Genomic DNA, 144,179 nt, shown 5'->3' with positions numbered 1-144,179 from the left:
GTACCATTCCTTTTGAAACTATTCCAAACAGTTGGAAAGGAGGGACTCCTCCTTGGCTCATTTTATGAGGCCAACATCATCCTGATACCATAACCTCACAGAAACACAATAAAAAAAAGAAAATTTCAGGCCAATATTCTTGATGAACATCAATGTGAAAATTCTCCATAAAATACTGGCAAACCAAATACAGCAGCACATCAAAAAGCTTATCCACCAGGATCAAGTCGGCTTCATCCCTGGGATGCAAGGCTGGTTTAACATTCACAAATCAATAGATGTAATCCATCACATAAACAGAACCAATGACAGAAACCAAATGATTATCTCAATAGATGCAGAAAAGACCTTTGATAAAATTCAACATCCCTTCATGTTAAAAACTGTCAATAAACCACATATTAATGGAACATATCTCAAAACAATAGGAGCTATTTATGATAAACCCACAGCCAATGTCATACCAAATGGGCAAAAGCTGGAAGTGTTCCCTTTGAAATCTGGCACAAGACGACGATGCCCTCTCTCAGCACTCCTATTCAACATAGTATTGGAAGTTCTGGCCAGGGCAATCAGGCAAGAGAAAGAAATAAAGGGTATTCAAATAAGAAAAGAGGAAGTCAATTTGTCTCTGTTTGCAGACAACATGATTCTATATTTTTTAAAAACCCATCATGTCAGCCCAAATACTTCTTAAGCTGATAAGCAACTTCAGCAAAGTCTCAGGATACAAAATCAATGTGCAAAAGTCACAAGCATTCCTATACACTAACAATAGACAATCAGAGAGCCAAATCATGAGTGAACTCCCATTCACAATTACTACAAGGGGAATAAAATACCTAGGAATATAGCTAAGAAGGCATGTGAAGGACCTTTTCAAGGAGAACTACAAACCACTGCTCAAGGGAATAAGAGACGACACAAACAAAAGAAAAATCATTCCATGCTCATGGATAGGAAGAATCAATATTGTGAAAATGGCCATACTGCCCAAAGTAATATAGATTCAATCTATTCCCATCAAACTACCATTTACTTTCTTCACAGAATTAGAAAAAAACTACTTTAAATTTCATATGGAACCAAAAAAGAGCCCACGTAGCCAAGGGAATCCTAAGCAAAAAGAACAAAGCTGGAGGCATCATGCTATTTGACTTCAAACTATACTCCAAGGCTACAGTAACCAGAACAGCATGGTACTGGTACCAAAACAGACATACAGACCAATGGAACAGAACAGAGACCTCAGAAATAACACCACACATCTACAACCATCTGATCTTCGACAAACCTGACACAAACAATGGGGAAAGGATTCCCTATTTAATAAATGGTGTTGGGAAAACTGGCTAGCCATATGCAGAAAACTGAAACTGAGCCCGTTTCTTACACTGTATGCAAAAATTAACTCAAGATGCATTAAAGACTTACATGTACAACCCCAAACCATGAAAACCCTAGAAGAAAACCTAGGCAATACCATTCAGGACATAGGCATGGGCAAAGATTTCATGACGAAAACGTCAAAAGCAATGGCAACAAAAGCCAAAATTGACAAAATGGGATCTAATTAAACTAAAGAACTTCTGCACAGCAAAAGAAACTATCATCAGAGTGAACAGGAAACAGAACGGGAGAAAAATTTTGCAATCTACCTATCTGACAAGGTCTAGTGTCCAGAATTTACAAGGAATTTAAACAAATTTACAAGAAAAAAACAGCCTCATCAAAAAATAGGTAAAGAATATGAACAGACACTTCTCAAAGGAAGACTTTTATGTGGCCAACAAACATGAAAAAAAGCTCCACATCACTGATCATTAGAGAAATGCAAATCAAAACCACAATGAGATACAATCTCATGCTAGTCAGAATGGCAATTATTAAAAGTCAAAAAGCAACAAATGCTGGTGAGGCTGTGGATAAAGAGAAACACCTTTACACTGTTGGTGGGAATGTAAATTAGTTCAACCATTGTGGAAAACAGTGTGGCGATTACTCAAGGATCTAGAATCAGAAATACCATTTGGCCCAGCAATCTTATTACTGCTTATATACCCAAAGGAATATAAATCATTCTACTATGAAGATACATGCACATGTATGTTTATTGCAGCAATATTTACAACAGCAAATACATGAAACCAACCCAAATGCCCATCAATGATAGACTGGATAAAGAAAATGTGGTACATATACACCATGGAATATCATGCAGCCATAAAAAGGAATGAGATTGTGTCCTCTGCAGGGACATGGATGAAGCTGGAAGTCATCATTCTTAGCAAACTAACACAGGAAGAGAAAAGCAAACTCCACATGTTCTCACTCATAAATGGGAGTTGAACAATGAGAACACATGGACACAGGAAGGGGAACAACACACACCAGGGCCTATTGGTGGGTGGGAGGTGAGGGGAAGGAAACTAGATGACTGGTTAATAGGTGCAGCAAACCATCATGGCACACGTACACCTATGTAACAAACCTGCAGGTTCTGCACATGTATCCCAGCACTTAAAGTAAAAAAAAAAAAAGAAAGAAAGGAATACTAGCAATTTTAATTCTTATTTCGAAATGGAGCATGTCTAGTAAAAAAAATTATTAATGACACAAAATAATTGACTAAAACGTTTACAAATTGAGTATATATGTGTGTATATGTAAATCTACACACACACATATATATACACATACATTTTTTCCATAGATCCATAAAACATGCCATAGAGCAATCATTGAGCTTTCATAATCTGTGTCTGCCTTTTGCTTTGTAGTTTGGAGACCCTAAGATTAGTTACGCCTAGATTCATATGTTTGATCAGCTAAGTTTTTGAGAAGGGAGATATGTGAAAAAAATTCAGTAGTAAGTTGGTCTAGGTAACAAGTAGACATCTGTACATGGATTATTGGAACTTAAGCTTATTGGAACACAAAGAAAGAAGAGGTTATTTCTACTTGAGTTGAGAAAGATGGGGAGACAGAAAAGGCTTCATAGAGAAATGGTTACTTGGGTTGAGATAACACACACGAGACCTAATATCCATCACATCGACAAGGTTCAGGGAAGGATGATTCTGGTCAGAAGAGATGGCATGTGTAGAAGTATACAACGTACATAGGGACATGATACAGCATGGCATAGAGGGAGAAAGCATTTCACCACTCCAAACTAATGAGAGCCTTCCCTTTAGAGTATACTGCCACGAGGTGGCAGTAGGAGTCTTATTCTTGTGTTCTGAAGTATCGGTGTGGCTAACTAGCCAACAGCTAAATCAGGAACGCAATCCCATTCACAATTACCATACACAAAAAATAAAATTCTTAGAAATACAGCTAACCAGGGATGTGAAAGATCTCTAAAATGAGAATTACAAAACACTCTTCAAAGAAATTAGAGATAACACAAACAAATGGAGAAACATTCTATGCTCATGGATAGGAATAATCAATGTTAAAATGCACATATTGTCCAAAGCAATTTACAAGTTCAATGATATTCCTATCAAATTACCAACGACATTCTTCACAGAACCAAAAAAAAAAAAAAACTATTTTAAAATTCATATGGAACCAAAAAAGACCCTGAATAGCCAAGGCAATCTTAAGCAAAAAGAACAAAGCAGGAGGCTTCAAACTATACTACAGGGCTGCAATAACCAAAACAGCATGGTATTGGTACAAAAATAGACACATAGACCAATGAAACAGAAGAGAGCCCAGAAATAATGCCACATACTCACAATCACCTGATCTTTGACAAAGCTGACAAAAACAAGTAAGAGGGGAGAACTCCCTATTCAATAAATGGTGCTGGGATAGCCATTCTGGACACAGGAATGGGCAAAGACTTCATAATGAAGATGCCAAAAGCAATGCAACAAAAGCAAAAGTTGACAATGGCATCTAATTAAACCAAAGAGCTTCTGCACAGCAAAAGAAATTATCAACAGAGTAAACAGACAACCTACAAAATGGGAGTAAAATTTTGCAAACTATGCATCTGACAAAGATCTAATATTCAGGATCTATAAGGAACTTAAACAAATTTATAAGAAAAAATGACCGCATTAAAAAGTAGACAAAGTACATGAAAAGACACTTCTGAAAAGAAGACGTGCACGTGGACAACAAACATATGAAAAAAGGCGCAACATAATTGATCATTAGAAAAACGCAATTCAAAACCACAAGAGATTACCAACTTACACCAGTCAGAATGGCTATTATTAAAAAGTCAAAAAAAAAAAAAAAAGTGCTGGCAATGTTGTGGGGAAAAAGGAATGCCTATACACTGTTGGTGGTAAATTAGTTCAACCATTGTGGAAATCAGTGTGGCAATTCCTCAAAGAGCTAAAAAACAAAACGAAACAAACAAAAGAACAAAACAAAACAATAAAACCACCATTTGACTCAGCGATTCCATTACCAGGTATATACCCAAAGGAATATAAACTATTCTACCACAAAGGCATATGTATGTGTATCTTCACTGCAGCGCTATTCACAATAGCAAAGACAGGGAATCAACCTAAATGCCCGTCAATGGTAGACTGGATAAAGAAAATGTGTTACATATACACTATGGAATACTGCACAGCCAGAAAAAAGAACGAGATCACGTCCTTTGTAGGCACATGGATGGAACTGGAGGCCATGATCCTTAGCAAACTAACACAGAAACAGAAAACCAAATACCATATATTCTCACTTATAAGTGGGAGCTAAATAATGAGAACATATGGATACAAAGAGGGGAATAACAGATACTGGGATCTAATTGAGGGTGGAGGTTGGGAGGAGGGAGAAGAACAGAAAAAAAAACTGTTGGGTACTAGGCTTAGTACTTGGGTGATGAAATAATCTGTACAACAAACCCCGTGACGTGAGTTTACCCATATAACAAACTTGCATATGTACCCATGAACCTAAAATAAAAGTTAAAAATGAAATATGTTGGCTTTTCTACTTATAACTATTTCTAAGCCTACCTACATAAATATTTGCTCAAAATAAAGCCCATGAACTTAAGAATGTAAGAAATGTTACTTTCTTTTCTTTCTTTAACACTGATCTTCCCTTTTACCATCTCTACTGAACTGGATGGTAGAAACTTATAGAATTTTAGCTATTTATAGACCCCTTCTCCTTTGACCCTCTACTTTTCACCAGGATTGTATTTAACTTCTGGAGAGGAGAAGTTTCTGGCTTCAAGATGGCTGACTAGAGGCATCTGGTACTCACCTCTTTCTAAACTAAAGTTCTTTTTTAGTTTAGAAGAATTAAAACAGTGAGTAGATAATCACATTTGTAACAGATCATCTAAGAGAGAACACTGGAATTCAGCAAAGAAATGACAGAAAACACCTAAAAGAAGGAAGGAGCAGGAAGCAAGGCAGTCTGCTTGGCCAGGATCAGCTGGGAGCACAGAGTGGCTTCCTAATGTGGGGAAAGGGTAAGTGAGACATCCCCAGTGGTTCGCATTCCCACCGTAGACACCTGCAATCCTACCCATAGGAAAGCCCCTCGGCCCTCATGGACCCTGAGACTAACACAGGGAGCTGTCTGGAGACCGTGTGATGGCATTGCTTCAGAGAGGGAGCTCACACTGGGTCCTATACAGCCCTCTGAGTCCTAAGCAGCTAAACGAAGGTGCCATTTTGAGAGCCCAGCCCCCACCAGACTGCATCCTGCCCTGCGGCCCAATAGCCCCTATATATCCACATTCCTAGAACCTCACTGACATCCCCCTTCCATGGCCACCACTGCTGCTGGCTGCTGCCACTAGGGCTGATGAGTGAGCCATTGGTAGCAAGTCTGCCTCACAGCAATGGGGCTGCCATGCATTTACAAGCACCCTAATGACAGGCTGCCCCACTATAGCCATCACCTGGGGCTGAAACACACACACTTCCCAGACACCTGCCTATAACTGCTGCCACTGAAAGCAACCCTACCCTCCCTAAGAGCAGGGCCAAAGCATAGCCACTGTTTCCCTCACCAGAATATTCTGCTGGGCGGCTGGGTGTCACCCTGCCCATGCCTAATACAAGCGCTGCTGGCATGCACCACTAAGGGGCCTGAGGATAGTACCACCCAGCCTGGTTTTGCCTTCCCAGTGTTAAGCATGCTATCTGGAAGTCTGAGGACTGCCCTGGCCCATCCACTACCATTGGTACCTGAGAATTCCTCCCAGAATCCAGAGGATGGGCCCATCCAACCTGCCATTACCACCACAGTTGGCATGCACCACCTGTGGTCCTGGTTACTGGCTTGCCCAGCCTGTTGCAGCCACTGCCAACACCAGTGCCTACTACTTGGGAGTCAGAGGGTTGTACTGCCAATGCTACTGCCATTGCCCATGCCACACCTGCCGCTCAGGGAACCGAAGACCTGCCCATCTGCCTGGCTCACCACTGCCACTGCCACTACCAGCACCTAAACAAGTGACCTGGAGGCCCGAGAATCAGTCTGCCTGGATCCGCTAACGCCAGGGCTAATACATGCCATACTGGGCCAAAGGACAGGCATACTCAGCCAGTTGCTGCCAACAATGGGACCTGTGGACTGGCCCACCTGGCACACGATCTCCAGCAAAACTTCATCACAGCCTCTAGTAACAACTGCACCCTAAGCCACTGAATAAATCACAGACAACACTGATGCTGTTTATAATTGAAGAAATAATGGAGACTGCACTACTGCATACATCCAGAATCACAATCAAAATACCCTATCCAACCAACACCATAGATACATCTTCAGGAAAAATTTCTGACGTATGAAAGTAAATTCAAAAAATTGGAAGAAGTGACTAGTAAACCAAATGCACAGTTACCAATGTAAGGACAAAAGACACATGAAAAAGCAAGGAAATATAACACCTCCAGAGGAACAAAATCATTTTCCAGCAACAGATTTCAATGAAAAAAAATTTATGAAATCCCAGGAAAATAATTCAAAATAATGATATTAAAGTATCCCAATTAGATACACGAGAACGCAGATAAAAATTACAAAGAAATCAACCAAACAGTTCAGGATACAAATAAGAAATTTACCAGAGAGATAGATATAAAACAAATTTTAGAAGTTAAGAATTCATTGAATAAAATACAAAATGCATTCAAAATCTTCAACAATAGACTACATTAGGCAGAAGAAAGAATTTTAGAACTTTAAGACAAATCTTTTGAAATGACCCAGTCAGATAAAAATAAAGAATTCAAAAGAATGAACAAAGCCTACATGACATATGAGGCACTATAAAGTGACCAAACATCCAAAATTTCAGTGTCCCAGAAGACAGAGAGAAAACAAAAGGCATAGAAAACCTATTTAACAAAATAATATCTGAAAACTTCCTAAGTTTAGTGAGAGATTTAGACATCCAGATACAGGAAGCTCAGACATCCCGATAGATACAATGCAAAGTCTTCTCCACAGCACATTATAGTCAAACTGTCAAAAGTCAGAGAGAGAATTCTTAAAACAGCAAGAGAAAAGCATCTAGTTACTTATAAAGGAACCCCCATCAGACTAACAGCAGAACTTTAAAAATATAATTTCAACTTTTATATTAGATTCAAGGGGTACATGTACAGGTTTGTTACATGGGTATGTTGTGTGATGCTGAGGTTTGGGATACGAATGATCCTGTGATCCAGGCAGTGAATATAGTACCCAATGGTTAGTTTTTCAACCCTTTCTCTTTCCCTCTCCCCTGCCTCTAGTAGCCCCCAGTGTCTGTTGTTGCCATTTTTATGTTAGTGAATACCCAGTGTTTAGCTCCCATTTATAAATGAGAACATGTAGTATTTTGTTTTCTGTTTCTGCATTAATTCACTGTCCTCCAGCTGCATCCATGTTGCTGCAAAGGACATGATTTCATTGTTTTTTTATGGCTGTGTATTATTCCATGGTGCATATATACCACATTTTCTTTATCCTATCCACCACTGATGGGCACCTAGGTTGATTCCATGTCTTTGCTATTGTGAATAGAACAGCAGACCTTTTAAACAGCAGAAACATATCACAGCCTAGGACAGAGTAGGATGATATATTCAAAGTATTGAAAGATAAAAACCTGCCAGCCAAAGATATTATACCTAGCCAAGTTATTTTTCATAAATGAAGGAGAAATAAAGTATTTCCCAGAAAAGCAAAAGCTGAGAGAATTTATCACCACTAAACTGGTCCTGAAAGAAGTACTTAAGGGAGTCCTACAGCTGGACGCAAAAGAACAATATCTACCATCATGAAAACTCATGAAGGTATAAAACTCAATGTAGAGCAAACACACAAATAATTAAGAGTAAGGATTCAAGTGTTACAATTACAGAAAACCACCTAGCCACAATGATAATATGAGAAACAGGAGAAAACAACTGATACCCAATACAATAAAAAATTAGTAAGATGACACAAATAAACTCTCACATATCAAATAATAACTTTGAATGTAAATGGATTAAACTTTCCTCTTAAAATATAAGGATTGGCTGGATGGATTAAAAAACATGACCCAACTATATCCTGACTACAAGAAATTCATCTCACTTGTAAAGACACATATAGACTGAAAGTAAAGGGATGGAAAAAGATATTCCATACAAATAAAAACTAAAAGTGATGAGGAGTAGGTATACTTATATAAGATAAAACAGACTTTATTCAAACATAGTGAAAAGGGAGAAAGAAGGTCATTATATAATGAAAAAGGGATCAATTTAGTAAGAAGATATAACAGTTCTGAACATATATGTGCCCAACAGTGGTGTACCTACATATATAAAGCAAATATTGTTAGATCTAAAGGGAGAGATAGACTCCAACACAATAATAGTTGTGGACTTAAACACCAGACTCTCAATATTAGACAGATCATCTAGACAGAAAAGTAACAAAGAAAATTGGATTTAAACTGGACTTCAGACCAAATGAATCTAAAAGACACTTACAGAACATTTCACCCAATAGCTGCAGAATATGCATTGTTCTGATCAACATACGGAACATTATCCAAGATAGCCCATATTTTAGGACACGAAAAAAATCTCAACAAATTTTAAAAAATCAAAATTATATCAAGTATTTTCTGAGACCACAATGGGAAAAGCTAGAATTCAATAAAAGGAACACAAAGAAGGGGAAAAACAGACACTGTGGCCTACTTGAGGGTGGAGGATGGAAGGAGGGAGAGAAACAGAAAAAATAACTTTTGGATACTAGGTTTAGTACTTGAGTGATGAAATAATCTGTGCAACAAACCCCCATGAAACAAGTTTACCTATATAAGAAATCTGCACATGTACCCCTGAACCTAAAATAAAAGTTAAAAAAAGAGGAGCTTCAAAAACTGTACAAATACATGGGAATTAAACAACATGTTCCTGAATGACCATTGGGTCAAGGAAGAAATTAAGGAGGAAGTAAAAAAAGTTTCTTGAAACAAATGAAAATGGAAACAAAACATACCAAATCTTATGAAATATAGCAAAATCAGTGCTAACAGAGAAATTTATAGCAATAAACAACTACATCAAAAAAGTAGAAAGATTACAAATAAACAATATAATGATGCACTTCAAGGAACTAGAGAAGCAAGAACAAACCAAACTTGAAATTAGTAGATGGAAAGAAATAATACAAATCAGAGAAGAACCAAGTGATATTGAGATTTTAAAAAACAATACAAAGGATGAATGAAGCAAAAAGTTGGATTTTTGAAAAGATAAAGTCAATAAAGTACTAGCTAGACTAACAAAGAACAAAAGAAAGAATATCCAAATAAACAAAATCAGAAACAAAAAAGGAGACATTACAACTGATATCATAGAAATACAAAAGGTCATCAGAGACTGATGTAAACAACCACGCACTAACAAACTAGAAAATCTAGAGGAAATAGATAAATTCCTGGATACATAGAACCCATCAAGATTAACTCAGGAAGCAATAGAAAACTTGAACTGACCGATAATGAGTGATGAGTTTGAATAAGTAATAAAAGGTCTCCCAACAAAGAAAAGTCCAGGACTGGATGCCTTTATTGCTGAATTCTACCAAACTTACAAATAAGGAGTAACATGAATTCTCCATCAAACTATTCCAAAAATTCGAAAAGGGAAGAATTCTCTCTGACTTATTTTATGAGGACAGCATTATCCTAATACCAAAACCAGAAAAGGACATAACAAAAAGAGAAAACTATAGGCCAATAATCTTGTATTTTTGATGAACACAGATGCAAAACTCCTCAACAAAATACCAGCAAATTAAATTCAACTGTACATCAAAAATAAAATATACCATGATCAAGTGGGACTTATCCCAGGGATGCAAGAATGTTTCAACATATGTAAATCAATAAACTGGATACAACACATCAACAGAATGAAGGACAAAGAGCATATGATCGTCTCATTAGATGCATAAAATGTATTTGTTAAAATTCAACAACCCTTCATTATAAGAACTCTCAACAAATTACATATAGAAGGAACATACTTCAACATAATAAAAAGCCATATATGATAAACTCACAGGTAATATCATATTGAATTGGGAAAAGCTGAAAGTCCTTCCTTTTAAGTACTAGAACAAGACAAAGACGCCCACTTTTATCACTTCTGTTCAACATAGTACTGAAAGTTCCAGCCAGCACAGTCACACAAGAAAAATAAATAACGGTACCCAAATTGGAAAACAGAAAGTCAGTTTGTCCGTCTTTGCAGACAGCATAGTCTTATATGTAGAAAAACCTAACGACACCACCAACAAACTCTTAGATATGTTAAAGAAATTCAGTAAAGTTACAGGATACAAAATCAACATACAATAACCTGTAGCATTTCTGTATGTCAATAGTTAATTAGCTGAGAAAGCAATCAAGAAAGCAATTCCATTTACTGTAGATATATAAACAAATAAAATGGCTAGGAATAAGTTTAACTAAGGAGGTGAAAGACCTCTGCAGCAAAAACTACAAAACATTGATGAAAAAAATTGAAGAGGACACAAACAAATGGAAAGACAGCCCATGCTCATGAACTGGATGAATTAACATCACTGAGACGACCATACTGTTCAAAGCAATCTACATATTCGTGTAATCCCTATCAAAATAATAATGCCATTTTTTCACAGAAATAGAATAAACAATCCTAAAGTTCACATGAAACAAAGAAGAGCCCAAATAGCCAAAACAATCCAGAGCAAAAACAAACAAACCAAAAAACAAAGAGGCATCACCATGTGACTTCAAAATACATTTCAAGGCTATAGTAACTAAAAGAGCATGGTATTAGTATAAAAACAAACACATAGACCAATGGAACAGAATAGAGAATCCAGAAATTAATCTGCATATTTACAGCCAACAGATTTTTGATGATTGCCAAGAACATACACTGGAGAAAGGACACCAACTTCTATAAATGGTGCTGAGAATATTGAGTATCTATATGCAGAGGAATGAAAGTGGACCCTTATCTCTCACCATATACAAAAATCAACTCAAGATGGATTAAAAACTTAAATATAAGACCTGAAACTATAAAATGACTGGAAGAAAGCATACGGGAAACACTTAAGGACATTAATCTAGGCAAAGATTTTATGGCTAAAACCTCAAAAGCACAGGCAACAAAACAAAAAATAGACAAGTGGGACTATACTAAACTAAAAAACTTCTGCACAGCAAAGGAAACAATCAACAGAATGAAAAGAATGGGAGAATATATTTGCAAATGATAATCTAACAAGTCACTACAAATAATACATGAGGAACTTAACACAGCAGTAAAACACACACACACCCCAAACAATAATTCCATTAAAAACTGGGCAAAGTATATAGACATTTCTGAAAAGCAGATACGGAAATGGCCAACAGGATACATGAAAAAATGCTCAACATCACTAATTATCAGAGAAATGCAAATCAAAACCACAATGAGATATCATTCACCCTGGTTAGAATGGCTATTAGTAAAAAGACAAAAAATAACAGAATCTGGTGTGAATACAGCAAAAGGAAACTTTTTTTGCACTGTGGGTGGGAATGTAAATTAGTACAGTCACTATAGAAAACAATATGGAAATTTGTTTTATGACAATAAAACTATTAAATAAAAATAGAACTACCATATGATCCAGCAATCCCATTACTGGGTATTTATCCAAAGGAAAGGAAATCAGTATACCAAAGAGATATCTGCACCCCCGTGTGTATTGCAGCATTATTTATAATAGCAAAGATGGATCAACAGACTAACGGATAAAGAAATTTTTATTTCTATACACAATGCAATATTACTCAGCCATAAAAAGAATGAAATCCTATCATTTGCAGCAACATGGATGGAACTGTAGGTCATTTTGTTAAGTGAAATAGTCCAGGCACAGAAAGACAAATATTGCATGTACTCACTCATATGTGGGATGTAAAAAAGTTGATCTCATTGAGTAAAGAATAGAATGAGACATATCAGAGGCTGAAAAGGGTATATGGGTTGCGGGGAGAGGAAGAGAGGTTGTTTAATGGGTACAAACACACAGTTAAAAGGAATGACTTTTAATGTTTGATGGCAGAGTAGGATGATTATAGTTAATAACAATATATTGTATATTTCAAAATAGCTAGAAGAGTGAACTTGAAATGTTCCCAACATTTAGAAATGATAAATACTTGAGCCAATGGATACCCTAAATACAGTAACTTCATGATTACACATGCTATGCATGTAACAAAATATCACACGTATCTCATAAATATATATAAACATTATGTACTGATGCAATTTTAAAAATAAATTCTGGAGAGGGGATGCAGAGTTGGGCATATTAATGCTCCATGCTGGCATCACTGAGATATGTTCTTGTTTGGTCTTTGGTCATTTGTCTGTGCTAGTCACTGGTATACATCTTTCTTTTTCTGACCACAGAGCCTCTTCAGTTTCCTTGCTAAGGAAATGTTTTATTGTTGCCGTGCTGTTCTTGCTACAGGAAATTATGGGTAGGTTGATTTTCCGTGATACCACACAGACACTTCTATTTTATTCTTGCAAAATGTGATGTATCGAGGGACACTGGGACTTTGCCAGTTTCCTGTCCTCTATGTGAGGGAGGGAGAACACCATTTTGCTCTCCTTTCTGATATTCAGACCGATCTATGAGTTCTGTAATCTCAGCCTAGGTTTTAGCATGCTGTAGGCTTCCTCTTAATGACATATATGTTTTCTTTGCCTTGTCTTTGAGACTTCTCCCCTCATTATATATTGGGGAAATTTAGTCCTTCAAGAAAAGTCTGACACTGACTACTTACGCTTCTAGGAGAGTTTGCCTTGTGCCCAGATCAAGGCTTTTCAAAGTCAAAAGTCGATAATTGACTTTGCTAATTTCTTACTCCATATGTGACTTTCTGGCCCAGATATAGTTAAGGCAGAATGCCTTCTAAACAGGTGTATGTCTAAATAGGGACATGTATTGGTGTGGGACAAAAAGGGCTGGAAGAGAGAGGTGAAGGTTTGGATGAGCACTGAGGGGACTGTGGGAGGTTGCTGAGGAGAGACTTACCTGTGAGTTCTAGGGCATGAGCATGGGGCCCCAAGAAAGTCTTGGACCATGGATGGATGATGGAGTCACTCTGGGCAGGTTACTGATTTTACCAGAAGCTCTTCTTACCTGCCCAGGCAAAGGATCAGAGAGGGCTAGCTGAGGAACTGGTATAAGCTTGGGCTATTGCTGGGGATTTCCCAGGTCCATGAGAGTATTGTTAAAATTATTGGACTGGGGACAGAGGAGAATAATTTAATGTGTTTATCTTCAGAACAATGAGCCATTTGTAGATTCAGACTTTATTACTTATATAGATAGTGAAGGAAGAATAGCCAATGATGCCAGGTCCTCATAGTCCTTGTCCCACACACCAAAAATGATGACACCAAAACAAAAGTAGCCAGATGACTTCAGCGCAAATTGTGGGATATCCCTGTGCTGAGGAGCTAATTCAAGACTTCAGCTAAATGGTTTTATGTTATGCAGTTTTCCCCTGAAGTGATTAAGGCAGGATACTCCATACCTCATCAAGACCCAGGAGGCAATAGGAATTGTCTCATAACAGCCTCTTAGAGGATATAGGGAAGGAAGTGGGAGATGGCCTTGTAACAGCTCTCCACAGACCTTGAATCATGTCATTTTCTGGGAGGATCACAAGGCATTCAACCAAGACTCAGATTAACTGTGGTTGAAGCCTTTGACTACATGGCCAAAGTGGATATGTGAAGGGCAGAGAGGAGTGCAAGCCTGTGACCCTGGGCAGAGCCTGCTTCAGCTTCAGGGAAGCACAGAACTTCAGCAAGTCCAGACATTCCTGGGGTGAGCTGAGACTGGTCCTGAGGGGCCCTCCCGGCCCTCCTTCCCTTCCCTCAGCTGTCACAGCCCCCAGGCTCTGCAGAGGGAGGAATGGAGTAGGGGAGGGGAGTCAGCAGCCAATCACATCCAGGACAGCCCAAGGCATCTGTACCTGGTGTTACCAATCCCCTCTGAACAAAAACCTTTCTTAGTCTCTGTCCCCTCCTTCCCTCTCTGTAATGCCCAGCAGCAGCACAAAGAAGATTTAAGGAAGATAGGCAGGGTCTGCAAACTCCCAGTCCCTGGCAGTAATGAGCTAGGCCATAGGCTCATTCTTTAGAGGAAGGAAAATGTACTAGTAGCTCCTAGAGCTCAATATACTTGTGGTTAAATATATATGAGTTGGAAACCATTATTCTAAGTGAAGTAACTCAGGAATAAAAAACTAAATATTGTATGTTCTCACTTAAAAGTGGGAGCTAAGCTATGAAGGTGCAAAGGCATAAAAATGATACAGTGAACTTTGGGGATTTGGAGGGAAAGGGTCGTAGGGGTTGAGGGGTAAAAGACCATACATTGGGTACAGTGTAGACTGCTCAGGTGACGGGTGCACCAAAATCTCAGAAATCACCACTAAAGATCTTATCAATGTAATAAAAAACCACCTGTACCACAAAAACTGCTGAAATAAAATTTTAAAAAATCTATGAGGGCACCCCAGTGTGTTTCTGACCCTGATATTCAAAAGTGCAATGGTCTCAACTTAGTTGGAGAGACAGGAGTCTATGGTTTGAGAGATATTGAATTCCCAACTGTAGCCCCTGTCCCACCTTCTCAAGGAATCACAGATCCTCTCCCTATTTCCACAATGACCTGAACACATAGTCTCTTCTGTCACTATAACCTGGAGAACATGATAGTTCAGATAATGAGATAGTAATTCACTAGTTTGTTCAGTTGGCACCACCATGCTATTGGTGACAAGAAAATCTTATCTTTTACCCCAAATATAGCCTCTGAAAAACTACTCAGCTCCTGAGAAACAAACTGACAGAATAGAATCTTGGACACAGGACTAGGAAAATTACCTTCAGTCTACGGAGAAAAGGAAATCAATTAAAGGTCCAAACTATGATCATGTGGACCTGGCTATTATGCCAGGGGGTCCACAAAAAGAGTACTGATGGTTTTGCCATGAGAGAAAGTCTCTCTCACTGTCAAGCCATGAGAGGACCACAAAATGTAAATATCCTGGCTGTAGTAGAGAAGGATCCCCAGCCAGCATTAGCATTTACTGTGGACAAACAGGAGAAGGACCAAGAAGACCTAGACCCTCTTACTAAGGTTTGTGCCGGTATAACTGGTGTTGATTCAATGCCTTCAACACACCCTCTCTACCTAGAACGCATCCCCTTTAACAAAAACAAGACTATGGCAGAGGCCAAGGTCCCTCCTTCTCTAAGAGGGACCAGAGGCCTTATGTTCTGTTTAAGGCATATTGATGTTGAGGACTTGATGACAACTGAGGTTGCCAAATTTTTTCAGCTCTTTTGAAAATTGAGACACAAGCCATCATGGTGCTAGGTAGCACACATGGGCATGTTTGAAAAATTATTTTAACTGGATTTGGAAATAGCTCTTAGATTGTACAATGGACTGATGTACTTTGTGAGTGGGTCCTTTAGGGCCAATGCACGTTCAAGTGGTTGTAATGGATACTGCTGAATGTGTTGTGTTAAGTATGTGTAATACTTCTCTTGCTTGTAAGGGATGTTTCCAATGGGGAAGTCTTACAGTTAGAACAATGGTAGAAGGATGAGTACACAATTAGGAGTCCACCTGGTTCCCCCAGCCCAACCATGTGGTGTCAGTAAAGCAGGGAAGGGGAAGATAGTAGAAAGAAAGATCTTGGTCTTGATTAAAGAGCTAGTAGACATAGGAGTGCTTAAGGAAACTACTCCACAGGCTGTAAAGACTTCTTTACGTTTGGGGCAGTGAGCCTTAAGGCGACCTTTGAGCTACAAGTCTCAGTGATTAACAATTACACAGACTGAAGCAAGTGACAAAAAGATGTAGCCACTAGGCAATAGTGCTCCCTGGGGTTTTGGACACAGTGCTTGCCTGACATGATCACATGGTATACCCCACTTGAAAGAGTATTACTGGCTTGTTATTGGGTGCTGGTAGATTCTGAGAGACTAACAAAGCAACAGCAGGTGTTGTTACACTCTGACATACCTACCATAGGATGGGTCAGAAATAAGAACACCGATAAAGTGGATGTTGTCCAATAAGCAATCATTATTAAGTGGAAGTGGTGTATTCAGGAAAAAATAAGTTAGGCGTTATAGAATCTCACAGTTAAATGAAAGGTGGCTGGAAATACTCCAGATGAGCCTGTCTCCGATGTGGGGTCTGTGCCAGCACCTTGGGCTTCCTGGGGGCTTCAGTACACTGAGGTTATTGAGAATGCTGGAACCTGGGTCACATACAGATATGATACATTCAAGGCCAGCGGGGTGTTCTGGGACACTGCTGTGATGCAGCACCAAAGAAAATTGTGCACTACAACTGTGCACAAGACAGAGACCTCTGTTTGGTAGTGTGTTTCCATGATGTTTGCCTTGGAAAATACACTGTTACATTTTCACTTACTCATGGGCAAGAACCAGCAGGCTGGAAGAGTAGTGCCTGACAGTAAGATAACTGGATGACCAAGTCTCAGCCTCTGTGGAGACAAATATTATGGCAGCACATTGCACAAGATTCACAACCTCTGTGACCCACATGGATGCCCATGAAAAAGGACCCTTTGAGGATGAACATCAGTGACAATAGCAAGCTGGTGAAATCTTCACTACCCATAAAAGGACACATGGATACAGATACACCTGGATACAGCATCACTCAGGATATGGTAATCCATCTACAGTTCAGTACTGGGCCCAAAAAACAAGGGCTCATAATTTCAGAATATGAGACTAGGAAGCCTAGTGAATGTGCCCAGACTAACAGCTACACAGCTGAGTGGCAAAGAGAGCTTTGGGGCACATAGCAAGAGGTAGCATACCTGGCTAGTCCTGGAAAATAGATGTATTGGTCCGTTTTCACACTGCTATAAAGAAATATCCAAGTCTGGGTAATTTATAAAGAGGTTTAGCTGACTCACAGTTCCACATGGCTTGGGAGGCCTTAGGAAACTTACAATCATGGAGGAAGGGGAAGCAGGCACCTTCTTCACAAGGTGGCAGGAGAGAGAGAGAAAAGCCCAGGGGGAAACTGCCATTTATAAAACTACCAGATCTCATGAGAACTCCCTCACTATCACAAGAACCGCATGGAGGAAACTGCCCCCACGATCCAATCACTTCCCACCAGGTCCCTCCCTCAACACCTGGGGATTGCAATTCAAGATGAGATTTGGGTGGGGACACAAAGCCTAACCATATCAATAGAGTATATACCTCCCCAGTCTTCTCTTGAGGGTACTGCTGGACATTGACTTCCATAACTTTTCAGGGTATGACATTGCCATTCCCATCTGCTTAGCAAATGTGGGCCATACTATTCAATGACTCTTAGATGGTCTATGTTACATATTTGGATATTCTAAACACATGATTAGCCACTGATACTGCTTTTATAGCAAAAAGTATCCAATAGTGAGGAGCTACATAGATATTTATTGGACCTTTTATGTCCTGTATCACCCCAGGCAGCAGGTGTCATTGAAAGACAGAATAAACTCTTAAAGGACAAGCAGAAAAAGATAACTGGATAACCGAGGGTCAGCTTTCAGTGGAGCACACACTTCAGTCAGGCAGTTTGGTCTGTGGCCCAAAAGGGTACCTCTCATTTAAATAGAATGCTTAATTATGAGGTTGGTGGGTATGGTGGGAGGGTGAAGAGGTCCTAACTGGCTTCAAGAGAACTAACCCTCATTCTACTTTTTTCCCTTTCTTTTTTTTTTTTTTTGAGACAGAGTCTCGCTCTGTCACCTAGGCTGGAGTGCAGTGGCCGGATCTCAGCTCACTACAAGCTCTGCCTCCCAGGTTTTACGCCATTCTCCCGCCTCAGCCTCCCAAATAGCTGGGACTACAGGCGCCCGCCACCTCGCCCGGCTAGTTTTTTTTTTTGTATTTTTAGTAGAGACGGGGTTTCACCGTGTTAGCCAGGCTGGTCTCGATCTCCTGACCTCGTGATCCGCCCGTCTCGGCCTCCCAAAGTGCTGGGATTACAGGCTTGAGCCACCGTGCCCGGCCCTACTTTTTTCCCTTTCACACCTACCCCTGGGAAACAGGGCTAATGGAATTTGTAAGCATCAAATAAAAAGTTGGGGGTATATGGGTGATTCTACATGATGCTTCTTTTACTGCCCAGCTATGCTTTCTGAATTTGGGAAATTATGGATATTGATGATAACTATAAATATGAGGTGACAGCTCCTAAGGTGGTCCTCTGGCATGGCCCATGTGTTAGGGAGTAGAGATGTTCCAAGAACGTACAAAGACTATGAAAAGAAACCGCTGAGCCTCATAAGGATGAGATCAGGAATACCGTATGTGTAAGACATGGGTGAATTCAGAAAACAGTGAAATGATTGCTACAGGAATTGGTTATACTGGTCGTGTGGCTACAGAAAGAGGAAAACAACCCTGTATGGTGGAGCGAGAACATCTTTAACTCTGGAGGGTCAAGAGTGGGGAGAAAGTCAATCAGCTTCTCTCTCTTATCCCTCAGTCCTTGTCCACAAGGCTTCTGGCCAATTTACCCCAGATTGCTTCCATAACCCACAACTTCTGATCAAGAAAAAAAAAAATCTAAGTGTAAGATTTCTCAGAAATTTCACAACATCCACTGACTCCAGAAAGGAATAGCCTCCACTTTAAACAAAAGAACAAGTTTAAGTTTCTGAACACCAATATGATTCTCTTTAGCTTTATGTTGGGCACTTTGTTCATTTTTCAGAGAATACTGCTTGTGCTAAACTCTCCAGAATGACCAGTAGTGGACAATCATATTGCCCAGGACTTCCTGCTAGTTGATCAAAGTGGAGTGTGTACAATTACCAACACTTCTTGCTGCAGCTGGATGACATATTTAACGGCTTATCTCTGTAGGGGGAGCCTGGTTGTGGTCTATCCTCCAAGTAGGCTTGAGCATCCTACTGGGGGTCCTAATCTTGTTCACCTCTGTACCTCAAGTATATAACAATTTGAGAGTAATTAAATCAACAAATATAGTAACTTTATAGAAAAAAGAACCCTCATTCTCTCTTCCAGTCACTTTCTCCCCACCCCAGGTTGACCAAGATATAGAAATGCTTTGCATCTTTGAGCTTGTAATTAGTGCATTCCACAGCTTCAAATGAATCTAAATGTTTACGGCATATTAGCCTTGTGATGAAAAGCACAGTCCCAGAAGTCTGGTATACTGGGTTTGAATACTGAACCTTCTGCTTACTGAATATGTAACTTTGCGCTAATTACTTAACCTTGTCTTTAAGATGTGGTAATAATAATAGCTCTGTTATAAGGATAAATTTAAAAGGGACAGGCCGGACACAGTGGCTCATGCCTGTAATCCCAGCACTTTGGGAGGCTGAGGCAGGCAGATCACCTGAGGTCAGGAGTTCAAGACCAGTCTGGCCAACATGGTGAAACTCTGTCTCTACTAAAAATACAAAAATTAGCCGGGTGTGGTGTTGCGCACCTGTAGTCCCAGCTACTTGGAAGTTCTAAGGCAGGAGAATTGCTTGATCCCAGGAGGCAGAGGTTGCAGTGAGCCGAGATTATGCCACTGCACTCCAGCCTGGGCAACAGAGTGAAACTCCACCTCTAAATAAAATAAATAAATAAATAAATGGGACAGTCAATGTGAAAATCACTCTGTCTTTTACAAAGCAATCTCACAACTTTTAGCTATTTCTTGTAATTTTTCCTAGGCACAAGTTTGAATTGATCGTACTAACAGGAGCTAGTTTTTTGGGCTGTGCTGCATTGGTTAAGAGTGAGCAAAATCTTAGCCAAAATCTTAGCCTTTTTGGGTGACCAATTAACCCCAGTTTCCCAGGGACTTGTCTGATTTTAGTGCTGAAAGCCTTACATCCTGGGAACCCTCCTTACACATGGGCAAATCAGCATGATTAGTAATCTTACCCAGAATCCACATCTCCAGCCTGGATTTGTGGTCCTCTATTCTCCTTTTCGTGTCTATAATTTTTTAGATGGAGTAACTCCTGAATTATGATAACCAACTTTAAAAACATAAAATATCTCAATACGCTCCACTCAAGAATGTAAAGATTTACTGCAATTTTTGAGCTCTGAATTAAGAGAAGCATGCTAACTTGCTAGGATAGGAATATTTAAATGTATGGGAATGAATATTTTCCTGTCACCTCTTGTGAAAAATTGAATTCTGAATGACTTGCATGGATCCACATAGGCCACACAGGCAAAGGCTTGAACCACAGCTTATCTGAGTCATAGTTGAACACACCGATTCTCCCAGAATGTGAGGTGGTGGGAGGAATTGTCACAAAGCCAACTCCTACTTGCCTCTCTATCCCTCTAGAGAGGCTGTCATGAAAGTTTTTCATTACTTTTAAGGTTCTGAAAAGGTATAAAGCTTTCTGCCTCACCCCTAGAAGAATAGAGCTGCAAAATATAAACCACTTAGCTGTAGTCTGGAGCCAGCTCCTCAGCACCGGGTTATCCCACAGCTCATGTTGCAGTCATCTGGCCCCTTTTGTTTTGGTGTCATACTTTCTTGTGTGAGGGACAAGGACTATGAGGAGATGGCACCTTTGGCTGCCACACTCTTCCTTTCAGTGTCAATGTATGTAAGAAACTTTGTAAATCTAAAAGTAGCTAATTCTGTCTACCAACCAAATCTGGCACGCTTTTGCATTAGTTTGTCTTGTGTGTCCTTGACAAGAGATTGAGTTCTTTTCAAGAGGTCTTTATTATCTCGGCAATTGTGTTCACACTACCAAAGAATTAGAAGCCCCTCGAGGATTGGCAGCTGTCTTATTATTACATTATATCCTACCAGTATTTTTTGCAGCTACTGCTAGATTTTTTATGTCTTCATCCTGGACTGCTAGAACCGTTTGTATTACATCTTGGTGAGATGTAGCACACCTGCAGCCTTTCAGTTACCCAGAAATTTCAGTTTGAAATTTCCAGGAAAGTTTGGGAATAACCAACCTAACCTACTCACTTCAGCTGAGAAGTGAAAAAGTAGGATCTGGGAGTTATGCATGGCGGTGGAGAACTCTACCTACCTCACAGGCATGTTGTGAAACTATATCAATAATTGCAAAATATTTGGTATAAAATAACAACAAAATAATGATAAGAAGCAGTTGTGCATCTTATGAACGAGTAATTCCACTCCTATTTCTGTGAAATGAAAATGTGTTCATATGTGCCCCAGAGAATACTATAGCAAAAAGATTATCATAGCAGCATTACTAATTTTGTAACAGCAGAAAGCAATACAAATGTCCATTAACAGTAGAATGTGTGCATAAAACATGGTATTTTTATGCAATTGAATACAGTAATGAAAATGAATGATCAACACTATATGCAACAACATGGGTAAACCTCACAAACATAAGGTTCAATGAAAGAAGCCAGAGAGAAAAGATTACATACTGCATTATTTTATTTATATAAAGTTCAAAAAGAGGCAAGATTAATCTATGTCATTAGACATCAGGATAGTGATAAACCTGGAGTGGAGAGAAAATGACTGGAAGAGACAATGAGGGTTTCCTTGGAAGTGGTAATGTTCACTTTTTTTTTAAACCTGGGTAGAGGTTTCATGGATGTGTTCAGTTTATGAAAATTCATTGAATTGTACAAACATGATTTTGTGAACTTTTCTATATGTATACTTCAATAAAAGGTTTATTACAAACATTAGCTCAAATTTATTGACCATTTTCTAAGTACCTAAGCAATAATTTGGAATAAGAGATCATGTGTATTGCACACCTATGATAAACAAGCGACTTTACAGACTCCTTTGCAAAAATGATCTCATTTCATTTGAAAATTTCCCCAGGAACTTCAAATTCTACTGCCAATCCTGGTGTTCAAATTCATAAGAGTATTAGTTCTGCTCTGGGGTAAGTAAGGATTATCATATCTGTGAGACTTAAAGTTCTTAAAAATAATATAATGTATACAAACACATTTTTGCAGCAATACTGCACATGTGAGAGCAAATTAAACCCAGATTGTAATTTCTACAATTTTTTAAAATAAACTTTTTAGGAAAATAAATTGTTCTACAAAAAAGACACGTGTTCTAGTTTGTTCATCGCAGCACTATTCACAATAGCAAAGACATGGAATCAACCTAGGTGCCATTAATGGTGGATTGGATAAAGAAAATGTGCTACATATACACGATGGAATACTATGTAGCCATAAAAGGAATGAAATCACGTCCTTTGCAGCAACATGGATACAGCTGGAGGCCATCATCCTAAGCAAACTAATACAGGAACAGAAAACCTAATACTGCATGTTATCACTGATAAGTGGGAGCTAAATATTGGGTACCTATGGACATAAAGATGGTAACAAGGGACACTGGGGACTATTAGAAGGGGAAGAAGGGTGGGGAGAAAGGGCCAGAAAAACCACCTATGGGGTATTATGCTCAATACCTGGGTGATGGTATCATTCATGCCCCATCACACAATAAACCCATATAACAAACCTGCACATGAAATGCCTACATCTAAATAAAAGTTGAAATTATAAAAAAACAAACTAGGAGTTGGGTACAAAGTATAGTTAGATAGAATGAGTAAGATCCAGTGTTTGATAGCACAACAGGATGACTATAGTCAACAATAATTTATAGTATATTAAAAAATAACTAAAAGAGTATAATTGGAATATTTGTAACACAAAGAAATGCTTGGGGTGATGGATACCCTATTTACCCTGGTGCAATTATTACACATTGTATGCCTGTATCAAAATGTCTCATGGACCATACAAATATATACACATATTATCTAGCAATAAAAATAAAAAATAAAAACATCTAAAAATAATGAACTTTTTGAATAAGTTTAGATTTACAGAAAAGTTGCAAAAATAGTACAGATAATTGCTGTATACCTCTCACTAACTTGCCCCTAATTTTATCATCTTATTTTACCATATTACATTCACTAAACCTAGGAAACCAACATTGATATATAACAAAACTCTAGACTTTCATGTTTGCCCATGAATGTCATTTTTGTATTCCAGGATCCAATCCAGGATACCACATTGCATTTAGTTGGCATGTCTCCCAGTATCCTTTGATCTCTGACAGTCTATTTTTGGTTTTCATGACCTTGGCAGTTTTGAGGAATACTGGTTAGCCTTTCTGTACAATGTCCCTCAATTAGGGTTTGTCTTATTTTTGTTTATTTGATTAAACTGGGTTTATGGGACTTTACATCATATCAGGGAGTACAGGATATCCACATGACATCACTAGTGATGTTAACTTTGATTACTTGGTTAAGATAGAGTTTGCTAGATTTATTCACAATCCTATTCACAATAAAATTACTGTTTTTCCGTTTTCATACTTTTTTCTTTAGAATTAAGTCACTAAGTTCAATCTACAATGAAGGGGTAGTTAACCTCTACCTCCTAGTAGTACAGAGTGGCTACATATTATACTTGAAATTCTTCTTTAAGAAAGACTCGTGTCTTCTCCTACACTGATTTATTCATTATATTATTTATCAGTATGGCAACATGCATATGCTTTAAATTTTATTTTATTATTCATATTTTTTGAAATCCAATACTATATAATTTGTTTTCTTGCTCAAATTGTTTCAGCTTTGGCCACTGGGAGCTCTTTTGAGTGGGTTCTAGTGTCCTTTTGACATACCCCATTCCTTTGTTTTTTGAGTATTTCCTTACTTTCTGGTACTACAACATGTCACAAGTTTACTTTGTATTTTTTTGTTAAGCCCAGTCCTAGAAGCAGTCGTTTCTCCAAAAGGCTCTGGTTCCTTTTATTGGAAAACAATATTTAGAAACCACTATCTAAGTGATGAGTTTACTAATTGTTATTGGGGGTGTTATTATTTCTAGGTCTTCTCAATGAAAGCTAGAGAATGTATTTCTTCTTTATGCTTAAACCATGTATACATAGATACATTTAATTGTTTCCGTACTTATCCATCTGTGTATATATTAAACTAAACATATATTTTTTTTGAGACAGAGTCTTGCTCTGTTGCCCAGGCTGGAGTGCAGTGGCGCGATCTTGGCTCATTGCAACCTTCACCTCCTGAGTTCAAGCGATTCTCCTGCCTCAGCCTCCCGAGTAGCTGGGATTACAGGCATGTGCCACCATACCCAGCTAGTTTTTGTATTTTCAGTAGAGATGGGGTTTTGCCAAATTGGCCAAGCTGGTTTCAAACTCCTGACCTCAGGTGATCTGCCCACTTCAGCCTCCCAAAGTGCTGAGATTACTGGTGTGAGTCACTGTGCCTGGCCAACTAAACAAAATTTCATACTGAAGTTTCTGACTTCAATTCAGGACTGCATGCTGAGTTGTAGCCTACCCATCTTACTTATCTGTAACCTCTTTCTGATGGTAAGAAGTCTGGCTCCCACCATCTACCATCCCTTTACTTATTTATTCAATCCCAGTATACACGTAAAGCAGTTTCCAAATTACTAACCCACACTACAATGACAAAAATAATTTACGACCTAGACTACAGCATGTATGTAAAGTTCCTTTTGTCTTTAGTCTTTCAGTTTCTAGTCAAAACAGTTTTCCAAAGTTACTTGGGTAAGCTCTTCCTTTTCTTCACATCTTCATAAAGTTACTTAGGTAAACTCTTCCTTTTTTTGTCCTTCACTTCCTTTTTCAATGTTCACCATGCAAATATATGTCATTGTAGCATATATTTGTAATATAGTTAGATTCATTTGTCATTGTCTATATGTCATCCAGAGATCCCTGTATATCCTGGTTAATTGTTTTTTTTTTTTTTGCATATATTGATGTTTAGTCTTTGTGATGTATAGTTCTATGGGTTTTGATAAATGCATAGAGTTATGTATCCACCACCCCAATACCATAAAGAACAGTTCCCAGTCCAAATGTCCATCAATGATAGACTGGATAAAGAAAATGTGGTGTATACACACCATGGAATACTATACAGCCATAAAAAGGAATGAGATCATGTCCATTACAGGGACATGGATGAATCTGGAAGCCATCATCCTCAGCAAACTAACACAGGAACAGAAAAGCAAACACCACATGTTCTCACTCATAAGTGGGAGCTGAACAATGAGAACACATGGACACAGGGAGGGGAACAACATACACTGCAGCCTGTCATTGGGGGCGAGGGGAGGGAGAGCATCAGGACAAATAGCTAATGCATGCAGCGCTTAAAACCTAGGTGACAGGTTGATAGTTGCAGCAAACCACCATAGCACATGCATACATATGTAACAAACCTGCATGTTCTGCACATGTATCCCAGAACTTAAAGTAAAATTTTTTAAAAAATGAAGTAATGAGTTTTTCGATTTGGCTTTCATGGAATTGATATTGTCTTGGGGTCACTGAACTTCTCACATATGAAAATTTATCTTTTGCTTCATTTGGAAAGCATTTGGTTATTACTTCTTCAAATGTATTTTCTGCCCAAGTCCTGTCTTTTTGGAACTCCAATTATACATATGTTAGCTGCATTGATAATGTTCATCAGGTCTCTGAGTTTTGTTTATTTTTTCCCGAACATTTTTCTCCATGTTACTCAGATCTAATAATTTCCATCAATCTATCTTTAAGGTAAATATTTTTCCCTCTGTAATTGGCATTCTGTTATTGAGCCCATCCAATGTATTTTAATTTTACTTATTGCATTCCTCAGTTCTAAAATTTTCATTTGTGTTTTTCTTACAGGTTCTATTTCTCTTCTGAAGTTTCTTTTCCCTTCATTCATTTCAAGTATGGTTTTCTGTACCTTATGGAGTATAGTTACAATAGCTGCTTTAAAGTTATGTCTCATAATTCCAACATTTGAGTCTCTTTTGTTTTGTCATATATTGATTTTCTTTTTCCTTTAGAATGGGGCACATTTTCTGGTTCTTTGACATGGAGTAATTTTCTGTCATATCCTGGACATTGCAAATGTTATTTTGTGTAGCCTCTGGGTTGTTATAATCTTCTGAAAAATGTTGGTGCTTTTCTTTTAGCAGGAAATCCACCCAGTTAGATTCTTGCCATCAGTTCTGCCTTGCCTTTTCTGGGTTATAGTTAAAATCTCAGTGTAGTTCTCAAAACTGGTTTGGCGATACATACATATATATATATATATACACATATGCATGTATGAGGCTGAGACTTATGTAGGTGATTTAACTCTCTGCTCAGTTCCCTAAGCCTTTAAAATACTTGTTTGGTTAATTTTTGAACATGCATTGTTTAATGGTTGGGGCGAGAATTGTGTGGTTTCATACACATATATGGGGATATTTTCTCTATCTCTTTTCCTTCTGAGATTTCTTGTTCATACTACATCCTACCCAAGTTCTTTTTTGTGCTTCCTTTGACCAGAAAGATGGCAGAGAATCCCTCACAGTTTTAGTCATATGCTCTGCTCCAGTCTGTGAGTGGGATACACTCATGGCAAGGAGGAAAAAAAAAAACCCTGGACCACTTACCCTTATGCAGGTCACTTCTCTATGTTTTAACTCTCTTCCACAATCTGTCTGGTTTTAGTTACTTTGCGGAGTGCTTAAGCGAGTTTTCTTTTCTTTAAAAAATTTTGACCAGAGTTTATAGGTATAATTAATGAATGTGGTGGTGCCTGTAGGGGGTTTATATTGCCATAGCAGAGTGGGAACTGCTAAGAGTGCTGTATTTTAAATTTCATTCTATTTCTCGCTTCTCTTTTCAACATTATGTTGATAACTATCCATGTTGTTATATGCAGATTTAATTGATTCTCTTTTCCCACTGCATGAGATCATTGCATGAGATCAGACATAAGGAGAGGCTTGGAGAGAGCAGACGCCTTCTGGATTCAAGAAGACGAGGTGAGCTGAGGTGCCTGGCTTTAGCGAAGACCCTGTGGGGGCTTCCTTGCTGCGGTTTCGACGTGCCTGACCCCACATGCCCCTAAGGTTTGAAGAAAAGCTGTTGGGGGTTCGGGACCTAACCGCATCAAAGTCGCCTTTAGCGGTGCCTGGACCCAGGTCGCATGGAAGAAAGTAGGAGGCAGAATCCTCTTTGGGCCACAGAAAGGAAAGATCTGGACTCGGTTCGGGCCGTGGAAGGGAGGGATGCAGACCTAGTTGGGATCGCAGAAAGGAAGGATCTTAAAGGTCATTATATATTAGAATAATTATATACGTATTTATATATAAATATACAGACATATTTACATATATTATATCATGTATTATATAATATATTATTTATAATATATAAATTTTATATAAAATTTATAATATATAATATATTTTATATCTTATACTACATAGAATATATATTATATATCTCATACTATATAGAATATATATTATATATCTTCTATATATATAGAATATATGTTATATATCCTATATATAGAAGATATGTTATATATAGAAGATATATGTTATATATCTTCTATATATAGAATATATATGTTATATATCTTCTATATATAGAACATATGTTATATATCTTCTATATAGTATAGTATATATATTATATGTACTATACTATATGTAATATACATAATATAATATAATATAATCTTTTGCTTTTCTGTGGTATTAATTGTAATGTCTCCTCTTTCATTTCTGATTTTGAGTCTTCTCTTGTTTTTTCTTAGTTGATCTAGCTAAAGGCTTGTCAATGTTATCTTTTCATAAAACCAACTCTTGGTTTCACTGATTTTTTTCCTATTGTTTCTCTAATCTCTATTTCATTTACCTCTGCTCTGGTCTTTATTATTTCCTTTATTCTACTAATTTTGAGCTTATTTGTTCTTCTTCTTCCAGTTCCTTGAGGTGTGACGCTAGATTGTTTGGGATCTTTTTTCTTTTTGATGTATGTATTTATTGCTGTAAACTTCCTTCTTAGAAGTGCTTTTGCTGCATTCCATAAGTTTTAGTATGTTGTGTATAGATTTTCACTTGTCTCAAGATATTTTAAAATTTCCCTTTAATTTCTTCCTTGACATATTGGTTATTCTGGAGTATGTTGTTTAATGTCCATACATTTACGAAAGTTCCACAATTCTTATCATTAATGGTTTCTAGTTCCATACCACTGTGCATGTATTACTTGATGTGATTTCAATATTCTTAAATTTGTTAAGACTTGTTTTTGGCCTAACTTATGATCTATCCTGGAGAATTTTCTATCTGTGCTTGATAATAATGTATATTCTATTGGATAAAATATTCTGTAGGTCCTTTTTGTCTAAAGTGTAGTTCAAGTTCAATGTTTCCCTATCGATTTTCTGTCTGGCTGATCTGTGAATTGTTGAAAATGGGGTCTCGAAGTCTCCTACCACTATTGTATTGCAGTCTACTACTCTCTTCAGGTCTATTAATATTTGTTTTATATATTTAGGTGCTTCTATGTTGGGTGCATATATTAAATATATTTATAATTCTTAGATATTCATGATGAATTGATCTCATCATCATTATATAATTATATAATATAATATCATTGATCTTTTATTATTTTTGACTTTAAGCCTATTTTGACATAAGTACAGTTATCCTTGCTCTCTTTTGAATGATTGAATGAATAAATAAATGCCACGAATTGTTTTCTGCATGGGGGAACAGTGCACCATGTCACAAGAGACAGTCTAAGTACAAGTTGATACTTTTAAAGCATCAATATAGTCATTGTGAGATCAATAAAAACTTTTCATGGAGTTTTATACATTACTGTTTTTATTCTGAATTGCATATGATGTGCGGGCACCCTATCTTTTAGTGTTTAGAACCTCTAAATGTTTTAATCTGGTAATACTTGAAAGACACAAATGAACATGACCTAGTCCCCTGCCTGCTCCAGAGCAGCTCTAGCAAAGAGAGACATAGACACAAGGTATAACAACACTATGTAAATAGTGTTGGGATAGAGGGTCTGTAGGAAGAGTTGGTGTGGGAGTTCCGAGAAGCACATTCCTCCCAGGGGAAACAGGAGAATCAAATAGGAACAGAGATACAGAGTGGGGAACAGAGAAGTCAAATGGAGAATAAGAGGGAGTGATAACTGAATAGGGGTCTTAAGCAGAAAAAGGGAGCTACATTGGGGAAAATGAAAAGCTGAAAGTAGGTATGGAGGGGAGGAGACTGACAGGCAGGAACGGAGACCCCCTCTGGAGGCGGAAAGAGGCAGGACCACTTCCGGCCAGGGAGGGGGATAGGCTCAGACGTAAGGAGAGGCTTGGAGAGAGCAGACGCCTTCTGGATTCAAGAAGACGAGGTGAGCTGAGGTGCCTGGCTTTAGTGAAGACCCTGTGGGGACTTCCTGGCTGCGGTTTCGACGTGCCTGACTCCACACGCCCCTAAGGTTTGAAGAAAAGCTGTTGGGGGTTCGGGACCTAACCGCATCAAAGTCGCCTTTAGCGGTGCCTGGACCCAGGTCGCATGGAAGAAAGTAGGAGGCAGAATCCCCTTTGAGCCACAGAAAGGAAAGATCTGGACTCGGTTCGGGCCGTGGAAGGGAGGGATACCTAGTTGGGACCGCAGAAAGGAAGGATCGAGAAATCCTTCAGACGGTAGCAAGAGGGGAGGAAGATACACACAGTTCCGGAGGGAGATAGGAGATGGCAGGACTCCGTTTAGGCTGGAGAAAGGGGGCAGGACCCTGTTTGGGCCACAGAATGGAGGGATCGGGACCCAGAGAAAGGAGTGGGCAGCATCCCTTTTGAGCAACGGAAAGGACCAGATTCAGACTGGAGAAAGAAGGGGATATGACCTGGTTGGTTCCGGTTTGAAAGGGAAGAGACTAGGACCTGGTAAGGTTTGAGAACAGGAATACACAGAAGGTTCACACAGTTGGATTTGGGGGTGGGGTATTCATGTTGCAGAAAGGGCGGAGCCGCACACTTGCGGACGTGGAAAGAGAAGGGAGTGGCGTTGTTGGGGAAGGGGTGGTGCAGAGACGTACCGCAGAGCGGAGGGAGGGGGCTTATTAAAGGAAGGGAAGGTGCAGAGAAATGCTGCAGAGCGGAGGGAGGGGTGTGTATTGGGAAGGGGCGGTGTGTAGCAGTACAGTAGAGGAGAGATGGGTTGTGTTGGGGTAGGTGCGGTGCGGAGTGGTACTGCGGGAGGGGAGTGGTACTGCGGAAGGGGAGTGGTACTGCGGGAGGGGAGTGGTACTGCGGGAGGGGAGTGGTACTGCGGGAGGGGAGTGGTACTGCGGGAGGGGAGTGGTACTGCGGTACGGTAGTGGTACTGCGGTACGGGAGGGAGGGGCTGGTGTTGGGGGAAGGGTTGGATCGAGATGTGATGCAGTTAGAAGAGTGAGTCAGGGGTGGCGCCAAGATGTTCTGTTGCTCTGAGAGCAGGGGGCAGATGTGGGATTGAGCTGGTTAGAAACTGTCCGGTTTACCAAGGCGCATGCGCGCGGAGGGCCTTGAAGAACCGGTTCTTTTGGGAGAGCGGTGGGCCTAAGGGGGTGAGGGTGCCTCTAGTCGGTGCGCCTGCGCACTATCGAGTTGCGGAGGGGGCGTGTAAAGGGGCGGGGTCGTAGAACTGACCCTCTTGGAGGCAAAACGGAAACCAGATGGCCTGGGTTTTTTAGGTATGAAAACCCAGGAGTTGAAGGGATTAGGGCCCAAGGTTACATGAGACTCTCCTAAGTAAGGATAGGTGAGATGTCTGATGAATCTCCCCCTCCCTCTCATTCTCTAATTCAGGCCCATTCCCCTCAGACTCAGCTGTTACTCGGCCTCCCAGAAAGATGGATAGGAGAAATGACTACGGATATAGGGTGCCTCCATTTCAGGTGAGGCCTCTCTGCATTCTCTCTTGGCCATCTGCCCCGTCCTGAGTTCACTTACTGCTCTTCAGACCCCTTCCACTGTGTAGTTTCATAATTCCCTGCCTAACTCATCTCAGTCCTCCCTTACGTGGTGAAGGGGAGGAGAGGAAAACCTGCCTGACTCTATTCCTTCCTTGATCCCTACCCCTTCCCTCACCCCATTTCAATTAACCACTGCTCAGAGGAAGGGAAGGCCTTTGTGGAAAGGGGTGGGCTTTAGGGAGGCCAGATGGCCCAGAGGATCATAATCCTAAGTGTGTAGGGCCCTCTGCCTCCCCCTGGGAGCCTGGGGCTTCCCTTGCCTCCAGATATACAGACTGAGACTACAGAAGAGGACAGTGTCTTGCTGATGCATACCCTGTTGGCGGCAACCAAGGACTCCCTGGCCGTGGACCCACCAGTTGTCAGCCGGCCTAAGAAAAGCAAGACCAAGAAGGCCCCTATAAAGGCTATTACTAAGGCTGCACCTGCTGCCCCTCCAGTCCCAACTGCCAATGAGATTGCCACCGACAAGCCCAAAATAACTTTGCAGGCTTTAAACCTGCCAGTCATTACCCAGATCAGTCAGGCTTCACCTACCACTGAGGTAACCAATACTCAGGTTTCTTCAGTCACTGCTCAGCCTAAGAAAGCCAACAAGATGAAGAGAGTTACTGCCAAGGCAGCGCAAGGCTCCCAATCCCCAACTGGCCGTGAGGGTGGCGCTACACAGCTCAAGTCACCCTTGCAGGTCCTAAACCTACCAGTCATCTCACAGAATATTCACGCTTCAATTGCCAATGAGTCAGCCAGTTCCCAGACCTTGATAACCTCTATCAAGCCTAAGAAAGCTTCCAAGGCTAAGAAGGCTGCGAATAAGGCCATAGCTAGTGCCACCGAGGTTTCACTGGCTCCAACTGCCACCCATACAGCTACCACCCAAGGCCAAATTACCAATGAGACAGCCAGTATCCACACCACAGCAGCCTCCATCCGAACCAAGAAAGCCTCCAAAGCCAGGAAGATAATTGCTAAGGTCATAAATACTGACACTGAGCATATACAGGCTGCAAATGTCACTGAGACAGCTACCAGGCAGATTGAGGCCTCAGTAATAGCTATCAGGCCCAAAAAATCCAAGGGCAAGAAGGCTGCCAGTAGGGGCCCAAATTCTGTCTCTGAGATTTCTGAGGCCCTACTTGCCACTCAAATGGTCACAAACCAGGCCCTGGCAGCCACCCTGCGGGTCAAGAGAGGGTCTAGGGCTCGGAAGGCTTCCACTAAGGCTCGGGCAACTGAAAGCCAGACTCCAAATGCTGACCAAGGGGCCCAGGCCAAGATGGCCTCTGCTCAGACCAACGTAAGTGCCCTTGAGACTCAGGTTGCTGCTGCTGTCCAGGCCCTGGCAGATGACTATCTGGCTCAGTTGAGTCTGGAGCCCACAACCAGGACCCGGGGCAAGAGAAACCGAAAGGTGAGATCTCTGACATTACCATCCTTAACTTTGTGCTTCTTTTCCATTTCTACCCTTCTGGTTTGTTCATTTCTTCTATAAAAGTTTAACTTTGAGCTAGTCCCTGTGTTCAGATAGGCTGTGGAAGATGCTGAGAAGAAGGTGACATAGTTTCTGCCCCCTAGTAGTTCACAGATTGGTGAGGAAATAAGACATCCATACGCTCAGCTACAACCTGTATGTAATTCTACTTGTATTTAAATAGTAGTTACCATGTGCCAGGCTTTGTGTTGGGGACATTTACACAAGGTATGTCTGAATGTCTTGAAAGTAACTCTTACCAACAAGGGATCATAGGTCCCAGTTTTACACATAAGAAAACTGAGTCCCAGAGAAATGAAGTGACTTGTCCAAGAGATACCAGCCAGCATAATTGGTGGTAGCCAAAGGAAGAGAAAGACCCTTAGGCTCTTATCTTGAGTTGTTCCTAGCCTGACAGAGGAATGAAACTCCTTCCTGGAAGACAGTGAAAGATAAGCTCAGGACTTAGGGTGGCCAATGGCAAGGTCAGGATCAGGCTCCACTACAGCAAGGCTGAGGGAGGGGGTTAGAGAGACTTTCTGTCTGGAGCAGGCAAGGTGAGGAGCCAGAGCCATCTCTTTCACCTGGTGACTCTGGACCTTCCTTCTTTCTGATGATGAAGTCCAAGCATCTGAATGGGGATGAGAGAAGTGGCAATAATTACAGGCGGATCCCATGGGGCCGGAGGCCTGCGCCACCGCGAGATGTGGCCATTTTACAAGAAAGGGTAAGAATCCAATACTGTCTAGTCTCTTCTCTTCTTCACCTGCCCTCTGCTCTGCCACCTCCCGAGTTTTCTGCAAGCATGTTAAGATCTCTCAATCTATTCCTCTCCTCCCAGGCTAATAAGTTGGTGAAATACCTGTTGGTTAAGGACCAGACAAAGATCCCCATCAAGCGCTCAGGTAGTGTCCTACCAACCCTCCTCCTTGAGCTCTCCTCTCCACTCCCCTCTTCTCCCATAGTCTGGTAGTAACACTTTATGGCCTCTTTGTTCTCTCATATCTCCACACCTGCCCTCCTCACACTCTGCCATGGCTGGCATCTTCCATTAACTCACTTCAGGTCTCTGGTTGCACTGACCCAACAGGACTGGCAAAAGGGCTGCAGCTCTGTGGCCCCCGCTAAGCTCAGCTACTCTCACCTCTCCTTTTCTACAGACATGCTGAGGGATGTCATCCAAGAATATGATGAATATTTCCCAGAAATCATTGAACGAGCAAGCTACGCTCTGGAGAAGGTGAAGGGGCAGTGCCGGCGGATGGGCGCAATGGGGAAGCTTTGAATTGAGCAAAGATATATATGTCTCTTTTGGAGAGAATCACAGAGACATGCTAATCCAGCCCCATTACTGTGTGAATGGGCAGACAGTGGCCTAGGGAGAGGTGTAGACTTGCCATGGGTCACACAGCATGTCAGTGATGAAAGCATGGCAAGGACATAAGCCACTCAACTTAGTCTCAGCTTCTATCCATGGTTTGACACATTCTGCATGTATTTCAGATCTCACCTCTCCCTTGTATCCCCATTCTCTGTCTCCTTAGATTCCTGCTCATCACAAAGATGATGTTGATGACAATAGTACATTTGCTGTGTGTTTACTGCGTGCCAGGCACTTGGCTGTGTGCTTTATGTGCATTATCTCACTGGTTTCTTACACATGCAAACCCCCTAAGTACACTGGGAGTTTTAGGATGCCCAGAAAGTTCACTGATACCCAAGCTGAATTTTGTGATCTCACAGGCTATTCTTTTACTTGGCAGATGTTTCGAGTCAATCTGAAAGAAATTGATAAGCAAAGTAGCTTGTATATTCTCATCAGCACTCGGGAATCCTCTGCAGGCATACTGGGAACGTAAGCTGGGAAAGGGCTGGAGTGGGAAGGGAGCTTTTGCTTTTTTCTGTGCTGCTACCCCTTCTTTGTCCTACTTCCCCCATCCTTTTAGGGAGTCAGGAAAAACAGAGTCTCAAAAGCCCCGTCTCAGCACCTGCACATAGTTGGAGCCCTGCTCACAGGAGTGGCACCTGATTATGACTGATGGGTGTAGGAGCCTAGGGTGGGACATTCCTGCTGTCAGGTTTGCTGTCTCTGTAGAAGCTTCTCAGGAAAGCAGGCCTGTCATTGCTTGCCTCTTCCTACTGAGTGCCTGGCCTGGCTTTGGCAGAGTGGTTCTCAAGGAGGGCTTCCTGGTGTGGGTGGATCAGGATGCATGAAGCGCAGGAGTATCAGTGGGGCTGAAGGTTCTGGGAGAGAAAGAAGGGATTCACATGGACTGAGTGCTTGTGTTGTACCAGGTTGACAGCCATTCTTCTGTCTTCTTGGCAACCTGAGGAAGGGAGAATATGATTTTCCCATTTTACTGAATAATAGACCAAGGCTTGCAAGTCTAAGTGCCTTGCCCAGGGTGGCATAGAGCTGGCAGCAGAGACTGGGCAGAATTCTGTATCTGAGGCATCTGGAAGAGGCTAGCCTAGTAAGCTGACTGGTGTGTCTTTTGCGGATGGCTGCTGAACATAAACCTTCTTTCTGTCCTGTTATTCCCTTAGGACCAAGGACACACCCAAGCTGGGTCTCCTCATGGTGATTCTGAGTGTCATTTTTATGAATGGCAACAAGGCCAGTGAGGGTGAGTGGCTGGGCATGCAGCTGAATGGGCGGCCATGGTCTAGATTCCATGTGTTCAATTTCTGTCCCTGTCTCCTCTTGCCTCCCCTTGCAGCTGTCATCTGGGAGGTGCTTCGCAAGTTGGGGCTGCACCCTGGGTATGATTGGGCTTCTCAGCGCTTGCTGTCCGTATTGTCCTTTGGCAAGAGAGGACGGTCCTAGGATTGCATCAGTCTGGTGGTCTGGTGGAGCGGGTGGGGTGCTGGACTGGGTAGAGGGCCCAGGGTTCTGACCTGGGTGGATGATGGGCAAATGGTCCTGAACTCTCTGCTGGCTCTCTCCTGTATGTCCTCTGTCTGTTCTAAGCTGAGATGTTAGATAGACCTTCAGGGATCCCTGACAAAGAGGCATCTGGTCTTAACTGCTTGCTTCTAGTGGCCATGTGCTCACTACCTTCTTCGCTTCATTGAGACTGCCCCATGTGCTAGAGAGGTCTCTTCCATGTTGGGAAATGCCTCTGCCCTCATCTGGGCAGTTCTGATCTGTGTTCATGGGTTATTTTTCCCATTGTCAGGGTGAGGCATTCACTCTTTGGGGAAGTGAGGAAGCTCATCACAGACGAGTTTGTGAAGCAGAAGTAAGTGGTGTTTGGGGCTTTGTCTGGCCCTGAAGTGTTCTGGGTATACTGATCTTATTCAGAAAGTGCTTAGTGCCTTTCTTACACTAGCTCTAGAGGGATGGGCATCCTGTGTTCTAGAACTGATACTGTCTAAAATTCCCACGGGCAGACCTTTCCAGGACTGGGCCAGACTCAACACAAGGCCCTTGCAGTGGGGTGCGCTCAGAGCAGAGGGCCTTAAGAATGGCTCCTCTGTTTACAACACACCCAACAGGAATTTGGGCTTACTCCTCACAGGTGGCATGATACTTTGGCTTTCCTGTGACATCATGCCCTATACATGTCTCCCCTGGAGAAGCCCAAGGGACTGCTTTGTACAGGGCCAGTGGAAAATGGCTCAGTATTGGAGGCCAAGACCATGAACTGTGTTTGGTAGTGAGTGTGGGGCTGCAGGGTCTTAGAAATCCTTCTCCAGGGGCTGTTTGTATTTCTTTGGAGGAGGTGGCCACCTGGTGTCTAGTGCTTAAGACAGCAGGCTTGCTTGGTTAGAAACAAGTTTCATTTCCTTTTTCCAAGGTACCTGGAGTACAAGAGGGTCCCTAACAGCAGACCACCTGAATATGAGTTCTTCTGGGGCTTGCGCTCCTACCATGAGACTAGCAAGATGAAAGTCCTCAAGTTTGCATGCAAGGTAATAGGAGAGCTGCCGGAGCTTGGCATATTAAGGCAATGGGATACCCTTGGCTGGGGCAAGCAATGCACAGGGATGGGCAGGTACAGAGCAGCCTGGAGCTCATATATAAACATGTGGAACCTCCTTTATGTCCTAGGGTGCTGCTAGATATCTAGTTTACATCATCTCATTGATTCTTCATACTTTGTATTAATCTGCATGGGCTGCCATAACAAAATACCATAGACTGGGTGGATTAAAAAACAAATTTATTTTCTCATAGTTCTTGAGGGTGAGAATCCCAGGTTAGGGTCCACTAGGGTCAGTTCCTGGTGAAGGCTCTCTTCTTGGCTTGCAGATGGCTGCCTTCTTGCTGTGTCCTCACATGGCTTTGTGTGTGAGAGAGAAGAGAGCAAGCTTTCTGGTGTCACTTCTTATAAGGACACTAATCCTATTGATCAGGACCCCACCCTTATGGCCTCATTTAACCTTAATTACTTCTGTAAAGGCCCTATCTCCAAATACAATCACACTGGGTGTTAGGGATTCAACGTACAAATTTGGGGACAGGCACAACACTTCAGTTCATAACATATATACTCTTTTATTTCCTGTAATTATAAATGAAGACACTTAGGCTAAGTGAGGTTAAGTAACTTGTCCAAGGTCATATAGCATGTAAATCGTCAGAGCTGAAATGATTTCAGAACTGACCCATGACAGAGCCCCAATAACTAAGAATTTTTAAAAAGTATGGCTACTAGTTCAATACAAAGCCCATCGATTAATATGTGATTACTAGGGTTATTTTCTTATTATGATTATCATCCCCATTTCAGGTGCAGAAAAAAGACCCCAAGGACTGGGCTGTGCAGTACCGCGAGGCAGTGGAGATGGAAGTCCAAGCTGCAGCTGTGGCTGTGGCTGAGGCTGAAGCCAGGGCTGAGGCAAGAGCCCAAATGGGGATTGGAGAGGAAGCTGTGGCTGGGCCCTGGAATTGGGATGACATGGATATCGACTGCCTAACAAGGGAAGAGTTAGGCGATGATGCTCAGGCCTGGAGCAGATTTTCATTTGAAATTGAGGCCAGAGCCCAAGAAAATGCAGATGCCGGCACCAGCGTCAACTTCAGCAGAGGAGCTGGTACCAGGGCTGGCTTCAGCGACGGTGCTAGTATTAGCTTCAATGGTGCACCCAGCTCCAGTGGTGGACCTGGCATTACCTTTGGTGGTGCACCCAGCTCCAGTGCCAGCTTCAGCAATACAGCCAGCATTAGCTTTGGTGGCACACTGAGCACTAGCTCCAGCTTCAGCAGTGCAGCCAGCATTAGCTTTGGTGGTGCACCCAGCACCAGCACTAGTTTCAGCAGTGAAGCCAGCATTAGCTTTGGTGGCACGCCTTGTACCAGTGCCAGCTTTAGTGGTGGAGTCAGCTCTAGTTTTAGTGGCCCACTCAACACCAGTGCCACTTTCAGTGGTGCAGCCAGCTCTGGCTTTGGAGGCACACTCAGCACCACGGCTGGCTTTAGTAGTGTACTCAGCACCAGCACCAGCTTTGGCAGTGCACCCACAACGAACACAGTCTTCAGTAGTGCGCTTAGCACCAGCACTGGCTTTGGAGGCACACTCAGCACCAGTGTCTGCTTTGGTGGCTCTCCCAGCTCCAGTGGTAGCTTTGGTGGTACACTCAGTACCAGTATCTGCTTTGGTGGCTCTCCCTGCACCAGCACTGGCTTTGGAGGCACACTCAGCACCAGTGTCTCCTTTGGTGGCCCTTCCAGCACCAGTGCCAATTGCGGTGGTACACTAAGTACCAGCATCTGCTTTGATGGCTCTCCCAGCACTGGTGCTGGCTTTGGTGGTGCTCTCAACACCAGTGCCAGCTTTGGCAGTGCGCTCAATACCAGTGCTGGTTTTGGTGGTGCTATGAGCACCAGTGCTGACTTTGGCAGTACACTAAGCACCAGTGTCTGCTTTGGTGGCTCTCCTGGCACCAGTGTCAGCTTTGGCAGTGCGCTCAACACCAGTGCTGGTTTTGGTGGTGCTGTCAGCACCAGCACTGACTTTGGTGGTACACTAAGCACCAGCGTCTGTTTTGGTGGCTCTCCCAGCACCAGTGCTGGCTTTAGTGGTGCACTCAACACCAATGCCAGCTTTGGCTGTGCCATCAGCACCAGTGCCGGCTTCAGTGGTGCTGTCGGCACCAGTGCTGGCTTCAGTGGTGTACCCAGCACCAACCCTGGCTTTGGCGGTGCATTTAACACCAGTGCTGGCTTCGGTGGGGCACTTAGTACCACTACTGACTTCGGTGGTACTCCCAACAACAGCATTGGCTTTGGTGCTGCTCCCAGCACCAGTGTCAGCTTTGGTGGTGCTCATAGCACCAGCCTCTGTTTTGGTGGAGCTCCCAGCACCAGCCTCTGCTTTGGCAGTGCATCTAATACAAACCTATGCTTTGGTGGCCCTCCTAGCACCAGTGCCTGCTTTAGTGGTGCTACCAGCCCTAGTTTTGGTGATGGACCCAGTACCAGTACCGGTTTCAGCTTTGGCAACGGGTTAAGCACCAGTGCTGGATTTGGTGGTGGACTGAACACCAGTGCTGGCTTTGGTGGTGGCCTAGGCACCAGTGCTGGCTTCAGTGGTGATCTAAGCACCAGTTCTGGCTTTGATGGTGGGCTAGGTACCAGCGCTGGCTTCAGTGGAGGACCAGGCACCAGCACTGGCTTTGGTGGTGGACTGGGCACCAGTGCTGGCTTCAGTGGCGGACTGGGCACCGGTGCTGGCTTTGGTGGTGGACTGGTCACTAGTGATGGCTTTGGTGGTGGACTGGGCACCAATGCTAGTTTTGGCAGCACACTTGGCACCGGTGCTGGCTTTAGCGGTGGCCTCAGCACCAGCGATGGCTTTGGCAGTAGGCCTAATGCCAGCTTCGACAGAGGACTGAGTACCATCATTGGCTTTGGCAGTGGTTCCAACACCAGCACTGGCTTTATTGGCGAACCCAGCACCAGCACGGGCTTCCATAGTGGACCCAGTTCTATTGTTGGCTTCAGTGGTGGACCAAGCACTGGTGTTGGCTTCTGCAGTGGACCAAGCATCAGTGGCTTCAGCGGTGGACCGAGCACAGGAGCTGGCTTCGGCGGTGGACCAAACACTGGTGCTGGCTTTGGTGGTGGACCAAGCACCAGTGCTGGCTTCGGCAGTGGAGCCACCAGTCTTGGTGCCTGTGGCTTCTCCTATGGCTAGTGAGGTTTCAGGTAACTGCAATATTTCCACAGCCAGGACCCACAGGGATGGGTATAAGAGCTGGGAGATGTTATAAGAAACACTAAGGCAGGAGAGCGGGGTGGAAAGGTGAGGGCAATGAAGGAATTATGAGAAGACAGTGCATTTGGTGCTAAAATGTGTTCCTATTTGTTTTGTTTTCAGATTTATTCCCCATGTTTACAGACACCGCTAATAAATTGCAGTAGTCCTTCCCATGGAGCCAAAGTACATCCTTGGAATCTTTGTCCACACAGCAGTCAAAGCACCTACGGCCAATCAGCTAAGGGTGTCATGTGATGGAAAAATCTGTTTGCTGTTCCTGCTTTATTGTTTGCTTTCTGTGTGCTGTCATATTTTGGTATCAGAGTTACATTAAATTTGCAAAATGAATTGGAGTTTTTTCTGTCTTTTAATGTGCTTAGGTAGTTGTGGAGTGGCATCTTGGGTTCACAGAAGAGCTGGAGATCAGCATAGCTCTTTGGAGAAAATGGGGCTCCAGCTTTTGGCTCAAAGGCAAATATGACTTCAGCAGGATAGAGGCCTGGGGAAAGCATGGCAGGCAAGAGGATAACAGCTTGAGGAAAGATATGGAGAGGGAAAGCCTGGAGCAGAAGGCAAAGGGAGAGGCTTCTGGACAGTAAGTATAGATTCATTTTGAATCACTGGTGTAAGAATGGAGGGAAGGGCAGAGGTCACTAGGGGTGGACATAAGAACAAGGGAGGGTTTAATTGGGATAGGAGAGGAAAACTTGGGCATATTGTATAGACTGTGGGGCAAAAGCTAATAGGGACAGGAGATCGCTATGGAAGAGTCAGGAATTGACTGAAGTAGCCCATCCCCGAGAAGGTGGGATGGAATAGGGTACCAGAGAAGACGACCCTGACTTTGAACAGACTTAAGGGTGGCTGTGGATGCAGATAAATATAGATCTGCTTCAAGCAGGGATCGGCAACTTCTGTAGTAGACAACAACAACAAAAAACGGAGAGGTGGATTATGCAGGGTTTAGGTCTTGCTGGGTGGTTGTGATGGAAGAACAAGGGAACAAAGGCAGCAAGTGTATGAGTCTGTCTCTTTACCACTGGGTCACTGGTACCTGGCTTATGGTAGTTGCATGGAGAGTGGCTGAAGAGATGGCCCATAGTATCCAACATAGTTAGGGACAGAACACTAAGGATAGATTGGGGGACAATAGATCATTCAAAGGACTCTGCTCTTGATGCTGTACAGCGACAAATATTGTTCATTCAAAAAATACTACAGGGCTGGGCACAGTGGCTCATGTCTGTAATCCCAGCACTTTGGGAGAGGCCAAGATGGGAGGATCACTTGAGCCCAGGAGTTCAAGACCAGCTTGGATAACATAGTGAGACCTCGTCTCTACAAAATAATTGAAAATTAGCTGGGCATGGTGGTGTGCACCTGTGGTCCCAGCTACTTGTGACAGAGGCTGGGGTGGGAGGATCGCATAAGCCCAGGAGTTCGGGGCTGCAGTGAGCTGAGATTGCACCACTGCACTTCAGCCTGGGTGACAGAGTGAGACCCTGTCTCAAAAAAAAAAAAAAAAAAAAAAAAAAAAGGAAATACTACATATATGCCTACTGTATGGAGGCATACTGCTAGGGATTCAGTGGATGATATAGAGTTGTAAGGACTGGGGTAGTGGGTGGGCAGTGGTCAGACAGTTGGATGCTTGCATTTAAGAAGTCAGACCAGGGAGATGATACCAAAATCCATGGAGTAGGTAGTTGAAGGAGAGAAGATGAGTTGAGGGGGTCAGGGGACTGTGAGGCCAGAGTATTGGTTGGATCATTCACATAAACAGTGAAATCACTCAGGATGGCAGCAAGAGTTGGAGAAGAAAGGAACACTTGGCTCAAGTGCCAGATTCTTCTCTTGAGTGTAAGGATGAAAGTGTCATGCCCACAGCCACCTTGCTGGAACAAGGCCCACAGGAACTCACAGGCACCTATCTTCTCCCCCATCTTTGGAGGTGCTACTGTAGAACTTTTCCCTCCAGGAAATCCTTACCTGTTCCATGCCCTCATAGCAGCAGAGCTGGGTCAGGATTAGGATCAGTACCTTGAGAACAATTGGAAAAGCCTCGCCATGACCTCCTCCTCTCCTCTTGTAGGCAGTAAGTCTTTATTCGTCAGAGAATAGGAATTAAGAAAGAAAGTTTCATCCAGAGCTAGATAGCTCCTTAGTTGCGGCCAGTAAGTGAGGCTTGTTTGGGAGTTGCGGAGACTTCTTCACTGGCGGTGGAGTACCTCAGTGAGGCCAAGGCAGAGTAGGGGAAGGGCAAGGATAGCATTTCCTAAAGGTGGAAGGCGATGAGGACACTTTCTTGGAAAGGGCTCAGTAGTGGGCAGGGACAGTATCCAGGGCTTCCTCAGGTTCCCGGGTGATGTCCACATTCTGAGGAGAGAGCGCAGGATCAATAGGAAGGAGACAGCAGTGCAGGGCCCCAACCTCCCCCCTGCCTCTTGTCCTCATTGCCAGGCTCCCCTCTTTCAGCCAGGCTGGGATCCTGACCCTCAGGTAGGCCTGGGGGAATCTCAGCCTGAGGCCTTTTTGGCAGGAATTGCCCCAGCCTTGTATCTCCATAGTGCCTTGGGTCTGGGCTGTGGTTTCCACATTTCTGGGTGCTGGTTGCTCCCTCTGTTGGTGCAAAACACGCAGGCTTCGTGGGGTTGGGGCAGCCTTTCTGTGGATAAGGTGCTTTCACCATGTGCTGTGTCCACAGCCAGTTTGGGCCATGGAGTCCCCCACCTACCTCAGGCTTCTCCCGGTGTGTGTTCACGGCTTCCACATTCAGGTAGATGGACTCCACTTTGCAGCCTTGGAAAAGAACAATCCATCTGTCCATAAGCCCCCAAGGTAGGCACAGGTCTTCCCTGAGGTATCACCTCCCCCGCATCACCGGCCACACCCCCAGCTTCATACTGTGTACAGATCATGACTCGCCTGTACAGAGGAGAATTTAGACAGCTGTGTGATGTGTGGGGAAGACACCAGGCCTAAGAGGCAGCCAACAGGGCATCCTGTCACCTCTGCCCCTAATAGTCTTAGTTATGTGAGCTTCAGTTGCTCATTTGTAAATGGGGATGGAGATGAGAGATGAACTCTGGCTGCCCACAGCTCTCGAGGTCTGCAGGACAGCAGTCTCATCTATGTAATATTGATGTAGCTCTGCGGATCCTTCAAGCCGTGTTAGGTGCTGAAGAGGTGGAAGAGTCCTGGGGCCACTGCCTTGGGCGATCAGTGCCAGGCAAAGTTTATCTGGAGGACAGTGTGGTTGTGGCAACACCAGGAGTGTGGAAGGTCACGTGGGAGTTCTAGGGAACCTGAAGAAGGAGGAGGGTGCATCACTGGGGCTTGGGGCTGACAGAGGGGGCCTAATGCCTGTGGAAGCTCCCTTAGCTTCATCCCTGTGGACTGCACCTTACTCCAGGCTTCAGTAGGTCATCTGCCCTGTTTGCACCCCAGAATAGATTTGATTCTGTCCCTCCCCTGTTCATGAACCTTTCATAGCTAATGTACCAAGAAAGAGCCTAAACTGCCCAGGCTGGTCTTTGTGCTCTTTCTCCAATACGGCCCTAACCTACAATTTTCCTCTGGTCCCCTTTGGGGAATCCCCCTTCCACAGCTTGGTGCTCTGTGCTGGGCGCTCTGGCAGAGACACAGAAAGTCAGCGCCATCCCCAGATTTAGAAGCCATCCTACTCTTTCCCTGTTATCCTACTACCATCATTCCCACCCCCACCACCCACCCAGGGAACTTCCTGCAGGACACCCACCCAGGAAACCTCCTGCAGGACACCCACCCAGGAAACCTCCTGCAGGACACCCACCCAGGAAACCTCCTGCAGGACACCCACCCAGGAAACCTCCTGCAGGACACCCACCCAGGAAACCTCCTGCAGGACACCCACCCAGGAAACCTCCTGCAGGACACCCACCCAGGAAACCTCCTGCAGGACACCCACCCAGGAAACCTCCTGCAGGACACCCACCCAGGAAACCTCCTGCAGGACACCCACCCAGGAAACCTCCTGCAGGACACCCACCCAGGAAACCTCCTGCAGGACACCCACCCAGGAAACCTCCTGCAGGACACCCACCCAGGAAACCTCCTGCAGGACTCTTCTTGGCAAATGGTAGGCAAATGGTAGGCACTAGGGCCATGCTCATAGCCTCTAAATGCCTGCCCTTGAATCAGGGTGGGAGTACTTACCATAAGCCACAGGAGTGAGTTTCAGCACTGTGTGCAGAGGGCACTTGAGATATGGAAGCTCATCTAGAAAGGAACGGGAAGCAGCCCTCAGAGGCAGGGTGCTGGCCAGGACACAGCCTCCCCAGGCCACCAGGCTTGCTGGATGCTCCCCGTTTCATGTCCCCTTGCCGTGGTGGGGCCTCACCAGGGGCCTACTCCCCCCAACCCTGCAGGGGCAGCGCTCAGAGCAGCTGGGAAGAGAGGAGGAGAGCAGGGAGGCAGGAATGCCCTGGAAAATGGTGGTAGACTGGACTGCGTGTCCTGCAGGAGGGTCAGGCCGGCCACCCTGGAGACGGCCACCACCTCACAGGGCCAACAGGAGACCCAGGCAGGCTTCTCTCCCGCCCCAAGGCTGGGGCCTTCCGCAGACCCCACACCACAAAGGCCCACAGTTCACGTCAGCAAGTGTTTTCTGAGGCCCTGCTGTGGCAGTGGACAGCACCCACAGCCTTCTCCCAGTCTGGCCTGCTCCCTCTGATCACTCCTGCCCCAGGCCTGGCGATGGACGAGCATTTGTCCATCACTTGTATCCAGTTATTGACATTATGCATAAAGTTGTTCTGAATATTCATGTGCAATTTCTTGTCTGGGCCTATGATTCCATTTCTCGGGCAAGCCCGAGAGGTGGGGGCAGTAAGCCCATTTCATGGTCTCAGCCAACTGAGGCTCTGAGAGGGAAAATGCTCTCTGCAAGTCACACAGCCAGGAAGCAGCAGAGCAAGGACTTGAACCTGGGACCCTGTGACACCAGAATTCATGCACTGGCCCCTGCTGTCAACTGCCCCGGCCATCCAGGGGCTCGCAGTGTCCTGGGGGTGATACACCCACCTGCTAGGCAATCTCTCCTGATACCCACTTTCCCGCCCACCTGCACATAACACTCCCCATTTCCCTTCATTTTGCAGGATCACCACCCCTCATGGCTTCCCTGAACAGCAGGTTCCACTCTAGGTTTCTGAGGCCTGCCACTGCCCTCCCAGCCTCCTGAGACATTAGGTTGGCTGTTTTCCTTCCTGGGCATCCATCCTGCTGCTCCTCCTTGTTTTTGTCATCATCAGGCCCTGGGCCAAGGGCGTTTTGCCCACTACCTCATGACACCCTTAAAGATAGACTGTACACCCTCCTTGTACACTTTAGGAAACAGACTCAGAGAAGGGAAGTGACTTGCCTGAGATTTCTGACCCAGCTCTGCCACTGCCTCCACTAGTGACCTTGGCCCAGCCTCTGCTCTCTCTGGTCTTCAGTGTTCCCATTTCATAGGACAGGATTGGACTAGATGTACTCTGAGGGTGCCCAAGCCCTGAGGTTCTGTGGGTCTGTATTCTCAGTCACATAATCTCTCTGGGCCTTGTTCCAGCATTCACCTGAGTAATAGGGTGGGTGGGTTGCAGGGGATGAGAACATCTGTCCAGTGCTGCCTTGTCTGGCTCCCAGGACAGGTAGCCTGTGTGTAAAAAGCACTCTACACATATCTGAAAGGGGAAGTCCTCTGGCATGTACCTGGGATCAATGTCTATCCCTGACACTCTGAGCCCCATGACCTTGTGCCAGTCACTTCACCTCTCTGGGTCTCCATTTCCTCATCTGGACAATGGGAGTTACAGCACCTGCCTCATGGTCTCAAAACATTGCCTCGAAAAGTAGAGATGTGAGCCGGGTGCGGTGGCTCACGCCTGTAATCCCAGCGCTTTGGGAGGCCGAGGCGGGCGGATCACAAGGTCAGGAGATCGAGACCACGGTGAAACCCCGTCTCTACTAAAAATACAAAAAATTAGCCGGGCGCGGTTGTGGGCGCCTGTAGTCCCAGCTACTCGGGAGGCTGAGGCAGGAGAATGGCGTGAACCCGGGAGGCGGAGCTTGCAGTGAGCCGAGATCGCGCCACTGCACTCCAGCCTGGGCGACAGAGCGAGACTCCATCTCAAAAAAAAAAAAAAAAAAAAAAAAAAAAAGAAAAGTAGAGATGTGAACACAGAGAAATCTACCAGTGCAAGGACCCGCACCGCACATCCTATCACCTATTTCCAGGGAGGAAACTGAGGACTGGGCAGAGGAAATTCCTTATTTAATGTCAAGTTCTCAAGTGCCCTGGGTTCCAATTCTGGATGACTCCATATTACAGTGTTCTTTATTTTCAAACCAGCATTGTAGAAAAGATCCAAGACTGTAAAACATTGTAGACATTGAATATAATTTTGCATTGTTCTGAGACACCTTAAAAATATCCTGGAAATGCTAACATTTCAGCATCCAAATTGGAAATGGAATCTCATGCCTGAAAGTGATATAACAGTTTTTTTGCCAGGCCAGCTGCCCCAGTTTGCAGTTCAGCCTATGTAGTCAGTGTGTAAATACTGTATAAATGCAATGCCTAGATATTTTTAAAAAATAAACTCTCATTTGAAAAACAATTTAAAATGAAAACATCACTATCTTGGAGAAATTACCCCTATAGCAAGGACAGAAACTTGTAGTCAGGATCATGAAGCTACAAAAGGCCCCACTATCACCTGATGGTAGCATGCTTCAGAGAAATACTAGCTCATCTTTTCCAGATTGAGGCAGACTGTTAACGTTGGCTTTGAAAATGTTAGCTAAGAACAATACTAATAATAGCAGTTAACATATAGCCCATACAGTGTGTCATGATCTGTTCTAAATTTTTTACTTATGTTACTTAAAATTCATTGTTATTCTCCCCATTTTACACAGGAGGACACTGAAGCCAGAGAGGTTAAAGTAATTTGTGAAAGGCAGTACAGCTAGTATGTGAAAGAGAAAGAATCTGAACCTAGGCATCCTTGTTCTAAATACTCTTCTCTTAACTACTAAGATATAGATATCTAATTGCTGGTGTCAGTGTCTCAAATACCATCAAACTTCCCCCAAACAGAGATGAGGGTAGTACCTGAACTTTTATCCAGGAAATAGGCCAGGAGGCACCGCATGACGGCCTGGTGGCAGATCACCAGTACATTCTCCTGTCGTTCTAGCTCCATTATCACTGGCTCCAGACGCTGAACCAGATCCTCATAGGACTAAATGTAAGAGAGATATTTGAGTGAGAAAGGGAGATGAGGCACATTTGCCCAGAGGGGAAGAACTCTAAACTAGGAATCAAGAACATTTGGTTCCAGTGCCAGTTCAATTGTTGACCCGGCAGTATGACCTTAGGCAACTCACTTCCTTCTTAGGGTCTTAGTTTCATTATCTGCTAAATGGGGACTATCAATATAGTGGACTAAATAAGTGTACCAATACAGTGGACTAAATAACAATAACAACAATAAAACTCCCCACTGCAAATTGTCTTCTTAAGTGCACTGCTGACCTTTCACAAAAATAAAGAAAATTTTATAAATATAGGGCCCCAAAATGAAGAAAAACTGAAGAAAAAGTGATGTGGATGTAGAAGCCACAGCCGCCCTGGGGGCATTTGCCAATCATAGTAACTAAGAGTTTCGAGTTTTAAAAACCTTATAGAAGTAGAAGACAAGGCCTTGGGTGTGCACAAGGTGGGGAGTTGAGACTGAGACTCTCACATAAATCTGAGACCCTCAAAGGCCAAATCTTTACACTCTCAGCAAAAGTGCAAACTAGAAAAAGTTCCTTAACAAGCAAAAAGAAACAACAAGAAAATGTGTCTGTCTCTCCTTGGCTCTCAGGGGAGATAAGTGAAAATCCTCCTGTAAGAATTTATAAACACCAGACTTCCCTCAGGTGAGCTGGTGATTCAGAGCTACACTACCCATGTGATTTGAATAATGTTATGCTGAGAGTTTAATAAAAAGTGATCCCAAGTCGTTAGCTCCCAGGACTGCTTAGAAGAAGCAAACGGAAATCTCTCTGGATTCTCTTAACTCAGGCTGTGTGAGATTCCCATAGATAAATTCTTGCCAAGCTGGAGCTCATATAACACACAAGGAAATAAGCTACCATGAGTGAGAATAAGCAGAAACAAGAAGAGAACCCTAAAAATTTAAGATAAGGGATGCCACAATATAAAATAAATATGTTTGAAACTTTTAAAGAAATAAAAAGTGGAATAAAAAATGTAAGGAAGAAACAAGATGTTATCAAAAATGCGATGTAGATTTGAAAAATAACTAAATAGAATTTCAGAAATAAAAAAATAGTCATTAAAATTGAAAACTCAGTGGATGGGGTAAGGAGCATATTAGATACTACTTAAGAAATACTGACTGGAAGATAAAGCTGAAGAAATTACTCAGGATGCAGCAAAAGATACAAAGAGATAGAAAATAGGAAAGAAAAGTTAGGAGACATGAAGAATAGAGGCAGGAGTAACATACATCCAATTGTATTTCCAGAGGAAGATAATAGAATGTGAGAGATGAATTTTTAAAGATAAAATGTCTGAGAGTTTTCCAGACTTGATGAAGAATCCCAAGCCTCAGATTCGGGAAGTCTCACTAATCCCAAGCAATATATTAATAAATGAAAAGAAATTAACATCTAGACATATTAGAAGGAAACTTTAAAGCAACAATGATACAAAAACCTTAAAAGTAGCCAGAGAGAAAAGAAAACTAGACTGACAGCAGATTTCCTAGCCACAGTAGAAGCCAGAAGACAGTGAGGGTAATACTTTTAAAGTGCTGAGAGAAAACAACTGTCAACCTAGAGTTTTTACCCAGCCAAGCATCACTAGGATTGAGGACCCCCTCCTACCAAGACATTTTTAAACAAAAAGAAGGGTGTGTTTACTCACTAAAAAAGCTTCTAAAGAAGATGGAAGGCCGGGCACAGTGGCTCACGCCTGTAATCCTAGCACTTTGGGAGGCTGAGGTGGGTGGATCACGAGATCAGGAGATCGAGAACATCCTGGCTAACACGGTGATACACCGTCTCTACTAAAAATACAAAAAAATTAGCCAGGTGTGGTGGCAGGCGCCTGTAGTCCCAGCTGCTCGGAAGGCAGAGGCAGGAGAATGGTGTGAACCCGGGAGGCGGAGCTTGCAGCGAGCCGAAATCGCGCCACTGCACTCCAGCCTGGGTGAAAGTGCAAGACTCCATCTCAAAAAAAAAAAAAAATAAAATAAAATAAATATAGTCATGCTGCTATAAAGACACATGCACACGTATGTTCATTGCGGCACTATTCACAATAGCAAAGACTTGGAATCAACCCAAATGTCCATCAGTGACAGACTGGATTAAGAAAATGTGGCACATATACATCATGGAATACTATGCAGCCATAAAAAAGGATGAGTTTGTGTCCTTTGTAGGGACTTGGATGCAGCTGGAAACCATCATTCTCAGCAAACCATCACAAGAACAGAAAACCAAATACCGCATGTTCTCACTCATAGGTGGGAATTGAATAATGAGATCACTTGGACACAGGAAGGGGAACATCACACACTGGGTCCTATTGTGGGGATGGGGGAGGGGGGAGGGATAGCATTAGGAGATATACCTAATGTAAATGACGAGTTAATGGATGCAGCACACCAACATGGCACATGTATACATATGTAACAAACCTGCATGTTGTGCACATGTACCCTAGAACTTAAATAAAAAAAGGATATTATTATATCAAAGAGACATCTGCACTCCCATGTTTATTGCACTATTCATAATAGCCAAGACATGGAATCAACCTTAGGTGTCCAACAACAGATGACTAGATAAAGCAAAATTTGGTATATACACTCAATGGAATATTACTGAGCCATAAAAGAGAAATGAAATCCTGTCATTCTCAGCACCACGAATGGAACTGGAAGACATTATGTTAAGTGAAATAAGACAGGAACAGGAAGTTAAACACCACATGTTCTCATTCATATATGGAAGCTAAAAAAAAGTTGATCTCATAGAGGTAAAAAGTAGACCAGAGGATACTGGAGGCTGAGATGGGTAAGGGTTGGGGGGATAAAAGAGATTTGTTAAAGGGTATAAAATTAGAACTAGACAGGAAGAATATAATATGGTGTTCTATAGCACTGTAGGGTGACTATAGTTTATATTATAAGTTTCAAATAGTTAGAAGGAGGACATTGAATGTTCCCAACACAAAGAAATGATAAATGTTTGAGATCATGGATATGCTAATTACCCTGATGTGATTACTATACACTATATGTATCAAAACATCACTATGTACCTCCATAAACATGTAGGATTGTTATGTGTCAATTTTTTTAAGTACATTAAATTAAATTTTTAAATGGGAGGGATATTAAACTAATAAATTAGAAAAATTACCAAAAAAAAAAAGAAAGTGCAAGACTCCATCTCAAAAATAAAATAAAATAAAATAAAATAAATGACTAAATAAATAAAAATAAAAAAGAAAGATGGAAAATGAACTCAGAGGGAAGATTTGAGGTGGAAGGGGCAAGAATGATCAGAGGAATTGGTAAACATGTGGTTAAATCTAAATAAACATTGACTGCATACAATAATAACGACAACAGTAATAATTCACTTGGGGGTTAAGACCAAGTTTGACCTAAAATACAAACAACATGTAAATTAGGAGACACAGTGGCCCGAGTTTTAAAGTTCTTCTGTTGTTTAGGTAGAGGGTGGAGATATTGATTTTAGATTTTGTTAATACTGAATATTAAAATGTTAAGGGTTCGAGTTGGTTGCATAATAGCACTCAGCAAAGAATTATTATGAGTGGTCTTGAAATACATTTTTACCTTACATCCTTATTGAGATATCAACTAAAAATTGAAAGAATCACGATGAAAAATTTTTTAAATGTTAAGGGTAATCTCTAAATGAATGGAAACAAATTATATAACTTAAATTTGGATATAAAAACTTTATCAATCCAAAAGAGGGCAGGAAAAGAGAAAAAACTAAGCAGAGAACTCAAGACAAGATAATAGTAATAAACTAAAAAAGTTAGTAATTACAATAAAAGTGAATATACCAAACTTACCATTCAAAAGACACATATTTTCAGTTTGGATTAAAAACAACGAAACCCAACTGTAAGTTGTTTATAAGAGACACAAAACAAAGATACAGAGGGAAGTTGAAAGTAAATGAATAGCTAAAAGTGAACTAAGTAGTCACCAGAAGTCACTGAATCGTGTACAACTATATTAATGTCAGATAAAATACGTTTTTAGGCAAAAAGGATTATCGGGAAGAAAGAGGTTTGGTCCTATGTAATGATAAAATGTGCAATTCATTGAGAAAATATAATTGCTTTAATATTGTATACCTCTAATAACACAGCCTCTAAATACCTAAAGGAAAATGAGGTAAAATTAAGATGAATTTTATAATGTCATCTCTGAGGGTGAAGAGAAAAAATGTGAAAGTGTTGTATAACTGAATAGAATATCTATTGTTTTATCTTCCCAGATGTCCTTCTTTTCTAATAACTTTTCCCAGCAATTTATATTAGAAATAAAGTGTGACTAATAAATGCTCTAAAATGTGGAACTGGCTAAGTGGAGGCTTGATCAAATGAAATGAGCATTCATCTCATATGGGGATAGGGAACTGATGGTCTGGTTCATGTAGTGGCAAAGAAGTTGATTAAATTATTAGCCATTGTCTCTTGGGACAATGCCAACTGCCCAGAGAGGCTGGAGCTTTAGGCAACTTGGCAACAAAATATCAGGAAATCAGAGTATGTTGAACTATTTAAAGTGTCTTCATGAAGGGATACCAGAGACAAGGTCCAGGATAAAGTGAGCACTTCTGAAGCAGAAAGAGAATAAGCGAGAAAATTATGTAGCTTTTAAAAGAAAGGGATGGATCTGTTGCCTATAGCCAAGAATCTAAAACAACCAAGGGCCAGATAATCATGTGCCTTGTGGGATGGCAGCTGCTGCAAGATATGCTTACTCTGTTTCTAGAGCTGTCTAGACAACTGTGGAATCCTGGCAGTTGCAATGAAGACACTGGGGAGTAGTCCTAGGCATTAGGCCACCCCCCAAACCTTACCTCTCCTTTGGGATAGCGGTAGCGATATTTATCTTGGTCTCGCAGTGCAAATTCTTCAGGGTAATGTTCCTGGATTTCTTCATAGGTCATCTCCTCACAGACACCCTGAGAAAAAGTATTTGGGGGCAAAAGTATTCACAAGATGAAATTCCACAGAGTCTTTGCCATAATTCTTCGATGATTGTGGAACAGTAGCACATGAGCACCTGGGTCTCTGTGAACACAGCTTTGGGTCTGTGCCTGTTATCTATAAGTGTGTATGTGTGTGTGTGTGTCTGTGTGTGTGTATAGGGTGTGCGGCTGTGTGGATGTGACAGTGAGTGTATGTGGATAGATGTGTTCAGGCTGAGTGTATGATGTTTTTCTATGATTGTACAGATAGGTCTGCAGGTGTACATTATACATATAAGTATGTATTTTTATAAAAATATGGGCATAAGAATTTGTGGCTGTGTTTACAAGTCTGTGTGGAGCATGCTTATGTACTTGTGGTATGTTTAAGGACTTATGCCTCGTGTTTGTGTATTTGTCTCAGCATATGTTGTGTGCTTGCGTGTGTGTTTGTGTGTGTATGTGTGTACAGGGTGTCTAAGCATTGGAGAATGTGTCCATGTGGTCTTTCCATGCAGGTCTCAGTGTGTCTGTGGCATGTGTGTCTGTTAATGTATATGTCCCTCATTATGTCTCTGGTGTATATGTGAGAGTTATCTGTGTGCCTGTGTCTGAAGACCTCTACTTTGGGAACTCTGGCAGATAAACAGGCATCCACAGACATCTCAGACAAGAAAAATTAATAAATTCCTAATGGTTTCAGAGTGGATTTGGGGGAGATACACTCTCCTCACTCAAAAAAGGAATTGAGTCCTCAGAAAATGAGTTCCTAAGGTGCTTATGAGAGATTCCAAGTCTACTGAGAAACTCCCAGAGGTGAGGTGACTACTGCTGGTGGTGGAAAGTTATGTTGGGTTTCTAAGGTTTCCTTTTGGGTATGTGGATTCCAATTAAATCTCCCTGTAGGGGGCCAGCGGCCTCTGGTTGTTGTCTACTGGGCCCATCTACCATGCCCCCATCAGGGGTGAGGAAGTGAACCCCTACCCCAACCCACAAACATCTCTGCAGTGTGAAACTTCTCCAACCCACACTGCCCATGGAAGAAAGTGCACCCTACTGGGTACATGAGGTCCTTCCAGATTGGCTTCAACTTTCTATTCTGAGGAGTACTAGGAGCCTGTGGCCTATAGAAATGGTCATTGACTCATTATTGAGTCAAATTGCTTAACCTCTCCAAATTTTACTTTCCTTGTCTGCAAAATGTGGAGAATTAGAACTACTTCATAGAAGTGTTTTGAATACTGGAAAAATGTAAATAAAATATATTAGTAGAGAATATGCAAGGGACATTTTAAAGACTCAATCATTAGAATCAAGTATTAATATTTTATTAATCATGGAAAATAAACCAGAAACTTAAATTCTTGCTTTATCATCATCCTAAATTCTTGCTTCTTCCTCACTCACCCCTCATAGCCAATTTCTGAGATTCCACCTCCTAAATCTCTCTCAAATCGATTCCTTTTTTCTTCCCTCTCCATTTGTACTACTACAACCTTAGCATTTCAACACATCCAATCAACCTCTTTGTTTGTGAAGTTCCCTATCCCTGTCTCTCTGCCTGGAATGTCATTCTTGATCCTTTCTATTTGGTTCACTGTTACTCAAACCTGAGGCTTCAGCTAGGTATCACTTCTTCCAGGTAGATCTTGGCTGAGTTAGGTGTCCTGCCCCAATTTCTATGTACCCATAGTCTTGCCTATCAGAGCCTGTATCACACATGCTGTTCTCTATTTCTCTGTTTATTCCTCTGTCTACCCTATTTAGCCTGAAAATTCAGTGAAGACAGGAATGAATTAGATCAATTTCCACCTCCAGCATCACTCCAAAACCTGAAATAAGGAGGGATTCAATAAATGTTTACACCACATGTGGACCAGAAATAAGAAGCCACCAAACTTATGATGAAGAAATTTCATATTTGCTTGCATATATTTTATAGCAAATGTATGTGGTATACAGAACAATGCTGTATAGCCCTTTTCTAGCTATGTGTATTTCTGTACCTCTATATTTATATACACATATGTATGAATGTACACACACATACGTGTCTGTTTCTATAGAGGCATATCTAGCAGGCAAGTAAGTAAGTTAACCTACCCACACGCAAGTTATTTACACAAGTGGTGAAGCTTTTATGTTGATGCCTAACAATCATAACCTGTGCGCTGCTGCCCAGTGCCATTGTACCTACAGTGCAGGTGAACAATGGAGAGGAAACAGCTCCTTTCTCAAAGAGCTCATGGAAGAACCTGACCCTGAAGAGAGATTGCTATACCACCAGGGTTGGGTCCTTCATGTCTCCCTCTTCCTCATCCCTTATAGCCAGTGCACCATCAAGCCCTGCTGATTCCACCTTAAATTTTTTTTTTTGAGACAGGGCCTTGCTTGTCACTCAGGCTGGAGTGCAGTGGCATGATCACAGCTCACTGCAGCCTCCACCTCCCAGGCTCAAACAATCCTCCTATCTCAGCCGCCTGAGTAGCTGAGGTCACAGGCATGCACCACCACACCCAGCCAATTTTCAAATTGTTTGTAGAGATGGGGTTTTACTATGTTGCTCAGGCTGGTCTCCAACTCCAGGGCTCAAGTGATCCTCCCACCTAGGCCTCCCAAAGTGCTGGGATTACAGGCATGAGCCACTGCACCTGACCTGATTCCACCTTTGAAACATTCCCAAAGTCCTTCACTTCATCTCCAATGCCACTACTCTGGTTCAACATGCCCCCACCTCTTACCAGACTAATGCAATCAACTTCTTACTGGTCTACATGTTCATTCTGGCCTTCTTCCCACCAAGTTTCCACACATGCCCAGAGTGGGCTTTCTTTAAAAATGTGCATCACAGTCAGACTACTCCTACTTGATGTGGACCCCATCAATGGCATCTCATTGTTGTTAGGGCAGCATTTGAATCCCTCAACATGAACTATAAAGCCTGGTGGCCTGGCTTCCTTTCAAGCCTCATCTCCCTTTTCTCCAGATCTCACTATTGCTGTCCCAGCCTCTGTGCTATTCTTTCCTTCAGTTCCCTGAACTTGCCATGCTCTCTTCTTATCTCTGGGTCTTCACATGAGCTATTTTCTGTCTCTGAATTAGATTTATTTCCCCACTCCCCAGACCATTTCGCCTCCTTCTTATGTCACCTCTAGCTTCCTCCAAGAAGCTTTCCTTCTAAATCTCCCACCACCAAGTTGAGTCAGGAGCACCCTCACCCTCTGATCCTCCATAATCCCTTCTACTTCTCCTCTCATAGCCCTTTGTCACACTGAGATGTAATGTCCTATTTACTGTCTGTCTTTAGGATGAGGGCAGAGACTTTGTCTATTCTGGCCTTCACTGGATCCCCAAGACATAGAATAAGGTCTGGCACATGGCTAGTTGTCAAAAAAGTTTGTTGAATTAATTAGGCTCCCCATAGGGGCTGGAGCAGAGGCAACCCAGGGGATAATCCCAGACTCAAGTCACCCCCTCCACACAGGAGATTCACCCCACGCATCTCACCGCATCAATCTCATTCAGGGCCTTCCACTGCTCATAGGGGACACCCAGGGCCTCAGCTGTCTGGATGGTCCTCTTCATGTGACTGGTCCACACCTTCAGGGAGCTGATGCCCTGGGACTGAATGAAGTTGGCCAGGGCATAGGCATACTAGTGCGTGGGGATGCAGAGGAGGAGAGAAGGGGAAAAGGAGAGGTGAGAGAGAGCAGGGTGGCCATAAGAACAAGCTCAGATCTGCCACAAATTGAGTGGTGATGAACAAGCAGAGCAAAGAGTTTAAATGTTCCAAATTTATAAAAAGTCATACTCTTTCCCATGTGATGGTAGGCCAAAGGAATAGAAAAGAGCATGAGTGAGTGAGTGAGAGAGAGAGAGAGAGAGAGAGTGCGTGTGTGCGCGTGCGCTCATTGATGATTGCTCACCAAAGCCCCTACTTGGTTATTCATTCATTCAAACAGGCCCACCTCTAATATTTGTGGAGCCTGGGACAAGAGTACCAATGGAGGCACTCCATGCACAGTCTATCTCTCCATTTCTGGCTCTATCCTGCACTTCTATGTGCCTTTAGTATAAGCTTGTGGATAACCAAGTCACACAACTGAGTTCTGTCCACATTTCCACCTCCACTGATCCCCATGCTCCACAAACAGCAACCCCTTGGTCATGTTATATGGCCTGACCTCAGGTGGACAGACTCTGGGATAGGCCCATGTAGGCACTGAAAGCAGACTCTAGACAACAAGGGCAAAGAATTCTAGGGTTGGGGGTACCAGAGTATGGACTGGAAGTAGGGGTTGTGGCATTTGGGAGACTTTACTTTTTGACACTGTGAACACTTATCGCTTAAGCGGGGTTCCTGGTACCCAGGTTCTAGGGACATTCACACATGTATTGAGTGTTCATGGCCCTGTGCTGGGTGCTGGGGTGTTCTTGTTCTTGAGACACGGCCAGTCCAGTGAGGGAAACACTGGCAGCACCGAGGGGAACCATAAAGGGCTGTGGGAGCCCAGAGGAGCTAGTGATTTCCTCCTCTGTGTATAGGTGTGTTGTTAACCACTGATGGCATGTGTTAGGAACATCTGCACAGGTGCATAGGTCCAGGCACACATTTCTATATGCAGATATAGGTGTTTCATACATACATTTCATTATGGAAATGAGTCAGGAGTCAGTATGCTCCGGTGGAAGGAGCCGTTGACAGGGAGGTAGGAGCCATAGGTTAAACTCCCTCAGCTCCCTTACATGGTCCCTTGTGCTGTCAGACACATCCCTGCCCCTCCCTGGCCTCATATCCAAAGAGCACCGGCTCACCTGGCCTGCTGTCTGGAGGCCGCACTTCAGATAGTGGATGGGGAGTACCCCGACCACAGCCTGGTACACAGTGGGTGCTGCACAAGTGAGAGCTATCTCGACAGGGAGGTGCTTTGTAAACTGGGCCTGGTGCTCTGTGAGAAGCATGAAGGTGGCATCAGCTGTGTGCATGCACACACACACAGGTTTGTGTGCAGGGAGGCGTGCCCTGTGGAGACAGCCACGTGTCCAACTGGGCTCCGAGCTGTGTGGGCAGGGCCAGGCTGGCTCCACCCAAGATGGCCCTGGCTGCAGGGGCTGCCACGGGCCGGGGTCACACCTCCAGCAGCCTCTGACTCTGCTCTGAGGAGTGGGACATGAGGGAGTCACAGGTTAGAGTCTACCTTGAGGGGAGGCTGTCAGTCTGGAGGTAACAGAAAGGGAGACACCAGGGCGTGGCCATCCAGGGTAGTGCCTTGCCTGGGGCACCCCCCTATCTCCAGTGGGGGAGCTGAGGGCAGGTCAGTAGGCCCCGCTTTCAGCCCTGGCTCTGTCTCATCCTGGCCACCTGCCCTGGGGCTGCTCTCTGCTTCCTCATCCATAAACTGGTGGTAGGAATGCCCACCTCACAGACCTGTGGTGAAGATGAAATGAGCCACACGTGCAGAAGCAGATGGCACCGTGACTGCATAGGTGTCCAATAAATGACAATCATGACAACAATTGTCCATCCTGCACTTCATTTCCCACCTGTTCCATCCCCAAGTGGTCCTGCCAGCAGGAACAATACCTGTGCTAACAAGCCCAGGTGCAGGACCAAATGCTGTGGAAATGGATCCCTGTATTTAGCCAGCAACCAGAACATGCAGGTCACTGTGCTGGGCTGGGGAGAAGACACTCAGGCCAGGAGAGCCACACATGGGCCAGAACTGGGAGAGCTGGAGCCCAGGGCATGGCAACCTGCCTGGGAGGGAGGAGAGGATGGGGAGGGCTTTCTGGAGCAGGTGCTGGGCCTTGGAAGGGAGTGGGGAGGGCAGGAAGGACACTGTCATGGGTGGGGACAGGGGCTGCCAGTGTGACACCTGTGTTGGGGTGAGGTGGGGAGGGCAGAATTGGGGAGAAGAGTGGTTCAAGGATGGGTCTCTCAGGGCAGCTGTCTGTGCCACTGATGGTCACCCACTGACAGAGGAGACAGAAGAGGGTAGACTAGGTGGGGGAGCTGCACCAGCAAAGGCACAACATTGTGAGAAAGATGATGGAACCAGTCAGGAAGGGCAAAGGGAGTCACTGTCATGGAGCAGCTGGCTTTGGGCAGGCCTTGGGTGCCAAGGCCAAGCTCTTAGACCTGCAGAACAGGTGGCATAGGGAACCATTCGGCGGCTGGGAAGAGACTGAGTGGCTGATGGATGGAAGAGTAGGAGTGATGGAATCTGCTTCTACCCCATCCCTGGGTCATCCCACCTCAGGACCCAGAATGTGGCCACCACTACACCTCCAGCCCACCTAGGACAGCCCAGCCAACCCATCTGGGTGTATGTGGTCCACCCTACCTGCTTGCCACGAACTGAGAGGCCAGAGTCACCTCCGATGCGGCCTCTGAGGTTGAGATCACTCTCACCATGCCGGCATAGGTAGATGGAGCGAGGTGTGACGTGGATATTCATGAGGTAGTAGACTGTGCGGCTCTGGATGTGACCCTGCACTCGGTTCACCATGTAGCGTGTGCCCACGTCGAAGATCTTGATGTAGGACAGGTGGCTGGGCCAGACCCAAGCAGGAGCAAGGGCAGCTCAGGGGCTAATGGTGGTAGGGTTGACCCCAAAAGAAACCCCGAACCACACACCCTTTCAAACCTCTTCCACAACCCAGCTGTCACCTAATGTGATGCCATGCCTTGCCCTGTACCGAGTACCTGTCCTAGAGACTTGGTTATTGGCCACCCAAAGGAGCTCATTATATGCTATTTCCCCCTGTCTCCTTCCTTCAGCCTCAGCTTGAGCCAAACTGCCTTTTCACTCATCCTCTTACAAGCAGCTGGGTTCTCTCTTCTGGGGTTCGCATCCCTAACATAGTCAGAGAGAAGCAGTAATCCTTTGTATCCCTGGCTAACTCTAATGTCTTACTGGCAGCTCCTGACTTGTTCACTCCCCTACCCTTTCTGATCCTGAGTTGAGCTCTTCACCTCTCTCTCTCTCTCTCTCTCTTTTTTTTTTTTAAGCCTCTGCTACATATTGTCCTTTATACTCAACACACAACTACCAGATTGCGTCTGTGTGCATATGTGTGTCTGTGCATGTGTGTGTCTCTCTCCTCACTCAGAAGGGGGGCTTGGCCTGGGTTATTTTCCTATTTGCTATGCAGTCAACAAACATACTCCAAACATAGTCCTGTGTTCTAGGCATTGTGCTTGGCATGGAGACCCAGTGTCTGTGCTTTGGGAGCTCTCTGGCCAGTCAGGAACAAATACTTGGAAACACATGATCAGTGCTCAACATTCATTCTATAAACAGTCATTCCCTCCAAGGTGTGCCAAGTAGTGTGGCATGGGGTTACAGAGGTGGTCCACAACATCATTGGGGAACTTGTGGTCCTTGTCCCAAGTTCCTTACCGTAGCCTCAATTCTGTGCTCTGTCATGAACTAATACCTATACACTGAATGATATTCAAACTGTTCAACCACCTGTTTGTGTAGAAGCTGGAGGGTGGAGTGTAGGCACTGACTAATCAGAAGACTAGAAACATGGAGCAAGACTTCTGAGGCCTACACTGTACCAGGCATTAACTCGTTTAGTTGTTGGCCTGTACAGAGTTCGGAGAAATCCCTAGGAAGAGGAGTGGAAGGCTGGGGCAATGGGGTGACACCAGCAGCCCTGGTTGCATGGTAACAAAACCAAGTGAATAGAAAGAGCTGCACTGCACTAACCCGAGACAGGTAAGGTTGCCGACAGGTTTGGTTTCAGAAAGCCTCTCCCTAGATTTTCCTAGAGAAGTCCTTTATGCTGCACCACACTCATCATGCCCACCTGTGCCCAATGGCTTCCACAGGGCACTTGTATTTGTTGAATATTTTCTGTGCATCTGGCAGGGAGTGGGAACTTTTAAGCACATGAATCCTCATATTACTACAGAGCAGAGATTATCACCTCTGTTTTAAAGGTGAAGAAACCGAGGCATAGAGAAAGTGATTTTCCCAAGGCCACCTTCTCGGGAAGAACCCCAGAATACTCCCCCCTCCAGTAATTTCTTCTAGAACCCTCAGTGCCTAGGGGTAGAAAATATCTGATGCAAACTTGTGGCCTGGCTACTGTCTGTTCCTAACACTAGGTCCGTTGAGGCTCTAGGAGCTTCCAAATTCCTCAGCTTAGTCTGATTTTCTGGTTTTGCCTTCTCACACTGGGCCCGGTTGGCCTCACTTTATGGTCCCATGCCCATACCCATATCTTCTCTGTTTCATTCTTGTCTTCACACCTTTGCTATTACACTTGGAATATTTTCTGTATTTCTCTACTCTTTTTCAGATTTAACTAGGCACTTACAAAGTGCTATTCTCTTTGCCTGATTTCCAAAGTTGAGCTGCTATGCATTCATACCTCAAGAACCAGCATATTCACTCTTTAGGAAGCCTTTTTTGAGACCAGGATCATGTGAAGTCATTTAGAGGTGTTCCACACCAAAAATAGTAGAGTAGTTAATGCCTACCTCCATCCAAATTTTTAATTTTATTTTAAAAATTAAAAAAAAAGTTTTAAATTTTTATTTAAAATAAAAATTATAAACTATAGAATATGGGGAGATTCTCCCAAGTTCTGGTTTTATATTTTTCCACTTTGACTACCTTGATGCTGTTTTTGAAATATCCAATATTATAAAAGCCTTTAAGCCAGCTGGGTGCAGTGGGTTATGCCTATAATCCCAGCACTTTGGGAGGCCAAGGCAGGCAGATCATTTGAGGTCAGGAGTTAGTGACCAGCTTGGCCAACATGGTGAAACCCTGTCTCTAATAAAAATATAAAAATTAGCTAGGTGCAGTGGTGGGCACCTGTAATCCCAGCTACTCAGGAGGCTGAGACAGGAGAATTGCTTGAACCCAGGAGGCAGAGGTTGCAGTGAGCCAAGATCATGTAACTGCACCCCAGCCTGGGTGACAGAACGGGACTCTGTCTCAAAAATAAAATAAAATAAAATAAAATAAATAAATAAATAAATAAATAAATAAATAAATGTTTTTAAGATAGCTCTTTTTCTCAGTTTGGTAGCCCCTATCTTGCTGGTACCCTATGTGTAGTCTGCTTATTGGGTAATCAAGCTCTTTTAGACCTTCTTCCTCCAAATTGGACAGGGTCCCATGTTTCTACAGCCCACTTGGTTTACTGTCACCAGAGTTGTGACCAACTGTGTACTCATTGTCTTCTCCAACTAACTGGACATTCTGTCAAATTAGGGACAGCCCTTTCCTCTTTTGATTCCATGTTCAGGGCTGGGACCTGATGCATAGACTGTAAATGTCTGTTGATAGAAAAATGATGACATAAAGCTGACCTTCTAGATTTGTCTTCTTCTGGCCCAAACTAATTCATCAAACAGCAACCTAGCAACCGCAGGGTCTGGGCCCAGGGCTGGGGCTTTGTCAATGCCGTTCTTTCACTTACACCCTCCACTCCGGCCTTCAGGCTCCTTTCACCATATGCTGTTAGCCCATGTCATTCCTTTGTGATAATTTTCAAAAGCCGTACTTTCCTCAGGGTCACACAGCCCTACTTCAGCACACATCTTGGTGAGAGAAGCGAGTGTACCCTTGACCAGGGTGCCTGTGCAATGAACAATCTGCACAACTGGGATATGGGTTCGAACAGATATTGTGCTACTGATTCGTTCATTGTGTAGCCCAAAGTAAGCCTTTGATTTAATCTGGGTCTCAGTTTCTCCATCTAAAGAGTGGGGCAATAACAGTGCTGATCTCTCGGTACTTCAATTGGGTAAGGCCACTCTTTAGATTTCTTAGAGTGGTGATGACCATTTGAAGCCTCTTTATACTTCTCACTTGGGGTCTCTTCTCATCACAACACATTTTCAAAGAGAGTAGGGTTCTGGGAACATTCTACATCTAAAACTCACATCTGCTCTCTCCTATCTTTAGTTGGTATTATGACAGAGCATTTCTTGTTTTTTTTTTTTTTTTTTAATGGGTGTTCTCATATGTCAAAGCACTATAGAAGCTACCCGAGGATAGAACCCACCTCTTTTGCCCCTATTTATACCCCCTACATATACCACAGTCCAAAGGGTCCAAATACTTGTTGATTGATGAGACATGGGAATGTTGTGAAAAGAGACATGACTAGGAGACAGAACATGTAATTAGAATCCTAGCTCTACCCCTTGTGATGGGAGCTTGGGAAAGTAATTTCAGTTCTCTAAGACTCAATTTCTTTTTCTTGAAATTTTATGATCATAAGACTTATCTCAGCCTCCTTTACAGAAGTCCTAAGGGATTAAATGTAAGAAAGAAGGTAAACATGTTTGGAAACTGAAGTGCCATTCATGTGTGAAGAACACTTTTGTAATAATAATCGCAACACCCACAGGATGGGGGCATTTGTTCTGTTCAGGAGGGGGTCCTGAACTGTTCATATTGCTCAGGAAAACACTATTTTAATCATCTTAGGAACACCTTACACGTCAAGGAATCAGAGCTGAAAGGATCCTTGAAGAAAGATAATCAAGTTCAGTTTCCTGATGTTACAGATAGAGAAGCTGAGGCTCAGAAAGGGAGGATATTCCCTCCAGGTTCTACAGGATATCAAAACTGGGCAAAAGATCTAGACCTTGACTTTGGGGTGCTGGCTCTTACCTGTCCAGTTCCTCATCCAAGGGTTGGTAGTTGACCTCATAGCACTCAATTCTCTTTAGAAAGTCTTCCAGAACCTTTTCACGGTCACAGTCTACATAATCGGGGCTGCCAAGTTTCACTTGCTGGGATCAGGGAGAACAGAGGTATCAAGGGAGACATTGTGAGACAGAGTCTCTGATGGTTTTCTTTGGAAGGTTCTTAGAGACCACTGAGTACAAGATGCCTCATTATAAAGATGAGGAAATTGAGACCTGGAGAACACATCTTGCCTAAGTTTACAAAAATCAGCCAATTGAAAAGAAGCTGGTTGTGTGACTCCTCATTCCTAATCTCAAAGAAAGCCTGTTACATTATACTCAGTCGCAGAGCATACACTGCTTATAAAAGAAGAACATTTATAAGAGGACCAGAAATTGTGATGTGAGAAATGGCTGAAGAAGTGGAACCAGAGATCTTGTCCAGGGGTCATTACGGCTTACATGTATCAAGTGTTTACCGGGAGATTATGACATGCTGTCTTTGGATTTCGGAAGACTGGCCTCTCCTAATTCACCAATACCCACTGTCTCCTCCCACAGTCCTCATCTCAGGTACTGGCACTATCACCTACCCCATCATCTGCTCCTAAATGTAACCTGGGAGTCATCCTAGATGTCTGTCTTTCTATCATCCCTCACCTCTTAGCAGGTACCAAATCCTCTCCACTCTATCATCTCCTCTAAACAGCCATTCATTCTTGCTTGTGCTCACTATAGCTGTGTGCCCAATTACTTTGTCTATATACTTTTTACTTCTAATGTATTCACCATACTGGCAGCCAGAAGGGTATTTCTAATATGAATATCTGGCCAAAGTATTCTCCTGCTTAAAGCCCTTATACATTTTGTCATAACTTTTAGAAAAAAAGTGTGAATTATTTTAGCAGGCAGCTCATGGCTTGTCATGATTGGGCCCCAAATTATTTCTTCAACCTTATCTCCCATGGCTCCCCTATTCCTCCACACATTTGACTTTAACCAATTTAAGCTACTTATAGTTCTCCGGAGATGCCATACTTAGTATATGCTTATATCCTTATTTTCCATTCTTCACGCACCAAATTCCTATGTGTTCTTCAAGGTCATTGGAAACTGAAGTGTCATTCATGTGTGAAGAACACTTTTGTAATAACAATCGCATATATCCTTATTCGTTTTAATTTTACCTCCATTAGGAAGGCTTCCCTGATTTCTGCCCCCATGCAAAGTCAGGCCCTCAACACTGTCTTCCCAAAGCTTCCTCTGTTCCCTCATATCACCTCAGTTCTCAGAGTTCTGTACATATACTTGCCAGTCTTCCTCACTAGAATATATGCTCAAGGGAAGGACTCTCCACTATCCATATGTATGTCTCTAATGCCCAGAATGGCCAAGTCCAGGTATATAGTCAATTTCTGTTGAATTGATAGATAGATAGATGGGAGGATGAAGAGGGAAGGGAGGAAATGAACATGCTGTATGCCCCAAAAGGTTAAAAAAATTACCAATTAATAAAAATTACAAGGAGGCAGATTCCAGCTTGACTGGACCGCATTCATTGAAAGCAATGGGCCCCTTATCATTGCAGGTATAAAAAGAAAATCTAGATATACATTTAGGTAAGACTTCAAGTATCTGATGGAGGGTAGAATAAAATTGCCCTTAAGGTCTCTTCTGTTCTTGAGCTCCAGTAATTTGATGAAGTGGGGAACAACAAAACGTGGTAAATGACCTAGTTCTAGACCACATGCCTAGAATCTAAGAGCAGTGGTAGTTCTGGTATGAATTTTGGGGTAGAATAAAAAATGTAGGCTTTTGAGGCAGACAGCCAAGCCTGAGGTCCAGTCCCACTTCTATCCCTTTCTGTCTGTATGAATCTTTGACAATTCATTTATCCTTTTGGAACCTCAGTTTCCTCTCTCTAACATGGAAATAATCTGTAATATGCAGTTTTGTTGTGAAAATTAATGACAGTCAAGTCTGGTATCTGGAGCATAGAAAGGGCACTATATATGTTGGCTTCGTTAAAATTAATAGAGTCATTGTAGGCCAGGATGGTTACGGAATGCTTCCTACAAAAACTAGGAGGAGAAGATCAGGGAGGAATACTTTCTTTAATCTCATGGAGTTGCCTTAAGCATAATCTCACCTCTGCCTTAGGCATGATCTAAGCCTAAGGCAGAGCAAAGTGGAAAAGTAACTGGTGGTCCTTACCCTGATGTTTTCTGCAATTACGCCAGGGTCATTACAAATGGACTCAATGAAAAACACCTATAAAAGAAACAGAAAAGAGACTTCCAGCAGGAAATTATGTTTGATAGGAGCTGAACATAGCTTTACTCCTTTTCAATGGTTCTAAATCATCTCCAGGGGCGTCTCTGACAACATAATGCTCTCATACAGTGGTACTTTCAGGCTTCTGAGTTTCATGAGGCAGACTGGCTCTAAACTGAATGACCCCAGATTGTTGTTTTATATCTTTACTGGGTTTAGGTCTTATATAAGCTTTTTGTAGTGACTCTCTCCACTCTTTCCCCATAGCCAGCCTGTCTGCAGTCATCTTCCATTGCCTAATATGGCACCCCTCCTTTCTTGTTCTGCTTTGCTGCTTCTGACTATATCCTGGAAAGTTAGAGAACCAAATTAAAATGTTGAGCTTATGGTTGTGGATTTGGCTTCTCTGAGTCCCCTGGTTTGCCTTTCTTTGGGGTTTGTGCTGGAGAAATAGGCTCTAAATAAGAGTTGGAGTGTTACCATACCTTGTAACCATGTTCTTTTGCAAACTGCAGGATCAGTGACCGCCGTTCTCTGGTAGTGTTGGTGGCATCAAAAACCTAGAGGCAGGTAATGAGATTGGATTACTCTGAATCTGGTGCTAACAGAACACCTACTCTTTGCCCATCCCTGTGCTAAGTGGAGGGCTTCCATATAGAGGTAAAACTTGAACAAGGTCTTGAAGGATAGGAAGGATTCATGATTGGCTTATGACAATTTCACAAGCACATATTGGGCCCTTGTGGTCTGTCCAGAAATGTATGCTACCCTGTGAGTGTAATAAGGCAAGAGGAAATTGTGGGTGTTTATTAGGGTCATTTTATAGGTGAGGTAACTGAGGCCTAGAAGAACTTGCCTTGACCAAAGTCACTGAGAGTTGCTGACAGAGCAGAGCTAGAACTGGTTCTCTCAATTCCTAGCTGAAGCTTCTTCCTTCCTTATCACTTTAGAAGTCCTCAAGAACAAGAAACAATTCCCTAGCCTCAGTACCTGAGATTGGACCATTTGCATATTTGAGAATCTCCTCCCCTTTCAGAATTTGCAAATCCTAGCTAAACTATTGACTAGATATTTAGGTAAGTCTCTAGAACTCAAAACTGTTTGTACTGCAGTTTTAAATTCTAATATAGTCCTGCTGAATTATTGGGGGTGGACTGGTAGTGCACAGTGGTTAAGAGTGGGGATTCTGAAGCTATACAACTTGGATTCCATTTCTGGCCCTGCCAGGTATATGCTGTACCACCTTGGGAAATTATTTAATGTCTCTGTGAACCATTCTTCTGGGCTCTGAAATGGGGCATAATAACAATACCTATCTCAAGGGGGGAGCATAAAATGAAATTATTAATATATGCAAATACTCAGAACAACAGTAAATGTTCAGTACATATTAGCTAATTCCCTTCCCAGTAGATACCCAAGGAAAAAATAACAAATTTCTTTACCGCGACATGACCTTCTTCACGGCTGAGATAGTTGTGAACATCCTTCAGGGCTGCTAGGGCGCACTGCCTGAAATAGACCAGGAAAGAAAAAGAGACAACTCTTATCACCCAGGATGGATTCCTCTCTCATTGTCTGCAGTATCTTCTGTATCATCTCTCATGTCTTAGACTAACTTATGTGCCCTGTGCTTTAGGCACCCTGCTAAGCACAGAGGGGTCAAACAGTTGAAAGTGGCTGTATGTGCACAGCTTACACAGCTTAGGGGCAGGTATAAAGTGACACAATCAGGAAAAGCTGAGCAATGACAGAAGCCATAATATTAAGGCTTCCAACCCTTGAGCTAATGGAACTCAAGCTGAACTGTTTTATGAACCCAGGTAGAGCATGTGGTCTGTGAAATAAAAGGCATTCCTGGCATGGGTAACACACAGGCATGACAGTGGCAATGTATTTATGCTTTCAGCAAAAATCTCTTTAGTGATTACTCACTGCTGGGTTCTATATTGAGGGCATAAGGCCCAGGCTCTAGTCTGCCTTTACTCAGCGTCTTGCAGTGTAGACAGACCTTGAGGTTGAACTGATGAGACTACAGAAACTAGAGTAGGCCAAGCTATTGAGGTTCTTGCCTCAAATGCTAAGCTGAGAAGTTTCTACTCTCTCCTGTCAGAAGTAGAAGACCATTAAAGGTTTTTGATAAGTGGATGGTTATGACCAGAAACAGGCTTTGGGCAGGATAATGGAAGGGGTGTTCCAACTACTGTTTGAGAGTCTAGAGGGCCACCTTTCTGGTCCAGATTATTCTGCCCTACTCCCCCAGTATCTGAACAAGGGCCTTTCAGCCACGGGACAGCACAGATTCCTAAAATATTGGGTACTTACTTCCTGATTTGCAGGGCCTCCATGTTGTCTGGAAGAAAGAATTCATAGTTCTTGTAGCTCACTGCCTCTCGTCGATACTGGCCTAAATTAAATACTGAAAGCAGGGAGCGCCAGTGAAGAGGTTGGGAAGATCCCAGTGGCCAAAAAATGTCCTTGCTGGGAGGGACCTCAGAGGTGGAAGAAGGTATAATTTGTAGCTATAAAATTGCTTTTAAAACTTCAAATTATGGCTACCAGTTTATTTATTCCTCACAACAGCCCTGCAAAGTAGAGATCACTATTACCATTTTATAAATGAGGAAACTGAAAGTTCAGAGATAGGAAAAACTTGCACAATTATTTCCTATCTGTGGATATCTGAGATTCAAACCCAGGTCTATTTGGCAACATAGCTGATGGTCTTTCCATTATTCTACTTTATCATAAACACCAATCCTTAAAATGCCCTACTCCGGTGGAAAGATGAAGAAATGGAGATCTAGGGAGTAAAATTAATCACCAAGGGTCAAACAGTGAGTGAGCTGGTGACAGATATAGACTGGACCTCCTGACTTCTAGTCCAAAGTTGTTTTATTTTTCTATATTATGATGAAGATTCTAAATCTAAATCTCTAGGCCATACTTTCCCACTTACAATGATGAAAAACTAGAGAGGAGGGAAGGAAAGGAGGAGAAAGAAGATAAGCAGCCAAAGAGTTAATATTTCATTCATTCATGTAACAAATACTTTTTGATTCCTACTCTGTGAAGCAGGATATGAGCTCTGGGTCTCAGGGATTAGCCCGTTCTTCATGATGGGGCCCTTAAGGCACTCACGGTCCAACAGGTAAGACAGTGAGTAAACCAGTAAATGGAGAGCTCCCACAGAGTTTGTTAAATGCTCTGACAAAGACAATATGAAGCCATGGAAGAGAGTGAGAGGGAAGGAAAGACTAATTGTACTTGGCATGATCTGAGAAGGTTTCACCATTTGAACAAGGCTTTTTAGGGTAGGCGCCCTTTACAGGCAGATATGGGCAGTGGGAGTCAGGAACAAAGGCATCCAGGTAGAGGAACAGTTTGAGCAAGAGTATGGCATTGGCAGAAGGAAGAGCACATTTGGAGGATGGTGAGTCATCCACTATGGATTTAAACCTGCAGGCCAAGGGGACCTTTGGAGGTCACAGGCGTGTTCAGCTTTGTGCTTTGAAATATAACTCTGGAGGCCTTTGAGAGAATTGAATGGAGTGAAGAAGATAGAAAGCAGGGGAATCAGAAACCCTGAACCCATTATGGGGCCCTTAAGGCAGAAACCAATCTGCCAGTGTCCCATGTACCTCTACACTCAGCAGATTTTCCTGAGAGCTTACAGTCCTCCATGAGAGCTGTTCCTTCTCTCCTTCCCTTCTGCCAATGTCTTATTCCTCCCACAAGACTCAGCTCAAACATATCCTATGTAGGAAGCTTTCCTTGCCTTCCAGTTGTCAAATCCCTTTGTGATTTCATGCAGCACCCTGCTCCTGTTCTAGAATTCCTAGATGATATGAGGTATTCTTATACATCCCAGCTAGACTTAGAACTCCTCAAGGACAGGGTGAGTCTCATCCAGTTTTGTATCCTCATTGCCTAGCAGGAGTTTGGGCACATGGAAAACTATTGGGAAACTCTTCACCAGTGAATTAGATAAAGAGAACATAGATGAATGGAAATAAGAAATGGGAAAAAGAAACAAATTGGGGAGAGGAAGGAAGAGGGAGAGATAGAAGGAAGCAGGGCAGAGAGACAGGATGTTGAGATTAACAAGAGAAAGAAGGAGACAAAAAGAATGGAGAAAAGGAGACTATAGGGCTAATGTGGGATTCTTTTCTCTTCCAATCAGTAGAACCATGCACTAGACTTGGCACAGTATCAGGCTTAGAATCAAATAGACCTGGGTTCATATCCTGGTTCTGTCACTTACTGGCCATATGCCTTTAGACAAGGCACTTCACCCCTTGGGCCTCAATTTCCTCAACTATGAAATGGTGAAGAAGTGGTAATGCTAATAAAAGTAGTAATATTGGTATGGCAATAATAGTAACGGCAATAAAAATAGAATGTTACTCACAGGGTTGTTTCGAGGTCATGGAACTTCTTGAGAGAAGACATTTAATCTTAACACTAGTTTTCCTATGCTTAGCACCTAGAGTGGTGTTGGGTACAAAGTATGTGCTCAAGAAGTTATAAACTGTATAAGAATGTAGTAATAGTGATAGCAGTAGTCCTAATGCTGATAATAATAATGATGAGGCATTTCTGGTATTGAGGACTTTGGCCTTCTACTTAAGTAAGGTTTTCAGCCAGTGGCTTTTATGGGGTTGTTGAACAAAGACTTTCAGAGACATACCTTTAGTTGGTGTTCCTATCCAGTTGAGATATCGTGTGAGCTTCGTGGAGATATAAGTCTTGCCTCGAGCTGGTAAACCCACCATGATCACCATCGTGGGGGAATTGGTAAACTGGGGTATGGATGCTGAAAGACAAACAGACCCTCAAAAGCTTATCCTCAGATTCATATGCTCTTCTGGTATTAGGTCAGAAATGTAGAGTTGTAAAGAACACATCTCCCACCATTACAATAAGAACCAAAGCTGGGAAAGTGAAAATTAAGAACTTCTCTCGGACTCATCAGAAAACTGAGGTTGCAGTACCACAAACCTGTAGAAACAACCATCTTCAAGGGAGCCACAGGACCAGGCATTTGCTTACCTGGTGCAGATACCAGTGAACAACATACAAACTCATAAGAAGATTCAGCTAAAAATTATGATGAATTGCTAGAGGCTGGTTATGGGCTAGTGTGAGAATGTGAAGCCTGTAGGGGCTGCAGACATAGGCAGTTTTGCACCCCTTTGCAGAGTTTTCCTCCAGGAACTCCCCCAGAAGCTGACAAGAAAGACTGAGAAGAATCCTGAGAAAGATATCCTGTAGTTCTGGTTTGGGGAGAACAGTACAATAGCCATTGCTGAAATTCTGCACAGACTATTTCCCCTATATTCTCTATGGAGCAAAAGCCTTACTATTCAGGGAAAAGGCAACAAAAACTAGCTTGAAAGTACTGGGAGAAACTCACTGCAGCTAGCAGAGCAGACTGACCAACATCACTGAAACTCTGCCCATACCAATCTACCTTATCTTCCCAAAGGGAAAAATGTCTTAGTCCTCAGAAGAAAGGGCAACAGAAACTGAGGTACGCTGGTGAAAACTCACTACAGCTGGGGGAGAAAATTGAAAAAAAAAAAAAAAAGTCTAACCCGGGAGGGGCAGGAAAATGTGCTAGGCCCACCTCGGTTAGAACAAAGGAGGAGAGGCAGGTACACTTGTGAAGGACACACCTCCAACACTCAGGGTAAGCCTGCCTAAGACTGAGACTTAATGAGAATAGCATAGAATGTCCCAGGTCCCCATTCCCCCACTACCAGGCTAAAAAGCATCAGTAAAAATAACAGTGGAATACATCTATACGAGATTTAAGGCATATATTATCTCCAGGGTGTAGCACAAAGGGAAGAATCAAGGCAAGGAATAAAAACAATGTCTGAAGAGAAAAGCAATCATTAGGATCAAAATAAGTTATGACACAGATGTTGGAAATATCAGACAAGGAATCTGTTTATTTACTTGGATTATTTTGCTTTCTTTTTTGTACATTACAGATTCAGGGGTTATATGTGCAGGTTTGTTACCTGGGTATATTGTGTAATGGTGGGGTTTGGGCTTCTAGTGACCCCATTACCCAAATAGTGAACACAGTACCCAACAGGTAGTTTTTCAACTCTTGCTCCCCCCTGCCCATTCCCCCTTTTCGAATTCCCTTTGTCTACTGTTTCCATCTTTATCAGATAGGAAACTTAAAATAGCTATGATTAGTATGTTAAAGGCTCTGTTGGGAAAGTTTTTCATGCAAGATCAGATAGGTAATTTCGGCAGGGGGGTGAAAAGTATAAGAAAGAATCAAATATAAATGGGAGAGAAAAAAACACAGTAACAGATCTGAAGACTATCCTTGATGTGCTCATCAGTAGACTCCGCACAGCTGAGTCATCAGTGAACTTGAAGACAGGTCAATAGAGATCACACAAACTGAAATGCAAAGAGAAAAAAAAAGAGCAAAAAAAAAAAAAAAAAAAAAAAAAAAAAAGAAAACAGAACAAAACATCCAAGAACTGTGGGACAATATCAAACAGTATAACATATATGTATTTGGAACACAAGAAGGGGAAGAAAGAATAAGGCAGAAGAAATATGTGAAGACAATAATGGCCAAAATTTTCCAAATTAATGACTGACACCAAACCACAGATTCAAGAAGCTCAGAGAACACCAACCAGGGTAAATACCAAAACCAAACCAAAACCCACACCCAGATATAACAAATTCAAATTACAGAAAATCAAGACAAAAATAAAATCTTGAAGACTGCCAGGAAGAAGGCGGTAGGTGGGGAACATCTTACCCACAGAAGAACAAAGAGAAGAATTATACCAGACTTCTTGTCAGAAATCACATAAGCAAAAAGACAGTGGAATGAAACCTTTATAAGTGTTGAAAGAAAAAAATGCCAATCCAGAATTCCGAGTTCTGCAAAAATATCCTTCAAAAATTAAGACAAAATGCTTTTTTGGACAAAAACTGAGGAAACTCAGCATCAGCAGACCTGTCTTACAGTCTAAATATTAAAGGAAATTCTTCCAACAGAGGGATATGATATAGGTCAGAAAATTGGGTGTACATAATTAAAGGAAATGTGTTGCAAAAGTAATAAATGAAGACAAATATAACTATCACATTCTTAATTGTTCTAAAATATAACTGATTGTTTAAAGCAATAATAGTACCAATGTATTGTATGTTTATAGCATTTGTAAAAAAAATAGTAGAATACAACAATGACACAAACAATGGAAGGAAGGAATTGGGGATAGTCTTATACTACACATGAAGCAGTACAGTATTATTTAAAGGTGAACCAAATTATATAAAAATGTACATTACAAACTTTCTGGAAACCACTAAAAAGGTTTCCTTAAAAGATGTCTAAATAATAAATAACTACATGAGACAAAATGGGATCATACAAAATGACCAAATAAAATAATGAAAGGCAGAAAAAAGAGGGAAAAAGGAAACAAAAGTCAAATACAGTAAATAGAAAACATCAAGAACAAATATAATGAAAACAGAAAGATGGTAGATTTTAATCTAACTATATTGATAATCACTTTAAATGTGAATCAACTAAATATTCCAACTAAAGACGGAAGTGGTCAGATTAGATTAAAAAGTAGGATCCAACTACATGCCGTTTACAAAACATATATAATTGGGTCCAATTCTCAGATCTTTTATCTCTCGCTAACTCAAATATAAAATTCTGATAGAATGCATGAACAACTATATGAAAATTGAAAGGTAAATCTAAGTAGGTAGATCAGAGAAAACACCAGAGTTTGAAGTACCAACTAAACAACTGCAAATTCAGCATTACTTTTCTCCCCATTCAGTATCCTGAGCCTGAATTCAACATGGTATGCAATTCAAAATGAGCATTGTCTAGCAGACAGAGATGCAGGAGAAGTCTTGGAGTTTGGGCTCAAGGAATGTAACAGAGAACTAAAATTCAGAGAGAGTGGGGGAAATCCCTTGAGTTTTTATTTACTCCTCCTTTGGTTCCACAGTGGAGGTAGTAAAAGCAAAGGTGGCTCAGAAGCAATAGTGGCCCAGAATGGGAGCCTCCAGGAATCAAAACTGTGTGGGATAAGTTCCTTCCTCTAGGTGAAGCCACGATGTCAAGAAGACATCTTTATACTAGTTTTCCCTCTTCCTCTCCCTCTCCCTCTCTCGTTCTCACTCTCTCCTCCTGCTACTTGTTTCTGGAAATGCTACAACCATGACAGTGGGTAGTTTTTGAAGAGAAAACAGAAAATGAGAGCCCAGGGAACTGGAAAGTACTGAAAAGATAAAGGAGAGGGAAGAGTTTTGAAAAAGCAACAGTGTAAAGTTGATTTGAACCCCTGGGCTTACCTCTGACTTGTGACTGCTTTGATATTCATTAGCATACCAAAGATTTGGAAACTCAACTAGAAAAGACACCTCCACCCAAGTCTCAGACTGACCACTAGATGGTACACACGCAGGACAGACCTATATGGTACTGCAAAAGGTTTGAAAACTGAATTGATTTTGGAACCAAAATATACAAAAGGCTAAAACAAAAATATAGACCTTCTCCACAGGATATAAACAAGATACAGAATCTCAAGACAATACTCACAATGTCCAGGATACAAACTACAATCAATCAGCATGCAAATAACCATAAACATTTCAATTAGCATGGAAAAAGACAACAGACATGAATGATGAGATAAGACATTAAATTATCTTAAATTAGCTATTATAAATGCTTGAATGAACAATAACAAGCGATTTTGGAACAAATATTTAAAACAGAAGCACTCAGTGAAGAAACAGAAGATATAAATAAGAATCACATGGATATTTTGAACTAAAAATATAATAGCTGAAATAAAAACTCAGGAATGAAAGAGTAGATAGAAATTTCATAGGTATTACAATGACAAGAGTATGTAATAGCAATTCTAAACACATAAATTTGACAACATAGATGAAACAAATTTCTCAAAAAGCACAAACTGGCAAAACTTATTCAAAATGTAACAAATAATCTAAATAATCTAAATCCTTCTATAAATATTACTGAAATTGAATTTGCAATTAAAAATCTTCCCCCAAAATACCCAGGTCCAGACAGTCTCAATGGCAAATTTTACCATTCATTTAAAGAAGAAATAGCATCAATTCTATACAATCACTCTATGAAGTTAGAAGACAGGGAAATACATATCAACTTACTCTGTGAGGCCAGCATTTCCCTGATATAAAAACCAGAAAAATAAGTGGTACAAAAAAAGAAACTACAAATCGATATCCCTCATGAACATAAACATAAGAATCCTAAAAAAATGCAAATGAAATTTGGCTATATATAAAATAGATAATTAATATACCACAAGAAAGCATGGTTTATCCCAGGAATACAAGGCTGGTTCAACATATGAAAATCAATCAAAGCAATCCATTCTAAAGATGTAAAACTCCATGGTATGGTTTGAATGCATCCTCCAAAGTTCATGTGTTGGAACTTAATCTCCAGTGCAACAGCATTGAGAGGTGGGAACTTTAAGAGGTGATTAGGTCATGAGGGCTCTACCTCTAAGGCTTCTGCCCTCATGAATGAATTAATGGCATTATTGATGGAATGGTTTAGTTAACTCAGAAAATAGTTCCTGATAAAAGGATGTTTGGCTCCCACACTCGCATGCACAGGCACACACATAAGCACACTCTCTCTGGCCCTTTCACCTTCCACCATGGGATGATGCAGCAAGAAGGCCCTCACCAGATGTGGCCACATGATCTTGGACTTCCCAGCCTCCAGAACTGTAAGAAATAAATCTCTATTCTTTATAAATTAGCCAGTCTGTGGTATTCTGTTTTAGCAGCACAAAATAGATTAAGATGCCCCAAATTATATCAGCAGATGAAAAAAAACTTTTTACAAAATACAATATCCATTCTTAATGAAACTCTTAGCAATTTGGAAGAGAAGGGAGCTTCCTTACCCAGATAAAGAATATTTACAAAAAATCTACAGCTAATATCATACTTTATGTTGACAGGCTAAATGCTTTCTCTCTAATATCAGGAACAAGGCAAGGATGTCCACTCTCACCACTCCTATTCAACATAGTACTGAAATTCCTAGTCAATACTATAAGACAAGAAGGAAATATAAGGCATGCAAATTGTAATGGAAGAAATAAATCTGTCCCTGTTCACCCACAATATGATTGGGTAGAAAATCCCAGGAAATCTATATTTTAATTTATGTTTTATTTTTTGAGACACAGTCTTGCTCTGTCACCCAGGCTGGAGTGTGGTGCCATGATCACGGCTCACTGCAACCTCAGCTTCCCAGGTTCAAGGGCTTCTCATGCCTCAGCCTCCATAGTAGCTAGGATTACAGGCATGTGCCACCACACCTGGCTAATTTTTGTATTTTTAGTAGAGATGGGGTTTCACCATGTTGGCCAGGCTGGTCTCGAACTCTTGGCCTCAAGTGATCTGCCCACCTCAGCCTCCGAAAGTGCTGAGATTTAGGCATGAGCCACTGTGCCCGGCCCAAAATCTATTTTTAACTGATCTTTAACAAAGCATACAACAACATAAAGTGGGGAAATGATACCCTATTCAATAAATGATGCTGGGATAATTGGCAAGCCACCATATAGAAGAATAAAACTGGACCCTCATCTCTCACTTTATACAAAAATCAACTCAAGATGGATCAAAGACTTATATCTCAGACTCGAAATCATAAAAATTTTACAAGATAACATTGGGAAAACTCTTCTAGACATAGGCTTAGGCAAAGAATTCATGACTAAGAACCCAAAAGCAAATGCAACAAAAACCCTCCTAGTACTAATAAGCGAGTTTATCAAGTTCACAGGGTACAACGTCAACACGTAAAAGTCAATCATAATACTATATACAATCAATAAACAATTCAAAAATCAAAATTAAAAAAATGTTTACAATAGTTCTAATAAGATAAAATCATTAGGTACAATACCAACAAAACATGTATAAAAGATCTGTATGCTGGAAATGACAAAATGCTGTTAAAAAAAATCACTAAATGCTTCTGTGTAGCAGAAGAAATAATCAGCAGAGTAAACAGACAACCAACAGAGTGGGAGAAAATATTCACAAACTATGCATTTGATAAAGGACTAACATCCAGAATATACAAGAAACTCAAACAACTCAGCAAGAAAAAAACAAATAATTCCATCGAAAAGTGGGCAAAGGACATGAATATAGAATTCTCAAAAGAAGATATATAAACAGCCAACAAACACATGAAAAAATGCTCAACATCACTAACCTTCAGGGAAATGCGAATTAAAGCCACAATGAGATACCACCTTACTCCTGCAAGAATGGCCATAATTAAAAAAAAAAAAAAATCTTGGCATGGATGTGGTGAAAACAGAACACTTGTATAGTGCTGGTAGGAATGTAAATTAGTACAACCACTGTGGAAAACAGTATGGAGATTCCTTAAAGAACTAAAAGTAGAACTACCATTTGATCCAGCAATCCCACTACCAGGTATCTACCCAGAGGAAAGGAAGTCATTACATGAAAAAGACACATGCACACGCATGTTTATAGCAGCACACTTCACAATTGCAAAAATATGGAACCAACCTAAATGCCCATCATCCAACGAGTGGATAAAGAAAATGTATCCATTTTCTTTATATCATATTCCATGGTATATATACACCATGGAATGCTACTCAGCCATAAAACAGAATGAAATAATGGCCTTTGCAGCAACTTGGATGGACATAGAGGCCATTATTTTAAGTGAAGTCACTTAGGAATGAAAAATCAAATATCGTTATGTTCTCACTTATAAGTGGAGCTAAGTTATGAAGGTGCAAAGGAGTAAGAATGATATAGTGGACTCTGGGGACTTGGGGGGAAGGATGGAAGGGGGGTGAGTGATAAAAGACTACATATTGGAGCCAGTGTACACTGCTCAGGTGACAGATGCACCAAAATCTCAGAAACCATCACTAAAGAACTTACCCATGTAACCAAAAACCATCTGTACCCTAAAAACTATTGAAAATAAATAAATAAATAAAACAATGTCGGTGGAACGAACTTTACTACATTATTTTGAAACTTACTATAAAGCTGAAATATTCAGGACAGTGTGGTATTGGAAAAAGGATAGCTATCTAGATCAGTGAAACAGAATAAAGAGCCCAGAAATAGACCCACTCAAATTTTGGACAAGGTCAACTAATTTTGGACAAAGGTACAACAACAAATGGTGCTAGAAAGACTGGAAGTCCATTGCAAAAAATGAACTTGAATACTTAAACCTTATGCAAAAAGTAATTCAGAGTGGATCATAGGTCTAAATATAAAATGTAAAACGATAAAACTTCTTAAAAAAAGACATGGGAGAGAATGTGTGAAATATTGGATATGCCAATTAGTTTTTAATTACATCATAAAAAACATTATCCATACAAGAAAAAAATAGATAAATTGAAACTATAATAATTTAAACATTTTTATTTATGAAAATTTTAAAAATAAAAATTGTTAAATATTTACATATTAAATTTTTTTTATCTGTGAAAGACACAAAAGAATGAAAAGAAATGCCACAGGTTGAAAGAATATGCTTGTACATTATATATGTGGCATATCCAAAATACATAAATAACACTTAAAACTGAACAATAAAAGATAAAATTTAATTTTAAAAAGTAGCAAAGCATCTGAACAAACTTTTCACCAATCCAAACGTACGGATGGCAAAGAAGTGTATTAAAAGATAATATCAATCATTAGGAAAATGAAAATTAAATGTGTAATGAGAAACACTTCAAGATACAGCTATTAAAGTGGCTAGAATTAAATACACATATAAATTTACAAGACAATATGAAATGCCGACAAGGATGTATTACAAAAGGAACTCTCACTCATTGCTAGTGGAAATGCAAAATGGGTCAGGCATTTTGGAAAACAGTTTGGCAGTTACTTTTAAAATTTAACATACACTTGACATATGACCCAGCATTTTCACTCACAGATACCTTTGGAAGGGAACTGAAAAATCAAGTTTACACAAAAATGTATATAAGAATATTTATGGAGCCTTACTAAAAATCACTAAAACCTGGAAACAACCAAGATGCTCTTCAGCTGGTGAATGGATAAACAAATTATGGTACAATCATAGACTAGAATACCATTTGGCAATTAAGATAACTGTTGATATTCATACAGCTAGGATGAATCTTAAATGCATTGTGCTAAGAGAAAGAAGCCATATCCAAAAGCTGACAAGTGATACAGTTCCATTTATATGACATCCTAGACAAGGCAAAATTATAGGAACAGAGAACAGGTCAGTAGTTGCCAGGGGTTGGGGGAGGTCTGAGGGGTTGACTATAATGGGCTGTACAAGAGAATTTTTAGGGTGATGGAATTGTTCTATATGGTACTATGGAAGAGGATATCTGACTTTATACATTTGTCAAAACTCACAAAACTGAATTTTATTGCATTCAAGGTTTTAGAAATCAACCGAAATGTCTGAGCAACTCAATATTGAATGCAGTTTGCAACAAATGGTTCTAACTGTATTACAAGTGTATATATCATAACCTCACTAAATGGGGTGGAGAAAGAAAACCTGAAACAAATAACCATGAAAATAGTGTTTTGCCGAATATTTAAAGACTAACGACAGAAAGTAATTGTGTGTAGACACTGTACTCTGATTGGTACAATTGTTTCTCCCAGGGGTATGAGTTAACAATTCTGAAACTACCAGTGTAGTAGGGTTGAATAAATAAATAAATAAATAAATAAATAACTTGTAGATAATGAGAGTCAGGTATTTCAGAGTCTAAGAAAGAAGCTCATAATAAACAAGGGAGAAGGTCTAGAATGATGCCTTATAGTGCAATTTAGGGTCAGAAATGGTATTAACTCATGTTTATTTTAACATATACATAAATAGACAGCAAAATACAGATGGGTTAGCATGCACACAAATATTTCTTAGCTCTGTCTGCTGAGAGGGCTAGAATTAATGATACCCTAAAAGTGACAAAAGCATCCAGATCTTGGTTTCCAAATACCAATTTTCAATTACAGGAACCATGGTTTCTTGGAGAAGAGGCTGGTGTATCTTGTAAAAAAGTAACGAAGTGCTAGAAAAATAAGGAGGATGAGTATATCAAAGGGACACAGGAAGGGAAAAGACAGGGATGAATAAGTGGAGCATAGAGGATTCTTAGGGCAGTGAAACCACTTTAATACTGCATGCATGTCATTATAAATTTGCTCAAGCCTATAGAATGTGCAACTCCAAGAGTGAACCCTAAAGTAAACTATGGACTCTGGGTGATAGCAATGTGTCAATATAGGTTCATCATTTATAACAAATACCCCTGTGGAAGCGGATATTGATAATGGGAGAGGCTATGCATGTGGAGGGAAGGAAGGGAGTATATGGGAAATCTTGGTACCTTCTGCTCAATTTTGCTGCAAACCTAAAACTGCTGTAAAATATAAAGTCTATTAAAAACAGAACAGAACACGGGAGCCAATATGAAAGAGTTCCTAATGGGTGAAGCTGGGACAAGGTGACCAACAAAATAAATAAGTAGAGTACTATATTATAACCCAAAGAATTAAATATTTATGAGTACCTACTTATATACATACATTGTTGAATAAATAAGTAGGGGAGAGAGGAAAAATCTTTATAGAGGGATTCCAAATAATAAATGTAGAATAAATAAGGGAAGTAGAAAACCATCATTAGAACACTACTGTAATAATTGCTGCAGGCACGATCCACTGATTAATGCTAAAATTAGTGAGTGAAACTTTAAGGAGAATCTGAAGAGTTGCATAGGCTCAAATAATTTTACACAAATTATTACAGTGTTTTATTTTTTATTTATTTATTTTTAATTATTTTGCATGTTTTAAAAAAATTATTATTATACTTTAAGTTCTGGGGTACATGTGCATAACGTGCAGGTTTGTTACATATGTATACTTGTGCCATGTTGGTGTGCTGCACCCATCAACTCATCAGCACCCATCAATTCGTCATTTATATCAGGTATAACTCCCAGTGCCATCCCTCCCCACTACCTGCTCCCGATGATAGGCTCCGGTGTGTGATGTTCCCCTTCCTGAGTCCAAGTGATCTCATTGTTCAGTTCCCACCTATGAGTGAGAACATGCGGTGTTTGGTTTTCTGTTCTTGTGATAGTTTGCTGAGAATGATGGTTTCCAGCTGCATTCATGTCCCTACAAAGGGCACAAACATCCTTTTTTATGGCTCCATAGTATTCCATGGTGTATATGTGCCACATTTTCTTTTTTTCCAGTCTGTCACTGATGGACATTTGGGTTGATTCCAAGTCTTTGCTATTGTGAAAAGTGCCGCAATAAACATACGTGTGCATGTGTCTTTATAGCAGCATGATTTATAATCCTTTGGGTATATACCCAGTAATGGGATGGCTGGGTCATATGGTACTTCTAGTTCTAGATCCTTGAGGAATCGCCATACTGTTTTCCATAATGGTTGAACTAGTTTACAATCCCACCAACAGTGTAAAAGTGTTCCTATTTCTCCACATCCTCTCCAGCACCTGTTGTTTCCTGACTTTTGAATGATTGCCATTGTAACTGGTGTGAGATGGTATCTCATTGTGGTTTTGATTTGCATTTCTCTGATGGCCAGTGATGATGAGCATTTTTTCATGTGTCTGTTGGCTGTATGCAAGTCTTCTTTTGAGAAATGTCTGTTCATATCCTTTGCCCACTTTTTGATGGGGTTGTTTTTTTCTTGTAAATTTGTTTGAGTTCTTTGTAGGTTCTCGATATTAGCCCTTTGTCAGATGAGTAGATTGCAAAAATGTTCTCCCATTCTGTAGGTTGCCTGTTCACTCTGATGGTAGTTTCTTTTGCTGTGCAGAAGCTCTTTAGTTTAATTAGATCCCATTTGTCAATTTTGGCTTTTGTTGCCATTGCCTTTGGTGTTTTAGACATGAAGTCCTTGCCCATGCCTATGTCCTGAATGGTATTACCTAGGTTTTCTTCTAGGGTTTTTATGGTGTTAGGTCTAACATTTAAGTCTCTAATCCATCTTGAATTAATTTTCGTATAAGGAGTAAGGAAAGGATCCAGTTTCAGCTTTCTACTTATGGCTAGCCAATTTTCCCAGCACAATTTATTAAATGGGAAATCCTTTCCCGATTTCTTGTTTCTCTCAGGTTTGTCAAAGATCAGATGGCTGTAGATGTGTGGTATTATTTCTGAGGACTCTGTTCTGTTCCATTGGTCTATATCTCTGTTTTGGTACCAGTACCATGCTGTTTTGGTTACTGTAGCTTTGTAGTATGGTTTGAAGTCTCTCATCTCCCACCCTCCACCCTCAGGTAGGTCTCAAGTGTGTGCTGTTCCCCTCTGTGTCCATGTGTTCACATCGTTTAGCTCCCACTTACAAGGGAGAACATGCGGTATTTGGTTTTCTGTTCCTTTTTTCAGTTGCTAAGGATAATGGCCTCCAGCTCCATCCATGTCCCTGCAAAGGACATAATCTCATTCTTTTTTGTGGCTGCATAGTATTCCATGGTATATACATACTACATTTTCTTTATCCAGTCTGTCATTGATAGACATTTAGGTTGATTCCATGTCTTTGGTATTGCGATGTGATATGTCTGCATGTGTCTTTATAATAGAATGATTTATATTCCCTTGGGTATATACCTGGTAATGGGATTGCTGGGTTGAATGGTACTTCTGTTTTTAGCTCTTTGATGAATCACTACACTGCTTTCCACATGGTTGAGCTAATTTACATTCCCACTAGCAGTGTATAAACATTCACTTTCTTCTGCAATCTCGCCAGCATCTGTTATTTTTTGACTTTTTTATGATAGCCATTCTGACTGGTGTGAGATGGTATCTCACTGTGGCTTTGATTTGCATTTCCCTAATCATAAGTGATGTTGAGCATTTTTTCATATGCTTGTTGGCTGTATGTATGTCTTCTTTTGAAAAGTGTCTGTTTATGTCCTTTGCCTACTTTTTAATAGGGTTTTTTGTTTTTTTTCTTGTAAATTTGTTTAAATTCAACTTGATAAGAAACTTCTACAAAGCAAACAAAAACTATCACCAACATTATACTTAAAAGTGAAAGACTAAATGCTTTCCCCCTAACATCAGGACTAATGTAAGGATTTCCACCTTCTCCACTCTTTTGACATAGTACTAGAAGTTCTAACCACTGCAATAAGGCAATAAAAGGAAATAAAAGGCATACAGTTTGGAAAATAATTTTTAAAAATTCCCTATTTGAAATGTCATCATTGTCTACATAGAAATATCCCCCTAAACTACAGAAATTCCTTGAACTAACAAGTGAGTTCATCAAGGCTGCAAGATACAAGATCAACACACAAAAACAATCTTGAGACCTTCATTTCTGGCATAAGCGCATGAGGAACTCTGAAAACCCTTTCTCTAATAAAACAAGCTCAGCTGGCAAAAATTACAACACTACAATCTTTTAAAATCTCTGGAAATTATCTTAAATGGAATACAGCACATGAAGATATTTTTATTCAAGAAAATCTACTGAAATTTGGTAAGAACACAGTCTTTGACACATGTGCCATGCTACTGTTCCCAACCTTACTACTGTCCCCTCACTACTGGCTCCAAGCTTAGCTTGATAGAAGCTCCACTTAAGGTGTGTGTAGCCAAGATGAATCTCCTTTTCTTCTTGGAGAGAATGTCCCATCGGTACTTTGGCATCTTACTGGAAGGAGCAGAGAGCTAGCATTTAGCATTCCCTTCCACTCAAAATTGCAGAGGCCTGGCAAGTGTGGTTAAGAGGTTGGAGGTTCCCTTCCTCCTCCCAGTTTTTACTCATAGAATGGAGGCTATATCCCAGGTGCAATAGGCTAAGAATACTGGGTTCCTGATTACCCTCATTCCATCTTGCTCATAGGGTAGGTTCCACACCAGGACAGGCAAACTAAGACCAGAAGCTGCTGCCTCGCCCAGCACCCAGAACAGTGCTCAGACAGTATGCCCATGGAGAGAGGAAATTCATAAGATGAGCGAACTCTGAAACTCTCCCCCGAAAACTAACTTTATTTTTAACATTGTATAAAGAAGCTCAAGCCCAAGGATGTTCTCAAAAACTACAAGTTCACTTAACTAAGAGCAACATAGGCCAGCTCGTTTATCAGAGAGAACAAGAGAGAGAGGGACAGGTAAGAAGAGCCCTTCTGGGGTATGAAGAATCCTGAAAGACTTACCTCTCAAACTACTATAATGGATAGAACAACTACATAGAAGATCAACAACAGGGAAATAGAGGACTTCAACACAAAGTAGTAATAACGAACATCTGTAAAACACTCCATCCCCAAACAGCAGACTATACATTTTTTCCAAAGTGTACATCAAACATTCTCCAAGACAGACAATATTCTAGGCCATAAAACAAGCTTCAATAAATTTGGAAGGATGGAAATCATATAAGACATGTTCTCCATCATAATGGAGTAAAATTAAAAACTAATAACAGAGACAACTTTGGGAAATTCACAAATATGGGAACCTAAAGGAAACAGAAGAAAGGATATAATAAGGATTAGAGGTGAAAATAATAAAACGGAGAAGAGGAAAACATTAGAAAAAAATCAACAAAATCAAAAGTTGGTTATTTGAAAAAATTAACAAACTTGACAAACCTTCAGTGAGACTAGCCAAGAAAAAAAAGAGAAAACTCAAATTAGTAAATTCAGGGAAAAAAGAGACATTACTACTGACTTTATGAAAATAAAAAGAATTATAAGGGAATATTATGAACAATCATAAATGTATGCCAACACAATAAATGCCTTAGGTGAAATAGACAAATTATTAGAATGATACAAACTCTCAAAACTGACTAAAAAATAAATGAAATCTAAATAGATCTATAACAAGGGATTGAATAAGTACTGAAAAACCTTGCCACAAAGTAAAGTCCAGGATTAGATGGTTTCACTGGTGAATTCTAGCAAACATTTAAAGAATAATACAATTCTTCAAAAGCTCTTTCAAAAAGTAGAAGAGGAAGAAGCACTTTCCAACTCATTCCATGAGGCCAGTATTTCTGTGCTACCAAAGTTAGGCACATATATTAGAAGAAAAGAAAATTATAGACCAATAGCTGTTATGAATATGGATGTAAAAATCCCCACAAAATACTAGCAAACTGAACTCAGGAATGTATAAAAGGATTTATATGTATATATTAGATATATGTATATATTATAATACTTTATACATCACAATCAAGTTAGATTTATTATAGGAATGCAAGCTTGATTAACCTTTGAAAATCAATGCAATAGACCACATCAATAGAATTAAGGACAAAAACCATATGATCATCATAATAGGCACAGATAAAGCATTGGGAAATTAAATATCCCTTCGTGATAAAACCAACAACAAATTAAGACTAGAAGGAAATAATAAAAGACACCAATGAAAAACCCACAGCGACTATCACACTTAATGATGAAAGACTGAATGTTTCCCCCATCCCCCCTGACAAGATCAGTAACAAGAGAAGGATGTCTGTTTTCATCTCATCTTTTCAACATTCTAGTAGAGGTTATAGCAAAGGTAATTAGGTAAGAAAAAGAAAATAAAAGGCATCCAGATTGGAAAGGAAGAGATGAAATTATTTCTATTTGTAGATAACATAATCTTGTATATAGAAAATCCCAAGGAATGCACTAAAAAACACTATTGGACCTAATAAATGAGTCCAGAAATGTTGCAGAATATAAGATCAATATACAAAAATCAATTACATTTATATAAAGTAGCCATGAGCAAACAAAATGAAATTAAGTAAAGCAATTCTATTTATAATAGCATCAAAACAATAAAATGCTTAAAAGAATACTTTAAAAAATGTAAAACACTCTGAAAACTACAAAACAATGCTTAAAATAAAGACCTAAGTAAATGCAACAACATCTCATGTTCAGGGACCTAAAACTTACTATTGTTAAGATGGTAATATTCCCTAACTAATCTATAGATTAAATGCAGCCTCTGTCAAAGTGCCAGCTTAATTCTTTGCAGAAATTAATAAATTGGTCTTAAAATTTATATGGAAATGCAGAGGACCTAGAATAGCCAAAACAATCTTGAAAACAATCTGAAAAAGAACAAAAATAGAAGACATGCTTCCCAATTTCAAGATTTATTAAAAACTACAGTAATCAAGAATGTGTGGTACTGGTATAAGGACAGAGATACATAAACACCAATGGAATAGAACTGAGAGCCCAGAAGTAAACCCTTCAACTTATTATAGTCACCTGATTTTCATCAAAGGTGCCAAGACAATTAAGTAGGGGAAAAAAGAGTCTTCAAAAAATGCTGCTAGGACAACTGGATATCTACATGCAAAAGAATGAAGCTGGATTCCCATCTCACACCACATGCAAATATTAACTCAGAATAAATTTAAAAACCTAAATGTAAGAACTAAGACTATAAAACTCTTAGAAAAAAGCCTAGGCATAAATCTTTGTGACTTCGCATGCTACAACATGGATTAACCTTGAAAACATCATGCCCAAAGAAATGAGCCAGATACAAAAGGCCACATATTGTATGACTCCCCTTATATAAAATGTCCAGAATAGGCAAATCCTTAGAGACTGAAAGTAGATTACTGGTTGCCAGGGGCTAAGGGGAGGGGGTCATCTGGAGTGAGTCTACAGTATGGAACTCCTTTTTGGCATAAAGAAAATGTTCTGGAATTAGTGGTGATGGTTACACAACTATGTGAATATACTCAAAACCACTGCCTGTATACTTCAAAATGGTGAATTTTATGGTATGTGAATTATATCTCTATCAAAAACAATTTTTTTAAAATGTAGGAAAACACATACCAGGCAAATATTAAGCTAAATAAAGCTAATAGGTATATTAGCTAGTAGGTATATTAATATGAGAAAAAAGATTGATTATAGGGCAAAAACATCAATGATACCAAATTACCAGGTATTACCAGAGTTAATAATTTCCTTACATGGTGATAAAATATTCAATTCACAAGGAAGATATAGCAATTCTAAATCTGTTTGTAACTACGAACTTTCAAGACTGACAGAAATACAAGGAGACATTAACAAATTTTCCATATCAACAGGCAGCCAAAACCCCAGAAGAATATAGAACATTTGAGCCAGATTAACAAACACAACTTAATCGAGGTATATAGTACACTAAACACAACTGTAAAATGCACATTCTTTTCAAGTGCTCATGGAACATTTACCAGAATTTTCCATAAGTTGGTCCATAAAGCAAGTATCAACAGACTTCAAAGAACTGAAATAATACAAAGTTTGTTCTCTGACTAGAATGGAATTAAAATGGAAATGACAAGAGCACTGATCTATCAAAACAGAAGCTGGTCCAAGGGCTGGCACCAAGTACTGGAGACCTCCTGCTGTGGTAAGCATTAATCCTTTAGTTGCTAGATGATAATCAGTAGGTCTTGGCTGTCCTGGGAAAGGAATTGAGGTGGCCAGGGTAGCTGGGTAAGTGTCAGAGAGACTAAAAAAGCCTGGGACAGTGCCTATTTATAAAATGGACTAGAAATATTTTGAAAATTCATATGGCCATATGATTGTGAATCTGTGGAATATCAGCCCTGTTTAGTAGGCCAATTATAGCATTGGATACTTAAATTAGAAAAGAAGAAAGTCTGAAAATGAATGAGCTGAGCAGCATGCAACCCTACTAGTTAAAAAAGAGCAACAGAATGAATCCAAAGAAAGTAGGAGAAACAGAATAATGATGAAAAACTAGTTAAATAGAAAATAAAGATAACAGAAAGGATCAAAAGGTCAAAAGTTGATTATTTTAGAAGAATTATAAAAGTGTCAAACTTATAGCAAGATTGATTGAGAAGGTGCAAATAAACAATATGACAAAAGAGAAGCTATAACTACAAATGCAACAGAGATTTTAAAAAGATACAAAGATAAGAACTTCACACAAAATAAATTTGAAAACTGATGTGAAGTAGAAAAATTCCTAGAAAACCATGACTTAGGAAAGCTTAAGAAAGCTGACTTTAGTGGAAATAGCAAACTGAAAGGATTCTATAACTGATAAAAGAGATTGTATCCATTAAAATATTAAAGGAGACACCAGGTCCAAATGGTTTTACCTGGAAATGCTGCCAGGTAAAATATTTGAGGAATGGCTAGTTCTGCAGACAACCTCTGTCAGAGGACAGAATGAAAGGTTTTTTTTAATTCTGATTTTATGAGGTTACTATAATCTTGACACTCTTGGAAAAATTACAGGCCAATCTCTTTCCTGAGTAAAATGCTAAAATCCTAAACAAAATATTAGTGAAAGAAATTCAGAAGTTTTTATTTATCCCAGGACTGCAAGATTATTTCAACACAAGAAAAACTCTAATGTAATGTACCACATTAATGGGTTAAAATAGAAAATTAATGTCATTTCATTGAATACAGAAACATGTTTAATAAAATTCAACATTCACTCATGCTTTAAAAATTGTATTGGCAAACTCAGAATACACAGGAACCTCTTTAACCTATTAAATGATATCTACCAAAAAAACTATAGCAAATTTACTCAATGGTGAAACTTAAAATCGGGATCAGCATAAGAATACACACTACTAACATTTCTTTTCAACATGTACTGCACATCTCGTGTGTGTGTATTAAAGGTGGGAGGTCTTAGCAGTGTAATAATATAAGAAAATGATAAAAATAAGGATTGTGGGGAAAATGAAAGCTATCATTTACATACAAATTATCAAAACTCATAAGAAAGTTTAGCAGGTTTGCTAGTTACAAATTCATTACATGAAAAACAAGTACAGTTGTATACATTAGCAACATACTGCTATAAAATTTAATTTTCTAAAAAGGTACTATTTAACATAGCAACAAAAAATAAGTCAAAAATCTTACAATGGCATGCAAGCCTTTTATGGATTAAATTATAAAACTTCACTCAACATGAAAAAGTCTGAATACATGGAGTGATATACCATGTTTAGGGAAGACTCAACATCACAAAGATGGCAACTCTCCTCAAATTGATTAGATTTACAGATTGAATGTAATTTCCATCAAAATCCCAAAAGTTCTCTCTCTCTCTCTCTCTCTCTCTCTCTCTCTCTCTCTCTCTCTCGTGTGTGTCTGTGTGTGTGTGTGCATGTGTGTGTGTGTGTGTGTGTGTGTGTGTTTAACTTGGAAAGCTGATTCTAAAATTTATGGAGAAGAGCACTGGGCCAAGAATAGCCAAGACACTACATAAGAAGGACAAGATGGAGGGACTTGCTCTACCAGGATAAAGGTACAAGAATGCCCATTGGATTATTGTTCATAATCAAAAATTAGAAACTACTCAAATGCTCAACAATAGTAAGATGGATAAATAAACTGTGGGATATTCACAAGGGGAATAAACAAACTACAACTGCTTGCAACAATAACATGGGTGGTTCACATAAACATAATGTTGCATGAGAAAAGAATATGCACAGCTGTTCAAGTACTTTACATGTTAATGTATTTAATCTTCAGAATAACATTAAGTGACTGTGTGTCTTCTAGAGAGGATGCTCCAAGAAAAAGGTGATTCAGACCTTACAGGGACAAATAGACTGGCCTCCCTAGCAAGAGGTGAACCAGACATTGCCCAGACTTGGCAACCACTATCTAAGTTTTTTTGCATCTATGGTCTGATAAAATTTAGTCAGATATTAATGAATGACTGTCTTGTGCACACAGAGCCCCATTTTTGGCTATGGCGAGTGGTAGAGTGGAAGTAGCACAGAGTGACCATTTATTGAATGACCACTTACATCTACTATGTGCCAGGATCAGGGCCTGATGTTGAGGATATGATGGTAAATAAGACCACACACCCACTTTCTTGTTTAAACAACAAGAACAATAAGAATTAGGATAATTAACAATTACTGAGTGTGTACTATGTGCTGGACACTCTTCTAAGCATGTCATAGGCTTCAGCTCATCTAATCTTCACAACTACACTGTTATTAACTTCCTTTTACAGGTGAGGAAACAGAGAAGCCCAGAGAGGTTAAAAGAGTTGTCCAAGGTCACAGACACAGGGGGAGACAGAGCTGAGACTCAAACCTAAGCAGTCTGGATCCAGAACCTCTGAATCAGTGAATTACTCCCAATAACACTGGGTCATAGGCATTAATTCTGTTTTATAGCTGAGGGAAGTGACGCTCCAAACTAAAGTGAGCACGTATTTATTTTTCATCTTCTATTTGATAGAGACTATATTAGATGATTTATGTATATTATCTCTCCAACTTGAAAGACACAGTTCCCAGGACTATAAGCATTCTAGCTCTGGAGGACCCGTGTATGCAGAGAATGGCTTGCTTGTCAACTAAACAGCCCCTTGGAAAAGGCCAAGAGTGGCTGGCTGGGTGAGGGTACCTCTCAGTCTCCAGGCTCCTAGATCTCCAGTTGAGTGAGTGTGAGAGCTGGTGGAGATAAGAAAGAGAGAGAACAGGAGCCTAGTCTTTTTTGTCTCTCTTCCTCCACCCACACCCTACATCCTGTATATTATAACTATATTTAACATTCTATATGCTCCTGGATCCTCTAAGCAACTACTGCTACCCCCAATATCTCTGAGCCTGGGCCGCCTCTAGCATTAGCAGAGTGGAAACTTGGTTAGCTGGCCTTTGGGGTGTCTGAGTCCCACAGTCCACAGCTGCCTTATCTTTTTTTTTTTTTTTTTTTTTTTTTTTTGAGACGGAGTCTCGCTCTGTCGCCCAGGCTGGAGTGCAGTGGCTCAATCTCGGCTCACTGCAAGCTCCGCCTCCCGGGTTCACGCCATTCTCCTGCCTCAGCCTCCCGAGTAGCTGGGACTACAGGCGCCCGCCCCTGCGCCCGGCTAATTTTTTCTATTTTTAGTAGAGACGGGGTTTCACCATGGTCTCGATCTCCTGACCTTGTGATCCGCCCACCCCGGCCTCCCAAAGTGCTGGGATTACAGGCGTGAGCCACCACGCCCGGCCCAGCTGCCTTATCTTAACCCACCTTATGGCCATTCAGGCTACAATCCCTGGGCTGGATGCACCTTGGTCCACCACTGTCGCCTGTTATCTATGGGAAATGGGTATACTCGTTTCTTTTTAAATACGTACAGGTTTTGTTTACTTTTCTTTTGCCCTTGATCTTTCTTAAATTTCCAAAGTGAGCACCACACCAGTGGGCTGGCCCTGAGAGACTGTCTCTCTCAAATTCCTAGAGCAGCAAGGAGGTCCATATGTGCCAGAGAGCCAACATTGGAGACAGGACATGAAGTGTTTCCCAACCTAGGCAGGTAGAGACTCAGAAAAGGCCTGAGAAAGGAGAGGAGCAATACTGACCAGTGACATGGCACTGTTGTGTACGCAGCACCTGTCCCCTGAGAGATGATGCCAGGAGCCATCACCTTATTTCACCCAGGCACTATCAGTCAGACAAGACCAACTCCCAGACACTTCACAGAAGTCACCAAAATGAAACATACTAGGCTATCACTGAACAGTCCTGAACTAGAAATCTTAAATTCTACACAAGAAACATTCCAAACAAGCTCTGCCTAAGAAATGAAAAGTTCCTAAAGATCTCTCTGATTAAGATGGTCTTAACCTAATCCTCCTTCTCTGTCTTCATCTCTTTCTTTCCGGTTGTCTTCTCTCTCATTCTTTCCTCACCTTTTTGACACTAGCCTCTATTTCATCCAGTTGTTCATCTACTCCAACTTTTAGGTTGAGGTGGGAGTGTACGTTAAGGGGAGGTGCATCCTTTGCTCTTCTACACCCACTCTACCACCACCACCTTGAAACCCACGGAAGTAAACCCCACTTACAGCCCCTTCTCCGATGCAGCCTGCTGCTGCCGCTGCTGTGTGGAATCCAGATCTTCTGCAACCTGGTTTGGGTGAGCTCTCCCATCTCTGGAGACATCTTAGGAGTCGCAGCTAATGACATCACTGCCCACAAGGTACCCGGCCTCACTTCCTATCTTACTAGCTGTCTTTTCCCTCACTGTGGTTACAGCAGCAGGTGGACAGAGCGGACGGGGGGTGCACTGGGTTTCTAAGCCCTCTCAAAGTCTGTCTTCAGTCCCTTCTCCTCTTTCCTCTGGTCCTAGCCTGCCTCTGCTCCTGTATTACTAGGGGTATTGGGTGCAGAGAGCAAGAGGTTGGGCAGAGGTCAGGAGAGGCCTCTGAACTCCAAGGGCTGTGTACATAGGAGGTAAGTTGGAGCCCAACAAGGAAGGCAGCCAGCAACACAGTCCAGGTCTGACCAGTCACTTCCCTCCAATGAAGACAAGACTAATAGAGTATGCAAATAAAAGACCAAAGATCATGTGCTTACAGCCTGTGTGGGGTAGAGAGGCAAAGGTGATGGAGGTAGGTCTCAGCGGCTTTCCCAGCTTTGAAATTAAAAAATGGACCTAAGTAGAATGTCAAGCTCCAACCCAGAAATCAAGATTTACATCAGAAATGCAAGGTTCCCAAGGACAAAAACACAAACACAAAGTCCCTACTGGGGAATGCAGTGTTTTGAGCTGGCAATTAGAGGCCCAAACTGGACATGGAAGGTCCATTACTTCTCTGCTTCTCCGACCCAAAATGGCCTTGCATCCCTTGTCTTCTCTGGATTCTGCTGCCTTCCTTGCCACAGGGCCTCTCCCACCTGAAATGTGCTGCCTGGGGCACTCTTGAAGAGATGGGCACTATCTGATCATCTTTCTACTCTCTCCAGCCAAGGGCTAAATAAATAGGAGTAAACTGACACCTTTGGAAGAGTGCAGCCATTGCCTGGGGCTGGAGGTGGGGGAATGGTAAGCTCTGCCCACATGGCTGTTAGCCACCGTCAGATCCCCTAAGGAGAATGACATTGGCATCATGAACTGATAGAAAATTTCACTAAAGTTCCTCATGCCAAGCCATTAGGATGGAGATTTAAGAGGGTGGAGGCTGCAGCAGGGAGCAAAGAGCAATGGCCTCAAAGTAGGACAAGTCCACAGGCCAGAGCCATCCAGCCCAGATGACTCACCCTCACCTGCCCCCTCTCTCCCTCCCCTGACACGTTGTTTTGAGGCTTTTATGTGTAGAACTCATAGAACTGCACAGCTTGCCTGGAAGATGCGCAAGTGTGCTCTTACTTCACTCTTCTGCAACCTTCCCACCCCCAGTGAACCTTCAATGATTGGCTACGAGGAAGCTCAACTTTCTTCCACTGAGCTGGGCTACACAAGGGCAATCTCTTGGGGACAGAAATTTCCAATCCCTGCCCTCAGATGCTCTCAGTTCCACTTTGCCTTTTAAGAAGTTCCCTAAAATACATTTGCAAGCCTTAGTCTACACAAGGGTCAGATTTCCTCCAGTTGTTGTGTATAAATCATACCAAACTTTTAATACATTCCAGAGCCCACCTATCTAAATGAATCAACTGAGACAGCAGATTATGATGGTTAAGAGCAATAGGCTCTAGAGCCATATTTCTTGAGTGGAATCCTACCTCTGCCCCTTGTTGGCTATGAGACAATGAGCAGAAGACTAAACTTTTCAGTGCTTCAGTTTTCTTATCTGGAACATGGCAATGATAGGAGTACCTACCCTCCTTAGGATTGTTGAAGATTCAATGTGTTAAAAAATGTAAAGCAATCTGGGAAATGTTAAAAATATATTATCTAACACTGTTACTCCCTTTGGGAGGTAAATGATAAGACACCTCTTTGACTAACCTGAAACTTCTACTGTAATGCTGACCATACAGAAAACCCTCAGTTAAGGAAACTTACAATATTATGGCAAAGGTTTAACATTTATAATATGCAAAGAGCTCCTGCAAATCAATTAGAAGGATGAATTTGGTTTTACTCTTTTGATTTTGTGTAAAGACTTGTGAGATCATTTCATCTCACCCTCTCAGGTAAGAAAACTGAGATCTAGAAATATTTTTCTAGAAATATCCTAAGGTCATGTAGCAAATCAGTGGCCAAGTCAGGAATAGAACACTAGGGACCTAATTTCTCCCAGGCCAGGGCTTTTCTTTAATTAATCAAACACGCCTGATCTAAGAATGTGGTCTTACAGGTTAGCTCAGAACCTCTAGAGTCTCAGAACTAGACTTTGTAAGAGATACAACTCTTTTAATTCTAATAAATTTCCTAACTGGTATAAATCTGTTAATATTAATAATCTTAATTATAACCCTTTCCCTGTATGTTTTCCATTGCCCACAAAGCAACAACATATCCCTTATCTCATTTGATCCTTACAAACATCCTTGTTAGCCTTACAGGGAAACTGAGGTCTGGGGAGGGGAAGTGGCATGTTCAAGGTAATCTAGCTGGTCACATGAACGTCTCTTCTATGTTTACAATTTTGTCCCCATGACCCTGCCAACAGGCAGAAGGACAATTTTAGCAGCAGGAAATCTGAGATAGGAAGCTGGCAGGCTTTTGACAAAGTCTGAAAGGGTAAACCTGGGGTCCAGGCTCTAAAACCTAACTTAAACTTGCCTGGAATTAGCTATGAGATTCCTCACTGTTACCAATTCTGATCCCAGAAGCAGGAGACCAAAACAAGCTTTATGGAAAGACCTCAACTTGGCACTCAAGACTTCTCAATCAAGCTTCAGCCTACCTGTCCAGCCATGTCTCTCCTTAGATCTCCATCCTTAAACTTCACTGGCTGACTCACTGGGCCCCAAAATACATGGTGTGTTTTCTTGTTTCTTGGCCTTTGCTCAGCCCGAAATGCTATTTTTTCTCCTTCTATTCCCAACACATTCTGACCCATTTTTCAAGGTCTGGTTTGATGTTCACTTCCTTTGGGAAGTGACCCCTGTATCCTTGGGACAGGCCTTGTCTTTGGTTCTTATATTGCCCACCTGCTCCTATCTGAGCAAGTATCCACCAGTATTTTCCTGGTCTGCTTCCCCACTAGACTGTGAACTCCTTGAGGATGGAGACTAGATCTCAGTGATCTGTAATTTGTGTTTCCAGTGTCCAATTCAGGCCCTGGCACAAAGGACAGAGGAGACACTTGCTTATTGTGTTTGTGCAGTCTACATCTCTCTGCCCTAGATGAGATGAACTTGTGGACAACTAATCCTAGTTCAACAAGGTAAATATTATAACAGAGAGCTGTGCAGGGAATTGGATGGGAGAACTAACTTGTCTGAGGTAGGAGGTGGCATCTAGAAAGGTTTCTCTACCTTGAATGGGACAGAAACAGATAAACACAAGAATTAAGTCCTCTCTGAAAAGGGCCAATGAACTCGTGGCAGAGAAAGGGTTCAGTCAGTACCAGATTCTCATTCAAGACCAAGCTCTGACCTGCAGCTCTTGGTCTAAAATTCTATAATGGGGCTATCTCTAGGGAAGAAAAGATTACAATGTGATTTCCCAAGGCCTCCAGATCCTGACCCTGTACCCCTCCCAAAGTATAGGGCATGTGTATGGGGGGAGAATCCTATGTAAAGGAGCATATGACAGTGCTGATGGATAATAAAGTCATGAATGGGGTCTCCCTATTGGTAGCTCTCAGACTGTTTGGGTATGAATGCATTTGTGGAGAATGAAGGCATGAGGGGAGATCGACCACACACTTACAAGCTAGGTGCATGTATATGAGTGTCAGGCCTTCTGTGACAGGAGTCTATGATCCCCTTCCTTCTCAGCCACTGTCCTGGCCCACCATCTCTCCACTATTTTCGGCCTCATGCCTGGGCCCCAAACCTCACTGAATCCTAGTCCTGGAAGCGGCTCTCCACAGATCATAGTCGCACAGGGAGAAGAGCAGCTGGAGGGTTTTGGGTGGGATTGCTTGTGGAGCCTATATAAAAAAGCAAGATCACTACTCTTAGAGGGAGGAAGTCCCGAAATGTCTCCAAAGAGCTTTGGTTTCTGCCTTTCCACCCTTCTTGATCGTGACAGCCCTCTGAGGAACATTGGCTAGAGACTCTGATTTCCATTTTACTGAGGAGGCTACTGATGCCCAGAGAAGCTAGAGAGTTTGTTCAAAGCCCACAGCAAATCAACCCTACTTTACACATCAGTGGGGAGGTAAGAGCTATAATCTCAATCACTCAGTTCATTCAAAACCACACCAGAACAAGTTAGAGAGACTTTCACAGGTGCTAGGGAATTGCCCTGGGGGCCAGGGTCCCACAAAGGCCAGAATGGATTTTTAAAAATATACAGATATATAAATAGGTTACATATAATCTTTTCCCCCACTTTCCCATGCCCTTTAATGCACACGTCAACCAACCATCTACGCAAAGAAAATTTTTCAGAGGGCCTGAAGAATGGATGTGGATTTGTGTAACTCCTGCCTACGTTCCCTTCTTTCTCACCTACCTTTTATTCTAGAGGTTTTTTCTTCCATTGCTAATTATCCAACACTCGGCTGTCTTGCATTTACAGACCCCTAAGGCAGGTCCAGTGGGTGGCATCAAAGAGGAAGCCTGGAGGTGTTCGTTGGTTCCCTGAGAAGGCTGAGGATGTACCCTTGTTAAGTGGGGGGAGTGTATGTGCTCTGTTGAAATATTAGCTGTTGTAGTTGCCAAAGAAGTTCCTGAGCCACCCGAAGCCTTTTCTCTTCAGTCCAACCATGTGTTCACCTTGCCCCAAAGGTCAGAACTAATATTAACAAGCCATTGCAGAATAGGGAAATTAAAACCAGCTATGGAGACAGGCAAGTTCTGGATTTTGCTGGGGCTGAGTTTCAGATTGGTCTTCAGTGTAAATGGGCATAATCTCTTACTGGAAAGCAATCTGACAATATGAAGCAAGAGCAATAAAAATGTTCATTTCCTTTGTCCTAGTTGTCACGTTCATGGGAGTCAATCCTGAGTCAACAACCCCCAAAGCATGAAAAAGCTTAGGACACACAAATTTTATTTTAATCACAGAGCTATTTTCTGATAGCAACAACTGGTAAATTTAAGTCCTCCAGGAGGAAAAGCAGTTTACTGCGTCTTTGCTGTAACCATTGAGGACGATGGCTCTAACGCTTAAATTCTGGGGGAAAAATAATTATGCTGCAATTCTGGGTGAGGAACCTAAAGATGCATCGTTATGCTTTTCCCTGGACATTGGGCATATCCATTATTTCTATTTTTTGTGCTCTCAAAAACAAGCCATGAACCTGTTGATGCTCTTGCTATTATTCTTTGTTCATTCATTCACCTGACAAATATCTATTGCTTCCCAATATATACTGTGTCCAGTATTAGGGGATGGGCTAACAAGATGAACCAGACATGGTCATTGTTCTCAAGCTGCTGGCAGTCTAGTGGCAGCAGAAATAGAAGTCAATGACAGCTGTGTATTATAAGTACTGTGACAGAATGGACCATAGGGTGCCGTGGGGCCCCAGAGGAAAAGACTTAACTGGGGTGGTGTGTGGTCAGTAAAAACACTCAGAAAAGTAATCCTTGAGCTAATTAACATAAGGTTTGAATCCTGGCTCTACTACTTCAGTGTAAGAGAGACTGAACTGTGAGAATGAAGTGAATTCACTCGACGTCTCTAACTTAGACTCAATGCCCCAAACAGGGCTGTCCTGAGAATTAAATGCGATAACATATACAGAAGAGCCATGGATGCATCCGGAGACAGTGCTGCTCACGAGCTTACATTTCCTGGGCCTCGATTTCACTTATCTGAGAAACAGAACCAAGAGTAAGGATGTGCCCGGCTACATCCTTCGGAATGTTAAGAGCCAAGACAAATAAAAGCTACAGGGCAGGCTTGAGACAGCTTCCTCCTCCTCCCCTCTGCCCCAATAAAGCCAAAGGCCCTCCTCCTAAGTCTTATCTCAGTGGAGCGACTCTTACTGCTCCCTCCTCCAACCACGAACCTCCCTTTGCCCCGTTCAACGCGAGTACTTAGCGCCAGCTACTCCTGGGGCGCAAGCGCGGCAGCCATCTGTGCACTTAGGTGGGCGGTCCGTCGCACTGAGGGCGGGGCTTTGGCTGCTGAGCAGTTCCGCCCAGGGTCGCCTACAAAGTGGCAAAATCCCGTTTGTAAGTAACCGGACGCACCACGTGGACTTCTGAGTAGAGGAAAAACGTACTGAGACTCAGGTGTCCGAGCGGAAGGCGCGGGAGCCCAACTGGAAACTCCTCTCGCCATTCATTGCCCCTAGGCTTCCGCTCTGCTTCTTTCACGTCCACCCAGTTCTTCCTCCCGCCAATGAGAACTGAGGAAGTTGAAGCCCCCGCCCGACGTGCGTCAGGCGCTCTTGTGGTACGCACGAGAGCGCCTGCGCAAACGCACGCGGGAGGCGGGCCTGGCCAACTTCGGAACAGCGAGCTGTTCGCTCGCGCCTAGTTTGGCGCGGGCTGGGAGGTGTTCCAGCCCGTTAAGATGTTGCGCGTGGTGAGCTGGAACATCAATGGGATTCGGAGACCCGTGCAAGGGGTGGCAAATCAGGAACCCAGCAACTGTGCCGCCGTGGCCGTGGGGCGCATTTTGGACGAGCTGGATGCCGATATCGTCTGTCTCCAGGAAACCAAAGTGACCAGTGAGCGCTCTGGATTCCAGGATCCCTGCATACTTTTTCTTTCCCGCTAACTTTTGCCCCCTGTCCCATGTAATTTTACTTTCCCAGTTTCCTATTCTTAGAGTCCTGCCCTTAGACCCAGGTCTCTTCCCTATTAAACTCCCATTTCCCACCCTAGCTAGATCCCCAGTTGCACTCCATTTCCTGTCTTCAGCAAACTAGCTCCTTCTCGAAACCCCATATCTAGTCAGATTCCCACTCATTCTCTGGCCCCAAACTCAGTCCCCTGAATTTCCTCCTTCCATACGCTGTCCATCTCCCCGCCACCAAGTCAAACCTCCGAATTCTTCATCCTTGCCCCAAGCTCAGATCCTCTAATTCCCACCCCACCTTTGACCCCAGCTCAGTCTTTCTAATTGCCTCCTTTTCACACCTCCACCTCAGAACCCCGTACCCCTTATCTATCCCCATCTCTCCTCCCAGCTGAAAGTCCCTAATTCCCACCTTATTTCCCACCCCAAGCTTAGATGTCCTCTTATTTCTTCACCCTTCTATCTCCCCTCAGAATCCCCTAATTCCTTTTCCTTCTATCCCCAGTTCAGATCCCCTAATTCCCTCTCTCTTACCTCTCACCCTTAGCTCAGATTCCCACTGTCCTCTCATATGTCCATCCCCACCCCCAGCTCCCTCCCATCGTCCAGACCCCCAGGCTTAGCTCTGATTCTTTCCCTCTCCCACCTAATTCTCCACCTCCACTTCATAGTCTCTAACCACCCCCGCCAGACTTCTAATTCTGATATCATTTTCCTCTCTGACATTTCCCATCTTTCTAGGTCTTCCTCTACTCATAGATACTTCATTCCCGTCACCCCCAACTCCGGCTCTGATGTGTGCAAGGAATTAGCCTACAACTGTAATTCCAGGCCTTTGTGTTTCTCGGATGCTAGTTTTACCTCTGACTTAATCTTACATTTTTTTTTTTTCCCTAGGGGATGCACTGACAGAGCCCCTGGCTATCGTTGAGGGTTATAACTCCTATTTCAGCTTCAGCCGCAACCGTAGCGGCTATTCTGGTAAATGGGGCTTTCTGTGGACTTTAAATTAGTGATGGAGGCAGATGGGGAAAAGGGTTTCCAATATTTGATGAGAGGGTAATAAGAAATTTAGACATTTAGTTTACAGAGCTAAAGCTGCATAATAGTAAATTACGTGAAATATAATTTTTATGGATAGAATTATCCTACTGGACCTCAGAAGTACAGTAGTAGTGTGGTGCTTAATTGTGTGAACTGTGGAGCCAGAAGCCCAGGGTTTAAATTGTGGCTCATTTCCTAGCTGTGCACCCTCTGGCAAGTTACATTACCTCTTGGTGCCTCAGGTTCCTCAGCTAGAAAATGAGGATGATGTTTACCTTCTAGGTCTGTTACGAGGATTAAATTAATTAATCCATGTGATAGTAATAATTGCTAATACTTCTCGAGCACTCACCATGTATCAATGTAAAACACTTAGAACATTCTGTGGCTTTTTTAGATGCAGGAACTGAGACTCCAAGGTTTGAATAAGGTTCCCCAAGAACCACACTTTATGAAGATGACTTAGGTGACCTGTGTGGGGACAATTGGAGTGGGACAGGCTGTGCAACAGGGTATTGACTGCCAGGTCTGCTCAGAGTACCCTGTCTGTTCCCAGGTGTAGCCACCTTCTGTAAGGACAACGCTACCCCAGTGGCTGCTGAAGAAGGCCTGAGTGGCCTGTTTGCCACCCAGAATGGGAATGTTGGTTGCTATGGAAACATGGATGAGTTTACCCAAGAGGAACTCCGGGCTCTGGATAGTGAGGGCCGGGCCCTCCTCACACAGCATAAGATCCGGTAATAGCTCATATCTCCCTGCTACTGAGCACTGCTGGTGCTACTCTTTGAGTGTGAAGATTCTGAGGCTTGCCCTGTAAACATACATGCACCGTGGTGAAGTTCCCAAATTTGCCTTTCCTGATTTAGTCCTGGCTGGGCTGCTCAGTGTGTGACCCTGGCAAATTTTTCCCCCTCTGAGGCTTGAGTTTCCATCTCTACAGTGTGGGGCTGGCCTGGTGATCCAGCCCTTATTACCATAGACATCTCAAAAGCAACTTAGTGCTGAATTCACTGCCCCAGGTTTCTCTCTTTCTGGGTGTTCTCTTTGTGAATAGCAGCGCCATTACCTGGTGGTCATCCTTAGATGTCCGTCTCCCTGCCTTACCAGTAGTCAGTCCCCAAGTCCTGTGCATGCCAGCTCATTTGTGTCTCTTTAACCCCTTTCTTTTCCATCCCAGACAGTCACCAAATGGAAACCATGTGGTATGGGGAAGGGACAGAAGGGGAGGTTTGAAACTGACCCCTTTTGAAGGTTTCTCTTTTCTCCAGCACGTGGGAAGGGAAGGAGAGGATCTTGACCCTAATCAACGTGTACTGCCCCCATGCGGACCCTGGGAGGCCTGAGCGGCTAGTCTTTAAGATGCGCTTCTATCGTTTGCTGCAAATCCGAGCAGAAGCCCTCCTGGCGGCAGGCAGGTACTGCAAGCCTAGGCAGCAAGCCTTCCTTGAGTCGGTCCTGGGTGCCCAGCCCTGTGTTAAGCTCCATTGAAAGGGATATGGAACCTTTCCAAAGAACTCAGAGACAAAGGGATATTGTTTCTACCCCACAGAATAGTTTTAAGGGTGAAATGAGATGAGAATGATAAAGTTCCTGGAAGCAAAGGAAAGTCTTGTTCCAGGGAAGGACAGGAAAGTGAGGGTGGGTTAGAGCAATCAAGGGGAGGTGGTATTTGAGCTCACCTCCCCTTGATTGAAGGACAAGAAAAATGCCCATTAGGTACTGATCAGTGAGGCAGTCATGTCAAACATGGAGCACTGTCACCTTTGGAGATCAGAATTGGGTTGGTCAGATATGAAAGGCAGCAAGGTTGTGGTAAGATTGGAGAGGTAGGCTGCTATGAGTTGCTGTTGGCTAGGAAGCCTCAATATGGGAGGTGGCCTGTCTGAGCTCTTGGGCCCAGGAAAAAGTATACGAGCCAGGACTGCTGCACCCCTTTCTGACAATCCCATATTGTGTTTTTCAGCCATGTGATCATTCTGGGTGACCTGAATACAGCCCACCGCCCCATTGACCACTGGGACGCAGTCAACCTGGTAAGGCTACCTCTAGGTGCCTGGCCCCACTTGATTGATTCTGTTTGTCCAGCCAACCAATGCTGAGTTTTTGGCCCAGGGACAGCTTCCTTTATGGGAAAGTGGAGCTTGGTTTGCAATACTATTCTTATAGTACTGAGGATTGGTCATTTATTCAATAGACAATACTGACTCTGCCACATACTGAGGACTCAGGAGTCAGATCCAACTCTTGGCTCCTAGGAGCTCTCCAGCATGGTGGTGGGCTACAGACGCATGGCTGGCCAATTATAGGATGGTATTCTCAGAGCAGAGACACAGATGGCATCCCAGAAGGCTACGGGAGCTCAGAGATGGGAGTCCTAGGTGAGCTCAGACATCAGGACAGGCAGCTGAAAATGGCTGAATCTTAACAGACAAGTAGAACAGCTTTGAAGTAGCGAAGCATTTTAGCATGGGCAAAGGTTTCAAGGTGAGAATTTGCATTGTGTGCATGGGGAACCACAAGTCCCTTTCTTCTCAGTGACACGGGAAGGGAGGTGAGTGGCAGAAGGTGGGGCTGGAGAGTTGTTGGGGGTCAGATGTTTTCAAGGACTGTGAATTCCACATTGCCTTGGTCATTTCCTTAATACACTGTGTTTCTTGTTTATGAACTTTCAATACCTCTTGGTTACCTCTGTGATGCAGAGAAAACATCGAGACCTAGCATTCAAGGCTCTCCATGGACTGCGACCTGTCTGTATTTCCACCTTCAGTGTCCCTACACATTTTGTCCTCTCTAGACAGGTTGTCTCCTGTCGGCCTGTTGTAAAAGTTATTCTCATTCTGGCTTTTTTCACTGTGCCCTGAATTGGTGGAAATGACCCCCTCTCTGTCTTTTTGTTATATGAACCTCTTATCTCTAAGTCCCCCTAGGCCCATGGTTTTCAGCCCCTAACTGCATATTAGAACAAAAATATCAATATCTTAGCACTACTGCAGACTAATGAACTCAGAACTCTTGGGTGTGGGGCCAGGGTAGTGGCACGTTCTAAAAGCCCCCAGTGTGACTTTATCATGCAGCCAGGCTTGAGAACCACTGCCCTAGAATCTACAAGCCAGCTATCATCTTGGCTTGCCTTATGTCTCATGATGGGGGATCAGTGATTGATGTTGGCACAGTCCCACTCAGCACTGGGTTTGGCTTAGAGAAGGACCGTGGGAATACTCCTTGATTAATTTGCAGAAGAGCTACATAAATGTAGATATGGCTCCCAGCTGGGAAATGAGCAGAAGCGAGAGAATGGTGGTGGTGGTGTGGTGGGGAGCAGAGAGAATGCTACAAAGTGTGAGCCTTCAGTCCCTCCCTGCCTCATTCCTCTTACACATTTATTCAGTGTGTTCTTTCAGATTCCTGTGATAGCATCATACACCTTTATGCCTTCTCTACTTAGTTCAGAGGTAGCCTAGATCTCTCATGTATACCTCCTTCATTTTCTCCTCCAGGGAAAGAGAACTAATAGTGCCAGCTAAGATGACTTACAGTCTTTCCAAAATAGCAGAACATACCCACTTTCCACCAGGCTTGCTCTTTGAGTCTTGTCATTTCTCTAAATGGCACCATCATCCCCTTGGTTGCTTCAACTTAAAGCCTGGGAATTGTGCTAGTATTGTCTTTCTTTCTTACTCCGCTTCCCACATTCAGTTAGTCTGCAAGTACTGTTGATTCTAGCTATAAATCATCTCATAATTTCATGTTTCTGTCTCCTCTGGCACCCACCCTAGCCCAAGTGACCATCATCTTGCTTGTGTGACTATGGCAGCCATTTCCTGCTGGTATTCTGGTCTCAAGTCTGGTCTTCCCTCAAGTCTTTTGGGTATGCAGCACACTCCCTCCACACTCCCAGCACAGAGACTGTTCTTAAAGTTAGGAGCACCCTCCACCTAGGTTACTCTTGCTCAGCCCGCACACCTCCCCTCCAGATCACTTCTCGAAAGGAAGCCTCCTTGGTCCCCAGGAGTAGATCAGGTTCTTACTTTGTCCCTGGCATCATGCTTGGCACATAATAGGTATTCCATGAACATTCCTTGCATTGAATCAGTGGGTGGTTAGGTGGAGTGAATGGATGGACTGATGGATGATGGATTGGGGATCAGAGCCTAAGGAAGTATTCAGACCTGGATCCTTGCAGGTCCTCAGCTCAGAAGGTAGGAATGGTCATTGAGGGCTTTGACACAGTAGATAAACCAAATAGTGCCAGAGGGTTTAAAGGAAGAAGCTGACAGTCTTCCTAACTCTTAACCCCAGCCCTACTTCCTAGAGGCAAACACTTTTTTAACTTCCTGTTTTCCATCGTTTTAAAAAGCAGTTCTGGGAGTTGCTCTGATTAAACAAACTTTCAGATTTGCCATTGATGGACCAATGCAAGATAAATGCAAGCTTGTGCAGAGGGAAAAACAAGCATGGTCTTTTAAATCAGTAAGGATGAAAATCAGAATCCCAGCTCTGCCAATTCTGGACTGTGTGACCTTCAGCAGTAGTCCTCTTGGGACAACCAAATTTTCTTATTTGCAAAATGCAGCAGTTAGTCTAAGTCCCTTCCAGTTCTAGGTATCTAGTTCTGTCTCTCTCTCTTCCAACCCCCTTTCCTCCTCACCTAGGAATGCTTTGAAGAGGACCCAGGGCGCAAGTGGATGGACAGCTTGCTCAGTAACTTGGGGTGCCAGTCTGCCTCTCACGTAGGGCCCTTCATCGATAGCTACCGCTGCTTCCAACCAAAGCAGGAGGGGGCCTTCACCTGCTGGTCAGCAGTGACCGGCGCCCGCCATCTCAACTATGGCTCCCGGCTTGACTATGTGCTAGGGGACAGGACCCTGGTCATAGACACCTTTCAGGCTTCTTTCCTGCTGCCTGAGGTGATGGGCTCTGACCACTGCCCTGTGGGTGCAGTCTTGAGCGTGTCCTCTGTACCCGCAAAACAGTGCCCACCTCTGTGCACCCGCTTCCTCCCTGAGTTTGCAGGCACCCAGCTCAAGATCCTTCGCTTCCTAGTTCCTCTCGAACAAAGTCCTCTGTTGGAGCAGTCGGCGCTGCAGCACAACAGTCAAACCCGGGTACAGACGTGCCAAAACAAAGCCCAAGTGCACTCAACCAGGCCTCGGCCTAGTCAGGCTGGCTCTGGCAGAGGCCAGAAAAACCTGAAGAGCTACTTTCAGCCCTCCCCTAACTGTCCCCAAGCCTCTCCTGACATAAAACTGCCTAGCCCACCACTGATGAGCGCCCTCATGACCCCGAAGACTCCAGAAGAGGAGGCAGTGGCCAAAGTGGTGAAGGGGCGGGCCAAGGCTTCAGAAGCCAAAGATGAGAAGGAGGTACGGACCTCATTCTGGAAGTCTGTGCTGGCGGGGCCCTTGCGCACACCCCTCTGTGGGGGCCACAGGGAGCCATGTGTGATGCGTACTGTGAAGAAGCCAGGACCCAACCTGGGCCGCCGCTTCTATATGTGTGCTAGGCCCCGGGGTCCTCCCACTGACCCCTCCTCCCGGTGCAACTTCTTCCTCTGGAGCAGGCCCAGCTGAACCAATGGAGGCCTGGGGACGTCTGGCATAGTCACCCCTGCACGTGATCTGAGGCCAGCTCCCCTTCCCTGAGCTGCCTCCTGCTTCTCCCCGAAAGTCTCCTACCCTTCTCTTCCTCTTCTTAGCCCTCTCTTCCTCACTGACCTTCCTACCTAGCTCCTTGTTGGTGAGCTTTTTGCACCTTAATGCTGTGACCCAGCCCGCTACACCACTTTCCACCTTCCTGTCTGAAGTACACGGACACTGGCTGCCCCGGGAAGTTGTGTGATTTTAAATCACTTCTGTCTTTGCTGGAAAATGTATTTGTGCATAAATAAAGTCTGTGTATTTGTTTCAGGGTTTCACTTTGAGTGGACATTGTGAATGTACTCCATAAAGTTGAGTCAAAGAAGCTATCTCAATACTGGGTTTGCCAGCTGGCTGTAGCCCAATAATATAATTCCCAGGGAAAGGGGAGGAGGGAGGAGGGAATAGTGAGGAGTGAGGAGCAGTGCTCACCATAAAGAGTTCTCTGCTTAGTTGTAGGAGTTTACTGTACTGCTGCGGTTAAATCAGCAAGGGAGGTGGGCTATGTAGCCTTAAACCAGAGCTTTCCAACTAGTGTGCCCCACAGCTGCCCCAGTGGATTGCAGAGTTGAAAGAAATAGGGTCCTCAGCCCTCAGCATTGCCAGGCAGGGCCTGAGATCACACAAGTCTCAGGGAAGATCACTTGCTTAGCAAGTAGTATCATTAGTGCCCCTAAGTGTGCCATGGAAATGTTTCCCGTATACTGTGACCTGGAAAGTGGAAGCATTGCTTTGAACACAGTGCTTGCTCTAGCCAAGCCTCTTCTCACTTATGAAAATGGGACTGGTAGACTGGGCGCAGTGGCACACGCCTGTAATCCCAGCACTTTGGGAGGCCGAGGTGGGTGGATCACCTGAAGTCAGGAGTTCACAACCAGCCTAACATGGTGAAACCCTGTCTCTACTAAATACAAAAAAATTAGCTAGGTGTGGTGGCACGTGCCTGTAATCCAAGCTACCTAGGAGACTGAAACAGAATAGCTTGTACCTGTGAGGCGGAGGTTGCAGTGAGCTGAGATCGTGCTGTTTAACTCCAGCCTGGGCAACCAGCAAAATGAGGTCTCAAAAAAAAAAAAAAAAAAAAATGGACTGGTAAATCCTGTTCTGTGGGATGCCGTGGGAGGGAGAGAGGATAATGGATTGAGGAAGACATCCATATCCCCTTCTGGAAAATACCTCTGCTTTTGGGGAACCACTCCTTTCTAGGGAATTTGGTTAGGGCTGACTCATCTCCTGGCTTCAGGGGCTACCCTGGGCCCAGATTTCCAGGGCCCAGATTACCAGTGAAGAGTCAATCCCTGGATTTTTATTGAAACCATTGGAGAAGAGCCATTTCAAATAAATCTGCTTAGTATCCCAGCTCTGTGCAACTCACTGTGTAGATTTTGGGCATTTCTTTCCTCTTTCTCATTCTGTTTCCCTGTTGGTAAAATGGAATGGTGACCAACAAGTGACCTATGGTTTCCTCAGATCTGCCACTTGTCTGAGGGAGTCAGGTAGAGTGCATTTGTCTGTTCCCTGTCCAATAAAAGGCTACACATGCTGCAGTTTGTGCTTTATTTTTAGGCTCAATTCAGCTAGAGGCACACAACAAAGCAGAAGACAGAGGAGGCCTGGACCCAAGTGAAGTGCAGGTGGGGTGTGAATCCTAGGCAGTTGGCTTCTCAGGCATAGGTGGTGACATACTGGGGCCCCATATTCCCAAAGTAGGAACGTTCCCACTCACTCATGAGCTCGAAGTGTACAGGACGGCGACAGAAATTGCAGGCAGCCACAGACACATCCTGGAGGGGCATCCCCACCTCAGTCCAAGCCAGCAGCAGCTTCTCTGAAGGTGGTTGGGGGAGGGGAGGGAAAGAATGAGTTAGACTAGATCTTCCAAATCTAGTACAGACGCACCAAGATATTGATCCCCCTCAACCCTTCAAGATACCTCAGGGCCAGAAGTAGCCTACTCTGTTTGCTCCTGTGTGTGCCGTGAGTATTACCATTTGTATCTGGATGCTGGGATATAATAAAAGGTTGGGAAGCTCTCCTTTGACACAATTTGAAGCCATACTGTCCTGGCCTGGACCACTCCCTAAGTATAGGATGGGCTGTGGCCCAAGAATGACTATCTGCTTGGGAACTCCAAGCCCTATGAGGACAGTGATAATGACAGTAACCATACTGTGTCATTGGTGCTATGACCAGGAAACCTGGGGTAGGGGGTCCACCTGGGGATGTGAAAACCCAGAGATGGGAACCTGACCTAGCTGGAGGAAGTACCCCAGGTATGTTCCGGGGCTCTGTTCTTGGCCTTTTCTGTGTTCATGCCCTTGTTGATCTTGTCTAGTCACATGACTTTAAAGACCACCTATATGCTGATGGTTCAGAAATTTTAATCTCCAGCTCACGCCTCTCTACTGGTTTCCAATCTTGTATATCAATGGCTTTTCTCCATCTCCACCTAGATGTCTAGTATGCATTTCTAACTTATAAGTACAACTGAGCTACTCATGTCCCTACTTTCCACCAAGCTATTCTACTTTCAACTTTTCCCATCTCAGTGGATGGCAATTCCAGTTGCTCAGTTCAAAAATTTTGGAATTATCCTTTATTTTTCTCTTTCTCTCTTACCCTATATCCCTTCTAACAGCAAAGACCATTGGCTCTACCTTCAAACTCTGACCACTTCTTATTGCCTTCATTATGATCAAGTCTGAGCTACTATCATCTCTCACCTGGGATATTACTGTAGCCCACTCTTGGGTCTCCCTGCTTCCAGCCTTGCTCCCTTTTAGTGTATTCTCTACATAGAAGTTGGAGCAATTTTGTTAAAACCTGAGTCAGATATATCAGTCCTGTGCTCAAATCCTTTCAAGGGTTCTCAGAGTAAAAGCCAAAATCCTTCTGATGACCTACCATACCCTATACAATCTGGTCCCACATTGCCTCTGTGTACTCAATTTTTCTGTCTCCCACTTATACCATTCCACCCATACCCATCTTCTTACTGTTCCTCAAATATAAAAGGAATATTCCTGTGTCTTCCCTGCCTCAGGATGTTCCCTCTGCCCGGGATGTCATTCCCTTAGATATCTGCCTCACTAACTCCACCTCCTTCAAATCTTTGCTCAAGTTTCACCTCAGCGTCTTCTACCCTTGCCACTCTAATACTATGACCCTTCTCTGAACTCGCCCCTGCCCCCTTATCCCATTCTCCTTATCCTGCTTTATTTTTCACCATAGCACTTAGGACTAACGTGCTATTTAATTTGCTTATTTTTAGTAAATTTTTTAACTATCCCCTTCCACTAGAATGTAAGCTCCAGAGGGTAGGAATTTTGTGTCTGATTTGTTTGCTACTGCATCCTCAGTGCCTAGAACAGTGTCTAGCACACAGTTGGTACTCAATACATATTTGTTGAAAGAATGCCTAAGTTAAGTCTAGAAGATGAAGGAAAGTAAGCCAGAGGAAAGTGTGAGGGAGGGCATTCCAATCAAAAGAGAGCAGCACGAGCAAAGTCCCAGAGGTAAGAGAGCAGAGAAAAATGAGGGAACGACAAGTCATTCAGTGTAGCTGAAAAAATAAAATGCATGTGGGGAGGAGGTGAGGGCATAGAGATCACCATGTGGAAGGCATTAAATGCTATGCTGAAGAGCTTCAACTCTGTCCTGTATGTCAATGGTTTCCAAATTTTGGACTATACATCGCTATCAGTACAAATGTTTTAGCATGTACCTCCAGTCTCTGTATATTTGTTTATGTATTATATATATGTATAATTGTCAGTCTGTATATTAAAGATCAGTATCAGTAATGCTTGATTTCCTATTTTTAAGATTAAAAAAACATAAAATTCTAATACATATTCTGCTCCTTCACCCTGTAACCATTTTGCATACCTCACCTTGGAGGCCACTGCTTTAGAGTCTAGAGGGAAACATGAAGGGGTTTAAGCAAGGGAGCAATATAGTCAGGTTTTTAGAAAAATCCCTCTGGTGGTCAGCATCGAGAAAGGATTTGAGAGGAGCAAGAGAGAAGCAGAGAAATTAGGAAAAAATCATGTTGACATGGATTGAAGAAGTGGCAAGGGAGAAAAGCAAATAGGTTTGAGAGAGATTATAGAGAACTTTTGCAGGATTTCAGGATGGATTGGCTGTGGAACTTAGGGACTGGTGGAGCCATTGTGGATGCCTCTCATATATTCTTACAAAAGCCTAGCCTAAGTGGACATTCAGAGAACCAAGAATACTGAGCTCTACAATTGAAGCCCGGAGCAATAGAGAATACTGAACAAAAGGCCCAGGAGTCTGGGTCATCAGCTCAGAGAGGTGGTAGACCTAGCAGTTATGACCATGGAGGTAGAGAAAGACCTCCCAGTTGCAACTTAGAAGGTGTGTGACCTTGGATCAGCGACTATATATTTTTGTGCCTCAACTTCCACATGTACAAAATGGAAATGATAAGAGGATCTCTAACTCTTGAGGTTGCTGTGGGGATTAGATGAGTTAATATGTGTAAAGTGTTTAGAACAGGGCTTGGCACATGGTAAGTACTTAATGTTAGCCAGCATTATTTAATGTTTTTGAATGAATGAATGAATGGCCCCTACCTAGCTTGTCTTCCGTGAATTCTCATACTGCCCATGCTTCAGACAAACAGAATGATGTTGTCAATACATACCCCTGCTTTCCTATCTCTAGGTCATTGCTCATGGAATTCCCTTATTCTGGAATATTCTTACAACATATTCACATGTACTTCAACATGCATCATAAAAACTTCCTTACTCACAAAGCCTCTCCAATTTCATCCTTCTCACCCTCTCTAGCCATAATGTGCTCACTCCCTCTAGCTCCCAGAATAGTGGAGCTCGTCATACTGGACCAGTACCATCTATATCTGGCTCCTCTGCTAGACCATCAACTGCCTACATGTCTTTCGTCCAACAGGCCTAGAATGAGCACCTGCTCAACGTCAGGCCCTGCATTAAAAACTACCCAGGCGGGGCCTGGTGGCTCACGCCTGTAATCCCAGCACTTTGGGAGGCCTAGGCAGGTGGATTATGAGGTCAGGAGTTCAAGACCAGCCTGGCCAACATGGTGAAACCCCATCTCTACTAAAAATACAAAAATTAGCTGGGCATGGTGGCACATGCCTATAATCCCAGCTACTTGGGAGGCTGAGGCAGGAGAATTACTTGAACCAGGACCCGGGAGGCAGAGGTAGCAGTGAGCCAAGATCATGTCACTGTACTCCAACCTGGGCTACAGAGCCAGACTCTGTCTCAAAAAAACAAAAAACAAAAAACAAACAAACAAACAAAAAAACTACCCAAAAGAAATCCAGCAAACATTAGGTGAACTGACTAAACTGGCATTTTCAGGCTAAATCTCAAACTACTCAGCTCTACAAGCCTCTCAATTCAGTCCCTATCTCGTATTGTCTTTGTAGACTTACAGATTGATACTCCCCTGCCCCACTCCATTCCTATGACCCTACATTCCAATACCACCTGCTTATTGTTCTTGATATATCCCTGGCTGCTTCTCATTCTCCTCACCTTTCTTCATGCTCTTCCCTCTGCTAAGAATACTTCTTCCATGCCCTCTTTGTTTTAATACCACTCACTTTGCAAGACTCAGCTCAGGTGTCACCTCTACTAGGAAGCCTGTCTTGGATCCCTCAAGCAGAGTCAGGCCCCTCCTCTCTGCTCCAACAACTCTACCATGCACTGCCTTGTGGAACTTTGATCATCCCTTAATGTCATTGTTTGTGTCCACTATGGTATCCCCAACCAAACTGGAGCCCTACGAGTGTAGGGGCTGCTTCGCATTTATTTGTGACCCTAGTATAGGTGCTGGCACACATTAGATGTTCCAGAAATATTTTGTAAACTGAATGGTCTCTGTCCTCTCAGCTTCTCTTTCAGATCCTGGGCCTGAGGGGAGGGAGGTCCTGTAGGCACCCATGTTGAGAACTTACCCACACAATCTTCCATCATCTGAGGGCTGTGGTGGGGGGAGGGTGCCAGGCGCAGGAGCTCTTCACCCCGGGGGACAGTTGGGTAGTTGATGGCCTGCACATAGATGCCATGCTTGGAGAGCAGGAGATCACAGAGCTTGCTGTTGAGTGCTGCATTGCCCACCTGGACTCAGGAGAAAGGCTTATCAGTACCTGCCACCCTGGCTCCACCATCCATTAAGCAGATGGAGGGAACTAGATCAGGGAACATCACTGAATTTTGGGATAGATTTTTTTTTTTCATTAGGGGCTTAGTGGCAGCTCCAGAATTTCTATCAAGGAGGAGCTCAGAGCTAGCAATTTGATTTGAAAAGGATGGAGCAGTGGTGGTACCAGGAGCCCTATTTGGAAGCTGTTTGCAGAGCAAGCACACTGATTTTACTTAGCTAATATCCTAGTTTAGGATAGTTCTGGGTGAGAAGATGCCCCCCACAAGCCAATTCCAGAACCCCCAAGCCAATTATGGGGTGCTGTCACTAAATTAATTCATAAAATGAGTGTTTAAAGGAAATACTAGGTTAGTCTAAAAAGCAGTGACTATTTCTCATCCACAAAATTGTCACAAATAAGTGTCCTTTCCCTGCCCTGGCTTACTGACTCACACGAATACATGTCATTTAAGAAAGAAGTAGCAGTTCATTTTTAAAGGCAGTAAACGCTTATATTGAGGATCCAAAGTAGCAGCTAGTACTATGGCTTTTGATTTTATTTTTCTGCCCTCAATTCTCAATAAGAAGTACATTTTACACCATGATCATAAACGCACACATACACATACATGTATATATGCACATACACAAAACGAATACAAATTTTTCACAAATTGATAGCCTTAGTATGTGTGCTGTACTCCAACATTTTCTATTCTATTTCTTTTCTTTTTTTTTTTAATGCTAATGATAACCCACTAAGCTGATTTTGTGACCCATTAATTGTCTTGATTCAGTTTGAAAAACTCTGAATTATAGGCTGTGAACACTCGCTATTGTTAGGGTTAGGATAATCTAATAAGCATGAGGTAATGGCTGATGCAAGGAAAAGACTGGTTAATCCAAAATGGCTGATAAGTTTTCAAAAAGGGAAACAAAGCTGGCAATAAGGGGAATGGTTAGCAGGAAAGCAAGTAATTGAAGACAGAAACAGGTGTGTTGGGAGTGGGGAGGCTCCCAGAAGAAATAGGTAGAGAGGGCAATGGGCAGGGTGGGGCTCTCACCCGGATGGGGATGATGTGGCTGGGGCAGGGGATGACAGGAAGGCCCCTGTCCATGAGTAGCTGGCGCATGTGCTTGACGTTGCGCTGGTGGGCTCGCCTCAGGGCTTGGCCCTCCTCTCCCTTGAGCAGCCGCACAGATTCTAGAGCTCCAGAGAGCACCATGGGGGGCAGAGAAGTGGTAAAGATGAAGCCTGCAGCATAGGAGCGCACCATGTCCACCAAGTCACGGGTGCTGGCGATGTAGCCACCCACACAGCCAAAGGCCTTGCCTGGAGACAGAAAGTAAGAAGATATACACAGATCCCGTAATCAGTCCCAGAGGAACAGGATCATGTGCCAGATAACCCAAGGGGGTGCACCGAAGATGGGGCTCCAGGCTGTCTTCCCAGGCCTCTGCTCATCTGTCCATGACAGGGCAGTCAGAGCTGATAATTCTGCTGCTTTGAGATAGGACTTTCAAGTCTCGCCATATGCAATGACTAGATAGGTAGGAGCTGGGTGGGGACCTTTAGCTGGATAGGGTCAGGAGTGGAGCTAAGATGAAGCTTGGGGCTGGGGTGGGGGAGGGATTTAGAAACACAGCTCTTCACATACTCAAGTTGAATCTAACTATTTGGCCTAGTTCAAGGTCTTTTCAAAAAACTCTCCTAGACTTTCTCATCAACTCTGCAGTGGGATGCGAGTGGAGAGAGGGAGTCCAGGAGGGCAGTGGCCTGGGGCTGTGAATTCTGTCCAAACAACCCCTATAGCTTTGGGGAGGAGGGAGAAGAGAATTTTGTAGGGGCCTCATCTCTGCAGGGTATATAAGAAGGCCCAAAACATTCACTTACCAAGAGTTCCAGAGATGATGTCAATCTTATGCATAATTCCATCACGCTCCCCAATCCCAGCGCCCCGGGACCCATACAGTCCTACAGCATGGACCTCATCCACGAAGGTCAGGGCCCCATACTGGTGGGACACATCACACAACTCCTCGAGGGGACAGATGGCACCTGAGCAAAGCCAAGGGATAGAGGTAGACATCATAACCCTTCCCCAGCTCCATTTCCAGCGTGGAGATGCCTACTGTGGGTTGGAAAAGGGTGTTGTAGAGAGGAAGGAGGATGTGCACCTTCATTTACAACTATTCCAAACCTCTGTTTATGGGTTGATTGCCTGTATCTCATCCCTGCCTTCTCTCTCTTTCTCTCTCTCTCTCTCTCTGTATGTGTGTGTGTGTGTGTGTGTGTGTATGTGTGTGCGTGTGCATGCGTGTGTGTTCCCCAGCCTGGGATCAAGGTTTGACTCTTTGTCTTTCTATTTTTACTTCATTCTGACAATATCTATTTTCCTGTTTCTGCCATGTTCAGCCTCTCTCTGCCTCTTTTGTTTCTTTTCCTGCAATCTGTGTGTATCCCTCTGTACTCCCTGGAAACTGCTGAGGTACAAGGAGTTGTAATACAGAAAAAACATCTTCAGGTGGAAATAGGGGTTCCAAGCCAGGATTTTAAAATGTGAGCAATTGGTAGGACAACCTGAGGGGAGTCAACTACAGAAGGTAGAACCTGAGACAAATGACAGTGTGATGGTTCAAGCATCATTTCAATGGGAGAGATTCAGCCTAAGGATCAACAGTTTGGGCAGTTTGCACCCCAAAAATAGGTAAATAAAGAACATATTATTTGCAAATGTAATGAGGTAGAATGGTACCAACATAGTTTCCACTAGAGAAATAATGAATTTGAATAGTCTCAGTGGTAGAAATATACAAAAGGAATAGGATAGTTTTACTTTATTGCTAGTGTTAGAAATGTGGGAGTGGGCATAATAGTAAGTTCCTTACATATATTAACTCATTTAATTTGCATACTTATATTTAATTATTATCACTTACATTTTGCAAATAAGCAACTGAGAACTGAGACACAGAGCAATTAAGAAGCTTGCCCAAGCCAGTAAATGGTCAGACTAGGATTTGAACATGGATAGTCTAGTTTTAGAGCCTGTGTGTATAGTCATTACATGCCACTTAAGATAGCTAAATCAGGGAATACTATGGACTCTTGTTTCAGTTGGAAAAGGGACAAACTGAAATGAGTTGACCTCTTCCCTTAAATAAATCCATAAAGGGATAACTAAAACACATGATTTCTACATAATGGGGCCAGTAATAGAAAGCTTTGGACATTGTTTCAATTGAGCAAAGAAAGGAGGTAGGAGTGTGAAGATCATTTATTTCTACAAAAGCATAATAACTAGAATGGTTTCTATCATCTCTAATTCTTACAGCCAGATATTTTACCTTTGGGAAAATTGAGGCTTAGACAGTTAAAGAGTTACCCATGGTCATAGCCAGTAATTGTCAAAGGTGGGATTTGAACCCAGGTCTCTCTGACTTGAAAACCTGTTTTGACCCCAATGCTTCATATTGGACCTTGAAAAAAATCCTGGGCAATGGTTTTTGGAATTTCCTTCATAAAAACCAAACACTGGGATTATTGATTTACATATCATTTCTAACAAGAGAAGTGTTACTTGAGGAATTGGAGTTATATGTGTTAGGGTGCAAATACTTTAGCGCCAATTTGCTGAGCCACTCAAGATGAATTGGATGCCAACTCTGAACTTTAGTTTCTTTACCTATAAGATGAATGTAATAGCTGTCTCCATTCTTTGGCATTTACTAGCTGTGTGACCTTGGACAAATTACTCTTTTTTTTTTTTTGAGACGGAGTCTCGCTTTGTCGCCCAGGCTGAAGTGCAGTGGCCGGATCTCAGCTCACTGCAAGCTCCGCCTCCTGGGTTTATGCCATTCTCCTGCCTCAGCCTCCCGAGTAGCTGGGACTACAGGCGCCTGCCACCTCGCCCAGCTAGTTTTTTTTGTATTTTTTTAGTAGAGACGGGGTTTCACCGTGTTAGCCAGGATAGTCTCGATCTCCTGACCTTGTGATCCGCCCATCTCAGCCTCCCAAAGTGCTGGGATTACAGGCTTGAGCCACCACACCCGGCCTGGACAAATTACTCTTATGTCTCAGTTTCCTCATGTAAAAAATCAAAATAATAATAACACCTATCTCATAGAATTGTTCAGAAAATTAAGTGAATACATGTAAAATACTAATAATTTTGCGTGGCACATAATAAACACTCTATAAATATTAGCTGTTACAATGTTATCATCATCATCATCATGATTTTTGTGAGACCAACACTAGTAAACATACACTCACACATATACATACCATCCATGGAGTGGACAGTCTCAAAGGCCACAATTTTGGGTATCTTAGGGTTGGACTTCTCTAGAAGTTTCTTTAGGTGGTCAGGGTCATTGTGCCTGAAGACAAACTTGGCTGCTCCACTGTTACGGATACCTTGGATCATGGACGCATGGTTGCCTGCGTCTGAGTAAATCTCACACCCTGAGGAAGCAGATACATAATCCTTAAGCTTCTGTCCCAGTACTCCCACTTCAACCTTCAGGTTTGACCTGGCAAAGAAAAGGGCCAACCCTTTCTTCTCTTCGAAGACCTTGCTCTGCTTCTTCCTTCTCTGGGAACGTTTGTGACGCTTCTTTCTCCCTTAGAAGGTCTTCACTGTTCCCAAATTCTAACCCCTACATCCTTCCCTCCGGTCATTTGTAACCCTGGTCTAGCCTCTGACTGCCTTAGGATGGAAGAACATTTAATTTCCCAAGAAGCTTCAGAGTTCTTTGAGGACAGGACCTGTTTTCCTTCTCCTCAACATATAGGATCAAGACTTGGAAAAGGGATTACCCCAGGGAATGCTTGTTGGCTTGGACCGATGCTAGATTCTTCCTAGTCTAGATGAAATTCCATCCGTTCCAGGTAGCTTGTGGTTCCATCTGTTTGTGGTTACAGGGATGGATATTTATCAGGCTTTTACTGTTGGAATCACAAGCTCATGGCATGTCAGAGCTGGCAGGTCTGTTAGTGATCATGGAATTCATCTGCTTTACTATACAAGTGAGAAAGCTAAGGTCCAGAAAGATTTGAAGAATGCAGGGCTTTTTACTGGGCAATCCTGGTGGGGCAGGTGGGCATGTGAAATTGGTAGAGGGAGTCGATTCCTGGACCTCCCCAACCCCTGCCACTAACTGCACTGCCATCAAGGAACTGTGGCCTTTTTATAAGAGTAAGGGATAACTTCCACCTGAGAAAATGAGTTATGGCTTTCTGGAGAACATGGCTTGAAAGACAAGCAGACTGGGAGTTGCATGGGAGCAAAAACGTCTTATTATCTCTCTGTCTCTGGTGTACAGTATAAGAGTAAGCACATAGTAGATGCTAAGTAAACATTTATTAAATGAATGGATAAATAAACTGATGACTGATTTATAAGTAAGCGAATGAGTATATGAATGAATGTATTACTGAATGAAATAGTGAGAGGAGGGATGCAAAAAGGTGAGACTGAAGAGATATATAGAAGCCAGATTATTGAGAACTTTAGAAGCTGTGATAAGAAATTTGGATTTGGTCCCGGGGGAATGTGGGTCCACCTAAGGGTTTTGACCAGGGTGGAGGTAGTGGGCAACAAACACAGTTTTGCATTAAAAAAAATTCTGACTGCTGTAAAGAATAGATTATCAGAGGGCAAAGGTAAAATTTTCTTTAAAAAATGATGTTGGATCAGACTAGGATGCTGGCAGTAGAGATGGAAAGAAGTTGAATTCTAATGGTTGAGGAGGGGATGGACAAAAAAATCTTAAAGATGTTGAGTTTAGTTGGCGCTTATGCGTGAACTCAAAAAAAGTTTCTGAGAAGTGGTGGTAATATTTTTGCTGTGCTGAAGAATCAGCAGGAGGTGAGGAATTAGATAGAGCGGAGACTTCTCTCAAGCAGTTTGCCTGTTACAAGGAGGAAAGAGGGCAGTAGCTAGATAGTGATGAGGGGTTGAAGCAATGCTTTTTTATAAGATGCAAGAGACCTGAAAACATGTTTAAAGAGAGGGGGAGGCTGAAGATACAGGAGAGGAGGAGAGAGCCAATAGGTCAAGATTCCTAAGGTGGTAGAGAGGAATGGGGCACAGAGCAACAGTGGAAGGATTAGTCACAAGAAAAAGGATACTTCTTCCACTATAACAGAAGAGAAGGAGTGAGGAGAGGACATGTGAAGATGCTTATGAATTTGTAGGTGCTATGTGGCTGGGAGTCAAGGACATTGCTGTCTGGTGTCTTCTATTTTGAATGTAGTAGAACATGAAGTCATCTGCTGAGGGAGATGGGGAGGAGGGGGTGCAGGAAGGCTGAGGATAATGGTGGTTTGGCAAAACTGCACCATAAACTTGGGGAACTGACCAGGGAAATGGGATTGCCAGAGAGCATGGAGAACCCAGTAGAAATTAAGACTATGAATTTTTAGTGACTCCTGTCTGAGCAACTGTATGAGCCCAGAATTGATACAGTGAAGATGGAGAGTTGTATTCATTCTGGATTGGGCCATGGCAGAAGGACAACAAGGCATATGAGGTGAGGACATTATAGACTAGAAAGTAGGAGACTGGGAATATGGGAACCAGTGTACAAGTGAAGGGATTGGCTTTAGGCAGAAGGAGAGATATGTCTTCCATTGTAAAAGGAAAGAATGAGGCAAGGCTAGATGAACAATTAGATAAGTTTGTAGGTTTGGTGGCAATAAATAAGGATTCTCTGTCTGGGGCTTCTGTTTTTATTGTGAAGTAAGATGTGAGATTATTTGCTAAGTGTGAATGAGAAGGTAGTCAGAGGTTTTAGAAGAGGAGAAAAAGTTTGAAAAAGCTCCTGTGGAGACATAAAATAACTATTTATGTGTGTTAAGAGCCCAGTTGAGTTGGGAGGTGATGAATTTATAGTGTTTCCCTTCTGTGAGGTTGGGTAATGTTCCCCAGTAGTGGTCCTCTCTAGGTGCAGAAAGGGAGAAAGCAGAGGGATGTAATTATCCAGTGTTGAGGATATGCAAGGTGGATAAGAAGGAAGAACGATGGGAGTGGGAACTCCAAATACAGGGGAGGAGTGATGGAACCAGTGAAACTGGATGCTGTATTGCAGGATACCAGCCCTGAACAAAGCTCAGGCCTCAGGCTTACCGGGCAGGATCTTGGCCAAGGTGAAGAGAGTAGAGTCATTGGCCACAAAGCAGGAGGAGAAGAGCAGGGCTGAGTCCTTCTGGTGCAGCTCAGCCAGCTCCTGCTCAAGCTCCACATGAAACTTACTGGTGCCTGAGATGTTGCGGGTGCCACCAGCTCCAGCACCATGACGCTGCAGGGTCTCCCTGGCCAGGAGAAAGGGAGAAAAAAAAAACATGGCAGGCATCGAGGAACTGGGTAGGTTTCCCTTCCTTGATGGGAGTCAATGTTGAATTAGTGATCCTATATACACTGTATCCTGTGAGACAAAGTAGAGGGAAGGATGGGGAGGATAGGGAGACATGTACCTTCCTTCTAGGACTGGAGGTACTCAGGGAGAGAGGGAGAAGCTAGGTTGAGCTTGAGTAGTTTGGAAGACCTAGAGAAGGTCACACTCCATCTCTGGCAATACTAATTCTGCAGCTAGATTAAAAACTCAGGCAGAGTGGGCCTTGCCTGGTCTCCCGTCCTTCCCCTCCATAGCATTGGACACCCAAGAGTTTGGGAAACATGGTGTGTTGACTTAGTTCATATCCAAGGAATAGATATGGTGGAGGACCTCGGACAAAAATGTGGTGGTAGAACCCAGGTTTCCACTGCCAGTTCTGCTTTTTTTTTTTTTTTTTTCCTGTGTGTGGTTTTTCATCTCCTCTGGCCACTGCTGATGGCTGAGAGCCTACTACTCACCGTGTAGCTTGCAAGACCTGAGGGTGTCGGCTCATGCCCAGGTAATCATTACTACACCAGATGGACACATCCTTTGAGGCCACAGATGCCTCAGAGAGATGTTGGGCAAAGGGATATGCATCAGCCCAGCGGTTCACAGTCTTGAACACACGGTAGGTGTGATCCTGTTTCTTCTCCATGATCTTGTCCCTGAAAAACTGGTCATAACTGAAGACATAGTTTCCTGCAGGAGCAGATATGAGGATGAAAAGAATTCATTTTAAGTCTCTTCCTGGCTAGTCTGTATTTTACCCATGTTGCTGATTTTGAGTTCTCCAACTCTTTTTCCACATATTCATTTATGTGCTCAGTCATTGACTTATTGGACCACATTAACTCTACTATTCATTCAGCCATCCTTTTGCTTACTCATTCACTCCTTCACTCAGTAGTTCATTCACACATTCATTTAGACTTTTTTATGGCCTCATCTCTCTTCCCGGGTTGGTGTGGCAGCCTCCTTACTAGAATCACTACTTTCAGTCTCAGTGGAAGGAGTATCAACAGATCTTGTTTCTAGCAGTCTCTTTGCCACTTCCTAGCGGTGTGGCCTTGAACAAGTCATGAATCTTCTTTCTTACTTTAAATTTCTTTATTTGTAGAATGAGGCTAATAATACTTTCCTTGGAGAATTGTGAGCATCTGACAACCAACAACATGTAATATATTCAAACTAATAAATGGCACATCGTAATAGTAGTATTATTACTGCTATAGTATTAGTAGTCATAATAATACTAATAAAGACAGCTAATATTCAATTATATTATTATAGCTAACATTTAATGAATGCCTAATACATGTAAGTTCTTTCCTAGGAACTTTATAAATATTTAATTTATTCCTCACGACAATACTCCAAGGACAGTTCTATTAGTATCTCCATTTTACAGATGAGGGAACTGGGGCATTAAGTGTTAGGTAACTTGACCAGGGTCATGCAGCAATTAAGTGCTCATCAAGTAAGTAACTCAGAGCCCACTTCTTTAACCATTACCACTACAAGATGGGGTAACTTTATTTCTAGGATAAATTGAAATAATGTTTGCCAAAGGGCTTGTTAAATTCCAGAACTCTTTACATGAGACAGAAATCATGTTGCAGACAGCAATTTATATGGCTGCTGGAGGTGCAAATTGGCAACATCCTTGCTGCAGAGATGTTTGGAAATATGTATCAAATGTTTTTAAAATGCACATACTGACATATCTAGAGAAATATTTGCAGCATAATTAACAGACAAATGATTGATACTCAGAATTTATTATATAATCTCTGAAAAATTAACATGAAAAATTTCAACCCAGTAGAAAAATGGACATAGAATAAATGTAGAAAAATATTATTAATCAGGAAAAAGAAAACTGGGAGAACAAAATTTCACCTATCAATTGATAAAGATTTAAAGTTTGATAATATCAAGTGCTGGTAAGGGTATGAGACTATGGATACCCTTCTTGATAACTGGTACAGCTACGTTGGAGGGCTAATTGGCAATATTTATTAATATCGAAAATGTACACACCCTTACATCCCAAGAATTTCCACCTCTGATTGTCTATCCTGGAGAAACACTTGCCTGTGTGCACAAGGAGATACATTCAAGGATGTTTGTTGCACCACTGTTTGTAATAGAAAAAATTGGAAGCAACCGAATAGAGGAGTAGCCAAATAATCTCTGTTATATCTATGCTACAAAATATTTGGAAGCATTGAAAAGTAGGGTAGATACATATGTGTTCAAATGGAAGCATGTCTACAGTATATTGTTGAGTGAAAAAAAAGGCACAGAGAAAAATATATAGCAAGATATTATTAGGTAAAAATAAAAATTGAAAAAGGTAATACTCTACATTTTCTTTGAGTACATTTGTATATATGTAAAACCAACCTACAATCTAAACTGAGAGAATACAAAAAATTGGAAACAACAACTTAAATTGTAGATGCTTGATTAACTGAATGATATTGAATCCATACTATACCCATGACATATTTTTAAGTAAACAAAACAGCATAACAAACTCCAGGTAAAATAAAATCACACTTCTAACAAAAGCGTGGGTGTGGTGAAGAGAGCAGAGGGTGTGTGTGTGTGCGCGCGCGTGTGTGTGTGTGTGTAGCCATAGAAAAATATCTGGGAGAAAATATAGCAAAAACTTAATGGTGGAACTCTGCATGACTTAAATTTCCCTCCTTATACTTTCCTGTTTATGTTGAAAAATATTTTACCATGAATCATATTCCTTTTATATTAGAAAATAATGCAAATGCCATTATGAAAATGAACATAAACACATATAAGAATGGGGAAAAGGTGCTCTATGAAGGGTGAGAGTTTTTGAGGGAAGCATGGAGAAGAAATAATGGGAGTAAGCCTAATATTTAATGAAGCCTCATTAGAAACACTTCCATAAACGTAATTTTATTTTCTACTCATGGTAACCTATTGAGGTAGGTACTAAATGCCATGGAAGGAAAGTGTCTTACTTGCCAAAACACCTAGATCCAGCAAGTGTCAGCATTAAATTTTAAACTCAAATTTCCTTTGGTTCCAAGGCCCTTCTGTGCTGTTTCCCCTACTATGACAGAGGCCCTTTCAGAATGCCTTCCCTATTCTGATCCCCTTTATTTCCACCTCAGCAAACTCACCAGGCATATTGTTCTGAATCAGGTGTGTGACCTTCCCAGAGATCTGCTTCTGCTCCTGGGGACTGGAAAATGACTTCCTTAGGCTGGCTGAGACCAGGGAGCTAGGCAGATCTGAGATGGAATGTGAGATTCATTGGCCATGAAGAGAATGGGGAAAAAGAAAGCACGTGTTGTCCTCTTTAAGCTCAACGCAACATGTGAAAATTCAAGTTTATAAGGTAAGGACACCTTCTGCAGCGAGAAGAAATCTTCTCCAAGGTGAGCTTCTATTTATCTCCCTGAATGGAGACTATTACATTGTTAGGAAACCTTCTATAAGGTGACTCATACTTCTCTCCACTAGGATTTTCCCTTGGGTGAGGTAACTGGGGCAACCATCCTGGGTCCTGCATTTAGAAAGTAGATGCAGGAAAATGTACCTTACTCTTCTAAACATCATTAAATTTCAATTTTGAAGTTTTTGTCCTTAATGATATTCCAAAGGGGCCTATGAAAGATGCCAACAGTGTGGCCATACCTCAAGGGTGATTATCTTGGGTGGTCTGCACTAATTAAGCTGACCTGGGGATCTGCACCCTGGTTAAAGGAGGTACCTACTCCCAGCTCTTTCTCTTTCATGCAAATCCATATTCTCATAGAGTGGTCTTGCTGAAATGTGGGACCCCAGCCTGTTGGGATCAATTTAGCCACCTGAAAAAGAGGAGTCAAAATTCTAGGGGGCTCATCTTAGAATAATGACTAAAAGTTTCAGGAGCCTGTACATGTGTGTTTGTCAGGAATCGTGTGCTTCAGCATACAGCCTAAACTGTTGCCTACCATGGCTCCCCTGGAAAGAATGGACTTCTTATCATGGGATGTGTACTGGCTGCTTTTGTATTAGCCTAGCTCAGGACTGTGATGTAGTGGGTTCAAGCATTAGGAGTAAAGGTTGCATAAGGTGGAACTTGACTCCAACCTGTTTTGAAAGCCTTCACATCCTCCTGCACTTCTGGGGCTGCCTTCTGCACAATCTTGCTCTTCCCATCCTGGAGTTCCGACAGCATGAAGGGACAGTGGCCCTTGGCCCAAGATGGAGAATCTATGCAAAGGTAAGAGAGTAATTTGGGGTGCATTTCTAGTCATAAGTTCAGCTCAACAATAATTACTTAGATCTAATGTACCCCAAAGCCCTATCTCAGGCTATCATAGAGACACAGAGATAGATGAGTCTGGTCCCTGTGCTAGGGGAGCTCCTAAGCTGGTGAGAATGGCATACACTGAAGACACATTGTGAACAGTGCTGGGATAGAGGAAGTAAAGGGGCTACTGAAGTCCAGAAGAGGGAGGGGAAATGAGCCAGAATTGGAATTAGACAGTTTGGAGGTCTAAGCAGGCTTTGCAGAGGAGATGATTAGTGTTAAAGCTTAGTGTCAAATGAGAAGTATGAGATTCTCCAGTATGGGGTCTAGGAGAGGGTAATCTGACAGGAGCAAAGGCACAAACTCTTGACACAGTAGTTGATTTAGGCAATTTTAAGTAGTTTCAGCATGTCTGGAGTATAGTGTGTGAGGGACATGACAGTGATAATTTTTCTTTTCTTTTCCCTCTCCTCTTCTCTCCTCTCCTTTTTATTTTTATTTTTATTTTATTTATTTATTTATTTTAATTTATTTATTATTATTATACTTTAAGTTGTAGGGTACATGTGCATAACGTGCAGGTTTGTTACATATGTATACTTGTGCCATGTTGGTGTGCTTTTTTTTTTTTTTTTTTTTTTTTTGACAGATTCTCGCTCTGTAGCTCAGGCTGGAGTACCGTGGTGCGGTCTTGGCTCACTGCAACCTCCGCCTCCTCGGTTCAAGCAATTCTCTGCCTCAGCCTCCCACGCTTGTAATCTCTGCCTCAGCTGGGATTACAGGCGCCCACCACCACGCCTGGCTAATTTTTTTATTTTTAGTAGATACGGGGTTTCACCATCTTGGCTAGAGTGGTCTTGAACTCCTGACCTCGTGATCCACCCGCCTCGGCCTCCCAAAGTGCTGGGATTACAGGCATGAGCCACTGCGCCTGGCCGAGAATGAGACCCTTTCTAGAGGACCTGGCAGAAGACAGATCCTGGGTACATTTTGGGGCCAGTTCATGCTATCTTGACACTTTTCACATGAACCCTCCTAATTATTAGGCAAAGATGGCCAGTGTGGCTTGGAACTTTTACCCCAGGACAGTAACATTCTCCCCTTTTGCTAGCAGCCTCTTCTTACCTCCTCCAGCCTTTGTTGCCTTAAGGTGGATTTGAGAACAGTTTGGTCCTTGGGTAGCCAGGATGGGACAGTGTCCAATACCAAACAGGAATTGGTGAGTCTTAACCACCTTGCCCAGGAGGCTTGTGGGGCCCCGGGCAAGCACTGGGCAGCACTGTAGCAGCATGGCTGCAGTCACCATCTTGAGCCCGAAGTCCTGCAGAAGACATGGAAGAGATGAGATTCCATCATGAGGGCCTGGCCAAAAGCCAGGCCTTTGATCCTCATCTTCAGCTTCCCACCCAAAACTTGCTGCCTCTGAGATGCTCTTATTGCCCTTCCAGGGAAAGAACTTCTTTCCCAATGTTAACATGTACTAATAAAACATCATAGAGGAAGAAATAGGAAACTGACTACTGGGCAAAGAGGTGAAGGAAAGAGTGCTAACTGGAGGTCAGAAAGCCTGGATTCTGACTCACTCTGGCACTGACTACCTCTGTGATGATGAGGATCACTGAAATGTGTTTTCATGTGGCAGGATGAGAACTGCCAACCCACTAACCCTTTGATCAATACTTAAGGCCAAGAATCTTTCTAAGAATGTTGGTCTTAGCCAAGTGAAGATTCAGCCTGCTAATGCAAACATATGTCATTGAGCAGAGCTCCTGAGGCTTGGCCCAGGGTGTTTCCTAAGCAGGATCAGCCAGAGAGGGAGAAGGAGCTTGAGGTCAAATGTATCAGTTTAAGGAAATCAAGGGAACAGTAAGGAAGGGTAGGGCCTAGGTCCTACAGACTATGTGCCACCAGCCTGATATTATGCTGTCTTTGAATTTGCTCCTGTCTCTTGGATAAGCACAGATCTAGAAAGAGGTGAAAGCAAGTCCCAGTGGGGCTGGAAAAAAAGGCACAAAGACATAGTCTATGGGTTAGTGAAACAGGCAGAGGCCAAGACAAAGAAGAGAAAGGGGGCAGAGGGATCAGAAAAAGAGAAAGCAAATGACACACAGGCACTCAATAAATATTTGTTGAATTTTGGGGTAAATTGATGAATGAACAGAGTCTGAAATTGAGGAAGGAGAAGGGACTAGGAGAAAAGCTAGAAGAAAAGAAAATGTAGGAAAGATAAAAGGAGGAAAGTAGAGAGAGAACAAAGATGTGGTGGTGGTGGTAGAGTTAAAAGAACAGAAATTGAGGGAGAAAAAGAGACCAAAGGTAGAGGGAAAGGGAACAGGGTGAAGATGAAAACAGAGATTGAGTTGAGAGAAAGAGAAAATGAAAAAAGAAAAAGGAGGTGGGGATAGCGCACACAGGGATAAAGGCAGAGACAGACAGACCAAGGGACATGAAAGGGACATGAGGAGAGATCAATGAGTCTAGAGGATTATACAAAGATTCACAGAAGTGAGAGCAGGAGTGGAGAGAATCCAGCGGTGGTAGAGAGTCAGTCAGACACAAAGATAAAAAAAATGCTTCCAGAAATTGCAAAAGGCTAAGTGAGTTTGGGGAAGAGAATCGTGGCCCTAATTGAGGGAGGTGAGAGAGAGAGACCAAGGGACAGAGAGAAGAGCGTAGAGAAAAATGACAAGATCAAAGGATAGAGACAGAGAGGTGACTAAAGCGGGGGGATGAGGGTTAAGAGGAGTGAGAGCTGAGAGACACCAAGAGAAAGACAGCTAGAGAGAGCAAGAAGGAGAGACAGATGTAAAGAAAAAGGGCAAATTGGAAAGACAGAGTCAAAAAGTGAGACAAGATAAGGGACAGTACAATGGGAGAGACATGGGAGAATGTGGGAAGACTAAAGCCCTGACACTTTGAAGAAAGTTACTGAGTAGAATCTACTAGCACCCTCAGCCTTATGTCGTGAGGGACAGTTCAGCTCATGGCCCTGTCCTCATATGGCAACCTCCTTCATCTCCCTCCCTTCCTGATCTCATAGAATAAGCACCCTCCCCCTACCTCACAAAACAACCTCTTTTTTCTTGTTCCATCCCAGAGCAACCTCTCCCCCTCTCATGGGCTGTCACAGCATCCTGGGTTTGTATGTGGGGCCAAGGCATGTGGGCCCTGAAATTGGAAACAACAGAAGGGTTGTTGGAGGGACTAAATGAAACAATCCAAGTTAAGCCTTTAGGGTAGTGTTTGGCACATAGTAAATCTTCAATAAATGTTAGCTTTTCTTATTAAAATTCCAGCTCTCCAATTTCATTGTTGGATGTTCTTGTACAAATTACTTCCCCTCTCTGGATCTTGGCCTTCATCAGCTGTCAAATATGAGGTAATTATGGCCACTTCACATGGTAGGTAAGGAATTGGATCCAGTGCCTACCTCATATCTGGAGATATGTGTTTTCCTTCCCCTGCCTGCTTGTGAAAGCTAAAGCACTTGGGGCTGAGCCTGTAGACCACAGATAAAGTTGCCAGAGTTTATCGCCATTGGGGTCTGACCACTCCCCAAGCTGAGACCAGGGCGTGGGAGAGAAGAGGAGCCCCTTTCTGGAATCACGTCTGAGCATCTGGCTAGAGCTGGCCCTGGCTATTGGTGGTAAGAAGTGGATAGCCCAGAAGTGCAGGCAAGGCAGATGACAAGGCTCCAGGCTCCTGTAAACTCCCCCAACATCAATACTGGCAACAATAATGCCAACAACATTGGGGTATGTAGTGGGAAGGAAAGCCCCCAATATTGGAGGCAAAGTCCAGTCCTGCCTTGGGATGGTGGAGAAGGCCTACCCCCTGTATATAAAAACAGAAGAAATTAAACACATGTCATCACTAGGGGGCTTTTGGCCATGATATGCTCAGAGTCCTGGGAAAATATAGACTACTTCTTGGAATTTGTTGAATTCTCAAGTTCTTTCAAGCTTCTGTTCTCATTTCTCTTGTTCTATTATTCCTTTCCTGAAATTTGCTCTGCCTCACTCTGCCTGGCCATCATTATACCCACGACCTTGTAGTCTAGTTACCATGGGCTCTGTTTCTATTCCATCTCATTACCCACCAAGAGACTAGAGTGAATAAAATTGAATCAAGGAAGCATTTTAGTCAATTCAGGGTATAAAGAGCATAGGCTCTAGAGCCAAACTACTTGAGTTTGAATCCTGGCTCCACCACTCACTAGCTTTGGGACCTTAGAAAAGTCACTTCCCTGTTATACATCTTATATCTGGAAAATATTGGTAATAACAAAGACAATCTGCATCACAGGAATGTTGTGAAGATTCAGTAAGATAATCCATATAAAGCATTTAGCAGAGTACCTATCCCAGAGTAAACAGTGAAAAAGTATTAGTTATTATATTTAATTGATAGACTTTATTATTTTTATTTTCTCCATTTCCCATGTAGAAAAAATGAAGGTACGCTAAGGGAAGTCACATGAATATACCAGGCTGGGTTTGGGAAGCTAGAGACTGATTGTTGTCCCAATCCTGTACAATTTATTGTGTGAACTTGGGCTCTGTAATTCCCCTCTCTGGGCTTCGGTTTCTCCACTGACATTGGGCTAGATAATTTCATAGATCCCACCTAGTTCTGATAGTCAAACACTCACAGAGCCCTCTGTACCAGGCCCTGTTCTTATGTCAACCCTGTGATGATAGGGAAACTGAATCCCAAAAAGATTAAGTAACTTGTCTAGATCAGAAAGCTAGTACATAGGAGAAGCAGGATTTGAACCTAGGCAATCTGTTTCCACAGATTCCTAACTTAACCATTATGGATCTGCGATTCAAATGTTACTACCCTTTTTTCTTGACTGAGGGCCTGACTCTAGACATTCATCTCCTCTGCTGCACTAACATAGGCCTCTTTCCAGGTCATATGCCATTTGTTACCAATGCCTTACCAAAGGAACAGATCTGTAACTACAGTGGAATTTCAGGTACTGTTGGATATTCATTTACTCTACCATTTAATAACTTATGCACCTACCGTGTGGTAATGCTTGCCAGGCATCTTCTTAAAACAATACTTTTAACCAAAGAGATGATGGTGAAATTTCAGACCAAATAACAGATCATTACTGAAAGGTTTTCCCTATGACTTTAAAATCCTCTCTCGTGTCAGCACCCAATCTGTATTCCCAGAGGTCAAAAGGGCCAACTGCAACTCTGCCCCAGCAGAGAGCCAGAAAACACTCATTGCAGCATTCCTTGTCCCCCACACCCCCACCCCTTTTGTGGCCTGCTTTGCAAAAGTCAATTAGGTCTGGAGGAGAAGTGGTAATTTCTCTTCAGGAGTTGGAAACATCAGGCCTTACTTCTCTTCTTAGTACCACTTTCCCACCACAGAAGAATCATATAGAACTTTAGATAACTGGAATCAGAGAATCAGAAATTCTCAGAAACAGGAAAATGTAGAAGATCACAACATCAAAACTAGAAAGGGTAGTGGAAATTACAGGCTAATCCTTTTTTTCAGAGGGTAAATGACTTGTCTGGGGTCTCACAGCGAATTAGGATGAGAATAGAAATCTGTTTACTTTCTGTATAGTGACACTACATTCCTCTTCCACTATCTTCACTTATTTCTGCTAATTATTCATCTCTCAATTCCCCCAAATCTCTCCTTACTCAATTCATCTTTCCCATCACCCCCACATCCTCTTAGTTTCCCTCCCTAGCTCTTCTCCTCATCCCTAGGCTCCCCATGGGCTCTGACCCACTGAGCTCTGCTGTCAGTCCAGCAGGTAGAGGGAGTCAAAGGGAGAGTGGAATGGGGAATTGCAGAAAGAAATATTAAGCCATTGTTCTTGATAGAGAGGAAGAAGGGACAGAAATGCAGAGACAGAGAAATACAGAGCCAAGGAAAGAGACAAAAAGGGGGAAGAGAAAGAAATTTAGAGAAAAAGATAGAAGTCAGAGGAGGGAAAAATAAGAGAAAGCAAGAGTGTCAGAGAATGATGAAATGAAATGAATGATCTTGAAAACTAACAAAGGAAAGTAATGAAGGGAAAAAGAGAGAAGAAAGCTGAAAATGAGGAAAGACAGAAAGAGACATGGGAGATAACAAGAAAATGCAAAAGAGACAGATTCTGAGAAACAAACAAAGGAAAAAGTCAGATCTACTCAGACCAGAGAGTCAGTGTGTACAGCTCTGAGAGACCAGCTGGCAGACCAGAGAGAGGGTGCCAGGCTGAAAGCAGCTCTTACCTGTTGCCCTGCACTGAGGACGAACGAACAACGGGTGGGTACTGTGGGTTAGGACCTGGCATTTATCCCTTCTCCTGTGACTCAGCCCCACCCACCCTGCCTTCTGCTGGGCTGGCCCTGCATTGGCCCCAAAGGTATCTCAGTCCCTTCCTTGCTAGAGATAAAACCCAAAGTAGCCCTTCCCTGTAGTGTACCCCCTCCCCCAGCTCTGGCTCTTCCCTATTTTCTTTTCTCTCTAGGACAGTAAAATTAGCTCATTTGGGCTTTGGAATTAGACCATCCACCTAGAGCTAGGGTACCTTGATCTATCTCTGAATATAGATCTCCTCAACTATAAAAGGAGGGCAATAGAACCCAGAAGTGACTATAGCACAAGTTGGGAGGGCTCTGGAGTCAGACCTAGAATACAGTGTTGTGCTTATGAGCTCTAACAGTCAGCTTCCACAGACTAGATCCCCGGTTGTGGTAACAATTCGGTAATATCATGTACATAGCACAGTGCCTGGTCCAAATAAAATAACAGCTACTGTTGACTGAGTGCTTACAATGCACCAGACCCTTCATTAAGTGCTTTACATGAATTAATTTAGCCATGTAAGGACCTTAAAAGATAGGTACTATTATCCCTGTGTTACAGATGAAAAAACTAAGGCTCAGAGAGGTGAGGTAACTTGCTGATAATTACCCAACTAGAAAGTACAGAGCCCGCCTATGAACCTAGGCAATCTAGTTACAGAACCCACACTCTTCTCTTCCTCTCATAATATACAATTTAAAATGTGAAGTTCTCTGTCTTATCTTTTCTATTACCTTCTCCTCCCTTTTTCATTTTCTCTCCCTTTTGTCACTCTCTTTTTCCCCTTCTCTTATCAATCCTAAGGCATGTTATAACCAGACAATTTCATCTTTAGAGCAGATTGTCATCATTAATATTATATTTACATAAATAAGACCATTGTCTACATATTGATCTGCAATTTCCTTTTTTTCATTCAGCCATATGCCAATATACCATGGAGGTTACAAAATCTGAATGCACTATAATGTATTTAAACACTCCCTTATTGATAGAAATTTAGGTTATTCTCAAGGATTTTCCCCCCTCCATTGTGATTAATGTTGCAATAAACATCTTTTGGCATTTGTGAGAGCATTTTTTTAGAGGGTGACATCCTAAAATAAAAGAATTCCTGGGTCTAAAGGTAATAGACATTTAAAATTTTTGATACTGCCAATTTGCCCTATATATGTGTTATACACCCCTCTCCACCTAGTGGTGTATAAGAGTAAATGTGTATCTGTTTTCTCACAAACTCACCAATACCATTTGTTATTTGCAATTTTTAAAATATTTGTTAATCTTATAGGCACTAAAAATGGTATATCAGTGTTGCTTTGATTTGCTTTCCTTTCATTATTAATGAGATTGGGTGTCTTTTCATATGTTTCTTTATCATTTGTCTATTTCTCTTCTGAGTAGTCTACTTTTTGCCCATTTTGGGGGTGGGTTGGCAGTAAAATATAGTAGACTAAAAGCATGCACTCTGGAGTCAGACTCACCCAAGTCACCAAGTCACCAAAACACCTTAGCTATTTTGTTCACTTATCTCCAGATCTCTCATATGTAAAATGGGACAGTCGTAGAACCTACCCTATTGGATTATTGTGAGGATGAGATGTAGCTATTATTATTGCTGTTTATAGTTTTATTTTTGAGTTGTAGAAGAACTTTGAATAATATGGATATTAGCTCCTTTTCTGTGATATTTGCTGCTCCATCTGGATTAATTTATTAATTCAACAAATGTTTATTGAGTGCCTATAGCATGTCAGGTGTGGTGCTAGGTACTGGAGATGCAGTGGCATATAAATTCGAGAGTATGGGTATAGCATGGTGTATTTAACCATTTTTAAAATTAAAGATTAATTCCAGTTCTTCTAGAAGGTATTTCAAATGCAGCTGCAATAACCTTGACCTTCAACTCTTTAGCTGGCTAACCATTTGTCACTTTGAAAATTGAGTTCAATCCAGTCTGTCACTGATGGACATTTGGGTTGGTTCCAAGTCTTTGCTATTGTGAATAGTGCCGCAATAAACATACGTGTGCATGTGTCTTTATAGCAGCATGATTTATAATCCTTTGGGTATATACCCAGTAATGGGATGGCTGGGTCATATGGTACATCTAGTTCTAGATCCTTGAAGAATCGCCATACTGTTTTCCATAATGGTTGAACTAGTTTACAATCCCACCAACAGTGTAAAAGTGTTTCTATTTCTCCACATCCTCTCCAGCACCTGTTGTTTCCTGACTTTGTGCAGCACAGCAACATGGCACAAGTATACATATGTAACAAATCTGCACGTTATGCACATGTACCCTAGAACTTAAAGTATAATAATAATAAAAAAAAAGTAAAAAAAAAAAAAAAAAGAAAAAAAAAAAGAAAATTGAGCTCAAATGCCATCACTTCTGGGAGGCCTTTTTAAACCCCCACACTGGATCTTGTTCCCTCTTCTGGGCTCCCACATCTTCTCTCTCAGAATTTATCACACTGTACTACTGGCACCTTGTCTTATGTCTTCCTCCCACATCAGACCTTGAGCAACTTGCTGATAGGAATCTGAAACCATTGACTAGAGGGGCTGTCAGAAGTGCCTGTTGCATTCAGATGTATTTCCTCTGTTCTTTCTACTTTGTTCTACCTGTACCCAGAAAAGGAACTAGAAGAATAAAATCTACTGAGGTTAACAAACCTCTGAGGTGACGTAGAGAAGAACTCGAAGTGCCCTAATGGAGGAAAGTGGCTGGGACTTCCCAGGTCATTCGGAAGGATACTTAGGTGGTGCCTCTACTATTCCTGCTCCAGCTGAGCCTGTGAGTGTGGGTGGCTGTGGTTGTGCCTGATATCTCCTCTCCTTTAGAGGAAAATGTCTCATTTTCTCTTTGGGTGGTGGTTGTATGATTCTTATCTTTTTATGAGGCAATGTAGTCTGGAGGGGGAAGTAAGCTCCAGCCCCATGTGCTCACATAGCGTGTCCTCAGGAAACACTTCCCTGGCCCTTCTCTACATAATCCCCTCTCTCTCTCTGCATTGATTTGTTCTGTGTCTTTGTTGACTTCCTACCTGTGTGGGAATTCCTCTGGAATCAGAGTCTAGGTCTGATTCATATCTGCAACCCCAGTGTCAACCTGACAATAAGTAGATATTCAGACAATGTTTGATTGAATAGACTTCAGTGACTTAGGAGTTTCAACTTTTTACTTTGCAGTTGCACTGCAGTAAACATCATGGTACTTAAAGTTTTCTCTGGATTTTAGATTATTTTCTTAGCATAGATTTTCCAAAAGCTTATTTATAAACCATAAAATTCACCCATTTTAAATGTGTAATTCAGTGATTATTAGCATATTTACAGAATTGTGCAACCATCACCACAAATATTAGTATTGATTTTTAGAAATGGAATTATTTGACCAAATGATATGGATCTTTTAAAGATTTTGTCTTACGTTTTATCCAATATCTCTGTAAAAGGTTGTCCCGGTTAATGATAGGCTCAACCACTTGTGATGAGTGGGAATTAAGGAAGACATACAGGCTTTGTTGGGTTACTTCCTGAAGGGTTTGTCTCACTATCAGCATCTCTCTCCTTCATTAGCTATACCCCTTACCCAGATTCTGGAATGAAACTCAGAGAGTAGCATGATAGCTATGTCCCAGACATGCTGTGGTTTTGATGGGTCTATAGTTTCTATTTTAATTTAAATAACACATCTGTTCTTGTAATTTTGGGTAATACCAGCCAATATAATTATTTGCCCTAACACCATTTGGTGATGGTAGCTGGGTTGTTCTTAGACAGCTTTTCCAACGGTTTCCATGATAATTTGTCTATATGTTTTTTAAAAAAAACTTCTTCCCGTATCAATTTTAGTAATCAATATTTTTCAAAATATCATAGAGTAATACAGAGAATTCTTTTATAATTTTTGATTAGGTATAAAATTCCAAAATCCAGTTTTTTACCCCTCAGAGTGTTATAAATATTATTTCATTGTTTAATAACACTTATAATTACAGCTAAAATGTTCAGTGTCAGGCTCATATTCTTCCTTTTGTAAGTAATCTATATGCTTAGTGGGAGTAGCTTCCTATTAGGAGAATTAAAAAATGTCCTGGTATATTAGTCAGGGTTCTCTAGAGGGACAGAACCAGTAGGAGACACACACACACACATATATGTGAGTTTATATATAACTCTCATATATGCGTATGTATATATGTGTGTGTGTGTGTGTGTGTATATATATATATATACATGGGAGTTATTAAGTAGTATTAATTCACATGATCACAAGGTCCTATGATAGGCTGTCTGCAAGCCGAGGAGCAAGGAAGCCAGTCTGAGTCTCAAAGCTGAAGAACTTGGAGTTCAATGTTCAAGGGCAGGAAGCATGCAGAATGGGAGAAGGATATAGGCTGGGAGGCTAAGCCAGTCTAGCCTTTTCATGTTTTTCTGCCTGCTTTATATTTGCTGGCACCAATTAGATGATGCCCACCCAGATTAAGGGTGAGTTTGCCTTCCGCAGCCCACTGACTCAAATGTTAATCTCCTTTGGGCAACACCCTCACAGACACACCCAGGATCAATACTTTGTATCCTTCAATCCGATCAAGTTGACACTCAATATTAACCATCACACCTGGCATATATCTTAATATAGCTAGTAACTATATATAGTTTTTGTTTTTTGGTAAAGAAGAATGTGTTTTAGTTCTCAATCCCCTATTCAGCAGGCAGAGACAGCAATATGAGCAAAAGGAAAAAAGTTTAAAAGTCCCTAATGTGTTTCAGGAAATACTACAGAGAACAGATGATATTTTAAATGGGTTACGAAGCATGAATTTACTGGGTAAAGCAGAGGGAGAGGGGCAATCCAGGCAGAGGGTACAATATCAACAAAATCAGGGAGGTCTTAAGATGTTTACTGCATTTCAGGAACAGTGAGTTTTCTAGATGTTGAGGGAGAAGGAAGAGTCTGGAATTACTTGCTCAGTCACTATATGGAAGAAGAGATCTCATCCTGGTACTTGGTTCTTCTAAGTGTTACCTCAAGAATGAACAGGGATTAAGAACATCATCCCTAGAGCCAGATTAACTGGATTCTGCCATTTATTGACTGTGTGAACTTTGGGAGGTTACTTCACCTGTCTGAATTTCAGTCTCCTTCTCTGTAATATGAGGATATTGATAATATCTAATTCATAGTGTTTTTATGACGTGTAAAAGAGTGAATCTCTGCAAAACTTGTAATGCCTGACACATAGGAAGAAGCTAGCAAATATTTTGTTCATTTGATTTCAATTCTGTTTATGAATTCCTTTTCTGTGTCTCCAAGGCCATTATTACAGTTCAGGCTTCATCATCTGCCTCCTCCCCACTGGATGTCGGCATGATCTTTCTATCCCAGAAATATGGCCATGTCACTCTGCTGTTTAGACTCCTTCAATAGCTCCTCAGCATTGCCAGGAAAAACAACAAAGTCTTTTACAGGATCTATAAAGTTGGTCATGAACTGTCTTCTGCTTATGTCTTGTGTCTTACCTGTTGACACTTTTCTGTAAGCTTCTTTTAGTCCACCTATGCTTACTTTCTTCCTGGTCTTTACATTCTTTTCTCTGGCTAGAATTATCTTCTCCAATCCCTCTCTTTTTTCCCTGATATAATCCACAGGTTCACACAATCCATCTTTGTTGTTGTTGTTTTGGTCTAGCTTAACTCCTGCTTGTCCTTTAAGACTCAATTCAGGACCAGGCGTGGTGGCTCATGCTTGTAATCCCAGCACTTTGAGAGGCTGAGGCGAGCAGATCACCTGAGGTAAGGAGTTCGAGACCAGCCTGGCCAACATGGTGAAACTCCGTCTCTACTAAAAATATAAAATTTAGCTGGCCATGGTGGCAGGTGCCTGTAATCCCAGCTGCTTTGGAGGCTGAGGCAGGAGAATTGCTTGAACCTGGGAAGCGGAGGTTGCAGCGAGCCAAGATCATGCCACTGCACTCCAGCCCAGGCGACAGTGCAATACACCATCTCAAAAAAAAAAAAAAAGAAAAAAAAAAAAAAAGAAAAAAGAAAAAGATTCAATTCAGGTATCACCTATTCCAGAAATCTTCCTTAACTTGCTCTGCTGTGATAGTGGTAGATGTTTCTCCTCCATACCTCTATGATTCCCTGTTTATGTGCCTGTTTCTCCTACAAGACCTTGAGCCCTTCAAGGACAGACTTCTTATGTTATTTGACTTTCTTTGTATCCCCAGTAACCTAAAATAGACTGTGAAACATAGCAGGCATTCAACAAATACTTGTTGAAGGAATGTATATTGAAAGGAACATGTAGTGTTTTTCTGTTTCTTGTTTTCAAACAGTGGGGGTACTAGTTAGCTAGCTGTGGCTTAGCATAATTTACAAGGTTTTCTGGAGGTGACACTGCTTAGATGTCTCAGACTTGGGCCTCTATCTTCAGCCTCCATACATGTGTTCCTGTATCTGAGGATTTCCATCCCCTTATGTTCCTGGGAACCTATTTCTGAGTTCTCAGAAGGTCCTGTCTAAATTTTTCCTGCAAATTTTCCTAATGAGTTTTAAGAGGGCTCAGCATGCCAAAGTCAATTACTACATATACCTATTTATTTTTTCAGATGATAAGACTGACATCAAGAATTCTATTCCAAAGCAAGACATGTTAGTCATAGAAGAATTTCTAGAGATGTTACAAGCAGAGTCATTCCCTAGGCCTCCAACTCTGGAACAACTTCTGAGTATTAAGGCAAGTTAGAGTGCTAGGTGGGACATAGCATGATATGTGTTTCCTTCCAAGAAAACTGTTTTAGTTCTGTCACTGAACAGCCAGTTCTTCCTGGGGGAGAGTTCCTGAAATAATATCCACGAGAAGAGCTTAAGCCTTATGACCCAAAGGAGAGCAGCTATAGGCCAGAGAGTGTGGAGTAGAAATTTACAAAATTTTATCATTATACTGAACTCTGAATTTTTTAGGTAGTCAGATAATTAGTCTTAAGGAAATACATTAAAAGTATAACTAGTGTTTAAAAGATTTTAGATAGAATTCAATTCTTATTCTCCACCAGGGAATTCACAGTAGGGAAAAGTCCTATAAATGCAGTGAATATGCAAGGATAATCATCAGGAGCTCTAAACATAAAAGAAGCAATAGTAGAGACAAGTCCTAGGGATATAGTGTCTATGGGAAAAACCTTTACCTGGAGCTCAAACTGTGTAAACTTCAAGATTATTCGCAGTAGAGAGAAGCCCTTTGAGTGTCATCTATGCATCAAGACCTTAATTTAGGCCTCAGGCCTGATTATGCATCAGCAATCTATAGCAGAGAAAATGTTTATGAATGTCATGCATTTGGCAAGCCTTAACCAGAAGGACAACCTTATTAATCACCAGAAAATTCATGACAGAAATCATTGTAGTAGATACTATGAGTATTGATTCCTCCCAGTTCAAGCCTCGTGTCTTGCCGGATTAATCTCTTCACTGGTCTGTTTACCTCCAATTCTTATTCCTTGTTACACCAGAATTTTCTTTTTTAAAATTATTTTAATAGGCTTTTGGGGAATACGTGAGGTTTTACTACATGGATAAGTGCCTAGGTGGTGATTTCTGAGATTATGGTGCATGCATCACCAAAGCAGTACCCAATGTGTAGTCTTTTATCCCTCATCCCATCCACTCTTCCCCCCAAGTCCCCAAAGTCCATTGTATCATTCTTATGCCTTTGCATCCTCACAGCGTAGCTCTCAGAATTACAAGTGAGAATATACAATATTTGGTTTTCCATTCCTGAGTTACTTCACTTAGAATAATGGTTGCTGTGAATGCCATTATCTCACTCCTTTTTATGGCTGAGTAGTATTCCATGGTGTGTATATACCACATTTTCTTTTTTTTTAATTTTTTTTTATTATTATACTTTAAGTTCTGGGGTACATGTGCACAACGTGCAGGTTTGTTACATATGTATACTTGTGCCATGTTGGTGTGCTGCACCCATCAACTTGTCATTTACATAGTAACAACTCCCAATGCCATCCCTCCCACTCCCCCCTCCCCATAATAGGCCCTGGTGTGTGATGTTCCCCTTCCCAAGTCGAAGTGATCTCATTGTTCAGTTCCCACCAATGAGTGAGAACATGCGGTGTTTGGTTTTCTGTTCTTGCGATAGTTTGCTGAGAATGATGGTTTCCAGCTGCATCCATGTCCCTACAAAGGACACGAACTCATCCTTTTTTATGGCTGCATAGTATTCCATGGTGTATATGTGCCACATTTTCTTAATCCAGTCTGTCACTGATGGACATTTGGGTTGATTCTAAGTCTTTGCTATTGTGAATAGTGCTGCAATGAACATACATGTGCATGTGTCTTTATAGCAGCATGATTTATAATCCTTTGGGTATATACCCAGTAATGGGATGGCTGGGTCATATGGTACATCTAGTTCTAGATCCTTGAAGAATCGCCATACTGTTTTCCATAATGGTTGAACTAGTTTACAATCCCACCAACAGTGTAAAAGTGTTCCTATTTCTCCACATCCTCTGCAGCTCCTGTTGTTTCCTGATTTTTTAATGATTGCCATTCTAACTGGTGTGAGATGGTATCTCATTGTGGTTTTGATTTGCATTTCTCTGATGGCAAGTGATGATGAGCATTTTTTCATGTGTCTGTTGGCTGTATGCATGTCTTCTTTTGAGAAATGTCTGTTCATATCCTTTGCCCACTTTTTGATGGGGTTGTTTGTTTTTTTCTTGTAAATTTGTTTGAGTTCTTTGTAGGTTCTGGATATTAGCCCTTTGTCAGATGAGTAGATTGCAAAACTTTTCTCCCATTCTGTAGGTTGCCTGTTCACTCTGATGGTAGTTTCTTTTGCTGTGCAGAAGCTCTTTAGTTGAATTAGATCCCATTTGTCAATTTTGGCTTTTGTTGCTGTTGCTTTTGGTGTTTTAGACATGAAGTCCTTGCCCATGCCTATGTCCTGAATGGTATTACCTAGGTTTTCTTCTAGGGTTTTTATGGTGTTAGGTCTAACATTTAAGTCTCTAATCCATCTTGAATTAATTTTCGTATAAGGAGTAAGGAAAGGATCCAGTTTCAGCTTTCTACTTATGGCTAGCCAATTTTCCCAGCACCATTTATTAAATAGGGAATCCTTTCTCCATTTCTGGTTTTTGTCAGGTTTGTCAAAGACCAGATGGCTGTAGATGTGTGGTATTATTTCTGAGGGCTCTGTTTTGTTCCATTGCTCTATATCTGTGTTTTGGTACCAGTACCATGCTGTTTTGGTTACTGTAGCCTTGTAGTATAGTTTGAAGTCAGGTAGCGTGATGCCTCCAGCTTTGTTCTTTTGACTTAGGATTGTCTTGGCAATGCGGGCTCTTTTTTGGTTCCATATGAACTTTAAAGCAGTTTTTTCCAATTCTGTAAAGAAATTTTTCCATTGGTAGCTTGATGGGGATGGCATTGAATCTATAAATTACCTTGGGCAGTATGGCCATTTTCACAATATTGATTCTTCCTATCCATGAGCATGGTATGTTCTTCCATTTGTTTGTGTCCTCTTTTATTTCACTGAGCAGTGGTTTGTAGTTCTCCTTGAAGAGGTCCTTGACATCCCTTGTAAGTTGGATTCCTAGGTATTTTCTCCTCTTTGAAGCAATGGTGAATGGAAGTTCATTCATGATTTGGCTCTCTGTTTGTCTGTTACTGGTGTATAAGAATGCTTGTGACTTTTGCACATTGATTTTGTATCCTGAGACTTTGCTGAAGTTGCTTATCAGCTTAAGGAGATTTTGGGCTGAGACAATGGGGTTTTCTAAATATACAATCATGTCATCTGCAAAGAGGGACAATTTGACTTCTTCTTTTCCTAACTGAATACCCTTGATTTCTTTCTCTTGCCTGATTGCCCTAGGCAGAACTTCCAACACTATGTTGAATAGGAGTGGTGAGAGAGGGCATCCCTGTCTTGTGCCAGTTTTCAAAGGGAATGCTTCCAGTTTTTGCCCATTCAGGATGATATTGGCTGTGGGTTTGTCATAAATAGCTCTTATTATTTTGAGATACGTTCCATCAATACCGAATTTATTAAGCGTTTTTAGCATAAAGGGCTGTTGAATTTTGTTGAAGGCCTTTTCTGCATCTATTGAGATAATCATGTGGTTTTTGTCTTTGGTTCTGTTTATATGCTGGATTATGTTTCTTGATTTGCATACGCCAGCCTTGCATCCTAGGGATGAAGCCCAGTTGATCATGGTGGATAAGGTTTTTGATGTGCTGCTGGATCCGGTTTGCCAGTATTTTATTGAGGATTTTCACATCGATGTTCATCAGGGATATTGGTCTAAAATTCTCTTTTTTTGTTGTGTCTCTGCCAGGCTTTGGTATCAGGATGATGTTGGCCTCATAAAATGAGTTAGGGAAGATTCCCTCTTTTTCTATTGATTGGAATAGTTTCAGAAGGAATGGTACCAGCTCCTCCTTGTACCTCTGGTAGAATTCAGCTGTGAATCCATCTGGTCCTGGACTTTTTTTGGTTGGTAGGCTATTAATTATTGCCTCAATTTCAGAGCCTGCTATTGGTCTATTCAGGTATTCAGCTTCTTCCTGGTTTAGTCTTGGGAGAGTGTACGGGTCCAGGAAATTATCCATTTCTTCTAGATTTTCTAGTTTATTTGCGTAGAGGTGTTTATAGTATTCTCTGATGGTAGTTTGTATTTCTGTGGGTTCGGTGGTGATATCCCCTTTATCATTTTTTATTGCATCCATTTGAGTCTTCTCTCTTTCTTCTTTATTAGTCTTGCTAGTGGTCTATCAATTTTGTTGATCTTTTCAAAAAACCAACTCCTGGATTCATTGATTTTTTGGAGGGTTTTTTGTGTCTCTATCTCCTTCAGTTCTGCTCTGATCTTAGTTATTTCTTGCCTTCTGCTAGCTTTTGAATGTGTTTGCTCTTGCTTCTCTAGTTCTTTTAATTGTGATGTTAGAGTGTCAATTTTAGATCTTTGCAGCTTTCTCTTGTGGGCATTTAGTGCTATAAATTTCCCTCTACACACTGCTTTAAATGTGTCCCAGAGATTCTGGTATGTTGTATCTTTGTTCTCATTGGTTTCAAAGAACATCTTTATTTCTGCCTTCATTTCGTTATGTACTCAGTAGTCATTCAGGAGCACGTTATTCAGTTTCCATGTAGTTGAGCGGTTTTGATTGAGTTTCTTAGTCCTGTGTTCTAGTTTGATTGCACTGTGGTCTGAGAGACAGTTTGTTATAATTTCTGTTTTTGTACATTTGATGAGGAGTGCTTTATTTCCAATTATGTGGTCAATTTTGGAATAAGTGTGATGTGGTGCTGAGAAGAATGTATATTCTGTTGATTTGGGGTGGAGAGTTCTGTAGATGTCTATTAGGTCTGCTTGGTGCAGAGATGAGTTCAATTCCTGGATATCCTTGTTAACTTTCTGTCTCGTTGATCTGTCTAATGTTGACAGTAGGGTGTTGAAGTCTCCCATTATTATTGTATGGGAGTCTAAGTCTCTTTGTAAGTCTCTAAGGACTTGCTTTATGAATCTCGGTGCTCCTGTATTGGGTGCATATATATTTAGGATAGTTAGCTCTTCCTGTTGAATTGATCCCTTTACCATTATGTAATGGCCTTCTTTGTCTCTTTTGATGGTTTAAAGTCTGTTTCATCAGAGACTAGGATTGCAACCCCTGCTTTTTTTTGTTCTCCATTTGCTTGGTAGATCTTCCTCTATCCCTTTATTTTGAGCCTATGTATGTCTCTGCATGTGAGATGGGTCTCCTGAATACAGCAAACTGATGGGTCTTAACTCTTTATCCAGTTTGCCAGTCTGTGTCTTTTAATTGGAGCATTTAGTCCATTTACATTTAAAGTTAATATTGTTATGTGTGAACTTGATCCTGCCATTACGATATTAACTGGTTATTTTGCTCGTTAGTTGATTCAGTTTCTTCCTAGCCTCGATGGTCTTTACATTTTGGCATGTTTCTGCAATGGCTGGTACTGGCTGTTCCTTTCCATGTTTAGTGCTTCCTTCAGGGTCTCTTGTAAGGCAGGCCTGGTGGTGACAAAATCTCTAAGCATTTGCTTATCTGTAAAGGATTTTATTTCTCCTTCACTTATGAAACTTAGTTTGGCTAGATATGAAATTCTGGGTTGAAAATTCTTTTCTTTAAGAATGTTGAATATTGGTCCCCACTCATCTGGCTTGTAGAGTTTCTGCCGAGAGATCTGCTGTTAGTCTGATGGGCTTCCTTTTGTGGGTAACCCGACCTTTCTCTCTGGCTGCCCTTAAGAATTTTTCCTTCATTTCAACTTTGGTGAATCTGGCAATTATGTGTCTTGGAGTTGCTCTTCTTGAAGAGTACCTTTGTGGCGTTCTCTGTATTTCCTGAATTTGAATGTTGGCCTGCCCTACTAGGTTGTGGAAGTTCTCCTGGATGATATCCTGAAGAGTGTTTTCCAACTTGGTTCCATTTTCCCCCTCACTTTTGGGCACCCCAATCAGACATAGATTTGCTCTTTTTACATAATCCCTTATTTCTTGCAGGCTTTGTTCATTTCTTTTTCTTCTTTTTTCTTTAGGTTTCTCTTCTCACTTCATTTCATTCATTTGATCCTCAATCGCTGATACTCTTTCTTCCAGTTGATCGAGTTGGTTACTGAAGCTTGTGCATTTGTCATGTCTTTTTCGTGTCATGGTTTTCATCTCTGTCAGTTCGTTTATGGCCTCCTCTGCATTAATTATTCTAGTTATCAATTCTTCCACTCTTTTTTCAAGATTTTTAGTTTCTTTGTGCTGGGTATGCAATTCCTCCTTTAGCTCTGAGAAGTTTGATGGACTGAAGCCTTCTTCACTCATCTCGTCAGTCATTCTCTGTCAAGCTTTGATCCGTTGCTGGCGATGAGCTGCGTTCCTTTGCAGAAGGAGATGCACTCTTATTTTTTGAATTTCCAGCTTTTCTGCCCTGCGGTTTCCCCATCTTTGTGGTTTTGTCTGCCTCTGGTCTTTGATGATGGTGACATACTGATGGGGTTTTGGTGTGGGAATCCTTCCTGTTTGTTAGTTTTCCTTCTTACAGTCAGGACCCTCAGCTGTAGGTCTGTTGGAGATTACTTGAGGTCCACTCCAGACCCTGTTTGCCTGGGTATCAGCAGCAGAGGCTGCAGAAGATAGAATATTGCTGAACAGCGAGTGTACCTGTCTGATTCTTGCTTTGGAAGCTTCCTCTCAGGGGTGTACTCCACTGTGTGAGGTGTGGGGTGTCGGTCTGTCCCTAGTGGGGGATGTCTCCCAGTTAGGCTACTCAGGGGTCAGGGACCCACTTGAGCAGGCAGTCTGTCCGTTCTCAGATCTCAACCTCCGTGTTGGGAGATCCACTGCTATCTTCAAAGCTGTCAGACAGAGTCATTTGCGTCTGCAGAGGTTTCTGCTGCTTTTTTTTTTTTTTTGTTGTTGTTGTTGTTGTTTAGCTGTGCCCTGTCCCCAGAGGTGGAGTCTACAGAGACAGACAGGCCTCCTTGAGCTGCAGTGAGCTCCACCCAGTTCGAGCTTCCCTGTGGCTTTGTTTACCTACTTAAGCCTCAGCAATGGTGGGCACCCCTCCCCCAGCCTCGTGGCTGCCTTGCAGTTAGATCGCAGACTGCTGTGCTAGCAATGAGGGAGGCTCTGTGAGTGTGGGACCCTCCTGGCCAGGTGTGGGATATAATCTCCTGGTGTGCCCGTTTGCTAAGACCCTTGGTAAAGTGCAGTATTGGGGTGGGAGTTACCCGATTTTCCAGGAGTTGTGTGTCTCAGTTCCCCTGGCTAGGAAAAGGGATTCCCTTCCCCCTTGCGCTTCCCAGGTGAGTCAATGCCTCGCCCTGCTTCAGCTCTCGCTGGTCGGGCTGCAGCAGCTGACCAGCATGGATTGTTCGGCACTCCCTAGTGAGATGAACCCAGTACCTCAGTTGATAATGCAGAAATCACCTGTCTTCTGTGTCGCTCGGGCTGGGAGCTGGATAGGAGCTGTTCCTATTTGGCCATCTTGCTCCGCGTCCCCATTACAGTGTTTCAAATAAACTTCCACAAATTAGTTGATACTTCTCCCTCTAGGGGGTGGCATTTAATTTCCCTCCCCTTGAGTGTGGGCTGGACATAATGATTCACTTCCAAAGAATACAGTATGGAAAAGAAACATAGTAACCTGGCAGACTACAACTAATCTAAGAGTTCAAGGTCAATATCATCAGCAATAAGTCATGTTGATATCATCTTCCCTCTGATGTGATGTGATAAGAAAGACACCTCACCTCTATGGTATTCTCCTTAAAACCCACAGCCCCAGTCTAAACCTGAGAAAATATCAGAAAATCTCAAATTGAGGGTCATCTCACAAAACACTTGACCAAAATTGTCAAAGTTATGAAAAATAAGGAAAGACTGAAAAGCTGTCACAGATTGGATGATTCTAAGGAAATAAGACAAATAATCCCAATGTGGTATTCTGGATTGGATCCTGGAACATAAATAGGACGTTAGTGAAAAAACTGAAGAAGCCTGAATAAATTATGTAGTTTAGTTAATAGTATTTTACCCATGTTAATTTGTTAGTTTTGACAAATACACCATGCTTATGTAAAGTGATAACATTGGCGGAAGCTGAATGAAAGGTATACAAGAATTCTACAGTTGTTCTGTAAATCTAAAATTATTTCAAAATAAAAAGCTAAAAAATAAAAAAGCTTACTGCCAGGACAGACTTAGGTAGCGGCCATTCACTTCCTGAATGCTTTCCCTTCCTATTTAGTCACTTCAGGTGGATAAAACTCTTATTTCTCCTATCACCTAATCTTGGTTTTAGAAAAGGATCTTATGACAGCTGGTCACATTTCCTCAAGCTCTTCTGTAATCTTTCAGGTAATTTTAAGTAGTACAGTATCTTACTCAAGTTGTATATGGTAGAATATAGAAGAGAGATTTCTATTTCTGGTGATATTTTGGGCTATATTTATAAAGAGTCCTTCCAAATACAAAACACCTAAAACTACTGAATTTAAAACAAATGAAGCATGGCTGAGCTGGTGTGAAAGCAACAGAAATCCTCAGAGGCCAGGAATGAGAAAATAATTACTGTTCTGAAGAGATAAACAAGCACTCAAATCCATGTTTACCCTGGTAGCCTGGAGCAGTGTTTCACAAACATGAAATCAATTCAGT

At 42.2% G+C, this 144,179-nt stretch overlaps 4 protein-coding genes, 1 long non-coding RNA gene and 1 other non-coding gene across 21 annotated transcripts; 4 read left to right on the top strand and 2 right to left on the bottom strand.

Annotated features, from left to right (window-relative positions):
- Positions 1-29,753: 29,753 nt before the first annotated feature.
- Positions 29,754-40,500, top strand: LOC105493772 (trophinin). Of its 6 annotated transcripts, none has more exons than XM_071088921.1 (13): positions 29,754-29,871; positions 31,310-31,398; positions 31,697-32,887; positions 33,570-33,674; positions 33,789-33,852; positions 34,108-34,187; positions 34,711-34,802; positions 35,495-35,574; positions 35,668-35,710; positions 36,127-36,189; positions 36,748-36,862; positions 37,684-37,791; positions 40,273-40,500. In XM_071088921.1, exons 2-13 carry the CDS (start codon positions 31,354-31,356, stop codon positions 40,405-40,407), a joined length of 2,121 nt encoding a protein of 706 aa, XP_070945022.1. In that variant the 5' UTR covers positions 29,754-29,871; positions 31,310-31,353; the 3' UTR covers positions 40,408-40,500. The 6 variants fall into 6 exon arrangements, with proteins under 6 accessions (XP_070945022.1, XP_011759955.2, XP_070945021.1 ...); XM_011761653.2 differs by having other exon boundaries at positions 37,684-40,100; XM_071088920.1 differs by having other exon boundaries at positions 29,811-29,871; positions 31,325-31,398; positions 37,684-40,100.
- On the top strand, positions 36,385-36,513 carry LOC112428890 (small nucleolar RNA SNORA11). The gene has a single exon (XR_003020950.2). It is a non-coding gene; the product is annotated as a small nucleolar RNA SNORA11 (small nucleolar RNA).
- Positions 40,501-40,598: 98 nt separating the features above from the next.
- Positions 40,599-97,675, bottom strand: LOC105493771 (6-phosphofructo-2-kinase/fructose-2,6-biphosphatase 1). Of its 6 annotated transcripts, none has more exons than XM_071088922.1 (14): positions 97,595-97,675; positions 70,065-70,190; positions 67,700-67,793; positions 66,820-66,886; positions 65,860-65,934; positions 65,315-65,371; positions 63,084-63,205; positions 58,782-58,989; positions 55,945-56,091; positions 52,327-52,431; positions 47,291-47,420; positions 44,347-44,409; positions 42,887-42,951; positions 40,599-42,528 (listed from the first exon to the last, which is right to left on the bottom strand). In XM_071088922.1, the coding sequence occupies exons 2-14, from the start codon at positions 70,156-70,158 to the stop codon at positions 42,469-42,471; spliced, it is 1,287 nt and encodes a 428-aa protein (XP_070945023.1). In that variant the 5' UTR covers positions 70,159-70,190; positions 97,595-97,675; the 3' UTR covers positions 40,599-42,468. The 6 variants fall into 6 exon arrangements, with proteins under 6 accessions (XP_070945023.1, XP_011759951.1, XP_011759949.1 ...); XM_011761649.3 differs by lacking the exon at positions 97,595-97,675 and adding an exon at positions 95,875-96,129; XM_011761647.3 differs by lacking the exon at positions 97,595-97,675 and adding an exon at positions 91,364-91,484.
- On the top strand, positions 86,826-91,497 carry LOC139360825 (uncharacterized). The gene is made up of 3 exons (XR_011618339.1): positions 86,826-86,920; positions 88,716-88,813; positions 91,383-91,497. It is a non-coding gene; the product is annotated as an uncharacterized lncRNA (long non-coding RNA).
- A 109-nt stretch (positions 97,676-97,784) lies between the features above and the next one.
- On the top strand, positions 97,785-105,073 carry LOC105493770 (apurinic/apyrimidinic endodeoxyribonuclease 2). 2 transcript variants are annotated; one of them, XM_011761646.3, is made up of 6 exons: positions 97,785-98,044; positions 99,013-99,096; positions 99,716-99,896; positions 100,428-100,574; positions 101,123-101,192; positions 103,812-105,073. In XM_011761646.3, the coding sequence occupies exons 1-6, from the start codon at positions 97,888-97,890 to the stop codon at positions 104,727-104,729; spliced, it is 1,557 nt and encodes a 518-aa protein (XP_011759948.2). In that variant the 5' UTR covers positions 97,785-97,887; the 3' UTR covers positions 104,730-105,073. The 2 variants fall into 2 exon arrangements, with proteins under 2 accessions (XP_011759948.2, XP_070945343.1); XM_071089242.1 differs by lacking the exon at positions 99,716-99,896 and having other exon boundaries at positions 97,822-98,044.
- Positions 105,074-106,338: 1,265 nt separating this feature from the next.
- On the bottom strand, positions 106,339-128,963 carry LOC105493769 (5'-aminolevulinate synthase 2). 5 transcript variants are annotated; one of them, XM_024796553.2, is made up of 11 exons: positions 128,874-128,963; positions 123,748-123,943; positions 122,460-122,582; positions 121,505-121,615; positions 118,814-119,036; positions 118,088-118,272; positions 115,243-115,422; positions 112,849-113,013; positions 112,019-112,287; positions 110,767-110,929; positions 106,339-106,623 (listed from the first exon to the last, which is right to left on the bottom strand). In XM_024796553.2, the coding sequence occupies exons 2-11, from the start codon at positions 123,926-123,928 to the stop codon at positions 106,460-106,462; spliced, it is 1,764 nt and encodes a 587-aa protein (XP_024652321.1). In that variant the 5' UTR covers positions 123,929-123,943; positions 128,874-128,963; the 3' UTR covers positions 106,339-106,459. The 5 variants fall into 5 exon arrangements, with proteins under 5 accessions (XP_024652321.1, XP_070945342.1, XP_024652320.1 ...); XM_071089241.1 differs by lacking the exon at positions 121,505-121,615 and adding an exon at positions 125,683-125,790 and having other exon boundaries at positions 128,874-128,909; XM_024796552.2 differs by lacking the exon at positions 128,874-128,963 and adding an exon at positions 125,696-125,790.
- Between the last annotated feature and the right edge of the window lie 15,216 nt (positions 128,964-144,179).

This window comes from Macaca nemestrina, chromosome X (genome assembly GCF_043159975.1).
Source record: "Macaca nemestrina isolate mMacNem1 chromosome X, mMacNem.hap1, whole genome shotgun sequence".
Classification (NCBI taxonomy): domain Eukaryota; kingdom Metazoa; phylum Chordata; class Mammalia; order Primates; family Cercopithecidae; genus Macaca; species Macaca nemestrina.
The sequence above is the reverse complement of the archived record's forward strand: the minus strand, read 5'-3'. Positions and strand labels throughout refer to the sequence as shown.

Coding starts and splice junctions, on each gene's coding strand:
- LOC105493772 (XM_011761654.3), top strand. CDS start 30,608: ATGCTGCAGAGCGGAGGGAGGG. Junction 33,853..34,107: donor GATCCCCATCAAGCGCTCAG/GTAGTGTCCTAC, acceptor CCTTTTCTACAG/ACATGCTGAGGGATGTCATC. Junction 34,188..34,710: donor CAAGCTACGCTCTGGAGAAG/GTGAAGGGGCAG, acceptor TTTACTTGGCAG/ATGTTTCGAGTCAATCTGAA.
- LOC105493771 (XM_011761647.3), bottom strand. CDS start 91,484: ATGTCATTAGCTGCGACTCCTAAGATGTCTCCAGAGATGGGAGAGCTC. Junction 67,794..70,064: donor GATAGGAACACCAACTAAAG/GTATGTCTCTGA, acceptor CCCTGCTTTCAG/TATTTAATTTAGGCCAGTAT. Junction 58,990..63,083: donor TTGGATGAGGAACTGGACAG/GTAAGAGCCAGC, acceptor GGTCTGGCCCAG/CCACCTGTCCTACATCAAGA.
- LOC105493770 (XM_011761646.3), top strand. CDS start 97,888: ATGTTGCGCGTGGTGAGCTGGAACATCAATGGGATTCGGAGACCCGTG. Junction 98,045..99,012: donor CCAGGAAACCAAAGTGACCA/GTGAGCGCTCTG, acceptor TTTTTTCCCTAG/GGGATGCACTGACAGAGCCC. Junction 101,193..103,811: donor ACTGGGACGCAGTCAACCTG/GTAAGGCTACCT, acceptor CTCCTCACCTAG/GAATGCTTTGAAGAGGACCC.
- LOC105493769 (XM_024796552.2), bottom strand. CDS start 125,740: ATGAGAGGGGGAGAGGTTGCTCTGGGATGGAACAAGAAAAAAGAG. Junction 123,944..125,695: donor GATGGAACAAGAAAAAAGAG/GTTGTTTTGTGA, acceptor TGTCTTCTGCAG/GACTTCGGGCTCAAGATGGT. Junction 112,288..112,848: donor CATCATCTCTGGAACTCTTG/GTAAGTGAATGT, acceptor TTCTGTCTCCAG/GCAAGGCCTTTGGCTGTGTG.